Below are 144,179 nucleotides of genomic sequence, written 5' to 3' on the forward strand. Positions count from 1 at the left end.
ATTTCATTCTTTTTGATGGCTGAGTAATATTTCATTGTGTATATATATACCACATCTTCGGTTGATAGACATTTGGGAAAGAGAGGAATTTTAAGTGTAAGTTATCATTCTCTGAATAGTATAGTCAAGTACTCCAGTTTAAATAATCTCTACCAGGAAAGTTAATCACTGAAAAATCTGGTATTTTTTTAATAAATTTATTTTTTATTGGTGTTCAATTTGCCAACATATAGAATAACACCCAGTGCTCATACCATCAAGTGCCCCCCTGATATTTTTATTCTTAAAAAATATATAACAGTTACTCCAATATTTTCAATTAGTAGGAAAAAATCATAACTACATGTTAGTATTCTGCTGAGACAAAAAACTCTAAACAACCTAAGGAAAAAAACCAACAACTCACAGATATACAATGCATGTCTTTCCTAAACACCAACTGAATCAATACAAAAATCTCTCAACAAAGTTGCTTAAAAATCATAATGTTTCTTTATGAAATATTCATGTTTACTACCATGTGTTGAAGATCATTTTTATAATGCATTATGAAAGGAGATGTGTCCCTTGACAGTAATGGTCTCAGGTTACTGGATGATTTTATTTCTGCATCCAGAGAAATGTGAGGCCTACTTACTTGAATAATCAAAACAGGAAATATGTTCTACATGCTTGATATTTTTTCAATGAAACAAACATTAAGTGGTCAGATGATTCTCTAACTTGGACTCAGTTTTAAAGACCTGTGAACATGTGGATTCAAATGCGCAAACCGGACCCACTGAAGTAATTCTGTGTCACTCCACCTTATTTAAGAATCATGGGTGTCTGTGCATTGGAAGCCATGTTGTTTTGGGTAAGGAGTCTTCAGAAGTAGTATTTATTTTGAGGTTAATTTTCAGTAAGAAGTGGGCACAATGGGAAATAACGTCAGTAAAAAATATATTCAACTTTAAAACAAAAACACCCAAAATCTGTTTGTCCATGTGCTATGGATAAAAGTGATTCAGAAACTTCACTTTTTAAATGTATGTACATATCCCAATAGGCAGCCACTGATAAACTTTAAAAATGTTTTCACCATCATAGAGAAACATTTAAATATTAAATACTTAAATTAAGATATTAATATTTAAATTAAGATACTAGGACATGTTATTGGCATTAATAAAATCAACCTTATTTTAAGCATCAACCTGAATGCATGAAATGCATGATTTCGTTGAATTCTCACTACAAACCTTCAAGGCCAATGTCACCCACTCAATTTTAGAGCTGAGAAACCTACTCCAGAAATCACCCAAGTTTTTACAAATGCTCATGGAATCATTTCAGAGCCTCACAACAAACAATAATGAAAGAAAATGCAAAATACCCTTCTGACACATGACTTTTACCCTCTCCTTTCTTGCTGGTTTGTTTTAGAAAACCCTCTATTCTCTGGTCAGGTCCTTATCAGATTCAACATGACCATCAGCCTTACAAGACATCTGACTCCCAGACTGGCATTCATTAATCCCAGACAAAATAACAACAAGAAATTACGGATACACCGCCACCCACCAGCCCTACAAGCTACTTCAGTGAAAGAACAAATTAAACTTGGAATATGGATCACTAACTTTAAGCACTGAATTGATTAGATCAGTAAAATATTTACTGATCACATACTGTGGCTCACTCCAGGACAGAAGAGCTAATACCAACAAATGCCTGTTCTCTTGGAGCTTCCATTCTAGAGGTTCAGATAGGCAGAACAAATAGCAAAGTCAAATCCCAGTGGTTAAAAAAGGAAATGAAGCAGGGCAAGTTGAGTCGAGACTCTGGCAGGAGAGGCCTCGTTGGGGTGGTGACGTTTCAGCAGAGGTGACATTATACATTATGGCTTGACTTAAAACTGGCCTGCTTTCCCTGGACAAATTACATACCTTCTGTAGGTCTAGTTTCCTCATGTATAAAGTTAGGGATTGGACTAGAAGGGCATTTAATGGACCTTCAAACTTTGACATTCTATGACTTGGAGATGTTTTATTCAGAAGTGAGCCTTACAGTGAAGAGTTTACACCACTGGCTAATCTAAAGACCCTCTGATTCCATCGGGACCAAGGTGTCAATCTATCACGGTGTCGCATTCCCTTATGAATCTTCCCCTCTAGAGGCAAGGTCTGCTCTCTTAATCTATGAAGACTGTTTAAAAAGTAAATACTCCTCTGCAATAGACATAATATTTCTCCTTCTTCTTCTTCCTCTTCCTCTTCCTTCTCCTCCTCCTTCTTCTTTTTTTACATCCCATGACCTACTTATCTTATAACTTGAAGCTTATACTTTGTGACCCCCTTCACTCATTTTGCCCACCTCCAATCCACCCCACTTCTGGCAACCATCAATCTGTTATCAGTACCTACAAGCTTGGCTTTGGGGGTGGGTTTTTTTTTTTTTTTTTTTAGATTCCATATATAAGTGAGATTATACAGTATTTGTCTTTCTCTATTTCACTTAGCATGATGAAGGTTCACTCATACTGTCACAAATATCAAATTTTCAATTTTATGGCTCAATAATATTCCATGATCTATAGATACCACATTTTCTTTATCTATGCATCCATCAACAGACACTTAGGTTGTTCCTATCTTGGTTATTACAGATAATGCTGCAATAAATATAGGGGTGCATGTATCTTTTCAAATCAGTGTTTTTATTTCCTTTGGGTAAATACCCAGTAGTGAATTACTAGATCATATGGTAGTTATCTTTTTAATTTTTTAAAAAACTCCCATAACATTCTCCACAGTGGCTATACCAATTTATACTCCCACCATCAGTGCATAGGGTTCCATCTTCTGCACATCCTTGAGGGGACTCATTATTTTGTATCTTTTTGATACTAGCTGTTTGAATGTGTGAGATGAGATCTCACTGTACTTTTGATTTGCCTTTCCCCAAAGACTAGTGATGCTGAGCATCTTCTCATGTACCTGCCAGCCATTTGTATTCTTCTTTGGAAAAATGCCGATTCAGATCTTCTGTCCATTGTTAAATTGTACTTCTTGGGGCTTTTTTGCTGTTGATTTATAGGAGTTCTTTACATATTTTGGATATTAAACCCTCATCAGATATGTAATTTGCAAATATTTTCTCCCATTCAGTAGGTTGTCTTTTCATTTTCTTCACCAATTTCTTTGCTGCCAGAAGCTTTTTTAGTGTTTCCCATGTGTTTATTTTTGTTTCTGTTGCCTTTGCTTTTGGAGTGAAATTAAAAAAAATCATTGCCATGACTGGTATCAGGGAACTTATTACCACCTGTGTTTTCTTCTAAGAGTTTTATTGTTTACAGCTTACATTCAAGTCTTCAATACACCTTGAGTCAATTTTTGTGTATACTGTAAGACAGTGGTCCAGTTTCATTGTTTTGCATATGACTAGCCAGTTTTCTCAGCATCATTTATTGAAGAAACACCATAGACACAATATTTCTGAATACCATCAAGGAATTTTCAGAATTCCACATTGGTTTATCTTGTTAAGCAGATAGAGATATCTAATTTGGTAAACTATTTACTGCCCCAAATTCTTATAATTTTTGAAAAACATCATGAAATCTATTTCAATGCAGACCCTGACTTTATTGTTGTTGTTGTTGTTTTTAAACACATGAAGGGGGGATCTCTCGGTGGCTCAGTGGTTTCGCACCTGCCTTTGGCCCAGGGCGCGATCCTGGAGTCCCGGGATCGAGTCCCGCATCGGGCTCCCGGCATAGAGCCTGCTTCTCCCTCTGCCTGTGTCTCTGCCTCTCTCTTTCTCTAGGTCTATCATAAATAAATAAAAATAAATAAATATATATATACATATATATTTTAAAAAATAAAAAAATAAACACATGAAGGCTGATACTGAGTAAGTGGTATCAGGAGCTGGGATTATATAAAAGGAGGAGGTGATTCTGAATGTATCGGTTGAAGAACCAGGATCCACAGAGACCTCCTAAACCCAGTTTAATGGACTGAATCTAGAAAAATGTACTGGTACAAAGGCAAAATTCTATACTAATTACTAGCAAACCACGTGAAAAAGAATGGCATTAAGAAGATTGGTAGCAATATACACAAAGAAGATCTCCTTACAAATTTTAGCAGTAATAAGTGTGTAAGTTGGATTAACCTATAATAACAGGTTCCTCCAAACAATCACTCAGAGCTCTTGCTACTTAAAGGGTAGTCTCTGAACCTGCTACATCAGGACACCTGGTAGCTGGTTAGAAATGCAGACTCTTGGGATCCACTCCAGATGCTCACAACCAGACTCTGGAGATTAAAAAGATTCCCATGTGATTCTGCATGTACCACCCTAGGCTCTGAACCAGGCCAGACCAAGTGAGTCTCTAGCCTAGCCTAGAGAAACCATACCTACAATATAGGAATACCATTAATAATATGAATAATAATAATAATTAATAATAATAATAAGTAGATCAGTTAGATCATGACAGAGGACAAACTCAAACCTCTAAAACTATCAAAATTATTCAAAGGCCCTAGGAATGTACAGTTCAAAATGTACTATCCATTACACAGCAGCCACTAGCTAGTGACATATAAGTATTCAGCACTTAAATGAAGCTAGTCCAGGGGCACCTGGGTGGCTCAGTCAGTCTGCTTTCGGTTCAGGTTGTGATCCCAAGGTCCTGGGATGGAGCCCCACATAAGGCTCCCTGCTCAGCTGGGAGCCTGCTTCTTTCTCTCCCACTGCCTGTCTCTCCGCTTGTTTGTTCTCTATCTCTAATAAATAAATAAGATCTTTAAGAAAAAAATGAAGCTAGTCTGAATTCATATGTTCTGTAAGTATATATATATAAAAAAAAACCCTCACTGCAAAAACTTAGTAAAAAAAATATTTTGAAGTATCTCTTTAATAGTTGTTTATATTTAATACGTTGAAGTACTATGTTAGCTGTGTTGGTTTAACTCAAATCTAGAATTAATTTTACCTGTTTCTATTTGCAATTTTAAACACAGCTCCTGGAAAATTTTAAATAGCCCATGTGGCTCCCATTTTATTTCTACTGGACAGTACTACTTTAGAGACACGGAGGGTAGGCAGGTAGCTTTTCTCAAAATGTGGAGCACCACTGTATGGGAGAAAAATTAACTTGGCTCAGTCTGAAACCAAGGATTACAATCAGATCTTAATGTTGTTTTATGATCAAGAGCAAGCAAAGACTCTTCTCGTTTTCTCAAATGCCCAGTAGGGAATGTCATCACTCCTGCAGATTCATCACTGAATCTGAGAGTCACAAAAAGGTTGCATTTCTTGTCTCACAAAATAATCTGAAAAAATGGCGATGAAAAAGAAACAAGAAAACTTAACTACCTATCACAGGGCATTATTTCATGAGCAGTTCCCGATACATTCTCTCTTTTTCTCCAGAGAAAAATTATAGCAATTCATTTTATTTTCTCTTTAGAGAATGACTGGTGGGGTGGAAGTCCAGGCAGGCAATAGCATGAGCAGAAGCACTGACATCCCTGATTGCAGATGAACAACTTCCTGAAGATGCCACTTACCCTTGCTAAATGTCCTCATGGACAAATTACACTTCATCTATTAGAACAAATATTGCCACGTTGAGACTGTCAAGCTATCCAGCCAGTCTGCTTCAGTATTGCAGAAGGAAAAAATAAGTAAGTGAAGCTTCTCTGTGTCCATAATACTGAACCCAACAACATATAATCAAGACTGACAACAGAGCTTAGCAAAAAATATCTATCTCACCATTATGCTATTGAGGATAATAGCCCAGAAAATAACTACCTGATCTTGATTCCAATGTAAGCTACAAAATTTGGGCTCTCATTTTACTAGTTCTAAGTAGTCCATCTTCTAAATGCCCCTTAAAAATGCTAAATTATCATTTATGGTCCTAAGGGATGAACTGTGACGATATGTGGACCAATGAAATCTCCAAAGTAAATTTTTTCAAGGGTTGTTTAGTTGGTTTTAATAGAACCAGGTTTTTGAAGGGAAAATAAAGGAATATATTATTTGAGCTAACACAGAGAATCTGAAGAGTAGTCTGACCTATCTTCGAGTTATGAAAGATCTATATCCCAAAGTGGTTCATATAGTGCTCCCTCATCTAGATATAGGATCTAGAGAATTCTGTTTGAGTTCTAGTTCTCATCAAGGTCAAATTATTGAGATCTTCATTTGCTTAGAGCTTAATGAGGACATTGCTGTTATACTGCCATTCTCCTCTTGGCTCTAACTTTCCATATTTCTACATAAATGGAGAGGGGAAAAAATAAGACTTCCTATTTAACCAAAGTAAGCCCACATTTATCCAAATAAAACCTAGGTGATATTTTTAATACATATTTTAATACATATTTCTATGAAGGATGTGTAACACTTCCCCAAAGACTTTTTAAAATTTATAAAGCCATCTATCTTGAATGCATTATGAATCCTCCCAAGGAATGGATAGATTGGAACACACACATACACACACAACATTCTTTGCCAGATTCTGAAGTCTAATAATGCAACTCCTGAAGCAAATTAGGATTTGCATTTGCAGATTCCCATTAAAATGACAGCAATCTCCCAGCTATAATTATTTCACTCATTCTGAAAATTGGTAATCTGTTTTAGCATAAAGTAGCATAATCCAGAATGTCTATATCACTTTGTTTTTAAATGCAGAACTGATGGATTCATGGAGCACCTGTTGTTTACTTTAATCTCAGCTATTTTAAAGATCTCATGTTTATCCTGTTGCCAGCTTTTTGATACATTGATGGTTTTTTAAAAAATCAAGAACTAAGTCCATCTTCGTATTGATCATTATATTCACCTGGGAAATTACTTTTTCACCACCAAACCTCACATATGGTAAGTCTTACTAGTGTCTTACTCAAGCTGCACAGGAAGTATCTAAGTCCAATATGCATGTTACAGCCTTACTGTAAGTAAGAGCAGGCAGGTGAAATAAGGAAGCTATCCCATATCTGACTTGAGTGCCCAGGGAGCTATCATCTTTGGCAAACTGGAGTTTGGATATGCCCAGAACTGGGTAAGACCTGACTCTGATGGCTTGATGGCTAAGAATTGACAAGGGAATCACTGCTGTGTTAGGAGAACAGCTCCAAGATCGAAACCAGTTTTCTGTTCCAACTTCCACGACATGAAATAACCAGGGATGTTGACACTGGTCTTACCACTACTCTAAGTATGACCGGCCAGTCAGCTTTATAAAATCAGGGCCTTAACATGTCTTTTAAAAAAATAATAACTTCTGCATCACTTATCCACAGAACAATGCTTCAATTTAGTAGGTACATAATAAATATTTGTTTGATAAATAAAAAGCTATTGGGCAGCCCGGGTGGCTCAGTGGTTTAGTGCCACTTTCAGCCCAGGGCCTGATCCTAGAGACCCGGGATCAAGTCCCACATCGGGTTCCCTGCATGGAGCCTACTTTTCCCTCTGCCTGGGTCTCTGCCTCTCTCTCTCTCTCTCTCTCTCTCTCTCTCTTTCTCTCTCTCTCTTTCTGTGTGTGTGTCTCATGAATAAATAAATAAAATCTTTAAAAAATTATATTTTAAAAAAAGCTCTCATCCACCCCATGGTGATTGTTAAAGATGAAATCATGTGTCGCCTTCCAAATTCCTACATTGATATCCTAACCTTCAGGACCTCAGAATGTGATCTTACGTGGAAGTAGGGTCATTGCAGATGTAATTAGTTAGGATGAGATCATACTGGAATAAGGTGAGGCTCTAATGCAATGTGACTGGTGTCCTCCAAAAAGGCAGGCCAGTAGAAAAGGCATATGTGCAACTGATGAATTACTGAACTCTACATCTAAAACTAATGATATACTGTAAGTTGGCTAATTGAATTTAATTTTTTTAAAAAAGACATGCATATACAGAGAACATCACATGACAGAAAAGGCAAATAAGGGGTGATACAGTATAAGCAAATGAAAGCCAAAGATTGCCAGCAACCACAGCAGTTAGAGGTAAGGAACAGATTTTCCCTCCTAGCCATCAGTAGAACACCTGGATCTCAGACTTCTAGCCTCCAGAAGTGTGAGATAATACATTTCTTATTTAAACCACCCTACCTACATAATTGTTACAGCAGCCCTATGAGAGGAATACAAACTAATATAGTAGCCAAGACAACCTATGACTTGAAACTTATAAATAAATATGGAAAATTTTTTTTTTAATTTTTATTTATTTAAGATAGTCACAGAGAGATAGAGAGAGGCAGAGACACAGGCAGAGGGAGAAGCAGGCTCCATGCACCGGGAGCCCGATGCGGGATTCGATCCCGGATCTCCAGGATCGCACCCTGGGCCAAAGGCAGGCGCCAAACCGCTGCGCCACCCAGGGATCCCTAAATATGGAAAATTTAAATATGAATAAGTTTAATAGAATATGAAAGCTAAGAAAAAATTTAAGGGGTGTTTATATTCAACATTTAGATCCCTAAAAATTGCATTTAGTCTATATTTAGGTAAGCATAAACAGATGATCAACTAAATTAAATGAGGACATCTAAAACATAAAGCCTTCTGAAAAAATAAACTTCATTTTGTGCACTGACACATTCCCCAGTACCTAAAATACAGCATAGCAACATTATAGCCATAAGCCATAAGATTTGTTTAATGAATGAATGAATGGCCAACAGAAGTATAATTTATTTTTTTAATTTTTAGTTATTTATGATAGTCACACAGAGAGAGAGAAGTATAATTTAAAATACAGTGGCAAGTATGTGAACATGCTCAATAAAATGCTAAAAACTAAGCTGGAAATAGGTTTATGTAAAAAGCAACTATTTCTTTTACAATTTCTACTTGGAGAATGTTGTGTGATTTTTTTTTTTAATAAAGTATATGTCAGTCATTACAAAAGAAATCCTAGTAGAAAAATCTGTGAAAATTATGTGTAGAAGTATGGAAAGGTCCTCATTACTGGAAGAATTTTAAATTCTCCTTGCTGTCTTAAAATATACTACAGATAAGCATTTAATAATGGAACCCTTCACAGTGGTTCACTTTTAATGTAATTAATATTATTATTGGAAGTTGTTTTATATCACCTGACAGTGTAATGCACAAGTAATTCTTTGGGGAAGAAGGTATCTTTGAATATGTTGGCATAGTTATGCTTTTCATTTAAAATCTTCAGTAACTTTTTCCCCATTGTTTATTTCTGACTGTCCCTTAAAGACAGCAACTTTCTTTCTGCACAGCAGGAGGCAAAAAATTGATAAATAGTTCTTTGAAATGTTAAAAATGTCATTGTGCTTGTGTTTTCTTTTTCCTCAAGCTGACAATTTACGACATATTTCTAATTTTTCTACTAGGATTTCTTTTGGTCAAAAATGAATGGTAAGGGCAGCCCGGGTGGCTCAGCGGTTTAGCGCCACCTTCAGCCCAGGGCCTCATCCAGGAGACTCAGGATCGAGTCCCACGTCGGGCTCCCTGCATGGAGCCTGCTTCTCCCTCTGCCTGTGTCTCTGCGTCTCTCTCTCTCTCTCTCTCTGTGTATCTCTCTCATGAATAATAAATAAAATCTTAAAAAAATAAATAAAATTCAAATTAATAGCATCAGTACAGTGTGTTTGATAATGCTGTTTAGGAAAATAAAGTACCATCCCCATCATCACACTATAGGAATCTCTGACTGCAAGGGGGTCAGTGCCTCTAACCCCCATGTTGTTCAAGGGTCAATTCTGTGTGCCTGTATGTGTGTGTGTATATTTTATTTCTCAGAAGAACCCTCACTAATACAATGTCCATCTTTAAGGATAAAATATAACAAATATCTGTACACATGGTTTATCATGGAGCAGATTTATTACAATATTTAAATGCTATCAAGAAGATCTTGGCTTTGCGCACCTGGGTGGCTCAGTGGTTGAGCATCTGCCTTTGGCTCAGGTCATGATCCTGGGGTCCTGGGATCAAGTCCCGCATCGGGCTCCCCTCAGGGAGCCTGCTTCTCCATTTGCCTGTGTCTCTGCCTCTCTCTCTCTCTCTCTCTCTGTTTCTCATGAATAAATAAAATCTTTAAAAAAAATCAAAAACAAAAAGAAGATCGTGGCTTAAACTCTACCTTTCAGGAGAATAAAAGTATTTACATGATTGAAAGAAATGGTGCTCTGTTTCCCCAGCTTTAGTTATTTCTTAAAGGGATTTCCTAACTGTACTCTGGGGCCTGATGGTAATTGGTTTCATCCATCCACAGTCAACAGGAGCAGTTGGCTTTCTGCTGCTTCATTAATCAACACAGAGCCTTGTGTGCTGATCCCACTTTCAAAGTCATTCAACAGAGTCGAACCAGGACCTTCTCGCAGAAGTGCTGTATTCTGCTTGTAGTAGTGAATCAGCAGCAATCGTGTTTATATTTCTTGGAGTTTGCTTGGCCTACATGTTGCTGCCAAGTCTTCCTTTTGGCAGTGGACAACTCCATTTGTGATTTTGGTAAACACAGTATGTTTCATAGGGTGCTGATCATAAAGTAATCTCAAAAATCGAAGTCCTGATACCCAAAAGCCTAACCAGAACAAGCTATTTACATTTTAATCAGTGGTACATAACTGGTTAGGCCAGAGGGCCCGTGAATGCATTCCACGATTTCCAGAGAGGACAAGTAAATATAATTTTTTTTGACAAGTAAATATTTTGAGTGAGTATGATTTCTAGTCACAGCCATACCATGTTTTCTCCCACCTCCAGTCAGCCAAAAGCTTCCTTCCCCCCCACCCCCCACCCCCGTCTGTTCTCCCTCTCCACAGTAAGAATTAGCTTGTATACCTTGACCTTGCTCTCTCCCTTAACTATAGCCAACGTTTATTCATTGTCTGTTCCCCCTTTCCTTTACCATTTTGATTCATTAGCTTTCAGTTACTAACTACATATTTCACGGTGCTGACCAAGGGCAATGGCCCTGGGCTCAGCCCAATTCAGCCCAAGAATGTCACCCAGCAACTAACCTCAATATGCTCCCAGTAAAGCCATTCATTATAATCAAAGGTGATTATGATTCTAAAGGTCCAAAAGGCATTAGAAAGAAAAGTGCATTCTTCGACTTAGAAAAAAATAATAGAATTGTCATTGAACAGTAATAGACAACACTTAATCTGTACAATTCTGAACCACTATTTTTCTTCCTTGACACTAAGTGATGGTCTAATGGCAATAAAGAAAAATAAAAAGAATCAACAGGTTACTGAGAAGACCATGTGAGACCCTTGAGTAAACATGGGGCATTTCCACATACACAGCATCATGCAAAGAAAAGGACAAGAGCCCCCTATCCTGAAAAAGCCTGCAATGATATCACAGCTCAGAGAGGCTACAGGAGAAGCTCTATAGCCCTGGGGTGACACAAACATCATTAAAGGAAAAAATGTACACTTAGGGAAAAGATATTGTACATTTAGATTTTAAAGCCTTCAAAACTTTTGCTGGAATAGAGTTTGAAAACCATCTTTCCTAGATCTTGGAATTGCACTGACCCTCTTTGGAAATAGCTGGGGGGTTCCTCTGAACCACAGGTAGGTAGGAAATGTGATGGGGGGCTACGCAACATGTACTGTGATTACTTGTTCTCAGAAGACCCAATTAATTACTCATCAGAAAGAAAAAAAGGCAGCTGGAAATGAACAAAAAACTGATTTGGTACCGTGCCTGCCCTTAACTTGTACACTCTCACCGATGAAAGTCCTCATGACCTGAGAGTCATCACCATGTCTCTCCTTTCTTTTTTTTCTTTCTTTTTTTTTTCTTTCTTTTCTTTCTGAGTGTCTTTGTCTCATCTGTTCCTCTGTCTTACTTGCAATGTCTTTTTTTTTTTCTTCTTGAACCTTCTCCTTTTTGAACTTGTTTCCCTATTGAACATAAATCACTTTCCAACCTAGGAAACTTAATCAAAACATCTCAAAAGTGAGAAACTAAGTCAACTTCTTAAAGGATCTCCTTGCTCTCCAACCTTTCCCAGAGTCCTCCATTTTATAAGAGATACCCCATGCAGTTCTTGCTCCTGTCACTCCACTAAAACTGCTTTGGTAGGATTTCCCAAAGACCATCCCCTTGCTAAACTCATGGCAATTCTCAGGACTGCCTTCTTTAGCTACCTACAGCATTTTCCGGTTTCTTTACCACCCAAGTCTTGACTAATCTTGTCTGACTTCATGGACATCACACTCTGCTGGTTTTCCTCCTACTTCACTGACATTCATTACCTCCTCTCCCTGACCCCCTAATAACACCTGCACCAGAGCTCAGTGGTCTTACACCCTCTTCTCTATTACACCCACCTCCTTGGGAATCTCATCCTGGTGGCTTTAAATAGCAACAGATGCTTCCAGATGCTGATGAATCTCAAGTCACCATATCCAGCCAAGACCCTGCGCCTATTTCCTCCTGTCTTCTTAACACTGACATCTGGATGCCAAAAGGCACCCACAGGGAACTCAAAATTGATCTCTTAAGCTTATCTGCCCCTCAAACCTACTCCACCCACATTCTTCTGCTTCTCATTTGATGTCAACTCCATCCTTCACTGCTGTGCAGGTCAAGTCTTGGGAATCACTCTTGACTCAGCTTTTTCTCTCCCACCTCACACCCAGTCCATCAGGTAATTCAGTTGCCTCAACCTCCCAGCTATATCTAGCACTTGGTCCCCTCTCACACCTCCACTGTTCTCTCTCCCTAGTGTGAGCCCCTAACTTCACTCACTCAGATTGATGAAACAGTCTGAATCGTAGCTTCCCTACAGTCTATTTTCAATTGATGAGTAGATGAAGTCTAAGTCAGATCAGGCCAGTCCTTAGCTCAACACCTTCAACGGCATAAGTCAAGGAAAACTGGGTGAGCATCAGTTCTCTAAAGTATTCCCTTGTTATCGTCCCCACGGCTACGTCGTCCTTCCTGTCATTCCAAAAACCCACTGCTATTTGTGGCCCTTTGTTCCCCAACAGCTCTCTGCACCTGGACCAGTCTTCTCCCAGCCAGGTCCATGGGTAACTCCCTCACCGCCTCTACTTCTCCTTTAACTGCCCCTCTGCTTAACTACTCAACTACTAAAATTTCTATGACATCCTCTTCCTGCTCTCCTTTCTTCCTTGCTTTGCTCTACTTTTCTTCTGTTTTCCATAGCACTTGTCAGCTTCTAACATACAATATAATTTACTGATTTATGTTCACTGCTTATCGTTGTCTCCCACCAGCCTGGTGTAAACACCAGAGTAACAAAACTGTCTCTGTGTTTTGTTTGCTAATAAATTCCTTGCACCTAGAAGAATGCCTGGCTCAAAGAGGAGGCTCAGTAAACACTCAATGAATAAATGAACACTCAAAAATCTAACCTAAATGCTGTACTCAATACTTGCAAAATCTCACCTAAAGTTTACAAAATTTCACATAGATTTAATTTAATATAAATTCCTAATATGTAGTAAAATCGACACTGAACTAAGAATTAAAAACCCAAAGCTAAGCCTGGATCCCAGTCTTGCAATTTGGTCTGGAAGAATTTCTTCGACCTCCCTGAGGCTCAGTTCCTTCTCCGTGAAATCAGGATGTTTCATGGTTTTTTGTTGTTGCTTTTATGCTTAAAACCAAATATGATGATGAATGTAAAACTATAAAATCAGAAGTGCAAGATCATATGATAAGAGGATAGGACCCACTATTTCCTTCTGAACTGGACCATTGCTGTGTGCTGTCATTTTTTATAAAGTTAAGTGATAAAAATATACCATAATTGTAATGTGCAGCTGCACTCACAGACCAAAATAAATCTGATTAAGACACAAGCCCTTAAAGAGTGATGGTTACTAAGGTTTTCCCATTCAAGTGTAAAAATCCTCTGATGCCCAGAAGGCAGTCTTAAACCAGGGACTAACTGGAGATGCCAAAAGGATTTGTGCAGAAGGCATCAAACCACAGGTTGAAACGAAGACAACAAGCAGAAGTTTTTTTGTTGTTGTTGTTTTGTTTTGTTTGTTTGTTTGTTTTTTGTTTTTCACTTAGAGAAAGACCAGAGGGTTCAAGCCCTGGTTCACCCACCTTTACTAAGTATGAGTTCACACCAATTGCCTAACCTCCCCATATGGGTAATATAAGACAATCTCTAGGCTTACTGGGAGGATTAGAAGAGCTACTACCTGGGAGGCACTTAGACAAACTGTGCTCACCAGAAATTTTTTTGGGCAACCTCGCACACACAAACAAAACACAGTTCAATATATGCATCCAGCAGAGTAAAGCATTTTCCCTGCCAAGGAAGTGAAGGCCAGTGGAGAGGCAGAAGGGGAGCACCTTCTCTCATTAGGTGAGAAGGCAAAATCTAAAGGCAAATGTGTCTATGGAATCTACACTACTCAATGTTAGTGCTAAACTCCAATGCTGAGGTTTTCCATAGAGAGCGTTCTCTGACTCAATAGCTTCAGCACAGAGATAACTCATCACCTGGTAACATGTTAGACATGTACATCCTTGGGCCTCAGCCCAGACCAACTGAGTCAGAAAACTGTGGGTCTGGGACCCAGCAATCTGAATTCTAGCAAGCCCCCAGATGATGGGGGCATGAGCCAAAGTCAGAAAACCACCACCTTCAGCCATCAACTCCTGAGAGAGAAAAGATAGTGAAGGAGAATCAAAATTGACTCTTCAACGCTTTAGCTAAGTGATGAACTGATAGAGTTTGGTTGCAAGAAAATATCTTTAGAAAACAGTGAGTGAATACAGCATTCACTGGTTTGGCAGCACACAAAATCTTCAACTCACAGAGATCTACCCCATAATAACTATGTGTCGGCCACCATGCTATGAACCAGGAGAGACAGAAAGGATAAAACACGGATCTCGACCCCTGGGAGTTTGTAATATTATGAGGTATTCAGACCCAGAAAGCCTAAGAAGAATATAAAGCCACATGTAGCTCCTGCTGTGACAAATAAGTAAAAAGTGAGCCCCACTCTGGAAAATAAGCACACAAGGAATGATAACAGCAGCAGCTGGTCATGTATGGTGGTGGAAAGGAGGTAACAAGGGATGCTGTTGGGGAGGAAGCTGGACAGGTAATTGGGATTTGAGTGTCACCCTGAGGAACTAGCCTTTATTACCTTCTCTGTACAGTTATTGAGGTTTTGAGAAAGGCCATGTTTCTCTATATCCCCCACACCGGGCTCTGGATGAGAGCTAGCAGCAATCTCAATCTCAGGAAGGAGGCCAAAGAGAAACTGGAAGAGCAGGTGACTACACGGAAAAGAGAGGGGAGGACCATGCAATGGGAGAAAAAACTGCAAAGCAGAGTAAGGATAGAACATAGAAGACCTGCAGATTGAATTACTGGGTGAGTCAAATACAGTCTCAGATTGAAAGAGGTCCCCCCAAAATACATCTCCCTTTACCACGTCTGTGGCATGGGATATGATGCATTTACTGATAATGTTGCTGAAGCTGAGCTACGTGTAAACACAGAAGGAATGCCTGGACTGCAGTATGGTTAAGTTACTGGCACAAGGCACAAAACCAAAATCACAGCATTTAAAGGGACAAATCAAAAGAAAACATGATTATGGAAATCCCTTTCATATCAGGTAAGACTATTTATTCTCAAATTTATCAAATTCCCAATCTGCTTATAGAGTTGAAGTTAGTCATTGAGTCAAGATACACTGATGTCCAATTAGTTGATTTGAGAATATGGATTTTTAAAATTTCACATCCTCCATTTGGGAGTTATACTTATAATCCCCCCCCCAATACTATTGACATTGGGGCTAAATTTCTAAATACAAAGCTTGTGCTAAATATCAAAAGCATCAGTTTTCCTGTCAATGTTCTCTACTCTCATATGATGAAATTTTGTACAGATAATAGATACAGAAATGAGCATTGTGATGGCACAGAGCCCAAGATGATAAGACAAGCCAGCCATATCCAGGTATTTGACTCTGCCAAAGTTGTTTGTGGGCAAACATGTGGCACATTCCAAAGGCAGTGAGGCACACCTGGTCTGCGTGAGAAACAAGGAAATGCCAAGTGTGGCTGGGAAACAGTTGTCACAGGAGCTGTGTAGACCTTGTAGACCATGGTGAAGATGCTCTTCCTAGTACACACATTACCAGGGAGGGTGGTAAGCAGAATAATCTGACGACCCTCTGCCAACGAGTTTACACTTATATTGTAATGAATAATGCAAATCTTGTCATCTGGACCCAGAGTAATGTGAAAAGCTCTTGACTCATAAGGGTATCTTTGATCTTTAGGGTCGATCGGCAGAAGAGCTAATATACATTAAGTATGGGTTAACCTACTTAGTGTAATATTTAATAAATTTGAGCTAGCTACCAATGTGCATATTTAATCACTACCTATGCTGTTATAGAAAAAAAATAGTATCTAAGAGAAATTATGCCCGTCTGAGCAGACTTCTGTGTTTTGAGATAGAACATGAGCACACAGGAAAAGGAGAAACATGCAGTATTATGATTTCAACACAAATCTACCAACCATGAGCCACAGAGGCTGACAGGGCCTTGCTCACAGTCAGCACAGTGCTGAAAGGGAGAGATAGCTTTCCTGCTGGAAATGTACACTGTGGGTTCTTTGGGAGCACTGGTGTTAGGGGCCCACAGCAAGCCAGGACCCCTTACAGCATATGGCTGGTGGCTGGACTTATTCCCTCCAAAGAACTGTGATTGAGTGAAATCACAGACAATGTGGCTCTAACTCAGCTTAATACTAGATCTGCTCATGCTTGTTTCTCACGCTTGTTTCCATGTATGTGTGTGTGTGTGTGTGTGTGTGTTTTAAGATTTTATGTATTTATTCATGAGAGACACAGAGAGAGACAGAGATATAGGCAGAGGGAGAAACAGGCTCCCTGCCCAGAGCCCGATGAGGGACTCGATCCCAGGACCCCGGGAACACGACCTGAGCTGAAGGCAAACGCTCAACCGCTGAGCCACCTGGGTGCCCCTCCATGTGTACTTTAATCATCTTAGCTACCAATGCATCCCTCAAACACCTTCGTAGACATTTTTGAGAACGACTCTCAACTCTAATAACAATATAAGTAGGTGGCATGATTGGTTCTACTGAATCCCTCCTTATGAGGATGTCATTAAAGATACACACAAAGGATTCCCCACAATTTTGCAGACAGTTAAATGCCCAGCTGATGGAAGTGGGGACAGAGGGCAGAGGGTTGGGTGGCATTGAGAACTTGAAGTGTTTGTTGAGTGAGTAAACCCAGAATTGCTGTTTGCACATGCCAGGTTGTGATATAAGCAATAAAATATCAATATTTAGGTTCTCTTAATTGACCCCCTAACAGTTGCGCTATGAGAAGCAACAACCTCTCTTCCTCCTCTCCACCATCTGCTCAGCAGCAGCAAAGCAGCAACTATGTGTGAATGTACCTCTATCCACATTGGCCAGGCTGATGTCTAGATCAGCAATGCCTACTGGGAGCTCTGTTGCCTGGAACACGGCATTCAGCCCGATGGCCAGATACCAATTGACAAGACCACTGGGGGAGGAGATGACTCCTTCAACACCTCCTTCAGTGAGACAGGTGCTGGCAAGCATGTACCCAGGGCAGTGTTTGACCTGGAACCCACAGTCATCAATGAACTTCGCACTGGCACCTACCGCCAGCTCTTCCACCCTGAGCAGCTCATCACAGGCAAGGAAGATGCTGCCAATAACTATGCCCGAGGGCACTACATCACTGGCAAGGAGATCACTGACCTTGTCTTGGACTGAATTCGGAAACACTGACCACTGCACAGGTCTTCAGGGCTTCTTGGTTTTCCACAGCTTTGGAGGGGGAACTGGTTCTGGGTTCACCTCCCTGCTGATGGAACATCTCTCGAGTATGGCAAGAAGTCCAAGCTGGAGTTCTTCATTTACCTGAACCTAACCCCCTCTGGGTTTCCACAGCTGCAGCTGAGCCCAACAACTCCATCCTCACTCCCTATACCACCCTGGAGCACTGACTGCGCCTTCATGATAGAAAATGAGGCCATCTATGACATCTGTCATAGCAACCTCAATACTGAATGCCCAACCTACACGAATCTAAATAGGTTGATAGGTCCAATTGTGTCCTCCATCACTGCTTCCCTCAGATTTGATGTTGATCTCACAGAATTCCAGACCAAGCTTGTACCCTATCCTCACATCCATTTCCCTCTGGCCACACATGCTGCTGTCATCTCTGCTGAGAAAGTCTACCATGAACAGCTTTCTGTAGCTGAGATCACCAACACATGCTTTGAGCCAGCTGGAGAAATGTGACCCTCACCATGGTAAATACATGGCTTGCTGCCTGCCGTACTGTGGTGACACGGTTCCCAAAGATGTCAATGCATCCATTGCCACCATCAAGATCAAGTGTACCATCCAAGTGTATTGGCTTCAAAGTGGGCATTAATTACCAGTCCCCCACTGCGGTACCTTTTGGAGACCTGGCCAAAGTACAGCGAACTATGTGCACGCAGACAAGCATCGCTAAGGCCTGGGCTCACCTGGACCACAAGTTTGACCTGATGTATGCCAAACATGCCTTTGTTCACTGGTATGTGGGTGAGGGCATGGAGGAAGGAGAGTTTTCTGATGCCCATGAGGACCTGGCTGCCTTGGAGAAGGATTATGAGGAGGCTGGTGTGGGTTCTGTTGAAGGAGAAGGTGAAGAAGAAGGAGAGGAATGCTAAAGTTAAAAATGTCACAAAGGTGCTGCTTTTACAGGGCAACTTATTCTGTTTTGAACATTGAAAATTTGTGCTCTGATCAGTTAATTTGTATGTAGCAGAGTATACTCTCATATACAATTACTGATCTGTGCTTTAAAACACAACGCTTTGTTACAGACCCAAGCTGTCCATTTCTCTGATGGGTTTGAATAAAATACTCTCTGTCTTAAATGGGAAAAAAAAAAAACCTCTATTCATCCTATTTTTCTAGTCTTATCTACTAATATTGCTCTACATGAATCCTGTATCCCGCTTACTGATCTATTTATCATGAATGCATATTCTTATCTCCAAGACATTAATTATTCTGTGCCTGTCCACCCTTCTTGTTACCAACTTAATCAAATAATAAAAGTAATAGGAGCAACAATGAGAGCTAATAATTTCAGTAAGCTTAGGTATGCCACCCTGGGGTTAAGTGCTTTACATGTATTATCTCATTTATTAGAAAAACCTAATAAAATAGGCTCTGTGATGTTTCACAGTGAAGGATGCCTCCAAGGTTGCAAAGCTAGCAGGCTGGGAATCCAACGTGACCCTAGGCTCAGACTCGGAACCACTGCAGTAGCACCTCTTCCAAGACCGTCTGCGAAGATACAGCCTGAGCTCCTTCCCTATATGGAATCTTCCTCTTCCTTCACTGTTGACTTCTCATTCCTGCAAATGACTGACACACTTCATTTCTGTGCCACAGGTGCCACACTTAACACATCGTGCCTGGTACTGCCATTCACACTAACCCCACACCAGCCAAGTTCTACACACAGACCTCCAGACAGCAAGAGGTCTGGAAAAACAGAAAACAAGATATACTAACAATGCCAATAATAATTAAAACATTGTTGCTTCCACCACCAGACCCAGATTATGAAGATACTGTAGGAAGAGTAAATTCCTGGCTCTTGGGGGGGTGTGGCATGACCTGGCCCTCCTGGCTCTCTACACTACCTTGGAGGGCTCTGCTGGTCACCTTCTTGCTTCTCACTGGCCTTCTTCCAATTCAGGAGAGAGTCCAAGCTTCCTCTTAAAGTCTTAGCACATGCTCTTTCTAGAACTCTCCAACCCTGCCTTACCCTTGATGATTATGTTCATCCTGCTTCTTTCCCCCACTCAGCCTTTTTCTCAGCAGCACATCTGCCTCCTCCTACTAAGTACAGGCAGTGTATGAGGGCAGGCAGTGTATGTACTTTGTATTAAGCACCCTGTCCTCAATACCTATTCTTACCACACTATAAGCACAGTGTAGAGATTAACAGAAATAGATCTTCCCCAAGTCCTTTATTTGCCATATATACAAGGAACCATCACAGTAAGGGGGGAAAAATCTAGTTTAAATTGTTTACACAAATATCAATCATACATTAGTTCATCGTATAAATCACAATCAACCAAGTTAAGTCTCTAAAAATATTTATGGTACAATCATATTATGCTACAATAAAAGATGTAGAAACCCAACAATTTCATCAGACAGTAAATCTGAAGTTCAAAACTACAGCTCTGCTTTGTACGTCCTGGGTTTCTAATCTGCCTGGAAATGCCCAAGCAACAATGATTCTATCAGCATCTTACCATTTCCACTTCAATTTCTCATGAAAATAGAAATTGCAGACGTACCGAGAATGAAAAAAAAAAAAATGCTACTTCCCACTACCAATTCTGGCTCCATAACCTTTTTTTTTTTTTTTTTTTTTTTTAAGCAGCGTTCTTACTCTATTGTACTTGCTCACTCACAGTGGAATTAACTAGCAAAGGATTTCATTAAGTATTATAGAGTGTGGTGATGCTTTTGAATCATTAGCGAACATAAATGTATAGATGGTGTATTTGTAACAATACACAAAGACTTTTTAAAATACAATTGGTTTGTAACCAAGACTTACTGGCTATACAACTATTTTAAACTCATGTTCAATTCTTCTGGTACGAAGTAGTACAGATTCTAAGCAAAAGAACACTCGTACTTCCTGCTGTGAAAATATTTTTTGCAGGTTTACTAATATTTCAACAGCTAGTCAATTCTGTAATCACATTTGTTGGATAACTCCCTTGTTAGTAACTTTTAGAGCTCAATTGTGAATTCTATGGTTTTATTTTTATTTTTATTTTTAATTTTTTTATTTATTTATGATAGTCACAGAGAGAGAGAGAGGCAGAGTCACAGGCAGAGGGAGAAGCAGGCTCCATGCACCGGGAGCCCGACGTGGGACTCGATCCCAGGTCTCCAGGATCGCGCCCTGGGCCAAAGGCAGGCGCCAAACCGCTGTGCCACCCAGGGATCTGTCTATGGTTTTAATACCATACTTGGTAACATTTCAAAAGACACATGATCAGTAATGATTAACACAGAGGTTTATAACTAATTCCCTATTAGAGCTAAGTACTTTTAAGCTCATCTGTAAATTTTACTGTTCTAGCATCTTAATTGGATTTCTGGTAATTGCATCTAAAATTCCATAGGCACTTAAGATGTGTTCTAGTTACAAAACAGGAAAAAAGCAAAAAAGCATATACATAACTTCACTGCTTGTAACAATAGCATCCTATGGAAGTCAAAGATTGCTTGGTTATTTATTTACTTTTAACAAGTGCTATAATTTATTTTATAATACATTTATAAAGAGATTAAACCAAGTAATTTAGAAACCAATTAGAAGCTTTAATTTATTTTAGTTCAAGTAGTGACCTCAGTTACTATGATGTGGCATTTAAACGCATGGTTCTTGAGGAAGAGTGGCAAATCCCCACTAATCCAAGATCTCACAGAAAACATGACATCTCTATAAGTATTTAAGTATAGGGCATGGCAATGATTCTGCCTAAATTTTCATTTATATTTTACTACTACAGTAGAATTTTTCTCTCAAAAATGCATGAGGATTCTTTTTGTTGCTAAAGAATAAAGATTCTTCAGAAATCTCTCTATTGCAAATCACAATCTAGCACTGTTAAAAAACAGTATTCTAAAAGGTACTGGAACTTTCTTACTGTTACCACCCTGTAAGATCTAAACCACAGAAACATCTGTATCTAAAAATATGATTATCAACTATATGCTTTCATGCTTTATGTTAGGTTCCTCCTCAGACTTTCATGCTCCACAAGAGACACCTATTATCTACTCCCTTCTGGATACCTCCACCTAGGTGTCTGATAAATTGCTGCCACACAACATGTCATAACACAACACAATAACATAACAATAGTGATCTACTGACCTTACCCCCTGCCAATTTCACCTTCTCCCCTCTCACGGGATGGCAACTCTACCTATCCTTCCAGTTACTGTGGCATCTTCTATCCTTCTGTTTTTTATATCCTTGTCCAATTGATCCCCAAATCCTCTGACCTTCAGGAGATATCCCAAATATGATCACTTCTCTCACCATTTCTACATCATTGTCCAAATCAACATCTCTTGTCTGGATCCCACAGACAAGATTGCAGGGCAATCGGAGAATTCTTTTTATATTGAACTCCAATAAAAAAAAATATATACAAAAATACTTAAAAAAAAGAAAAGAAAAAGAAAATTATTTTAAAATGTGAATTGAATCATGTTACTTCTCTTCTCAAACCTCAGCAGTGTGGAAGCCAAAGCATACTCATGGTGGTTTATAAAATTGTTGGATTTGTCCTCCTTTTGCCAATTTGATATCATAACTACACTTCCTATGATTTATCCTTTCTGTCTGTAGCCACAGTTGGCCTCCTTCTTATTCTTTGAGTATATTAGGCATTCTTACACCTCGGGACCTCATTAACTGTCTCCCTGATTTCCATGCCCCCTGATATCCACAAGGCCAATCTCCCCACATTTCTGCAACTTAAAATCAAATGATACCTTCTTAATGCAGCCTGCCTTGACTACCCCATTTAGAATTTCAGGCAATGCACCCTATCTTTTAATACCCAATCCCTTTTTTCATGCTTTACTTTTTCATAGCATTTATCACTTTCTATAATTAGGTGAAATGGGATTAAACAGAAAATAAAAATTAAGATTTTTTTCTAACTGCTGATATAACCCAATACCCACATTTATATCACAAAACTATGGACCAATTGTCATAAAACTTTTCTCGAAGACTGTTCTATTTTAGTCAATATAAACTAGTAAAGATGAAGGTATTTAATATTTGCTATGGTAACTCATACCTGCTATGGTATTTTAAGGACAGTTGGTTACATTCCGAAGAAGTTTCCTGTCAAATAATGGAATCTGAGTAAGTGTTCACTAATGTGACCTTTTCCTACTTTGAAGGCACTATAGTTTTGAAATACACTTCTATTCCATCTCTTCAAAGAGCTCACCCTGAAAGCACATTGGTAAAGTAGAGCATTAGAAAACTGAAGAAATTTCTGAACATTAGGACAGAAGAGGGGTGCCTGGGTGGCTCAGTCACTTAAGCATCTAACTTCAGCTCAGGTCATGATCTCAGATCCTGGGATCCGGCCACACTGGCCCCCCTGCTCAGTGGGGAGTTTGGTTGACCTGGGTCCTGGGATCAAGTCCCACATGAGGCTCCCTGCTCTATGGATAGCCTGCTTCTCCATCTTCCTCTGCTCCTTCCCCTACCTGCCACTCTTTCTCAATAAATAAATCTTTAAAAAACTGGCACAAAAGAGAAGTTCTGGCATGCTACCTTTTAATCCTAAAAAGCTGACATTTTGAAGAGTCACTAAAAATATAAGAATCATGTTACTGCTACCTCCTCTCCTTTCTCACTCCCCATCCTTCCCTCAAAAAGGATTCTTCATTTTTATCATGATCATTAGAACTCTGTATCTTGTTTATACTTCAACCTATTTCCTTTGACAGGTAACCAACTCTTTCACTTTTTACTTTGTGATGATTCTCAAACTCCTTTCTACTTACTGGCAATTCATTTTTGAATAAATATAAGGTGATACAAGCAAGGGCAGTATAGAATAACAAAATGAAATACAAATGACATAGAGTTAATATGCGTAAGATAAAAGTAAAAGGTCTTCTGTATCCATTCAATAGAAGATTAGGGCTAAAATAAAGCATAAAAACTAGTAGGACTTTGAGACTCTGTGGGACAGCTCAGATGTGACTAGGAGACTCCGAGTGCCCAGCAATGAGACCTGATCACAACTATTTTCTCATATTTAATTTAACCCTTAAACTTATATGAAAATGTTCATGTTTAAATGTCTTCCTAGAGTTGAAAACATTCTCTTAAACAGAACAAATCATATACTGATGCTCACACATGTTCTCCAAAGTACTCAGCACATTGTTATGCAAAGAGACATTCAATAAAACTCCTGATTGCCAAACAACTGCTGTTTCCTAGCATTAATAATATATCTTGGAAAACATTCTCTTTCACAACTTGTGTATTATAGATCTCAAAGGATTTTACTCAATGGGAATAAGTCAAATTATGGGGCCAGATATATCACACAACAGGATCCCCCACACAATAGCTTCCCTAGCTTCCAAACCAATTATTTTTGATTGGTAAGAACATGACATGGAAGGATGCTACTAAGACAATGAAATCATTAATAACTTCCAGCAGTAAATTCAATTATTGGCACAATAGGTGCTTGTGTATGTGTTACATGGGCAAAGCAGGAGGAAAGAAAGGCTTTTTCTTTTTAGTGATGATTTTTAGAAAAATAACAAAATCTAAGCACTCACCAATTGCTAGGTAAATACTAATGTGCTGTAAATACATAATCAGCATAAAATCATAATCTCCATCCACACTTTGCTTCTATCAAAGCACCACTTCTGTCTGAACTAAGTATGAGAATATCATAATCGCATTTTTGAAGTGTACTATATTATATAAAAGATAATACACAATTAAGGATAGTGAGATTTATGCTTGTCTGAGACAAAGGGATGGTCTTGCACCTCTAAATTCTAGACTTCCCTTCAACATTCTCTTCAAAATGGGTATGAAAGGTATTTGAAATCAGCAGAAGTATACCTACAGCTAATATCTACTTACCTAAGGTTTACTCTATGACCCACCTAAAACAATTCTCAGTTCTTTCCATGCTTTGGGCCTTCCCTCTGGTTCACTATAAATGGATCATGAATATTGGCTATTTTTTATTGCACTGTTCAGGTCAGCATTTCCGCTTCCTAATTATTTTTTGACTTCATTTGTCTTCACCATTTCCAGAAAGACACTCCTCCCAAATGAGAGGTACGGCTCCAAGAGCTGACCCAGGGACACCACCAATGAGGGCCTTCATTGACCTCCAATTCAAGGAAAAAAGGTTTAATTCAGAGAGGAAAATAGACATTTAATCTTAAAGGCATACAAATTATGCTGCTCTTCTAAGAAACATGTATTGCAGCTATTTCATAGAAATAATCATTGTACTACCAAGAAATCTGGAAGTCACACCAAACATGGGCAAAACATTGCATTCTGGATATTTACAAATCTCCTGAACACAATTCATTTCAAATAAATACAATAATCTTACAACTAAGAAAAGTTAAAAGTTTACACAGTGTCCTCTTTCTTCTCTGGAACCACAGCTACCTGTCAGACCCGGGACTGACTGGCACCGGGGGGGCCTTACCCAGATCCACCATGTAGCCATATAGTCTCCAGCAGAGTTTCTCGACCACAGGACTGCTAACATTATGGATCAGATGACTCTCTGTTGAGTGGCTCTCCTGTGGGTTGAAAGATCTAGTAGCATCCCTTGACTCTACAAATCAGACCACCCCACTTCCCCTAGTTGTGACAAGCAAAATGTCTCCAGTCAATACCAAGCATTCCCTGGGTGCAAAATCATCCCCAGATGAGAACCAATGGTCTACGGTGCATCACTGATCTCTCCAGTCCCAGTTGTTGTTGTTAATCTGAAAAATGGGTGAATATGAGATGGCAAAAAAACATATTCATAATGTTTCTGTCAAGACAGATTCTCTATTGTTCTGAACTTCCTTTATTTTTTATTGATTGATTTTTTTGAGGTAGCTCATTGGCTACTAGGAGAAAGAGATTTCCAGGAGCTGAGATGGGAAGAACTATCAGGTTTGAAAAAGGAGGGAAATTTATCAATAAAACCAGAAAGGGAAAAGAGAGAAAGAGTTAAAGAAGGAGTATAATCATCAACTTCTTTAGCCTTCAACAAACTGAATAAACTCCTGATATACTTAAGATAGATGGCTTATTAATAGAGATCAGCAAAGGAGTTCAATTTTCACTAACAGGTTAAATCACTGTGAGAGATAGAACAATATCCCTCAGAAACGTATACATCCTGGAACCTGCGAGTATTCTATGTCGCATGCAAAGAAGAGTTACGGTTAAAGACAGAATTAAGGTTGCTAATCAGCTGACCTTGAAATAAAGCAATTATCCAGGATGAAAGTGATCCTCAAAGTGATCACAAGGGTGCTGAAAAAGGAACAACATAGCAGCAAAGGAAGAGGAAGGTTTGTGTCGTGAGGACTCAGCCTGCTGTCACTGGCTCTGAGGCTGGAGCAAAGGCCGTGAGCCAAGGAATGTGGGCGGCCTTGAAAAGCCAGGAGAAGCAAGAAACGGATTCTCCCCTAGAGCCTCCAGAGAGAAACAAAGCCCTGCTGACACCTTTGTTTTAGCCCGGTGAGACCCATGTTGGACTTCTAACCTCTGGAACTATAGGAGAATGGATTTGAAGAAAAAAAAAAAAAGAGAGAGAGAGAGAATGGATTTGTGTTGCATTAAGCCACTAAAGTTATGGTAATTTGCTACAAGAGCAACAGAAAACTAACAGCTGTAAGGGATACAGCACAGGAGGACACCAGGCTTGGCTTACAGGGATGCCTGAGCCAGTGACCTATTAGGAATCTACAGAAACTGTACAGTGGAAGATGCCTATGTCTCAATGGCTGTATAAATGGGGCTATGGACCAAAGGAAATCAGAGATGAGAATCAGGAGGCCCTAGCTGACCTCTAGGACACATGAAATTAAAAGACAAAACCATCTCAGAGACCCATTGGGAAAATTTAAGGAGGTGTTGTATATAAGTGTCCAGCACAGTACTTGGCACATCCCAAGTGCTAAATACATGTTTACTGTGGACATTCTTTTTTTTTTTTTTAATTAACTTTTATTGGTGTTCAATTTACCAACATACAGAAAAACACCCAGTGCTCATCCCGTCAAGTGTCCACCTCAGTGCCCGTCACCCATTCCCCTCCAACACCCGCCCTCCTCCCCTTCCACCACCCCTAGTTCGTTTACTGTGGACATTCTACTGTGTTTTCCCTGTGGACAAATAGAAAAGCTTTTGCCAAAATGGAATAATATTTCCTGTGTTGGCCTAATTGCAAGTTATACTACCACTCATGAAAAATGCACAGGGAGAGAGAGAAATCACGTGCCGTTAGGCCTCTCTTAAAATCTTTAGGATAGGGATCCCTGGGTGGCGCAGCGGTTTGGCGCCTGTCTTTGGCCCAGGGCGCGATCCTGGAGACCCGGGATTGAATCCCACATCGGGCTCCCAGTGCATGGAGCCTGCTTCTCCCTCTGCCTGTGTCTCTGCCTCTCTCTCTCTGTGTGTGACTATCATAAATTAAAAAAAAAATTAAAAAAAAATCTTTAGGATGATCAATAACTGCGTGCTATTCTGTATGGTCCCAATCAATACATGATTCCAGTCATCATGAACTCACTCGGAGTCTCTGCCTCCTTGACACCTTATCAGGAGCAGTAGATAAGCTGTAACAATTTTTCTGGATATCTGCAAGCGCCATCTATCATTGTGACAAATGGATGATATGGCATTATATTTTCTCTACTCAGCTTCGTTTTAATATCACAAGTTAGTATGTAATATCACATGATTCAGATTCAAGCTCTCATTTTAATGCCTTCTGGACTGCCAAGGCATAATGACTTTGCCTAGAATACCCAGCTGGTTGGCTCATGTAAAATATATGGCAAGGCCAGGGATAGTTTGAACAAATTGAGTTATTCTGGAGAAGAATGAACTTGCTAGAGACTGTAGTGCTAATTTTATATCATGTTGATTCTAGCCAGGAAAATTGCCCTTTGCTCAGACTTAGTACTGATTTCAGGAAAAAGTCCAATAATTATTTGAGGCAAGAAATGATTGCTGTTTTTGTTTTTATTTGGGGAAAGAAAATACAAAATCAGAGAAAACATTAAAGGTGAAGAAGAACATCTCAGATTATTATAATCAACCAATGAGAACTTTAATGAGTTGTTTAAGATTTTCAATCTCTCCAGGGTGCCTGGGTGGCTCAGTTGTTTGAGCATCCAACTCTTAGTTTGGCTCTAGTCATAATCTCAGGGTCAGGGGATCAAGCCCTGTGTTAAGCTCTGCACTCACTGAGGAATCTGCATTCTCTCTCTCTGTCTCCTTCCATCCCTCCCCTTGCTCGTGCTCTTGCTCTCTCAAATAAATCTTTAAAAAATAAAAGAAGATCTTCTCTCTCTCCTTCATGGAGATGCCAATTCCGTTCCATTAACAGGATGCTCTGTCACACCGGCAGAAACATGAAGGTCACTGTCTAGATAGATGAACAATCATTACTTTTAGAATTACTATGTATTAGAGCTGAGGGTAACTTGAAAGACCAACCACCTTCCCACTTAGTGACAAACAGAAAGACTCCTCATATATTCATTCACTCAACAATAGTACCTGCACAGGTCTCAAAGAGTCAGGCACAGACCCCCAAATGCCCCAGCAAGTCAGCAGCAGAGCTATGATCTTAAGACATGAACTTTCACAGATCAATCAATATACCCATTAAAATGCCCACTTATATTGTGGCTACAGAGGATAACCTATTCTCTATAAAGTTAAGAAAATATTAAAAACAGAGGTTGAATCTACACAGTGCTAGACATCTAAAATTTCTCATTTCATGATCTACCCTAATCAGATTCTTTGCCTAACTACCATGGACTGGCTGCCATACACAGGGCCTCAGTACCATCTATAATCAACCCAGAAAAACCAACCAGGTAGAAGAAGGAGCAGCACACACACAGTCCCAAGGTGGGGACTGGTTCTGAGACTCACAATCACATGTGACCTCTCATGAGTCTCTTTGCCATCATTATCCTTTTCTTCTCATCAATAGCGTAAGGGCTGCCTCCATTCTCACAGGATTCTCAGTTTTATGGGTTCCTACATTTGAAAACCCTGCCACCCTCACATTTATGAGAAATGATGAGGGTGACTCCTGTTTTAGTTCAGTTTTCACTATAAAATGGAAAGTATGATTCATACCAAGATTTACCATGCTGTTGTGTACACCATCACAGACAACTGGGTTCAAGGGGTGTGGGAATGTAGGCATACACTCCTCACTCTTAAACGAAGGCCATGCCAACTGCAGCCATAGTAAGAAGTGAAGTATGAGCAGCAGGTGTCCCTGACCTGTAGCCACTCTCTCTTCAGTGCTGCTTTATGATCACGTTGGCCGCCACTAAGACCTCAAGCTGGGCTGCTTGTCAGGCCCTCGCATGTCCCACCATGATCTGGTTTTGGTGGGGATTCCCACCTCAGAGCAGCCTCAGGTGGGAAACACTAACAATGGGACAGAGCTACCAGTCTGAGTGTTATGATACCTTCCAATACAAGATGAAATCCACATAAACTAAATGAAGCAAACTAATGGCCTCTGATGGTAAATGACTATATACTCAGAAAAAGATCATGGAATTTATCTGTTCTTAAAAGTATTGAATCTAATAAAAATGACAACAAAATCCAAAGATGGGAAAAGACTTGAACAAACATTTCTCTTAAAGAAGATATACAAATGGCCAATAAGCACATGAAAAGATGGTCAACATCATTAGTTATTAGGGAAATGCAAATCAAAACCACAATGAGATACCACTTCATATCCATTAAGATGGCTATAATTTTAAAACACGGGAAATAAGTGCTGGTGAGAGTTGTAATTCTCATACAATACTGACGTGACTGTAAAGTGGTACAGCTATGACGTTAAGCAGTACAGCAGTTCCTCAAAAAGTTAAAATTGTTATGTGATCCAGCAATTCCACCCCTGGTATATATCCAAAGTAATTAAAAGCAAGGACTCAAGAAGAGATATCCATGTTCATTAGCATTATTCCTAACAGCCAAAAGCTGAGAACAACCCAAGTGTCCATCCACACATGAAGGCATAAACAAAATGTGATCTATATGCACAACGGGATATTATTCACCTACACCAAGGCCTGGATTTCTGATGCATGCCACAACATGGATGAACCTGTAAAGCATCATGTGAAATGAAATAAGTCAGACGCAATAGGACAGTGTATGATTCCACTTACATGAGGTATCCAGAACAGCCAAACTGGAGACCGAAGGTTGAATGATGACTGCCTGTGGTTGGCAGGGAGAGGGAAGTAGGAGGAGGGCAGAGAGAGTTATGTTAGATTAATGGGTACACGGCTTCCACTTGGAAGGATGAAAAGTTCCAGAAATGGATAGTTACGATAATCCTACCACATTGTGAATAGACATGATGCCACTGAACTACATATACACTTAAAAAGAGTTGAAAAGGTAGATTTTAGGGGCGCCTGGGTAGCTCAGTCGATTGGGCGACTGCCTTCGGTGCAGATCATGATCCCGGAGTCCTGGGACCGAACCCCACGTGAGGCTCCCTGTTCAGTGAGGAGCCTGCCTCTCCCTCTGCTACTTCCCTGGCTTGCGCACACTCTCTGACAATTAAATACACAGAATCTTTTCTTAAAAAGAACGATTTTATATTACATATATTTTGCCACAATAAAAAAGTATTTTAATAAAGTATCTTGCCCCAGAGGTATACCGGCAGCTGAAGTGACAAAGCAATTTGTGCCAAATACAAGCATATTCCCTCTTCTAGGGCCTTAACACGGGTGTGGGGGTATGAGGAACAAAATGAGAAAAAACAATAGTAATAAGGAAGCAGGAAACTGGTTTGATTCTCTGGCAGAACAGGTAACCATTTTCGGGATGTGAACCTCAAGATGGCAGCGGTATGAGGACACTGGGGAGGCCCTGATGGCCCACAAACACCACCTGGCCAATGGGGTGGGGGGCTGTGACGGGAAAAGCCAACAGAACTCTGGAATCGGCTGCAGCCACTCTGCAAGCCTGCTGGCGAGGGCCAGGGGGAGAGCATGGGCTCCTGCGGAGATGGGTCCACGGGAGCCCCGTTAATCTGCACCTTGGCTCTCCTCTTGGGTGGAGCGTCCACCCCTGAAGACATTCAGCAATCCCCAGAGGTAGTACCGTTGGTCACAGATGCAGGGTGGGGTGCCACTGGCATCTAGCAGGTAGAGGCCAGGCTGCTGCTAAGGTTCTGTGTGGGCCCAGGACAGCCCACACAACGAAGAGCTAGCTACCCAGCTCACAGCAACAACGGCACTGAGGCAGGGACACCCCCTCACAAGAAAGCTGCCCCTCCTTGGTGCCCATTTCTCTCCACGAAGATGGAAAGAGAGCGCTGCTCATGGCCCACGTATGCACACAACAATGCTGGAGCCCCAGAGCTGCTAACCGGGAACGGGCTTTTGCAAAGGTCCCTGACTTAAATAAATTTGATGATAAACAAAAAGTTCCCAGAGCTCAATTCCCTGTAAAAAAGGAAGTGCTAAAAATGTGTGAAGTGCTTGCTTCACAAGGCAAAGCAAGAAAAATCTGTCACCTCCACGTCTGTGGAGGAGCAGAGGATGCTGTTCCCTGCCTGTTGCTGCGCACCGCCCTGCTGACTCAATGCAGTCATGCAGAGCTGGCCCCAGGCCACACTCCAGAGCTGCCCAGAAACAGCACTTGGTGCTAAGAGGCAAGCCCACAAATTCCAAGTCAGGTACACAGGTAGGATTTACTATTGGCTGATCAAGACAGAACTTCTAACATCAATTAGTGGGAAATTAATCCTCGGAGGAGACTCAAGAAAGAGGTTTCTATCTAAATCACCAAAAATGCCCTGAAAGTCTGTGTCCCCCCAAAATGCATATATTGAAACTACCAGCCTCAATGTAATGTTATTTGGAGGTGGGGACTTTGGGAGGTGACTAGGTCATAAAGGTGGAGCCCTCCTAGAGGAGGCTTATAAAGAAACCCCAGAGAGCTCCCTCACCTTCTGCCAGGTGAGGACACAGCAAAAGTCAGCCATCTGTGAGCCAGGGAACTGGCTCTTCTCACGCACCAGATCGGCTGGCGCCCGGACCTTCAACCTCCCAGCCTCCAGGACTGTGAGAGTCCATGGTGGTTTGTCATAGCAGCTCAAACTGAAACAAAACCTCTTGTGTTTCTATGGCCCGTGCCTCACATTCTTCATCTGCACAATGGATAAAAATAGTGCCTATTGGGAGGATTCAAGAAGTTATTTATGTAAATGACTACAAATAATGCCTGGCATATCAAAAGTCCTACAATTGTAATAACACAATAAAGATTGAATATCACTTAAGGTTGGAGGCAGCCAACAGCACTATTTTAAAGAAAAGGCATGTGAGGCTCAAAAAACTTGAATGGGATGTGCAAGTACCCACAGATTCTTTGTAGCCAATATGAAAATGAAAATGTTGGGTAGCCAGAAACTGAACATTCAACACCACATTCAAAGTGTTCTTGCCAAGAAGAAAAAGAATATTTGAAAACCTGGGGGAAAGAAATATTTTAACATTAAAAATGTTCTTCACTCTGCATCAAAAATATTAACAGTGTGTGTAATATGCAAAGAGAGTTAAGCCCACAGTAATTTGAAATAATTAACTAAACTTGTCACTGTCCAATAAATATCTCTAAAGTTTTATGGCCAAATAACAGCCTTTATTCTCAATCCCACAAGTAAAGTGGATGTGACACTGTAAAGTAATTAGGACTAGACTAAGTCATTTGACTGTAGTGTTGGTTTCATGACTGTGACATTTACATTCAAAATCTCCAAGTAGGGATCCCTGGGTGGCTCAGCGGTTTGGCGCCTGACTTTGGCCCAGGGCGCGATCCTGGAGACCCGGGATCGAATCCCATGTCGGGCTCCCGGTGCATGGAGCCTGCTTCTCCCTCTGCCTGTGTCTCTGTCTCTCTCTCTCTCTTTCTCTCTCTCTCTATCTCTCTGTGTCTATCATGAATAAATAAATAATTTAAAAAAATCTCCAAGTAGCTCATTCTCTTTATCACTTTGAAGAAAACCTACACAAAACGCATGCACTATGGTCTCATTTCATGGATTCCCTTCTTTCTGTTTACTGTTTCATTTCTTTCAGAACTATCAGATTTACAACTAGCTGTAGTTTTTTAACAAAAAAAGGGAATGATGGTGCAATCTTTAGATATTTAACTGGCAGTTTATCCTATAAACTCTACCAAAGACAGACTTTCTGGCACCCTCTAGAGGCTTTACTTGTGTGTCTACATGATCTTCACAGACAATGTGGTTCTTTCTTGTTAACATCTTAATAATTTAAAATGAAGCAAGTCTTCACAATTCATTCTGAGCACTAAGATTAGCTAAAAATAGGAGACAATTATGCTAAGTAAGAGTTTTCACTGGAAAATTACCATTCTATTATTGGGAAGGAGAAATTATCAAACATTTTGGGGGAGGGTGGGAAGCAGTACAGTCTGATTTGATAATTTCTGGATATTTCCTGCAGAAACCTATTCATTCCCAAATAGTTATTCGAATCAACAGTCTTCCATATCTGTCCAAAACCACTAGGCAGTAACAACAACAACAAAAAAGCAAAAGGTAGTTTTAAGATGTTAACAGTGTCTGAAGCTGAGGACACTCATGCACAACTATTAAAACTTAAAAAAAAAAAAAAACTATTAAAACTTAATCAGTGTCATGGTACCACCTGAAATGCCCTGAATTGACACTTAAAGATAGAAACACTCGCTCTAAAAAGTGGCCATCTTTTCTAAACCAAACAAATGAGCAGCCAGCAGGAGTTGAACTATAGTGTATCTGCTCCCACTGCCAAGGCATGGACAAAGATGTACCCTGGGTGGGGACTGAGGCTTCCTCTCACTAGAGCCTATCTGTTTATCTTTCAAGGCAAATTAGGTTACAGGAGATTTTACTGACTACATATGAATTTACCACTTTATCATAAAGTTAAAATCAACACAAACAGGTTGCAAATAAGTCACTTCTCCATTGTGAACTAATTAAGAAAAAATGGACTGAATTGAAAATATAGCCCCTGCTTCACTGCTGCCAGAGCTGACCCATCTGCCTGGATTGGAGGCCTCACAAGCCACTCCACAACTTCCAGCAACTGGGCAAGGACCTGTAGAGGGGCTTACCCTGTGACATCTGCTCAAGAAGAAGGTGAGGAGAAGGAGAACATGAGCAGTTTGACAGCAGCCTTCTGTGGGGGACTTACCTTCAACAAACTTGTTCCACCCTTGGAATGAACAGCACGTGAGATGCCCCCACTGGTAGCAAGGGAAGAAGTACAGACAGTAGAGCGCCCATAGAACATCTACCATTACTGCCTCCAGGAAGTGTAGGAGACAGGAAAACTAACATAGATTTAAGATATTCTTTCTTTTTTAAATTGTCAAAGTCAACACCCAAGAAACAAAAAAATCCAATCATGAAATGAACAGAAGACATGAACAGGAATCTCACAGAGGAAGACAGACATGGCCAACAAGCACATGAGAAAATGCTCCGCATCCTTTCCATCAGGGAAATACAAATCAAAACCACCATGAGATCCCACCTCACACCAGTGAGAATGGGGAAAATTAATAAGGCAGGAAACCACAAATGTTGGAGAAGATGCAGAGAAAGGGGAACCCTCTTGCCCTCTTGGTGGGAATGTGAACTGGTTCAGCCACTCTGGAAAACTGTGTGAGGTTCCTCAAAGAGTTCAAAATAGAGTGACCCTACAACCCAGCAATTGCACTGCTGGGGATTTACCCCAAAGATACAGATGCAGTGAAACGCTGGGACACCTGCACCCTGATGTTTATAGCAGCAATGTCCACAATAGCCAAACTGTAGAAGGAGTCTCAGTGTCCATCGACAGATGAATGGATAAAGAAGATGTGGTATATGTATACAATGGAATAATACTCAGCCATCAGAAAGAATGGATAAGGGCGCCTGGGTGCTCAGCAGTTTAGTGCCTGCCTTCAGCCCAGGGCGTGATCCTGGAGTCCCAGGATCGAGTCCCATATCAGGCTCCTTCCATAAAGCCTGCTTCTCCCTCTGCCCATGTCTCTGCCTCTCTCTCTCTCTCTCTCTCTCTCTCTCTCTCTCTCTCTCTATGTGTATATATATATATATATATATATATATATATATATATATATATGTATATATATCATTGAATTTAAAAAATCATTAAAAAAATCTGTCTTTGAAAAAAAAAAGGATGATACCCACCATTTGCTTCAACGTGGATGGAACTGGAGGTTATGCTGAGTGAAATAAGTGAAATGGAGAAGGACAATCATCATAATGGTGTCACTCATATGGGGAATATAAGAAATAGTGAAAGGGACCATAAGGGAAAGGAGGGGAACTGAGTGGGAAAAATCAGAGAGGAAGACAAACCATGAGAGACTCCTAACTGGGAAACACACAAGGGGTAGTGGAAGGGGAGGTGGACAGGGGTTTGGGGTGACTGGGTGATGGGCACTGAGGGGGGCACTTGACAGGATGAGCACTGGCTGTTATACTATATGTAGGCAAATTGAACTTAAATAAAAACAAATGTAAAAAAAACTATTCTTTCTTTTTTAAAGCTACTCACTTGTATATTTCTAGAGAATATTTCACTAATTTAGATTTAAGAATATAAATGTGTTATATTATTTTTAAGGCTGTGTGTGTTATATGTAGGAAAAAAATATGGTAAAAGTAACTGGTCTTAAATTTGATATTCAGGTTAAATTTCATATTCAGGTAATAGTAACTGGTCTTAAATTTGATAGTCTTAACTAGTGTTAAATTTGTTGTTCAGATTAAATTATTAAACAGGAATTTAATGCATTAATTGTGTCAAATTATGATGTATACAAAATCATTTTTTCTATATCTCACGTGTTTTTTTTATAAGCTATTAGCTTCATTTTTGCTAACATCCAAGGTGCATACCATTATCCAGGTTGGTTATCTTATATCCTACCCTTCCTCTGCACTCCCCATCATTTTGTGATGACACAAGACTCTTCTCTTTGCAGGGAAACACTTTCATAGCCAACATTTAAGAATGACATAAAAGATCCCACATTTGTCATTTCCTCTGACAGTGCTATTTTCTTCTAAATATAAAAAAACAGACTTCTTGCATTTTCATTTTTGCTGACGATATCTGGGTCCCAAAGAGAACTTTGGTATTTTTTCCCTCCTTGTGGGAAAAGTAGCACAAGTTTGGTTAACCTGTCACTTTGTGTACAAAGGTATAAATTGTCCATTTTCATGACAGTCATATCATGACTGACATAGATTTTCAAGCTCTACTAGTCAGTGGTGAATACAATGTTGAGCACTGATATAGACTTGCTTTAAGTGGATAGGAAAGGAAACAGACTTTGGAATTCATTAACCATACACTGAAGCCTTATCCTATTTCTAAGTTAACACAACAACCTTTAATGTTAAAATTCTCTCATTGTTATGACCACTTTGTGATAAACTTATCATAACCTCAGCAACGCACAGAAACATGGCATTAATATCAAATGTCATTGAGTCAGTGAAAGGTAGCAACAATTACTTTAGGAAGTTAGCATCACATCTCCTCACCCAGATAACCTGTACTAAACCAAGGTAAACCCCACCATTAATTTTCAAAGGAAAGTATAACCTAAATACCTTTTAAGTTAGACATGAAAAAATACATATGCATTGATGTTTTAAGTAGATACTTTCAAACAAATTTGAAAAAATTATAAATTATCCAATCCCAAAGAGGTTTGCATAAGTGGAAAACAAAATACTGTTAACCTCTTACACTACCCATGACTTTATCTTTCATTTCAATAACTTGGAAATAATTTTCCTATAGAGCCGCTAAGTCCTTACCCATTAAGGAACAAGTTTCTACACTGTTAAATCATTCTCATAGAAAATTATGTTCTACTGAGTTTCAAACATTCGATAGAGACTAGCTATTAGCCTATTGTGTATCCAGTTCTCAGTCTTCACAAATATCTCCTTTCCCCTGAAGCCTCAATTTTCACTTCCTAACCCCCTAACTCACTATTGAATTTGTGCAAGGGCACTGCTTCTTTTGTCTGTTACTCTAGGAATACATAACTCAATCAAAAATCCTCAAAGCTTTGCAAAGAAAAACTGCTGCAAAAGCACCTCAGCACTTCGGATTAAACACATTTTTTAAAATTTTTATTTATTTATGATAGTCACAGAGAGAGAGAGAGGCAGAGACACAGGCAGAGGGAGAAGCAGGCTCCATGCTGGGAGCCCGATGCGGGACTCCAGACGCGGGACTCTGTCCGGGGCTCCAGGATCGCCCTGGGCCAAAGGCAGGCGCCAAACCACTGAGCCACCCAGGGATCCCCAGACAGACCAAATCTTAAAGTATATAAACTCTCCATTTTTAATAACAGCCATATCATGAATAACATTATATAAAATATTTAACCAGGTACTATTCACATATAAAGAAATAGAAAACAAGATAGACAAGAGTTTACTATTTCCATTCTTTCCATTTCCCCTGAAAGAATAGGAAGACTATGTCACATGTATAATTATATGGATTTATGAAATTATAGATTGCATACATAATCTTTCAACAAGGTAACATGGATTACAAATGCATTTCATAGGGAAGAATTCCATTTAAAAGGCTAACATTTAGTCATAGCGCTAAAATCAATATAATCATACTCCTTCAACAAACCATGTGTGCATGTGTATGTACATACATACACACATATATATATTTAAATGCATATAAATACTTAAACAAAATAGAAAGATAACTTTGCATAGAAAGTAAAACCAAGAGAAATAGTCCAAAAGCCTGATTTGGTTAAAAGGTTAGCTTAAAAACACACCATACATTCAATGAGCATTTAATAATGCTATGGATTGAACAAGTGTTCAAAGCTCCACTGGTTTACCGTGCACTTCTGCCATTTTAAATGGCACCGAGGTACAAACATTTTCTAAGGTTTATTATGATGTCTCAATGTTAGCTTTTAAAGGTAATCTGAATCATCAATATAGATATCAAGCATGAAAGAAATAAGCTGTATTTAACATGCTGATATTTTACCCAGAAACCTTGCTGAAATCTCTTCGTAGTTTTGTTAGTTAATTCTCAGATTCCTTTGGATTTTGTATGTAAACATTTGTTTTATCTGCAAATAACTTTTAAATGTTTCCTCTTCTTTTCCCATGCTTTTGTCTTTTCTTGTCTTTTTTTTTTTTGTCTTTTCTTGTCTTATTGTGATATCTGAGGTCTAAGAAATGGTGAGAGCAAATATTCTTTTGGTTTTTGTGATTAGAAGGATAGCATCAATCTAGGATTTCAGTATTAGTTAGATTAAGAATATTCACAAATTCTTAGCGTACTGCAATTATTAATTGCAACCTAGTTTTGGAATGTGGTACTTCTTTAAGATTGATTAAAATAATCCCAAACCTCTCCTCCATCTGTTGATATTGGGGATTACAATAATTCCTGGCTGGTGCCTCCCCTCAGAATTACCCCTCTACCTTCCTGATTCCACTCAGCATCACCGGGCTGCCCTGCAGCCCGTGTTCTGTACACCTGTAACAGAAGGCTTCCAGCTAAGTTTCACAACAGGGAGTCCCTGCCAAGAGGCTGGATGGAAGGAAGGAGGGAAGATACAGAATATCACTCTTCCTTCCTCTTGGCCTCCAGTAGCCTTTCTGAAAGTGACTGCGTTTCCCCCTCTCCCCACCCACATGGCTCTACATCCTGCTGGATCATCCTCTCCCCCTGGGAAATCCAGGCCTTGGATTCCGGTGGCACTGCCTTCTCCTCTCTCTCAAGACCACTGGTTCTCCATCTGAGTACTACTGACTTTTTGGGACCAGATAGATTGTGCTTTGTTATGTGGGCTGGCTTGTGCATCAGAGAATGTTTAGCAGCGTCCCTGGCCTCTCTATACTAGATTCCACTAGCACCTCCCACCCAGTCTCCAAAGACTGCTACTTGTCTTCTGGTAGGGGTGAGAGGGACCACACAGGCCCTGGTTGAGAACCACTGATCTGGGCTAATGGAAGTCATCTCCTTGAAGCTAATCTCTGAGTTACTTCTCTGCCTCCTTGCTTGACTCTTAGCTTTTCTTTCAAATTTGTAACTATGCTCCTATATTAAATCCCCTCTGCTGTAAATACAGAAGTGGTGCGTAACTGATAAAACAAATTCTTAACATTAAAGCATACTTAGGAATGACTGTAGTACAAACTTCTACAATAGCTGGCTTTTATCTGCTTTCTTTCATTTTACTCTGTTGCCTTTAAGACGAACATTTAGCTCATTATCAATTACTCTTCTTTTCTAATAAATGCATTAAATGCATGTACTACACTAGCTACACACTTTGAATTTCGCTATTTGCTGTTTTAATTGGCATCCAGTTACATTTTCTGCAATTTATTATGATGTCTCAATGTTAACATTTGAAAGTAATGTTGAATTATCATTATAAATCATGCATATAAGAAATAAACCATATTTAATTTGTATAAGAAGCAGATTTCAAAAGAGGAAGAAATAGCTTTTAAACTGTATCACCAATATTTGAATACGTTTGTAGCTAATCTCCAATATTTAAAGTATCTATTATTGAGAAGCTTTTATTTCACATTACTTCTCAATCCATAGCTGGAAAATAAAAGGTTTGGGAAAAAATTCTCACTTTCAATAATAATGATCTTGATCATTATTATTATCATTATATTCTCTTAAGAGGTAAATTGAACACCAATAAAAGTTAATTTAAAAAAAATGAAAGAGTATCACTGATCTTTAAGACAAAGACAAGAGAATCAAATGAGAAAGACTAATGCATTTGGGGGGAAAATGCTATGACCAAAGGCAAGAAAAAATATACAATTACAAACATCAAATTCGAGTAAAACTACATATAAATCCACCTAATAACTAAAAATATGTAAGCACCAAAGAGCAGCACGTAAACTTGAGTCTTTCTGAGTGGTGGATTCAAATAAATGAATCTTGCATATAAGAAAAGAAAATTAACTTCTATCCAAGCTTTCTTCTTTTAAGAGTGCCTTACAGAATAGCTTAACGATTTTATACACACACAGAGGCACACACAGAGGAACAAATTTTGGAAGTAATAAGAGACACTTGAAAATGCAATTATGTTTTTTCTGAATTGTTTTGCATTTTATACTTGAAAAACTACATCAGCGTCTATTAATAAACATGGTGTAAGAGCGTCATAAAAATCATCATCAATATTACATATTTCCCTCAGTTCTCTTCCATCAAGAATTCCCTCTCTGGCTTCTGTGTTCTGTCTCCTCACCACTACGTGTGTTTCTTGTAAAAGGTCGCCCATTTGTCTCTGGGATGAGCTACCTGAGAAAAGGTCAGGTCCAAGGAAGGCAGGATTCATTGCCACCCAAGACACAGACGGTATTAGTGCCTCCGTTTACCTCCCATCTTCAGGGCAGAGCGATGCTCAGAGAAGACAGAAGCAGCCAACGTTGGCTCTGTTCTACCGCCCGCAGCTCCCGCAGTACTGTGGGCCCGGAACCCCACCCCGGCGCGCCGCCGCGTAGACACCTGCAGGCGGGGCCACACGGACCCAGGGCCCTGAGCCGCAGCCTGGCCAGCGCTGCCCAGGAGGGTCGGGGGCCACATCCTCCCGAACCACGGGGTGCTCCGCGGGAGCTGCTGCCCTGCCCTGGAGCCCTCCTCAGTCCCCCTCCAATCTCCCTGGGCCCCAGCACAGGGCAGCGGGGGCCGTGGCAGCGCCCTTCCACGAGGTGGGAGCACAGACGGGCCTGGGCGCTTCGCCACGAGCCTGGCTGCTCAAATTAATGACTTGTCGGGCCTGTCTCCGCAACTGCACTGGAAGCTTTTTGCAGAGCTCAAGGCCGTCTCGCTCTTTGATTGTCTCTGCCAGCTCCTGCTGCCCTGCACCCCCAGCGGCCCCCCCAGCAGCCCCGAGCCCCCCCACAGCAGCCCCACATCCCCTCCCCCTGCAGCAACCCCGCAACCCCCGCAGCCGCCCCGCCCCCGCAGCAGCCCGCAACCCCCACAGCGTCCTGCCAGAGACAGCCCCACACCCCGCGCCCCCCAAGCAGCAGCTCTGCATCCCCCCCGCAGCAGTCCCGCACGCCCCCCCGCAGCAGCCCCGCATGCCCCCCCGCAGCAGCCCACACCCGCCCCGTACCCCCGCAGCAGCCCCCCCACAGCAGTCCCGCAGCATCCCCCCAGCATCCCCCCCCCCGCAGCCGCGCCCTGCACCCCCCCAGCCGCCCCCCAGTCACAGGCGCCTGCAGCCTGCAGTTTCGATGGCGACGGGGCGCGCAGAGGGGGCACCACAGGGAAGCAGCGCCGCCTGCTCCTGGGTCCCTGGGGTCCCCGGGACACACAGACGCGCCAGCCAGGACAAGAGGGCCCGGAGAAGACAGGGCGGGGGCAAAGCAGAAAACAACCTGAGATGAGAATGAGAGGCATTAGAACCGCCAAGTGTCTCGGACGTTCCCACCAAAATGAAACGTAAAAATCAGGTCTGTGAGTTTATTTTTTAAAAACTATATATGCATACATACACATATAGGTACATATGTGCACACATACACGCATGTGCATGTCCGTATATACAGGAAAAGTTTGATCTGCCTTCTCTTAACACCTGGGAATAGCATTTCCAGAAAAGTTCATTTTCATGGAAATCTTGAAAAACAGCAAGGCCACTCTGGAGTGTGCTACCATTTCACTGGAGCACATTATCATAATATTGACTCCCGATCATGGATCATGCCCTGTTCTGGGCCCTTCATGAGGCTTTGACATTTATTTTTTTCTTACTTTTATTCAAATTCCTCAATTTTTGTTTTATTTACAAGAATTCCAAAGAAAATTTTGTTTTACTAATAAAAGCTATAGGCTCACAAATACCTCCTAGAGTTAAAATATTTCTAAGCTGTCCAACTCTCCTTCAAAGACTCCACCAATATTCTTTTTCTATTCTGTATTTAAGGCTGCTCACCAGTATCTTGGCTCTCCCTGACCCCAAGACATGTGGTAAGACTGGCTTCCTTCAGCATTTAAAGTTGAGCATGTCCACGTAACTCACCGTGCCTGATGATGCAGGCCTGAGTGACACATGACTCAACTTTTCACTCTTTTTTCCCCACCTCAATGACCATGAGGAATTCACTACGGTGCCAGGTCCATTGGCCTGGCTCCCCAAACGCCTAGAATTGCCCGAGCCTCTGTTCCCACCTTTTGCCAACCCCATGCTAAAGATGTGCCAACTCTCACTCTTTTTAAGCTGCTGAAATGGGGGTGCTGTTTGTTTAAGCATAACTGAATCTACCCCAACGAATACACAAACTTCTTATTCAATCGTAAAAATTTCAACACATTATGCTCATTTGTATGAGGTGTGCAGAAGATTACGAGAGAGTCTCTCTTCAAGATTATGATGTGACAAGACCATAGCTGGTGATTACCATAAAAAACAAAATATGAAACATTCCATAGTAAATGAAAAGCAAAAATTCTGTAAGAATTCACTTTGGGTTGAGGTTAAAACTAAAAGTCTTAGCACTAGAAAGTGGATTTAAGATAGTAACATAGAGGGATGCCTGGGTGGCTCAGTCAGTTAAGCATCCAACTCTTGAGTTCAGCTCAGGTCATGATTGAAGATCTGGAGATCCAGTCCCATGTCAGGCTCTACGCTGAGCATGGAGCCTGCTTAGGGTTCTCTCTCTCTCCCTCTCCCTATGCCCCTCCACTCAACTTGTGGGTACAAACTCTCTCTCTCTCTCTCTCTCTCTCTCTCTCTTGCTCTCTCAAAAAAAAAAAAAAGACAGTGACTTTGAAGAATTAGTAAACCCAAAAGAAGGTCTTCTATCACAAGGAAAGGGTTAGAGTCTGAAACATATACTAAAGGCTCAACTATTAGAATTCTTATTGTTAATATTATTAAAGAGAATTGCAAATTTTATCATACCTAGCAGATTCTGCATGTGGAGGTCTAGTAGAATCTGAATTGTAGAAAAAACTATTTTTTTTTTTAGTATAAGTGTGTACCACGCAATATTTAGATGCTTATACTAAAAAAAAAAAAAAAAAAGTAAAACTATTGATTATCTGCAATTCATATTTTACTAGGCATCCTGTATTTTTACTTGCTAATCTGGCAACTCTAACTCTGGATTCATAGGTATTTCCCGGGTATTATATAGGTTGTATAAGAGGGCCAGGGACAAGGCATTAAAGTTATCAGTAAGACAATTCACAAAATGAATACTAATTACATTTGTTTCTGGGTTTTGTAAAGGAAAGAAGCAAACATTCCATACTAAAATACTTGTTAAAATATCTTCATTTGTTAAATTATTTTCTAAACAAATGATAACAATGCCCTTTGCTTCTATAAAAGACATAAACTAAACAAAATAGTTTAAGCAAGTTTTGCCAATTTTGCATTATCTGTATCTTATAAGTCATTAGTTTTCTTTTTTATTGTTTATGTAATTTTGAGAAATTCCCTCTCTTCCCTCACCTTACCATAAATCCACAACATAGATGATAAAAAATATTTTATGCTGATTTGCTAGTGAATAATTAATAAGTCAATTTGAAGAACAATTTCAAAATATTAGGACATCATCCAAGCCTATTAAAATCAAATAAAAACATCGTTTCCTTTACTGAATTCCTTACTGGAATCTTTGAGCAGGCATTTTAAAAACTTACAGTGTTAAAAATAAAATTTGAAAAGCAACCATTGGGATCCCTGGGTGGTGCAGCGGTTTAGCGCCTGCCTTTGGCCCAGGGCGTGATTCTGGAGACCCGGGATCGAATCCCACGTCAGGCTCCCGGTGCATGGAGCCTGCTTCTCCCTCTGTCTCTGCCTCTCTCTCTCTCTCTCTCTCTCTCTCTCTTTGATGACTATCATAAATAAATAAAAATTAAAAAAAAAAGTTTGAAAAGCAACCATTATGTTTTAGGATCATTTTAGGTTTACAGAAAGATTGCAAAGATGGTAGAGAGAATTATCATATATCTCATACCTGGTTTCCCCTTTTATGAACATCTTACATTAGTATATTTGTTACAACTAATGAACCAGTACTGATATATTATCATTAACTAAAGCCCATACTTTATTCAGATTTACCTAATTTTTCCCTAATGTCCTTTTACTATTCCAAGATCCTATCTAAGACATCATACCAAATGTAGTCTTAATGTCTCCTTGGGCTCCTCTTGGCTCCGACTAGATCTCAGATTTTTCCTGTTTTTGATGACCTTGAAAGTTCTAAGGAATACTGAACTAGATATTTTGTACAATGTCCCTCACATGGGATTTCCCTGATATTTTTCCTAGGATTAGACTGCGACTAGAGGTTTTAGGGAAGAAGTCACAAAAGTCAAGTGCCATTTTCAACCTATCATATAAGATGGATTTTTTTAATTGACAATTTTTAATAAATTGCTTACTTACATTCTTGGAAACTAAATTATATTTTAATGCCCTCAATTTAGTATTACCAGCCTATCCAGTTTGAAGTAAACATTTGGACAAGACTCAGGAGTTTCAATTATATAAATCAATGGCATTTTTATATGAATTCTAACATCATTTAGAATGATCATATGACATTTTAAAGTGCAAGAACAAAAAATCAATTAAAACTTAGAAAAGAGTCTCATGAAAACATTAGAACATTAATTTACATTGTCCTTTAAATAAATAAATAATAAATAAATAAATCCTATATAGCTTAAAAACCAAAATTACAAGCTTAGAGCTAGGGTAAACAAAACAAAACAACAACAAAAAACAGCAACAACAAAAAACAAAGGAGATAGAATCATTGATGAAGATAACAGTAACTGTCTATGGCAGAAAGTGACAGCCTGCATCCCACTTCCTGAGGGCCAAACACACCAGCTGACAGGTCTCTAGGTTTCTCAGGGATTTAAGTTAATTCTTTCCAGCTTGGCCAACCTTAATCCAATCAGTGGTTTCCCCCATGACCCAAGAGTTGGCACATCTCCCTTTGTACTTGAAAGCACAAGAGAATTTGAATCTCGTATTTGTTATTAAACTACTAAATGGTGAACTGCATTGGAAAAAAGTATACATGTTATTTTGTGATTACTAATTAGCTCAATTAATGAGATTAACGATTAGATTTAAACTGACATTTTTGTAGGTTAAAGGAAGTTGCATGTCAGCAATTTCACATGGTTCTACCTAACACTCTCAAGGATACAGCAATGGAGGCCTGGATTTCCCAGAATGACTCATAAATAAAAACCTTCCCAAGGCATGTACTGCCCTTGGTAAACAATTAGGCGAAGGTACCATTTCTATCCTTGAATAAGACTCAAAACCAAAAGCTGAAATTGTTAGCATGCTGAATGTCAACAGTTAAACAGTGAGAAGGAACCAGAATGCCACTTCCACTCAGCTCCTGAGGACACCAGCATCTGGGCAAGAAGGCAGATGACACCTATTCCGTTACTACAAACTCCCAAACTGCTCTCCAAAACTAAACTGTGTCACTTACTGTCAGACACGATTTACAGACAGATTCAAAAGCTAAAGGTGCACATATATGTAGCCAATACAATAGGAGAGAAACATTTTAATCCACATTTTTGCTTAAGTGTAGCAACAAGTTAAGCATCAAAAAAAAAAAAAAAAAAAAAAAAAAAACAACTCAAAATAGTCCTGATAGTTAAAAGGAAACCTCCTCAATCTAGTAACACTAAATAACTTTTTTAAAGATTTTATTTATTTATTTGAGAGAGAAAGAGAGAGAGAAAACACAAGTAGGGGAGGGGCAGAGGCAGAGGGAGAAGCAGACTCCCTGCTCAGCAGGGATCCGGATACAGGGCTGGAACCCCAAGAACCCGAGATCATGACATGAGCTGAAGGCAGACACCCAACCAACTGAGCCTCCCAGGCTCCCCTAGTTTAATAGCTTTAAGCTAATTTTCTACACGGAGGCTTTATATTTTTCAAAGATGTCATTTGACTAAAGGCACAGCTAATTTAAATAGAAAGGGGATTTTGTGATAGCAGAATCCAAATGTGAGATGTAAAAGTTTATAAGCAAAAACTTATTTTTCTGTTAATATTAATTCCAAGTTACAGATATTTCCTGTATGAGATGAAATGAAAGTAAATATGCCATTATGAAAATATCACCTAGAAGTCACATAAATTGGCTTCTGATATTTTAATATGTAGCTGTTTAAAAAAAAATTCATATCCCTGACACATTAACATGCATTCTTTATAAACAAGTCACAAAATTTCCAACATATATCATTCAAGGACTTATGCCAAGAGTAACATCTAGATAATACTGCTCTAATTTAAAATAATTTGTTTTCCTTTCAGTTGACAATATTCCAAAACTTAGATGGTATCTTCAATTTAAATATAACGGAGAACATAATATAAATTCACTTTGACAAAACAAACCTACTTCTGAAAATCACATATGATCATATTTCCTATATTTGCCAACATTCAATACTTTCTCTTAAGATAATGTCTTGACAAATGAATATCCTGAAAGTTCTCTAAATCAATATCTCCCAGTGTTTCATATTCCCTGCTTTCTTTAAGATGATGAATATTGTTCCATGAAAAAGTAAACTTTGTACAGTTCTAATTTATTGTTCTAAAAGTAAGTTTAATGTCCTCCTGCCACAAAATTCCTGGCATATTTATATTCTATTTACTATAAGATAATCTCCCCTTGAAAAACAGCCTGCAATACTTGAGAATGCCAGGAAATACAAGAGAGCTGACCTGGTAGGTAAAAGCATTATATTAGATCTGCATGTGGCAACGCATCAGCTCTTCCTAACTAATCATCATACTGGTCTCTGACATTCATTCAGTGATAGATGATCTGTCTTCTATCTTCCCATTTCAACATATATCTGTGATATGATTCAATGGTTAGTACATTTAAAAATTATCCTATATAAGATATTTACTTGAAGCCAGGTAGGCATTCATCCTTGTGCATTCCTACTTTTTCTACATCAGAACAGGTATTTTAAAGTCTTTTTAATGACCAGCCTTCAAAGGGGTTGCATTCTACTGTGGGAAGACAGGAAAATAAGCTTGCAAACCAATAAATAAATTAGATGATTTCCAGTTCTTTCACATGTTGTAAGGAAAATAGAACAGGGAGTAATTATTAGGTGAAAAACCAAGAGAGGATCAACTTCAGGGAGATGTGTACAAGAGACAAGATGGCCAAAGTGGCTGCCACCTAATAAATCGGTGGGAGAGGGTGCAGGTGAGATAAGACAGGGAGGAGTTGAATTTATTTCTTTGTGTCATTGTCAGGGTCCTAAATAAAGGAAAGATATGAGTGGATACAGAGAGAGCTCTCTGGCTGCTGTGGAGATAAACTTCAAAGAAGCTCAGGAAAGGCAGGCTGGCTGGCTAGGAGCCTGCTACAGAAATCTTGGTGAGAGGTGATGGGGGCTGGGATCAGTATTTTTAAGAGTGAGGGTTATAAGATGTGAAAGGTTCAATCAAGATGAGGAGCATCCATGTAATTTTTTTTAACTATTATAAAAAAGAATTTTGGAATACCAGATGTTAATAAATACGGAAATCTGTACCTAGGTATTCTATCATATTGCTTTGTGTGTCACATTCTCTTTTATAAATCAAAGCAAATCGTTTAAAGTAAACTAAAAAGTAATTTAAAATACCTTAAATAATGACCCAGATTATAATCAGTGATTCCCATTCCCTTAAGGACCACGACAATACCAAACACCCCAAATCTGCCACCAGAGTGGGCCTTCCTGGGCATTGGGACCTTGCTGGTTTTAACCTGTGGTCTCTGTTATGGATGTAAAGTTTGGATCCCCACAAGTTGCATGTGTTGAAGCCCTACTTCCTTTAACATGATGATATTTGGAGTGGGGGCTTTGGAGGTAATTAGGGTTAGATTAGGTCATGAGATGAAGTCCTCATGAGGGGATTAGAGATCTTATAAGAAGAGGAAGAGAGAGGACACTGGGTTACTCAGGTAGTCAAGCATCTGCCTTTGACTGAGGTCATGATCTCAGCGTCCTTGGATAGAGCCCCTGGGTTGGGCTCCCTGCTCAGCAGGGATTTTGCTTCTCTCTCTGTCTCTCCCCTCTGCTCATGTGCTCACTCTCTCAAATAAATAAATACAATATTTGAAAATAAAATAAAAAAGAAGAGGAAGAGAGAAAGATACATGCACAAGGAAATGCCATGTGAAAACACAGAAAGACCGCGGTCATCTGCAAGCCAGGAAGAGAGCTCTCGCAGGAACTGAATCAGCAGGCATCTTGATCTTGGATACCCCGGCCCCCAGAACTGTGAGAAACAAATAAATGTCCCTGGTATTTTGTTATGGAAGCCTGAGCTAAGACTCCCATGCAGTGTTTTCACTTAGTGAAGTACTTCCACCAGCACAACACACAAGCCACCAGGCATTCCCTCATTTCCGTGACTGAGGGGATCATGGCATGTTCTTACATTTGGATTTAGGAATATTTGTGCCACTGAGCACGGCACCCGATTACCTACTCAGTGCCTCACAGCATCCTACAAGACTAGCTGTCAAAATGTTCTACCATCTTCCCCTGGTGAAGCACAAACAGCTCTGCAAATTCCGACATCACACTACAGTACGTCTGCATATCTCAACACCTGAAACCTCACACTGTATCTGTATTTTTTAGCTTAATATGCACGTGCAGCTTAGCTTCTTCACACGATGATGGCAAACTTTTCCACGTGCTGCCAGGATCACTGCAAAGTGTTGGGCACCACAGGCATACAGCAGGACAACCCACCTGCCTGCACCGTCCTGCCTTATAACGGGGGTACAAGCAGTTCTACCTTTTCCCAAATGCCTAATGATATCCATCTTCAGAGATACATGAGCGTTAAACACACAGGTAACAATGCTCTGTCTACAGGAAAACTACGAAGCAGAAAATCTGACATTACTCCTACGGTACACGGGCAGCTTTTTAATGTAAATCGTGGGCATGCATATTGCAAACTAATAAGGTACAACAAACAGGAAACAGAATAATCCCTCCCAGTCCACAAAGCGATTCCTTCTAGAAAGTAAGAGGAAAAAACAAGGGCACAAAACACAAGCTGTGTAAGCACAAAGGACAGAGAGAGAAACTGAAAATAACTCTGAGTTCAAAAGCATCTTCTTTGGGTCAGAGCTAAAAGATAAATAAATAAATAATTTTTAAAATTTCTATAGTCAACAAATACTGTATCCGCCACACATTCATTTAGCTCAGATGATGAATACCTACAAGGAACAACATGTATATTCAAATTCAGATGAATATCTGCTAAGGAGCTTCAGAGAACAAGCAAAAATGACATCTACTATTGGTTCAAAAATCTGTTCAATTGTTTTCAAAACTCTCATCCTCACTTTCAAAAGATAAAATATGGGGAAGCGTTTGTAATGACTAAGATGCTATAAAGCTCAAAGGAATAGCTTTGCTTGTATCTCCTCCTACACCCTGTTCAACTCAAGACAGAACTTCATCAGGCTGTCACCCTTCTCTCTCCCACCTGCAGCTCTATCACCCGCCATCCTGGTAGAAAATACATATTCTGGGACGCCTGGGTGGCTCAGTGGTTGAGCGCCTGCCTTCAGCTCAGGGCATGACCCCGGGGTCCCGGGATCAAGTCCTGCATTGGGCTCTCCGCAGGGAGCCTGCTTCTCCCTCTGCCTGTGTCTCTGCCTCTCTCTGTGTGTCTCAAGAATAAACAAATCTCAAAAAATGCATATTCTGACAAGCCACTAGGAAACCACATAAACTCATATGATTTAACTGTGTAACTGTAAAGTATTTACGTTTAGTACTGGAAGATCTTGAGTCTTAGTCGCAATCATAGAATGCATTTTAACAGAGTTGGCACATGGAAGGAAAGGAAGGATTTCATATAAGTGACTTGAAGTAAGGTAGCATGGCACCCTGAGCTTGAAATCCAAGTTTGGACAGGATAGATACAGCTACTCTTCAACTAGAGAAAATGGCTCAACCACTCAGAGGGGGGCAGATGATCTGGGCCTGGAATATCCTGTCATTTGCTACTCTTTATATTGCTTCTTCAAAATTCATCCTCAGCCTAGTTTGTTGACTGAATGGACTGATCAATGAAAAATTGACCAGCACATCAAAAAATTGTGTTGCCAAACTAGTTTAAGCTTCCTGTTCCCTCTCACTTCTTAAAATTTCCACACTTCTCGGGTGTTACAAGCCCCTCAGCTCTCTATCAGAGGTCACCAGAACACAGTCTTCTGTCTCTACCATCCATATTCGTGGAGGGAGGAGGGATGTCAGTTTCCCCAAAGGTCAGTTTCCCTTTGCCCCATAACCTCTTACACTCTCTTTGGTTTGGGGGATTCACATGTACAAGCTACCAGCACCCCAGGAACCGCTCAACTGTTGCAATGAGAAACACAGAATCACTATATAATTCATCACACAATCTTCCAGCTAAATTTAAAAAAGGGGGGGGGCTGTCTCTGAAAGTGCTACAAGCATAAGCAAAACCATGATTAGCATATCCACTCGAGTACCTAAAACTTCACTACTGACTAAATAACATACCCACTGAGAGGATATGAACTTGCCTTCTGAACTTCCTTCAAAAGTTTTGAGAATAGGGGACAAATTAAAGTTTTTTTCATAACTTTACACACGACTTCATCCTATTGGAAGCCTACAGTTAGAGTGATAAGAATTCTCTGAAAACTTCTTCAAATATTTAAGGAAATATGTTCAAAAAACAGAAGCCAGCTACAGTTCACACTTCTAAAACTGTTCTGATAAAGCCTTCCAGGCGCCAGACTCAGCAGCCCACTATGAGAAAAAATAATATTCTGGGGACATTTCTATAGACTTCAATCCGTGAGGAACAATAGGGCTTCGTTTTTACTACTCTTTTAAGCAGCACATATCTTTGCAAAAAGAAAAAAATAGAACTTTTTTGGGAGCCAATTTGATATGAAACAATTTTTGAAGTGATATAAAGAAATAACAGGAATTACTTCCAGTGATGGTATCCTCTAAGTGATACCCAATGGCATGGAATATAGCAGTATCTTTACAACCAGTAGGGGAATGAGCATTTCATAATCATATTAATAATGGAGGTCAGACAAGAAAGTTTTACAGACAAGAAAATCTTTTGACTCCAGCTCATCAAAAAAAGAAAGCCAAAACCCTGCTTTTGAAGCACATCACAAATTTCAGGGAATACATTTTATACTGAACTGCTTGTCATGATAATGCTTCCCAAAGCATTTTTACATTTATTATCATATCACAATCATGAAAACACTGTAAATGTTGATCCTAATGAGCAAGTGACCAAATAGGGACACATGCAAGGTCACAGGAGAAAGCAAACAATTTCATTATGTGGATCCCAGAATCCAGAACCCTAATTCAGTATTCCCTTCAGAAGTGCCCAGTTCCCAAAATCCACAAAAAGCAACCAAACCAATCCTAGTTCATGAACCACTTTTGACAATGAGAACAAGACTACACATAGCCCATCATGATTAATGGAGTATTTACTATGTGCCAGTTATTGGTCCTAGGATTTGAGAATCAATGATAAAAAGACAGATGATCAGTATGGAATGGGGGTGGAGAGATACATAGTCCTAGGTGACCAGAGAGAAAGGTACATGTACCCAGTGGGTACACACAGAATATGATAGGTGTAATACATGTATGGGGACAGCTGGGGGGCTCAGTCGGTTAGCCCTCTGACTTGACTTTGACTCAGGTTGTGATCTCAGGGTCCTGGGATCCAGTCCCCATGGAGCTCCATGCTCAGCGCAGAGTCTGCCTGAGAATCGTCTCTCCTCTCCCTCTGACCACACCCCCCCCACTTGCTCTCTCTTTAAAATAAATCTTTAGAAAAAAGAAATATATATATGTATCTATATCAGATCTGTGAGGTAGAAAATCATATATTTGCTTAAGAATGACATCCTAACTTGCTTTTCCCAAACATCCTGAAACACTGCTTCAGCAGCCACACAGAGGATGACTATGGCACATATGCAGAGCTTCCACCTGTGAGCCCCAGCTGCGGCAAACACCTGACCTGTCGCACACAGGTCCTGAGACAGTACAGGAGAGTAATTATGCTTCATGGGGAGAAAGCAAAGGCCAGAATTAGAGAAAAAATATGTTATCTTTATTATTTAACAGTAGAGATTGCTAAGATGTTGGAGGTTCACAAATATACTAGGTTCTCTGCTATGTATATGAGGTCCATAGTTTCTTTTTTTTTTTTAAGGTTTTATTTATGCGAGAGAGAGCAAGCGCACACCCAAGCAAGTGGGGGAAGGGGTGGAAGTGGAGGGAGAGGGAAAGAATATCAAGCTGACGCTGCATGAAGCATGGAGCCTGACACAGGGCTCAGTCTCACGATCCTGAGATCACGATCTGAGCTGAAACCAAGAGTTGGAGGCTTAACTGACTGAGCTACCTGGACACCCCAGGGTCCACAGTCTCTTAATCTGCCTTCAAAACAACCTGAAAACACAGGGATTATCTCCCCTCTATCAACATTGGCACTCAACAGTAACGTAACCACTTGCTAAAAAAAAAAAAAAAAAAAAAAAGGAAAAGTTGAGATATGAACTCAGTCAAGTCAGGATACGACTATTAAATGCTCCCTCCACCATTTGCTCCATTGCCATAGTTACTACTGAAACCCACAAAATCAGCGACCAAGAGAATGCTCCCTTAAAGAGGAAAAGGGAACAGATTTAACTATTAAGTTTTAGAATTATTCTTCAAAAGTAAGAATAAAATGAGGAATAAACTGATAAAATACAGCAAAGCGTAATATAACTACTTTAGAAAAATAATATAAATTAATATGAAATGGAGCATAAACCAGTTGAGAAATATGCAAAAGATACAAAAAGAAAATTTACAGTAGAATTACAAATGCATCATAAACTTATGTAATATTTAACCTCAGCCATAGTCACAGCAAAGAAAATTAAATCTCAGGAAAACACAATTTTCCCCCTAATTGGAATGTGCCGCCTGGGTTTTTGTTTTGTTGTTTTGGGGGGTTGTTTTTGTTTGTTTGTTTGTTTTGTCTTTAATTATAATACTCAGTTGTTAAAATCATGGGAAAACTGGCACACTTCTGTCTTGCCAAAGGAAATGTAAATTATATAACCTTTCTGCAGGACACATTGACAACATGTATCAACAGCCTTGAAAACACTCAGTTCTATGAAGTAATCTACAGAAAATAGCCTGATGAAAACTATTTAGCTTTAATCACGGTATCATATATACTACCAAAAAATGAAAATGCCACCAATGTCGCAAAATAGGAAGTTATTTAAGTAAATGATGTTACATAAAGGTATGGAAAACAGACACTAAAAATGAATACAAATTATATGAAAAAGGCTGCTTTACATGTTAAACAGTAACAAGACAGAATATGAGGACTCTTCTAAATTTAAAAATGTATATGGATCAGCATTTCTACTAAAAACAGTCATTTCTGTGGCTTCACATCATGTATGAACTTTAGCTTCCTTTCATCACTCCTGCATTTTCAATTTTTTATGATCATGCATTACTTTTGAAAACAATAAAAGAAGAAAACAATATTCAAAAAAGAGAAAAATATTTCATTAATATGCTGCACATTCTCAAGAAGACACCAACTTGCTAAAACTACTCAATACATCTCTTGAATTTAAGAATGGAGAAAATCTAGCTGTAGCACTGAAGAGGATACATGTAATAGACACTCAATAAAGAACGCATGTTGTTGATTTCAGTCAAGCATTCAACTAATTAATGAAATTTATCCCAAAGCAAAAATATAGTATTCTTCTCAAATTTAAAGGCATGCTTTTCTTTTTTTTCTGTGTAATGATGTAATACATAACAACTATTATATATTTGGTGGGCAGATAATATACAAAGAGCAAAACACTTGAAACCCTGTCATAAGCGCTATGTTGTGTTTGTATAGGTGTATATACGGGTATGTGTGCTGGGTATCATATTCAATATAATTCACTGCCTTGCTTTTCTTCTTAACCCTTAGTGTTAAAAACACTCCCCAGTTTCTTGGAAGAGATAATTCCTAACTGTTATCATGTTCCTTTGGATAGAGGTGTCATAATATATTTATGCATTTATGGTGGATGTAACATTATTACTCTTTTGGAACCCAACTCAAGCCAAACAGTCTGATCCACACACTACCAGCCCCAGGCTTCCTGTGACACCTTCCATGACCTGGGTAAACATGACATGATTTCTACTGTCTCTGAGACTTTTCAGATGATGCCCATTTCACCTTTCTGCTTTTCTGGAAATCTCTACCTCCTTATACAGTGACTCAAAACAAAAGAAAAAATCCACACCAGAATCAGCACCAATGAGGGCGGTGTTAGAGACAAGACACTGAATTTTGGCTTTTTTGTATTTGGGAGAGTTGGTTTGCTGCCAAAAACGTTGCTATTCTTGGAAATTAAATTATTGCATTACTGAAAGTAATGACTGCTAGGTTACTCTAATGTTTGAAAGTCCAAACAAAATATTTGAGAAAGAAGAATAACATTTATTTTAAGAAGTAAGCTTTTATAAGGTTGAGTAGTCATGCTCGGATTCAAATAAAACTTAGAAATTCACTTTTTTCTTCTTTCTTGACAGAGTCTGTTATTGCTCCTATTAAAAGTTAAAACATTAAATGCCAACCAAACTCAAATTATCTACACTGGGATAGAAAGTACCTTATAGATAACAGTTCGCATGAGATCATTATTTATATATAGTTTGGGAAGTCAGATTTTGACATTGTCCCTTTTATACCCAATTCCTACCACTTACAAGGCCATCCAATTATTGGTAGTCAAAAGTCTAACATGGAGAGTAGGGAGGAAACACCGAGAATGAGTTATTTTAAAGTTGGCAATACATAAATCAGCTGAATTTCATGGACCGTACTCTCTATAAATCAGCCAAGGCATTGGACACTCCCCTGATAATTTCTGATACAGTGTCAAAATACCATAAAATATTTAAAGAGCTCAACTTCTAAGCAAAATACTATGGAAGCTATTATATTAAGAATTCTACAACCAGAATTCTTTATAAACCATGTCAGTGAGGCACACTTCTTGCCTACTTCTGATATTTTTTCCAGGTAAAGGGAACTTAATTCATGTGATATTCTGGCCTCCCTCCAACCCTTCACTTTCTCTGTTTCTGAAAAATAAAGGAAGCACCTTGGCTAGTTCCTTGCTTCTTCCTCTAGAGATCTTTCTGCCTACAGAGAGACAAGGCTAGGCTCTAGGGCTCAGATCAGCTCTGTCCTGCAGGAAGAGAGGAAGGCCAAGGTCCTGTGATGACAGAATTAAATTATATCTATTCTTCATCATCTAATGCTAGAAATTAAGCATCTCACTTAGTAATATATCTGTATGATACAAAATTTGTGGAAATTTTGACACTTATATTTAACCAAACATACTTGGATCACTGCTTACGTTGAGCCAAAAAACAGGAAGGTCTTATTATAACACGTATTTTACTCTGGTAACTTACAATTAGAGTTCCCACAACAACACATAAATTTGAATATAAATAACCGTATTTATTGTCAAAATGTTTTTTTTTTGACTTAAGATAAATTAGTCTCTTGTTACACAGGTCACATTCCATTAACAAATTTTAAGGTATATCTAAACATTATTATAAAAATTATGCTGCTAAAGATCATGTTTTTTCTTTGAAGGAGCTGGGCATAATCAAACCCACAGGAGCTAAGCTCTTTACTAAAGGTACCCAGAGTAAGAAAACAAGTGAAAATTACTATTTATTGTCAAAAAAGGTACCAGTACACACACTTTCACTTCAAAAAGTTGATTTTTAATGGGGGGAGTGGGTCTTCTCTTTAAAGAATAAATTCAACCTTTTAAGGTTTCTTTCCTTTTTGTTACATTGCTATTATGCTGGGATTCATGCCCTGTGGTTCCAAACAGAGGACAGATTTAATATGTGACCTCACAGAAAGGGAGGCCGTGTTTCTTCAACTATCTATAATATTTTTTGTATGAATCTTGTAGAAAACTTGATATTAACCAGATGAATAGTACACAACACTAATAGAGAATATCAAAATTTTATAATTTCTGACTCTTTGATTGGCATCTTTTTTAAAAATAATGGTGCTGGGAGATATAATTTACTTCTCTTTTAGCTTAACTAATATATATTTTAATATGTAAAGGACTGGTATGTTGTAGATTAGAGAACTTAATATACCTCATATGAAAATCTGCACAATAAAGTAACATTACAATAGGAGTAGGGAGAGAATATATACATTTAATAGCCTTTGTTAGAGAGAGGCCTATATAACATATTTAATAATACACAAATGAAGCATAAGTATCCATCTCGCAATGAAACGCCGGGACACCTGCACCCTGATGTTTATAGCAGCAGTGTCCACAATAGCCAAACTGTGGAAGGAGCCTCGGTGTCCATCGAAAGATGAAGAATGGATAAAGAAGGTGTGGTTTATGTATACAATGGAATATTACTCAGCCATTAGAAATAACAAATACCCACCATTTGCTTCGATGTGGAACTGGAGGATATTATGCTGAGGGAAATAAGTCAATCAGAGAAGGACAAACATTATATGGTCTCATTCATTTGGGGAATATAAAAAATAGTGAAAGGGAATAAAGGGGAAAGGAGAAAAAATGAGTGGGAAATATCAGAAAGGAAGGCAGAACATGAGAGACTCCTAACTGTGAGAAACGAACTAGGGGTGGTGGAAGGGGAGGTGGGGACTCTGGGGGGGGTGACCGGGTGACGGACACTGAGGGGGACACTTGATGGGATGAGCACCAGGTGTTATTCTAAATGTTGGCAAATTGAACACCAATAAAAATAAATTTATAAAAATAAATAAATAAATAAATAAGTACCCATCTTAACATGCAGATACAGATCTCTTGTGTCTACGCAAATGTTTATAATTTACAAGCCACTTACACTTTCAATTAATCCTGAAATAAATCTCCTCAGATATTCTATCCTTTTGTACCCATTTTACTGCTGAAAACCAACCAACAAAAAACTAAGGTCTAAGTAACACATAAATGGCCAACGTCACAGCTAAAGAAGAGACAGAGCTGGGATCCACCCAAAGCCAGCACTCTGGCTTTGAATATATATATATATATTCATTGTGGGTCAGAACCCAACTTTTTTCTCTAGAAATATATTTGTGACAGGAAATGACAATTAATGGAATAATAAGTTTCAATAGATGTAATTCATTTTACAGATCACTTTCAGGAACCTCACCAAGGGATACATGTGAATATGTCTCTAAGATGAAAAGCTTCTAGGAAGCACTGTTTGTAATTTATCAAAAACTAATTGATACAGAATATAACTTCAATATCCTAATATAGCTAAGACATTTCCTACAAAACAGTTATCCGAGATATGGAGCTTGAGATCATACTTAACAGCTCAGTGATCAAAAGATAAACAACTGGAAGTGTCATAACTACACATTTTTGTTACGAGTCTTCACATTTTTAATGGACTAAAAGCACAGTAGGATAAAATACTTCTGTGACTTTCCTGTGTTAAGAGGTACTGTTTTTTTTTAATAATAAATTTATTTTTTATTGGTGTTCAATTGAGGTACTGTTTTTGAACATAATTAGATTCATTAAACCCAACCAGGCAGCTTATTAATCAGTAGGCTAGATTGGCAGACAATGGGATAGAAACTATTTATCTATGACACATTTAATATTTTACATTAATACAAAAAGCTGTTGCTCTGGCATATAATCAGATAAACTTGAAGCCAGCAACAAGTATCATGAACTGTTCCCACTCAAATTAACTTTTCACCTACATTCACATAACACTTTTGACAAAGCTTATGTTCAGGAGAGCACCACCTTTATAATTATATGTCAAAAGTAATGTTATATTTGAGAATATGGTAACTTCATTTTTAATTTTAAAGGTCATTATGAAAGTGACATTATCCTTAGAAATTATTTAACAAAACTATAAATTGCATTTTCCAACTAATTTCATTTGAATTTCATTTTCTCCCTGATGAACCATTTCACTGGGAGAAAGACTTGGCTTGTATTCTACTGTGGAGGATGTGAAGTTGATGGAAATATTTTTTTTTTAATAGGGTATTATTATTTTTTTTAATTTTTATTTATTTATGATAGTCACAGAGAGAGAGAGAGAGAGAGAGAGAGAGAGGCAGAGACACAGGCAGAGGGAGAAGCAGGCTCCATGCACTGGGAACCCGACGTGGGATTCGATCCCGGGCCTCCAGGATCGTGCCCTGGGCCAAAGGCAAGCGCCAAACCACTGCGCCACCCAGGGATCCCGGAAATATTATAATTTGACAGTGCATGACTTTTATTACAAACAATGAAAACATTAGTGACATCTATAATGATTAGGTTGTACAACTACACAAACATTCACCAAATTAAATAACTCCTTTCTGCAAGACTATGACAATTTTATTAGGGCAACAACCTCATGTACTTACTACAATTGCCATTCAATCAGGTACTATCATTTTCAATCCACAACATGACATAAAACTCACATATACAACACGTATAGTGCTGCTCATGCTCATCAGCTGCTCTCTGCATACACACATAAGCACAGAACAGTGTCTACTAGTCCTTTAAGTATCGTGTTTAAAACTCAACAGTAGACTCAAAAGGAATAAAGAAAAATGAACGTCTACCCCATTTATTGCTTCTTTTTGAAAGAAATTTTATATTAAAACAAGGCAGCAAGTACAACAGTGTGTTCAAAGTGCTCTTGTAAAGTTTTCTAGATGTGAACAAGCTGAAACTAACACAATATAGGTAGAGCTAATCAATCGCACTGTTCAGTTAACTCAAGCCGTATGGAGCTTGCTAGCCTTCCTGCAACACTGAGACTTGCTAGCTGTGTAATTACAGGCCTCCCAAATCTCACCATCTAACTCCAAACGCAAGCATCTTCATCCAAGTCCTGAGATCCTGTGACCCACAGGGCAGTGAGGACGCCACTTAACATTTTCCCCAAAACATTGAAAATGGATTCTGCATGTGGCAAAGAGAATTTAGGGCAGTTTAAAGCATCCAGTCCACACTGGAGGATGCCCGCCCCTACATGTCATACTTCTCAGGGACCGAGCTCCCCATGTCATGCCCAGGTTCATCCTTGTAATTCAACCTAAGTCTTATCAAACACTCCTCCGTGGGATTTTAGAAGCGGTGCAGCCAGAATGCCTTTTAATCCTGGAGGTGAATTACTAACTGCCAAGAGAGGAACTGGTCTACCACCGGACGCAGCCGAGCTGATGGAAAGATGCACAATGAGACAACTCCTGGGTAGTGTGACCAGCTCCCTATTTTCATCGAAGTCGGTGCAGAAAATTGCAAGCACCTTAAATATTGGTCATATAGCTCCGAAAAGTGAAAATCTACGCATGTCAGGCCCCACAGTATGCTTGTAACATGTCCCTTTTCTCCACCAACATCTTTGCTTGATGACATTAGGCATGCATGTTAACAGCACCTTTCAGGGCCAAAGCAAATCAGATCAGATCAACCCAAGCACACAAGGGGAACAAAACAGCTTGGAATCACAACCTGCTCCTCTTTTTTCTGTGTTTCCACACCCTTCACTTCCCTCCGTGTACATCTCAGCACAACTTTAGGCATTCTGGAAGTAGCTGATCTTTGTTGGAAACACACACACACACATACACACACACACACACACCCCAAATCCCTAAGACTGCTTCCCTACCACACGACTTGGGAAGCTGCATCACCTCTCTAGTGACTTGATTCTGAACGTAGCGGCTCCAACCAGCTGAGCAGCAATCGATGCAAACGCATCACACACCAGAATAAGAGCAAGGTCGGTGAAAAGGGAAAGCAGCTTTGCTCTCAGCCACTAATTACCTACCACCCGAATACCGCGTCGCAAGCTCCCACACACAGACAGGGAGCTGCCCTTACCAGACACCACTGGGCGCAGTGCTGCCCTTGCACAAGTGTGCAGAGGTGCTTGGAGACTCAGTATCCCTCCCTTGTAGAGGAGAAAAGTCTGACTTAGAGACAAGGGAAACACACACAGGCCCCAAACTGGTGGGTCTTATGGATGCAGAATTCCAGCCTAGATCCTCTTGGGTCCCATCTTGACTTCCTTGCCATCTGCAGGATATCCATGGTGTCCTGAATCCTCGTGGGCTCCAAGTCAGGCCCTTTATCACTGTAGACATGTACCAGTGAGGAAACGGGTCTGCCCCTAAACACATTCCTCTGCATGCTGTGGAGCTCTGGAAACTTGAGGAAACAATGTGTTAATGAAGGCAAAGTCTTCTTGGGTTATTTTACAGACAATCCTCCTCAGAAATTGGCGATAATTAGCATTCTGGCTATTTTTCCAAGGCTGAATTCCTCAGAGGTGAAGCAGTGCAACTTTGCAATACCTGAAGCAGAAATAATTTATGTTATGAGCACAGGGAATCATCAAACAGCCACCAAAGGGCATCCACTTAGAAGCTGGGGCCCAACCTTGTAAGACAACAAAGCAAACCATGCTCATGCCCTCTCCGGAGGGAAAGTCCAGGACAGCTCCTGGCTCAGGCAGATTGCCAACCCGTCCACACACGGAGGAGCAGTACCTCCAGTTAGAGACGGTGGAGAGGCCCTCACCTCTGAACAGAGCCAGTGGAGCAGAGCAGGAGATGGGCCTCACGCCCCGACTCTGGGTTCCTGTTCCATTGTCCCCTCAGATGGAAAAGACATTCTGAGATGCATCTTGTTCCTCCTGGATCAGCTTCCTTTTGTTATTGTAACAACTCCAAATTTAGTTCCTTAAGACAAAACAAAATTATGCTCCTACAGTTCTGGGGGGGGGGAGGGCAGAAATCCCATTAGCACCCTCTGGGGGCAGGAATTGTGGTGTGGCCAGGCTGCCTTCCTTCTGGGGGCTCCCTTGCCTTTATCAGCTTTCCAAGGCACCTGCCTTCCTTGGCTCCTGGCCCCAACACTCTAATCTGCACTTCTGACAGCAAATTTCTTCTCGGACTGATCCACCTGCTGTCCTCCCTTGGGAGGCTTTAGGGTCAAGTCCATGTCCTTGTCTCTTTCAGATTTGGGAAGCCATTGGCATTTCTCAGCTTGTGGCTCCTTCCTTGGCCTTCAAGGCAGCAGCAGAGCGTCTCCAAATCTCTCTCCCCTTCCAGCCCCCCACCTCTTTTCTCCTCTCTCCCCCAGATGTCCTGTTACTGCTCCTCTTCTGCCACTGCCACCTGAGGAGGTGCTCTTGGGCATGGCATGGGCATCAGCATTGAGAGTGTGAGAAATGTGTGAGTGTGCGTGTGAGACAATGTGTATAGTATAATGTGTGAGCATGTAAGCAGTGTGTGTAATGTGGCCAAATGTGAAAGCACGGGTAACTGTGGTGAGAACATGAGTGTGTGGCATGTGAGGGTGTGAGTGTGTAGTGTGGTATGTGGGTGAGTGAAAGCATGAGTAAGTGGCGAGAATGTGTAATTATGGTGTGTGAGAGCATGTGAGTGTAAGGATATACCATATGTGAGAGCATGAGTAAGTGGCATGGGGGCATGAGTGTGTAAACGGCGTGTGTAGTGTGGTATGTGGATGTGAGAGCATGTGAGTACATGAGTAGTGTGTGAGAGTGAGGGTGGTGCAAGCCTGCAGGTGGGCAGTGCATCCTAGTGCACATGGTGGAGCGAGCCGACTTCAGCACGTGTGGTCTCCACACAGTAAGAAGCCACCTACCCAGACTCTTCTCTCCGCCAGACAAAGCTGCTTCACCTGCCATCCAGCACGAGCGCGCACTTCCCTGGTTTGTCCTCCTGCCTCCTTCTCAGCTCCTCCTCCGTGTCCTTTCATCTGTTATCACCTTCTCGATTTGGACTTCCCTAACCACACCTCCTCCCTTCGCCATGGGTGACCTTGACCCACAATATGGCTGGCATTCATGGCTGTTTGCCCACTGAAAATGCTCAAATTCTCCTGGCCTCAACCCGGTGATCCCATCTGACTCAATACACCTGCTCGCCTGAGCTGAAGGTATTTGAAACTTGCCATATAAAAGAAAAAAAAAAAAAAGCTAAAATCAGGATCTTTCTTCCCAGAAATCCCCACTCCTGATCTTACCCACCTTGGGGAAGTGGTAAGTGGAAAAAATCCCTGGAGTCAACCTTGGCTTCTTTCTCTCATCCTCCCTCCAACTCACCAGCAGGTCCAGTTGACTGTACCTGCAAACTTAACCCAAACTGACTCCTCTGCTGCCAGCACCCTTCTAGACCACTGGATTGTGCAATAATATGTTAACGTCTCCCTGCTTCACGCTTGCTTCAAGAGGCTATCCTCAAAGTAGCAGACAGAGTGACCCTTGAGCTCAGACATGGCCCCCATAAGTAGAGCCTACAAAAGAGATTTGGATGTTCACAAAATACTGAAGGAGTTCTCTCAGGGGGGAAAAGAAATCCGTAGGGAAGTAGGGGACACAGAATAACAAGGAGACAGAGCAGAGCCAGGATGGGGTCTCAGTGAAGTCTGGCCTTAGCTTGACCCACAGCAGGGAGGACTGAAGAATAAGCCATGAACAGAGCCATCAGCCCTCGACACAAGAGCGGTCTCGGTCATGTGCTAGGGACCAAGCGTAGATCTGGTCAACCATGGGGCGATACCCCAAAGAAGGTGGCAGCCGAGGGCCCTCAGCCATCAGCACTCACTGGGTGGGAGACACCCTGCCTCCCAGGCGGAGGGCACCTGGGTGGGTCAGCTACAGCTAATAGAACAGCGCTTTTCAGACATCAGCATGCATCAGAATCATCTGAGGGAGGGTTGCCAGGTTTAGCAAATAAAAATAGAGGCCACTCAGGTAAATTTGAATTTCAGATAATTAAGTACTTTCTTCGTATAAGTGTGCAACATTGCAGAGGACATAGTTACATAAAAAATTATTCATTGTTTGTCAAACATATTCAAATTTACCTGGGCATGCTGTATTTTGTCTCTCCCTTGGAGGGGCTCAGTGAAAGCAGGTTGTCCCAGATTCCGGAGATCAGGGATGAGGTCTGTGCATATGCCCTTCTATGAACCTCCCAGGTTTAGCTGATTCTGCTGATTGGGGGACCTCAAACATGCTCAAAATGCCTTTTGTCGTCTAAGAATGTTTAAGTGTTGCTCAAACACTTCTAGGGCTCTCCATCACCGTTAAGGAAAACCCAAAGTCCTGACAAAGGCTTGCAAGGGCCCAGGCCCCCTGGCAATAACCTCTCTTGCCACGCCTCCTAATTGCTTCCCTTGAGCTCTGTACAGAAACTGGCTGCAGGGCTCTTTCTTGAACCAGGCAGGGTCCAAGCCCAGGACCTTTGCACCAATAGTTCCTCCTCCGTTAAATGATTATCCCCTAAATAGATGCAGGGCCGAGACACCCCTCCTTCCACCATCGCATAATTCTACATTTGACCCGATTTTAAATTGCACCATGCACCCCCCCCCCACATCCCCGCTGACCTGCTCTGCAGCACCGTCTCCATCAGACAAGCAAGAAAATAAATCATCGCTTATTGTCTACCTCCTACCACTGAACTGGCAGTTCCATGAGCACGGAGATTGGCGTTGATCAGACCCACTTCTATTCACAGTGGGACTATCCTCTGCCAGCACTCAAGAGGTGCTCAACCAATGTGTGGGATAGGAGTTTACAGACAGGGAGCTGCCCTAACCAGACACCACCCACCGGGCGCAGCACCATTCGTTCATTCTGCAAATGCTGGAATTAAATCGCCCTGAGCCCTAGGCACAAGGAACCATCTGCAGAAAGCATCTCTTTTGCAAATGTGTAGAGCGTCCACGTGTGTGGGGAAGGGGAACAGGACTTTGAAAATGCTGCTGCGAAATGACTCTAAGCAATCCGATTAGTCCACGATGGCCAGCTACTTATTGTTGTTTCTGAATGAATAATCAGGCAATAGCGACAGGTGGGAGGTACGTCCCATCCCCCACAACCCGCACCCAATAGTGTCGCAAAGATGAGGCTCAGAGCCCATTCTGACAAAGCACACACGCGTGCATTAGCAATCAGCACCAAGCAGCCCTATACTCTATTTTTGCAAGTTCAGAGAGTTCCCTACACTTTGTCCCCGAGCATTGCAGAAACGGCGTGTAATTTTCACTGAGTAAATGCAGTCTCTTGAAGGCAGGATGAGCCAAGCCTTTCATCTCTTCAGGGGATTTGAGACCTCCTTAAAAGCAGAGAGGCTGAGGAAGGAGAACCTAGCCCCGCAATCTGCTCTCCACACAGCGGGCAGGGAAGATGCTGGGCTGATGGGCCACTCGGTCCTGAGGTCCTCAGACCCTGTTCCTCCAACAGCAGTGGCATCCACATAGTATTTCAAGCCGGCCACGTGGCTTAGCCATTGCTCACGGTGCTGAAGTCACTTCTAACGTCCCTTAGAAACAGATGAAGGCATTTAAAGAGCTTGGTGGTCCTCTCTAGAGAGTAGAATCTCGTTAAAGTGACTGCAGTTACCTAGAGGCCCCAAGGGTGTAGACTAGAGGTATACAAACACCTTATGCTATTTATACTGAAATATTTTTATTTAAACTACATATAGACAATTTACCACATGTCTACATATTAACTTTAAAACGTGTTAGCGAAAATCATCAGCACATGTATCAATTAAGGCATCACAAATGAAATAATTTCAAGAAGCTTCGATCTCCCATCAAAACTGGCAACCGAACCCCAAACCGTGTAATCCACTGAACTCATTGCGTTGGCCAGTCCTGAGGATAAATACAATGAGATAAACCTACCACCACCATAGAGTGATTGGATTCCAAATTCTTAACCCTACAAACAATGTATGATTACAGTTTTCACCTTTGGAACTACCTGCCATCTTTTAAGGGGTCCTAACAGTAAAAACCTGACATTTAACTCCTTAAATAGGAGGTAATCAGACTTCTAAAAAAAGTTTCCGCGGGCCTAGCTGGTGAGCTTGTTCATAATTAAGACACAGAGGTACACATTTAACAAATCTCACAAAACTCTTAGCCTTTCTACCCCCAAATTAAAACAATGTGAATTAAGAGTAATAGGAAATGCTTCGGGTCTTTAAATAGGCAGAGTTGGAATATGTCTAGGGTGATTTGTAAATCTAAGTGGTTTAGAAACACTCAAGGGCATTTAAATAAAGCAAAGTGTTCCCTCCCTTACAGCTCCCAGCCCAAGCCCTACCAGCCACGGGAGTCCAGACCCTGGAAAGTCACTGTACCTTCCTCTGCAGGGATGACCACTTGACAAGATGAGCACTGGGCATTAGACTGTATGTTGGCAAATTGAGCTTCAATAAAAAATATAAATATACATATTAAAAAAAAAAAAGGATGACCAACCCCCAATTTGCCCAGGTTAGGAGATGTCCCAGGACACACAGAACTTCCAGTGGTAAAAGTGGGACAGTCACAGGCAGACAGGGATGCGTTGGTTGCCCTACCTGAACCCTCAGCTCTCCAAGGAAAATCCACCCCACCCCTGCCCCACCGTGGCTGTCCCCAGGGCCAGGGAGGACCTCCCAAAAGTGGTTTCCTCGTTCACAGTAAGCTGCTGAGCTGCAGAGAACTGTTGCCAAGTCTCTCCGACTGCTTTAACAGTGTTCACGTCTCTGACCCTGAAGACCCCAGCTGCCCCTCAGTAGCCCCCAAAACCCAACAGGAGGTTGGCGGGGGCAGGGCAGGTGAGAGGCTGCTGGCGCAGGTGGCTGTCCTTCCAGCTAATAGAGGGGGTGGGGAGAAGGCAGGCCTATAAAGAGGCAGGTTGCGGCCTCCTCCCTCCCGTGGGTATCTTGGCTGGTGTGAGCTGTTGGTCCAGCCCTGGGCGGTCAGATCCTGGTGGTCCCAGCGGGGCTGCCGGAGCTCTCTGATACGAGGGAGGGGGGTGGGGGTTGCTGGGCCTTTGTTTTCAAGCTGGCAAGGTTGGCTCTTCCTCTGGGTTCCTTCCTCCTGAGAAAGCTCCTGTTTTCTCTTGCTCTCTTTCACTCTGCTGAAGCCTAAGGAGGTTCCAGCCCGCAATAAGCCTGTTCGAACGCACCTCCACCGGCATGTCTGAGGCCTCCTTTGCTCTAAGACCTTTCTTTCCTTTTCTAAAGAGGATCGTAGGAGCAATTCCTTGGCTCCTGGGCTAAGGCGAAGTTCTCTTTCATCCAGCAGAACAGGGTGGGAAGGAGCCTGCTGGGTCCCTAAGGGCCCAGCCTGGGAGGGAATGCTAAAGCAGCCTTTCAAGAGCAGCCCCCTGGTACGCGGAAGCCGATGTTGGTGGGGGAACCATAGGCAGGGCCTCACAAAGCCTCTGAATCAGAAGTTGGGAAGCCTGGAGTCTGCGGTACAGCAGTCTGCAGCTCTCCGTGCCTGTCGTTCATGAGCGGAATTATTAACTAGGTCAGAACAAAGCGCTAGTGATGGTGGAGCAGGTGAACCTGAGCTCCCAACCCACGAGCAGCAGGCATCTTCCCTCCCCAGCACCAGGACTGGCTGCCCTGGGCACTAGACATGGTCTTCTAGATGCTTCTTCATTTACTTCTGTGGTCCTGGAGGTCTAGGTGGCTTCTTAGATCTGAATTTGTGATGATAGGGACCCCTCAACCCTTTTGCGGGCTGGCTCCGCACGGCACCAGATTAAGGAGGTGCTCAGCAGAATGGAGACGGGCAAAGATCTTTGAGGTTCAGGAAGCTGGTTCCTTTTCTGGGCTGTGACTAAAATAGGCTTTCTTCCTCAAATCTTGTCAACGCTGTCAGAGGGATTAGTCCTGCAGTGATGGGGGGGGTGTAGCTGTCCTCCAGAAAACCTTAAGGCCATCTCTAACTCGTGAGGGATAGGGACCTCCGCTCCTCTCCCTGAAGGGTTATCTGGCTACTAGTTCATTAGAACTAAATAAACCAAAGCTCTCCCCCAGCCCCTCTAACCTGGCAAGGGTTCAACATTCCTTGCTAGTTCTGCTTCTCTAGTCAGGTTTCATTCCCCAAGGATGAAGTGACCTGATCACTAGAAAAGAGAGGAACTAGGATCTGTTTGTACACTTACTCTCTCCTACAGAACCCCTAATCCTCACCTCGGGAGGGAGGGAAAGTCTTATCAGCTGGGGCTTTCTCAAAGCACAAGTCCCTGTTTGAAAAGGCATTTGGGCCCGGTTCTAATCAACTCATTAGATCTTGCTTCATGATGCTGGGAACTACCTGAATCTAGTTGTAGCCTGACTCCTTCCTATGCCTGTGAAGCTGAGCTTTCTTGTCTGCTTTGGTGCTGCTGCCCTCCCCTGTAAAACAAGGAGTTAGGGACTAGCTAGCTCTTGAGGTCTTCACAGACCCCACTTCAACATGGAGTGTGCCCAAAGTGTCCGGGCGCTAGCTGCAACACTTCTGTGGGTACTGGCGTGGGCCTCCGGCTGGAAGTGGCGTGCTAGCTGGATTGTGTGAGGCAGCAGCCAACACCGCCACAGGCGGCCAGCAGATGAGGCTCGTTCTAAATGCAGGTGATGTTGGCGTTCCTTGTGGGAAAGGGGGAAATGCAGAGGATGCAGAAGCCTTTGTAAGCCTGCAGCTCAGGGAGTGAAATTGCATGGAGCATAGTCTGGCTTAGCCGTCCTACCATAAGGGGTCTTTAGGTCCCCCTTATGGTGCACAGAACGCCGCAGTCCTGCTCATGAGCTTAGAGGAAGCCACTATGGATTCTCTTGCCTTGCTCCCAGCCCGGTGTCCTCCTATAGTGTGTCCAAGCTGCCATTTCCCCCATCCATCATTGTGCAGAAAAGTGGTCCTTAGCTTCATGCTGAAGTAATCCTTCCCAAACAGTAGGAGGTGGGTGGGTGGGTGACCACTTAGTCTTCATGGTGTTCCTCTAGGGAGGATCCTACTACAAAGCTAAGCCCCTAAGTGCCTTTGTGGTTTGGCCTTAACCTTGCCTTCGGAAATGTGGAGTAGAAGGTGCTTGGTTCTATTCGCTATATATCCATCTTAGATGGATCCTTAAGATCCAATCCTAAGGATCTTCTCAGCCATACTACACCCTCCACTCATACAACAATTAAGTGCATGTAAAGTATAGGTGTTGAGGCTGCTCTCTGAAGTCATGTGCAGCTGGGAGGTGAGCTTCTCTGGCAACTTGCACGCTGTCCCCTGAGATCTGTGCTGGGGCTCTAGATGCCACCCTATAAAGGGCAGGTGGCCTCTGGTGGGCCTTGAGAGGCTCTAGGTGCCTGCCGTACAGCCCCCTTAGTCTCCGGTGAGGTACGACTTATCCTAGATGAAAAGTCTGTTCAGACAGGCAGGCCTCAGATACCACGGTTTCTTGCACACCACCATAAAGCGGCTAAATGAACTTCTTGGTTGCCTGGAGCACGTAAGAGCTACGTTTATACTACACCATAGCCTACTAAGTGTACAATAGTCCTAAAATGCCTGAACTAAATCTCCCCAAAATGCTGTCCCCTGAACCTTCAGCTGGTCTTTCTGCTGGTGCAGTGTCTGCCCCAGTGCTGACAGCTGCCGACTGATTGAGTTCTTGGGACGACAATGAACTTAGCCGCATGAACGGACTCTCCTCCCACACGATTGCTCTGTGGCTATGTGCTGCTGTTCCACAGCATTTTACCCACGGAGCTTCCAAAACTGGAGTCGGTCCTCTTGAACCCTGCTATTACCTTATCAAGTAGGCTTATGGAAGAGTTCAAACTGCCATTTCAACAGGCTTCACAGCATCCTCGCCAGGAGTAGATTCCATCTCAAAAACCATGTTCTTTACTCCTCCCCGAGCCGCATCTATTCTCCCACTAGCTCTAGCATGAGATCATGGCTGTGTGGTCCCACGTTCAGGCTCCACTTCTAATTCTGTCTCTACCACATCTGAGGGGGCTTCCTCCACGGATGTCCTGAGCCCCTCAATCATCCATGGGGGTTGGATCCACTTCTGAACTCTTGTTCCTGTTGACATTTTGACCTCTTTCCAGGAATCATGAATGTTAATGGCCTCTGGAACAGTGAATCCTTTCCCAGGTTTTGAACTTCCTCTGCCCAGATCCACCTGCAGGCTCCCTGTCTACAGAAGCTATATCCTTACAAACTGTCTCCTAAGAGGACTTAAGTCAGAAATACTCCAACTGTGGGCTGCAGAATAGAGGTGGTTAGCGTGAACACCTCAATCGCTCTGTAGGCCCCCCTCAGCTCTTGGGTGACCAGATGCATTGTCAATGAGCAGTTAACTAGAAAAGGATCTTTTGAGTAGCAGGTCTCAGCAGTAAGCTTGAAATACTCTAAGCCATGTTATCGGCTATCCAGGCTTTGTTGCTCCATTTTTGGAGCACAGGCAGGGTCAATTTAGCATAATTCCTAAGGGCCCTAGGATTTTTGGAATGGCCAAGGAACACAGGCTTCAATTTAGTCACCAGCTGCATTTGCCCCTGACAAGAGTGGCAGCTTGTTTCTCAGAACTCCTGCCCCAGTCTACTAGAAGTCCCTAGATGGCGTCCTACGATACAAAGCTGTTCTCACTATAGTGGAAATCTTCACTATCTTAGCTAGATCTTCTAGAGAACTTGCTGTATCCACTTGTGCTTCTATTATGGAGACCACTTCTTGAACCTCAAGAACGGACCTCTGCCGGCCTCAAACTTGAGCATCCCCGGGTCCCTCCACTCACACAAAATTGGAGAGTTGGCCTTGCTCTGGATTAAGCTTTAGTTTGAGGGAATTTTGAGCCAGACTTGACCCTCTAGCTCCATCACTCGAACTTTATATCCATGTCTGCATTAAGGCTGCTGGCTTTAACCTTCCTGTGGTCCCTGGTGAAGTACCAACTTCAAGAACTTTTCCTTCCACTTGAACGCTTCAAGTCAAAAAACAAGCTTAGCAGAGAAGGTACACTGAATGCTGATAGGCCCAAATCTGGGCCTTGTGATAGTTATACAAGTTGTGAATGCAAAGGAAGAGTTCCATCTCTCACACGGAGATCACTGTATATTAACTGGCTTACTCTTGTCTCAGGGAGGCTTGAACAGACGAGACAAGAGTACCAGGTGGGTGGACCAGTCAGAACACTCCTGTCCGTTTCCGATCCTATGTTGTGGTTCATGGTGACCTGAAACCATAATTATAATCTCAAAGGTCACTGATCACAGATCATAATTATGAAATCTCATGAACTATCAAAATGTGCTGCAGAGACGAATGGTATAGGAGGGAGTGGAAATGGCACAGATAGACTCCCGTTTTGTTTTGTTTTTTTTAAATGGAACATTTTTATTTGGAGACATCTGGAGCATTATTTTATCTTCATTTTCTATTAAGCCAGGAGCAGTCTTCCCGGAGCCAGGTGGGGGAGAATCATGTGAGGCTACATTAAGTTCGGTCTGAGACAAAGCCAACCACTTTGTATTCAGATGCAGCAGAAATACTGATTACATGCTAGAGGAGGCCACATTTTGGGTTCTCGAACCTGCTGCCGAGGAACAGATCCAGGGTGAAGCATTGCAATTCCTTTGAAAGCTGGCTACGACAGTCTAGTGTTGGTTCACAATGCTCTGCTGCTTCTTAGCCTCTGGCAGGTTTTCATGAAAATTGTATATACTCTGTTAGGGCTCCTCGAACTCACACTGCTCCTCTGGTTTTGTTTCAGAATCCTTTAAATGTCTTGTGTATATGACTCTGTGTGGGTGTGTGTTGTTGGAGGGCAGGGGGTGAGGTGGGGGCACTGCTCATTAGCACCTGTTGCTCCCTCGAGCTTGGGGGTGGCAAAAAGCTTCTATACTACCCCAAAAAAGTAAACACTGATAATATGGCCTTGCAGCAGTCAGGGGCACTAAGATCTAAGAACAAGTGAGAAGCGGAGCCGAATTGCTTCCAGTCACCAGTTAGCCACACCACAGTAGAGAGGTCTGAGGAGCAGGCCTAAGGCACCGAGGGGCAGCGGCCTGGAGGAGAGCCGCTTTGTTGTGGCTCCACACTGTCCGCCTCATGGAACAAGGCTCAATTACACCCTCCTTGGGGGTAACCTGCCTGGAGGTTAAGAATCTCCCTGAAGGCACAGTATTCAAGATGGTAGACCTGATCTGGGCACAAATCCTAAAAGAACAGAAGCTTCCTGTGTGCTGACAAAACTTAGGCCATTTGGGACTCTCGTTCTGAGGAAAGGCTCGGATGAGGTCTTACTTTTGCGAGTCACCAGGGACTCTCAGGACCCCAACACCCTGACCCATCGGAGGCGCCAAATGACCCAGACCTGAGAATGGGCAGCAAAAGTGGGCCACAGAGAAGGCATTGTTCTGAGAGAGTATAAAGCAAAGCCACAGGAGGGTAGGAGAGGCTTGTAACAGATCAAATGCCGGCCTCCAGAAACAGGCTTTGGGACTGGCTTGATGATTCCCAACCCCCGCCCCCTCCGGGGTCTCACCTTGAACCAAAAAGGCAGCCAAATTAAGCCAGGCTGAAATATTGTTAAAATTAATAACACTGCAGCATCTATACTTGACTAATAGCAAAAGCAGGAAGCGTGCCTGGAAGGTAAGGGTTTTTTTTTTTTTTCCCCCTCTAGGTTTTCAAAGAAGCAATAAATTCAATAATAAAAATATTTGTGAGAGACTGGTTTGTGGGTTTTTTGTTTTGTTTTCTTTTGTTTTATGTTTTTGCAAAGAATTAAGCTTTTTTTTCTTTTTCTTTCTTTTTTTTTTTTTTTTTTTTTTTTTTTTGCATTCATACAGGAGAGGCTACCTGGCTGGACAAACATACACTTTTTGGAATCCTGTATAATATCACGGAGTTGAAAACTGGAATGGCTTGAGCAGTCTCCGTGCTTCCCGTGGAAATGGCACGTGGAAATGCACTCCGTGCAGGGTTGCCACAAACTTTTTCTTAAGCGTGTAAGGACCCAAGGTACGCTTGTACAGGCTCAGATGTAGAGCAGCTTGTGCCGTCTCCTCCCAAGCGGGGGTGTGGGGAGCTTCTCAAAATACTTGAGTATTAGGTCCATAAGAATACTCTGAAACTCAACTGAGTGCTTTTCCAGATCCTGGAGTACAAAACCAGATCTCCTAAGCACAGGGTTTTGTTGAGGGCCTCTGACATGGGGATCTGCCCTGAACTATGTTCAGTTTCAGAATAGTGGTTGCTTCTAAGATGAATCCATCTGGTCGGGCTCCAGATGAATGAGTCACAGCTAGACTATACTCCTGGCAAAGTTTAGAAGGCCTCCAAACAGGAGCAGAATACTGGACTGAGCAAGTTTGCACTCAAGTTTGCACTCAGGGTACCCCCTTAGATGTTCTCAGATCTCCACGGATTGGGTTTGCCTGAAGTTTCAGGCTCCCTTGTTTCTGCTTTCCTTACCCGTGGTTTGTCTGGTCTTGAGTTTTCTTTAACTGCTGTTTGAAGACCTTCAGGGACTCCCAAGAACTGTTCCTCTGGCTCTACAGTTCTGGGCTTGAGTGTAGCCTAGTATCTAATAAGAATTCGCTTTGTAAAGGGAAAGTCTTTACTGAATTCAAGTGGTAAAAACTAGCAAAGGTTGGCCCAAATACCCAGTGTTGGACCCTGGGCTCGGACTATACTGCAGCAATAAAATGAACAGCTGATTGCAGAAAAGGTTAGCAACTTCTAGTCTACTTTCAGCGAGACAGAGGGCTCCGTTAGGGGGTGACTGGGTGGCTCAGTAGTTGGGCATCTGCCTTCAGCTCTGGGTGTGATCCTGTGTCCCAGATCCAGGGATTGAGCCCTGCATCAGGCTCCTTGCAAGGAGCCTGCTTCTCCCTCTGCTTGTCTCTGCCTCCTTCTCATGAATAAGCCTATTTAAGCCTTCCTAAGAAGGCAAGGGCCTATTGAAAAGCCTCCAGATAAGAGCATCCATGTTCTTCCTGACAGGTGTGGTTGGAGATTGGCAATGAAGTTTAAAGCCAAGTAAGGACCACTGAACTTCCAGGTCTTACGGGGTTCGTCCTAGCCAATCCTAAAGTCCCCTGGTGAGCTGTGGAAGTTGGGGTGGCTATCAGCTGTACACTACCAAATCCTGCGGTCGGTCTTGGTCCATGCCTAATGAACTTGACCAGACTTAAAGACCCGAGCTAAGGAAACAGGTTCTGTCATCTATATCAAGACACTACACTTGCCCCCTACCTCTGCTACTTGTGAAGAGGAGCGGTGGGGAGCTCTCCCAGATTCCTGACCTGAAAAATGTAGTATTCCCATAACATGCACAACAGGACAGGACACTGGTATGAAGCTCTAGGTGTTGACTAAATTGAACATGGAGTTAAATGTGACCAGCGTGTGTGCCCAGTAGGCAACTGCCTGCTTAAAAATAACAGCTCTGAATCCTGGGTGCTTTCACGGAGTAACCACATTCAGAGCATTTTCCCTAATATCAGGGTCCAGAGCGCTGACGTCTAGCTGGCCTTTCTACTATAGCCCTAAGGCCTAATGTCAATTAGGGGACAGTCTGACAAATACTGCATGTGGCCATATTTGTACCAGCTGTGCTTTGGAGGATACTTTTGAATTAAGATCTACTTAAATGGATAGAAGATCCCTACAGGCATTTAGCTTGGGTCCCAGATGACCTGGCATCCATCAAAGCCTAGCCCTGTGACTGGATTTTGGAGGTGACTATGCCTTCCCTTGAAGCTTCCTTTCAAGGCAGCAAGTTCCTTTCAAGAACTTGAGCCCAAGAGATCTCCAGTGCCATCCCAGGACAGCTCTGAAAATGAGGCTCTTTGTGAGCATAGTATCCTCCTGTATAGTACTAGGAGCGTACCTTTTGTGATGGAGGGTTATCAGGACCAGGCTTTAAAATGAAAGGATCTTGTTCAACCCTCTATCCTGATAGCTAACTTCCGGAGCCCAGCTGTGGCTCTTCCTAAAATGAGGGCTTTAGTTGAGAGTGACTCACCCAGCTTCTGGTGGGTTTTTGTTTTTGTTTGTCTTCTATTGGAGTTCAACTTGCCAACATCTAGCATAACACCCAGTGCTCGTCCCATCAAGTTGCCCCCTCAGTGCCCGTCATCCAGTCACCCCACTCCCTGCCCACCTCCCTTTCTACAACCCCTAGTTTGTTTCCCAGAGTTAGGAGTCTCATGTTGTCTCCCTTTCTGATATTTCCTTTTTTTTTTCCCCCTCCTTTCCCCTTTATTCCCTTTCACTATTCCCCCAAATGAATGATACCATGTAATGTCTGTCCTTCTCCGATTGACTTATTTCACTCGGCATAATACCCTCCAGTTCCAACCACATCGAAGCAAATGGTATTTGTCGTCTCTAGTGACTGAGAAATATTCTGCGGTATACACAGACCACACTTTTTGTTTGCTCTAACTGGCTTTACTAACCCATTCATGAATAGGCAGCTATTCCACACAAGTAGAGAGCTGCTCCGAGGATCTGTACAAAATTGGGATGGTCTTCTAGGCAGGAAGGTGGGGTGAGGAAATCAGAATAAAAGATTTTAGGCCAGGAGCTCTTCTAGGGGGTGAGGGAGTGAGCAGCAAGGTTTTCATCAACCAGGTTACCTCACAAGTGCTGATCAGGAACGTACAGATGGACTGCTGTTCCATTCTTGGGATGAGTTTTAAGTACCTGCTTCTTGAAACTACAAAACCCAAACTGCCTATGGCCAAGCAGTCAGGGGGAAAAAATAGCTTCACAAGATCTGCTTGTACTGAGAATGGAGTCCAAGAGTAGACCCCAACACTAGGGACCTCCGAGGGGAGGTGGTCCCACTAACATGGGCTGGAAGTACTGCCGCTGAAGTTGTGCAGCATGGACTGTATTAAAGCTACAAATGGGGGGGGGACACAGGAAAAACCTACAAAGCCGACTCCCTATTCTAACGGATTCCTCCATTCTTAGCACAGCTGGTGAAGTAGCCTTCTTGGCTTTTACGAGCCACAGGTGGCTTTAAGGTCTTAAGGAATGAAGGGATGAAAAGTATTAGGGGAATTGCTCAACCTGAATGAGTCAAAAGCAGTATCTCCATCAGTCACTTGAGCTCAAAGAAAAAAAAAAAATCCTGGTGGTGAGAAGCAAAAAGTCTAAACTTATTGCCCTAACCTTGTAGATCAGTCTGCAAAGGTCAAGCCCTCGTCTTCCTAATACATTCCATTTGTAACTTTCCCTCTTCCAGGATCGAGAAGCAGATCCTATCTGCAATCCCTTTCAGGGGATCAAAAGCATGGAGGGATTATCCTCCTAGGCAACATGCCTGAAGTAAGGGTTTGGAGCACAACTGCCGAAGAACAGGGCTGGCTGCCTCCTACCCTAAATTCTGTGCCGTTTCCTGTGAATGGAGGACCGGACACCACTCTATGCCGGGGCCTCCCTGTTCTCCAGAGGTGAAATCCAGGTGAATCTGTGCTATAGTCTCTATCAAGGCTGGGGTCTTCAGGGCTCTGGGGGAGCCGTAGTTTCTACCTTAGGGACCCAGACAAATCTTGGATCTTCTTTCCTTATTAGTATCTTCTTGGGTTCTCTCTTCTCTGCCTCCAGAGAACTAGGTCAGGAAACCAGCGGCTCGCTGGGGACTTCACATACTAGTGTGCCTAGAGAAACGTGTCCAATGTTGCTGACAGGGCTTCTGATTGTACAGGTCATGGTGAACCTGGAAACCATCTTGTGCCTGGTGCTCCAAACGGTAGTTTTCTGGGTTGGATGAATAACTATCCCTTGGTTGCCTACCTGGGAGTTCAGGGAGTCCTGCCAGGACGCCATATCTGTTCTGCCAATACCTTGGTGGTCCTCCTGGTCCCTCAAGGGGGGGCTTCTCGGTTGTAGAAAGCCTGTAAGGGATCTGTCACTCCCTGGGGGTTATCTGCCCTGGAAAAATGTATCTATTTTCTAGGATTCTCTCTAACCCCTCACCCCCACCATCTTCTGGAGGGATTTCAACTCCTTCTAGACCTTGAGCTTATCACAAAACCAGGATCTCTATCCTGAAAACCATTTCCCCACTAACACTAGTGCCTTACCACGTTTGCAAGACCTTCCTAAATGTCTGGGGTCTGAATGTTCCCAAACAGACTTCAACCTCTTCAAATCTCCCTGACAGATCTAGGTCTAAAGCGCTTCTGGCCCAGCTGACACCTGGCCCAGGGACTGACAAGTCTCCAGCTATTTTGTTCAGGTCTCCTTTGCAAGCTGTTCTTTAGCTGGTCCCTATCCTGCTCTAGGTTTGGTCTCAGGACGTCATAGCTTCAACTAGCAGCTAGGTGCTTGCTCTCCCTGCCCTCCGCCCCCCGCTCTCCTCCAGTAGCACTCTTCTGAGCTGCCATTCAGTGTGTTGTAATGCCTACTACTGGTCCCTACTAGAATTTCCTAGGTGCTCCAAACATGGAGGATTCTGTGATTCACCATCTTCCTTAAACCAGCTAGATCTCCACAATTCCCCATCCCACACTTATTTTTAGAAAGCCTAAAACTGATGCTGCTTCAGGTTCCTGCTGTCCTTGCACTGATGGTTTTCTTGGTATCTTGGTGTTTAGGAGCTATTCGGAAGTTTAGAAGGGGCTGAGGGAGAGCTGGTGTCCCCTTCCTGTTGGGTTATAAATTGGGCAATGGTGCTGCCGCCATGGTTTCTAAATACAGTGGCATCTCCTAGCAGGCCCCCCACCCCTTCCACAAATCCTCCAAAATCCATGTCTGATGGGGAATCCTGGGAAGGAGCTTAGGGGGTTGAAAGCTAGGCCCATGTGTGAAATTAAGCCCATGGTGACTTGTATCAGATGAACAAGCCTGGCAAATGGTACTCCTGATACTGACCTGTAAGGAGGACCATCTTTGAGATATGCTAGCTTCTTGGCTATTACATTTTACTTAAAATCTGGATGCCCCAAAGCACTTAAAATGTGAAACCCAAGATTGGAGTAGAAACCAGGGTTTTTTGGTGCTAGGAAAGAATTACCTTGGCATCCTGACTGAAGCTCCACATGTCAAAGGGCACTGCCAGCAGCCATTCAGTGGTACCTAGATGTTCCCCAGGGGGCTTTCCTGAGTACCAACTTTGCTACTGAAACTTAACATTTCCAGTCATCCTCCCTACAAAACGTTCTCCATGTTTCTAACTTTAGCAAGGGACTATCAGATAACCAAACTTAATGCTGTCTTGGTAAAAGTCTCTGTAGAACTACTGCCACGTGGCTTTAGAAAGAGCCAACTCTTGTCAGCAAAAGGGCTCCCACCTTAGATATCTGGATGCCTTAGAGTCTCATACTCATGTACCCAGTACATAGGAGAGACTAGGGGATGGCTTGGTGGCTACCTGCCACAGGACTGGGGTCTAATCGAGGAGGAAGTTGTCCCAGCACATAGGGCAGGAGCCTTCAGTTCTGGACTTCACCTGGTTGAATGACTGAATAGTGGAGAGGATAGGCACTACCCTTGATCAAAACTGGAGATGTTGACGATCTTTATTACTAGACTTCAAGGCAATCCTGGCTCAAGACACTTCTCCAACATGGTCTCCGGAGAACCCTCTACTGAAATGACCAATGATGGTTGAATGTGACTAACCTAGAAAATGCTGTGAGGCCTGTCAAAGTTTGATCAGTCTTCTAGACACCTGATTCTGTGAATGTAGTTTAGGCATTGCTTTTTTTTTTTTTTTAAACCTTAAGCAGTTTTAGTTCACAGGACTTGAGCAGAACTATAGACTTCCATACATGCCCTCTGCCTCCCTCACATGCAGTGTCCCTCCCTTGCTGTGAATATATACCACCAGATGGTACATCTGTCCACCAATGGACCTACATGGACCAAACCTCTCCCACAAAGCCCATAGCTAATATTGGGGTTAATTCTTCGTGTACATGGCTAATGAGCTTAGACAAATGACCTAACCACTATTATGGTATCTCCCTGAATATTCTGCCCTAAGAATATGGAGTAGTTTTTTCAAATTCAAACCTAATATGTTGAGGGGCCCTTGGTTGGAGAACCTCTTGAGCTCCTTTGTATGTGACCAGGCTTTGGTCCACACAGACCTGCCTTCACACTGTTACCGTGATCCATGCAAGGAGCAGAAGCTCAAAGACCCAAAAGCACACAAAACAAGGGGCTGAGGAGGTAAGGAAGGGTGTTCCAGACATAAAACTGATCTTTGAATCTGCGCTAGAGGATGGAGGTGTGAAGGTAGCAGAATTGAAGAGCATGGTGGATAGGAGCTAGTGTTGCACAGACTAGGAGCAGAGGGGAGTGCAACTTGCTGGCTATACCGGGATGGGGGCCATGGAGGTAGCATTCTCTATACTCCAAGCTCCAATAGACCTTGGAGTTCCAACAACTTGGAGTCCCCTCCTGCAGGGCCTTCTGGACCATAGAAAGCAGGCTCACAAGGCCTGAGGAGGTGGGTATAACACAAGTCCTCACTGTTGCTCCTTGGTGCATCACCAGTGTCCAAAGCAGACAAGAGTCCAGGAAAGTCCCACCACGTCAATGACTGGCTGTGTGGTCACACAGGATGTCTGTCCTTTCAACTAGTAGCAATTTTTCAAGCTCCTAATACTGCTGAAAAATACTAGATTTCAGCAAACTAGTAGACAAGACCTCTCTTCCCGGAAGACAGGCCAAGTCTTCCTTAGCACTACAGGTTTCAACAACTTGAAGAAGTCAACTGCAAAATGGTTCTGGCAGCCTTAGGAATTCCACCCCACTTCCCTGAGGTCAGCCCAGCCAAGGGTGTTTTCCGTTGTAACCAGCAGGTTCCTGGGGGAAGTCCGGATCTCCAGGGCCCCATTGCAAAGACCCAATTACCGGGAACTGGCCAAAAACCTTGAGAGGCAAATTTGCAAAGCTTGGACTGAGCCTGAACTTCTATGTACTTTCCAGTGGTGTTCCTCTAACCTTACTCTACTGCATTGGTGAAGTGTTAAAGTGAATCCCCTGCATATAACTGATCCAGGAAGATGAAGTCATTACTGACAAGCCCAGACACATTCCTTGCGCTGCCCCTGATCCTTATCAAAGGCAAGATTTATCAAGTGATAGAAGTGAAAACACAGGGAGGGGAGCGGCGCGGGCGATGCGGGCCTGGCCTTGGCGCCCCTGCGAGCCCCAGGCCGGCGACCCCGCCCGGTGAGTGGGCCCCTGGGCCCGAGCCCATGTCGGACGCCGCCGGCCGCGCGTGCACGCGGTGCCTGAGGATGATGCCCACGTCGCGCTGCTGAGCTGCTGAGCCTCGCGCTCTGCATCTCCCTGGCCTTCTGGGTGGTGTCTCTGACCGCCAGCACCTACTACGGCAACTTACACCCTATTTCTCCTTGGCGTTGGCTGTTCTCTGTCGTCGTTCCTGATTTGATCGTCTCCAATGGCTTTAAAAAGAAAAGTCTAGACCACAGTGGGGCCTTGGGAGGGCTTGTGGTTGGATTTATCCTAAGCATTGCAAATTTCAGCTCTTTTACCTCTTTGCTGATGTTTTTCCTTTCTTCTTCAAAACTCACTAAATGGAAGGGAGAAATAAAGAAGCCTCTAGATTCAGAATACAAAGAAGGTGGGCAGAGGAATTGGGTTCAGGTGTTCTGCAATGGGGCTGTGCCCACAGAGCTGGCCCTGCTGTACATGATAGAAAATGGCCCCGGGGAGATCCCAATAGATTTTTCCAAGCAGTACACCGCTTCCTGGATGTGTCTGTCTCTCTTGGCTGCACTGGCCTGCTCTGCTGGAGACACCTGGGCTTCAGAAGTGGGCCCGGTTCTGAGTAAAAGCCCGCCGAGGCTAATAACAACCTGGGAAAAAGTTCCAGTTGGGACCAATGGAGGGGTCACAGTGGTGGGCCTTGTCTCCAGTCTACTTGGCGGTACCTTTGTGGGCATCACCTACTTCCTCACACAGTTGGTCTTCATTAATGATTTAGGCATTTCTGCTCCCCAGTGGCCAATTATTGCATTTGGGGGTCTGGCTGGATTACTAGGATCAGTTGTGGACTCATATTTAGGAGCTACAATGCAATTTACTGGTTTAGACGAAAGCACAGGCATGGTGGTCAACAGCCCAGCGAATGAGGTGAAGTACATAGCGGGGAAACCCATTCTTGATAACAACTGAAGAAAACAGGTTCACTGCATTGTTATTGCCCTCTTACTCCCAACTGCTGCTTGGGGTTTCTGGCCCATGGAGTGAACTTTTTTTTTCCTTTACAAAGGTTGAAAACTGTGGCAAAGTCAGCTAAATTTGCAATTCCAAGTTTCATCCTAAGAAGAATAATTGTAATGGCAAAGAGGAAATACCAGCTCTTCCCATATTCCATTGTGATGAAATTCCACATTTTTCCTCTCATTAACTCCCCTGTAACAGCTGACCTCTTTGTAGTGAAAGAGATGTGTGCATAGACCTTATTCATATTTTTCTTCTGAATAGAGCTTCTTAAGCAATGAAACTATAATGTCCCTATATATTGCTGAGCTGAAAGTTCCTACGTGGTAAATACAAATTTTGTTTTGTTTAAACCAGTGTAGGGACTAAAAATATAATGCCACTAGTACCAGTTGCCCAAATTTTAGTTTTGGGGAATTTAAACTGATGTGTGTGGAAGCCTGAATAAATGTAGTCCTGGACTTCTTCCATTACTTGCTATTTCCAGTTGTGAAAAGTGTGGAGTTTAAGTTCTTAGTATGCTACTCCACATTTGTTTTTCCTTCCTCAGGGTTAGAATGAAAATAAAGTATATGTCTTTTTCATATGACCATTGGAATGCACGAAAAAATTATTTTTAAGTGAAAGAGATTTATCTTCTATCTAAAAAAGTGCACCTTACATTTTAGTTGATTTCTGAGCAGAAATTATTCTGAATTCAATATTTGTTAATGTATTTTCTAGCTTTCTTTGAAATTTGTATAGGAATCTGTTTTACTTTGGCATCCTGAATAGTTAGTCACTGGAAAACTATTGTAATTAGTTTTTTCGTTTGCTACCTAGAATTCATTGGAAGATGCTATGACTTCTATTCTGAGCTTAAGTTATGCTCTCCTGTACAATACAGACTCAACTAAAATGAAAAAAAAAGTGAAAACACAAACGGTTTTGAACTTCATATACCACAGGACTCCATTTCTATATAGTTCTTCACCCTTGTCTGAAACTTCTGCATATTATTTGTAGCAGTTCTCCACCGCTGTATGGTATTTCATTATAAACCTACTATGGCTTATCCATTCTAGTGTCATACACTCAGTGGGCTGCACTAACTGTAACCGTCCCCAAGCTGTCATGTCGAATATGGCAACTGGTGTACAGAAATGCGCTCTATGCACTCTGCAGTAAAACCCGTGTTCTAGGCTTCATGCCTGGCTTCAGAGTGTGAAGTGGTGAGGGGAACACATCGGAATGGCCTTCCAAAAAGTAATTCACTTTGACAGAGCAACTGGAACACTCCTATGTATTTGCCGAGGCTTAGTAAAATCTATAACCCTGCCTTGCTGTTGACTTGGTACAATCTTTCAAGATGGAAACGCATTGGAGGTGTTTCGTGCTAAGAAATAGGTGTGGGAGTGGGGGATTCCTGGGATACTCCAAGGGAAACGAGGTCACCTTTCCTTCCACCTCAACATGTCCCCACCTCTGAAGATGGAGGTGAAGATCAAAGAGCCTAAGGCAACTATCCTAACCACCTCACTCCTTAATGATTATCCCTGCTGCCTCTAGAACAAGATAATGGCAAGTGTTCTCTCATCTTGTCTGCAGCCTGGTAAGACCCGGGTGTTGAGAGGCTGAAAGAAAAGGCTTCACTGGTGATGTCCTAAAGTAGGCCGTGTGACCTTCTGTTACAGCTGCAGAAACAGCAAATGGAATCCTGCTTTCTCCTGTCTTCTGAGCAGGACTCTTGTCCGTGTGGCACATCGTGGGTAGTAAAAACACAAGTGGCTCTCTGGATCCTCGGAACTATGTGTAGTTTAAGACAACCATGGTAGAGACTATAGAAGTCTCTAGACTTCTGTAGAAGTCTATACAAGTATAGAGCTGAAGGGGACTTGGGCCTCCAAGGACACTAGGAAATAGGCTGAAAATGTTCAGAGAAAGCCACAGCCAGTACAACTCACTCAGCTTGTTTTCCTCTAGACCTCATTCCCCAGACTCTGGCTCCTAGGCCTACACTGGTTCAAAGAATCCCTTGGAGGCTGGTACCTACTCAAGAATTGCCCAATAAGCAATTCCTAGGTCTCCATTCAAGTCCTTGCCTATTTGGTTGATGTTGGAGCTCTAGGAAGCCTGGCCAGGTGGGGCTTCCAACCAGTTCAACTAGTAATATGGCTGTTCCTACCTATACAAGTGGGTTTCTGTATGTGGTTCTTAAGTCTAAACCCAGCTTGGTGCCCTAACCATGTTTGGGCAGGTAACTTAAGACTTATTTACCAGTGTAAAACCACTAAACCAGCAAAGCTAAAGCCACCAGGGTTTCCCACTGACCTACTTTTCTGCTTGTATTTTCAGTAGAAGGGAAAAACCCATTCGTATCCTATAGAACATTAGTGGGGGGGGGGAAACAATGTGGCCTATAACTAATGGATGCTAGTCCATTCAAATATGGAGTACCTAGAGTGGTCAAGGCAAGATGGGGGAAGTGTAGGGGTCCTCAACTCCTGCTCCCACAAACTTCCCTAAATAACTTTCAAAACATCCTGAACACCTATGAATACAACCTGAGATGTAAAGAGAACAGCTGGAATGCTACAGTTTTTGCTCCTGACAAGGAGTGGAAGGGGGGGGACCATGACAAGCCTAGGTGAAAGTGAAGCCCCCACAAGCTTCCAGGCATGAAAACCCAGCCATGGGCAAATGGGAACTTAAAAAAAAAAATCCATGCCTGAGCTTTCCCTGACTGAAAAGTGCTTAGCAGGGAAGTAGTGCAGACTCGGGGAGGGGGCAGTGAAGCTTCAAGATTCCTGAAGACCCTAGTAGAGGAGCACCCGGAGGAAAAGCTCATAGCAAATCGTGGCCTGATCTCGGTAAAGCTCATAGCAAATCGTGGCCTGATCTCTAATACTGCCAGAGCACCACAACCCTCCTGGACATTTGGGAGAAGCCTGCCAGTTACATGGGCCTGCTCCAGAGCTCTTTGCCCTAGAGCCCAGCAATGGAGGTGGCTGTCCTCTATTCCCTTCAGGAGAAGGGGGTCCCTGGGAGCGTAGGTCCAGGAGCACAGGCCCTGGATCCGAGGACACCTAAGCGGACAAAGCTGGCTATCCTGTTCCCCCAGGGAGACTGGTGGAAATGCGGAGGGCACAGGAAAACAAGAGCTTTCCTGCCACTGGGCACCCTGCGAGTTGTACAGATTGGTGCATCCTCACCTGTCCCCGGGAGCATCTGGACCAGTGTGGACGAGGAGGCCCCGGTTCAGTACTCACACGGAGCTCTTGGCTCTGGAGATCTGGCTGCCTCCATTTTTTTTTTTCTCCTCGACTTTCATAAGGAAGGGGCAAGACCTAGGGAACAAAGGCCTCACAGGACAAACAGCTCATACTGAGTCCTGCACCTGGCAAGAGGCAGGGCATCTCCTCTCAGGCACAGACACCTGAGAATCCGTGCAACAAGCCCCTCCCCAGAACTACCAGTAGAATAAAGGAAAAGCAAGCTCACTGGACAAGCAGCGCTGGAAAGCTCCAGGGCTGAAGGGGAAAACAGCATAAAGAAGAGGGTTGGAGATGCCTGGATGGCTCAGCAGTTGAGCATCTGCCTTTACCTCAGGTCATGATCCCAGGATTTGGGATCAAGTCCCACACTGGGCTCCTTGCAGGGAGTCCGCTTCTCCCTCTGCCTGTGTCTTTGTGTCTCTCACGAATAAATTTTGAACAAAAAACCCACCCTCTTTCGTTAATCACAACTTTTTTTTGTATAAAGTTAAAAATTCCCAAGATTTTTTTCTTCCCACCTTAGCTACATTTTACCAACTTGTTTCTAAGCTTTTTCCTTTTGGACTTTCATATTGCTACAATTACATGTTTTAGATAGATCTCTTCTGGATTCCCTTCAATGTAGTCAGCTTAATTCTGGTAGACCCATGGGATATGGGGGGGGGGTTGTCTCATTTTGTTTTCCAATGATAAAAGTTAATGCCTTCTAACGCCTGGATCAAGATACACCCAAAACCAATTGGAACACCATGTTGGCTCATTCTGTGAGACTACAGTCTCTTCCCAGTCTGCCCCCCTCTTCTATCTTTACATTTTTGTAGTTGATGAGTATTGCTGGTTTACTTAAATTTGGATTTGAGCATCTTCTAACATAGAGAATGAAATCCATTCTAAACCAGGAGGATCACCCTCTAGGGTCCCCTTTGGGAGACTCTATTATCTACTCCACCTTTTTTTTTTCCCTTTTACTATTTTAAAAATTTTCACTTTAATGGTCCTTTTTCTTGTCTGGCCTTATTTAAAAACACTGAATCATGAATGAAAGATCACCAATACTGAAAAAATACAAGACTCTTAAAGTATGAGCAACCATATGTCAACAAATCAGTCAATCTAGAAGAAAACCAATGCTTGGGAATCATGATGCCTGATTTCAGGCTGTATCACAAAGCTGATCATTAAGACCATTATAGCACTGGCACAGACACTAGATCAATGGAACAGAACCCAGAAATGGACCCTCAACTCTGGTCAACTAATACTGGATACAGCAGGAAAGAATATCCACTGGAAAAATGACACTCTTCAAAAAAAAAAATGGTGCTGGGAGAATTGGACCACCACATGCAGAAGAATGCTACTGCACCATTCTTACACCATACACAAAGATAAACTCCAAATGGCTGAAGTATCTAAATGTGAGACAAGAATACAACATCCTAGAGAACGGACAAAAACCTTGAATTTGTCCACAGCCTCTTGCAAGACCAATCTAATAAAGGTGAGGGAAACCAAAGCAAAAATGAACTTGGAACTTCGAGATTAAAAGCTTCTGAACAGCAAAAGAAACCAACTAAAAGACAACCTACAGAATGGGGGAAGATACTTGCAAATGACCTATCAGATACAGGGCTAGTATCCAAGATCTATAAAGAGCTTATCAAACTCAACACCCAAGTAAACCATCCAGTCACTAAAGGGGCAGAAGACCTGAAGTGTCTCCAAAGACCTACATATGGCCAACGGGCATGTGAAAAAATGCTCTATCACTTGCCATCAGGGAAACACAAGTCAAAAACCACAATGAGACCGCCTGACACCAGCGAGAATGGCGAAAATGAACAAGACCGGAAACAACAAATATTGGAGAGGTTGTGGGAGAAAGGGGAACCCTCTTGCACTGTTGGTGGGAATGCAAACTGGTACCGCTACTCTGGAAAACTGGAGGTTCCTCAAAGTCAAATACCCAAAACCCGACAATTGCACTACTGAGCACTTACCCCAAAGATATGTAGTGAAATGCTAGGACACCTGCACCACGATAGCGGTGATGTCCACAATAGCCGAACTATGGAAGGAGTCTCCATGTACTTCATCAGGTGACTGGATGAAGATGTGGTCTGTATATGCAATGAAATATTACTCAGTCATTAAAAATGACAACCACCATTTGCTTCAGTGTGGGTGGAACTGGAGGGTATTATACTGAGTGAAGTCCATCAGAAGGACAAATCCTATGGTTTCACTCATACATGGAATATAAGAAATAGTGAAAGGGATTGAAAAGAGGGGATCTGAGGGGGGTTGGAATTAGAGGGAGATTAACTCTGGGGAAACAAAGGGTTGCAGAATGAGGGGTAGGTGGGGGGGATAGGGTAGCTGTGACAGACACTGAGGAGGGTATTTGATAGAATGAGCACTGGTTGTTATAGTAGGTTGACAAATCGAATTTAAATGAACAAATATGGAGTACCTATAATGTATAGTGGTAATCTAAGGGAGCAAATGTGCCTCCACCAGCAAGGAGCCCCTTCTCTAGTCAGTGGTGTAGACCATATAGCCAAGTGAGTATAGGAAAGTCTCAGGTCATAGATCCTGCAAGGACTTTGTGTTTGGTCTTCTACTTAAAGCTCACCACTAGATTCCCATTTCACTCAATGCGGAAAAAATAGCCATTAAGAGCCTTAAGTTCTTGTTGTAGAAGACGGGTGGTAGGGAAGAGACCAGTTAAGAGCACCATGTAGAAATCAAGATGTGGTTTGGCCCAGGGTGTACATGGCAGTGGAAGTGAGAATGGGCCCAAAAAACCTTTTTTTCAGGAAGGATGAACAATTGCTGGATACTCGAGGTAGGGAGGCCAGTATGAAAAAAGTTCAAGAAAGTGGAGTGAGGAACCAAGCTTGATCAATAAGAGCAAATAGCTTTGACAGTGAACTGCTTGAAGCTTAAATTCTCATTAAATTCTGCTCAGAGCTTCTCCTTTCCTTGCGCCTCATGCTAGGTGGTCTTGTTCTAGAACACCAGCATGGACCACAACTCCAAACAAAGGACCTCCCAACGTACCATCAGGGAACAAGAACTTTGGCCACAAATGCCCAGTTTCCTGGTACAATCAAATATGACAGCACTCCAAAGATCAAGGAGATGGAGTGGAGAGCCAGCTTTCACTCAGGAACCTGACCAATAACCCTTCTGGGTCTACAGTGTGGGCCTTGACCTTCATACATCATAACTGTGCTCACTAGGACAGGACACGGCTTGAATCCTCTGTAGATGAAGTAGGAGCATCCTACCTAGCAACGTCTTGTGTTCTGCAAGAACACTTGGTTTCCTTGGCAAGGTCAAGAAGTGTGCTTCTTAAGCTCTATGCTGTCTTTAACTGGCTAACAAGGTGAGAAGTACCTTGGAATTCAAGATAGTTGGGTCTTAGGGGTCAGGGATAAAGAGGGCTTTTTTCCTCAGGTGTATCTTATGTAAAAACTACACATGCTTGTTATACCTTGAGTTTGGGCACATGTTTTGATCATGGTACTAGTAGTTTATACAAGAATATTCTTACAAATTCACACACACCAGAAACCATTGACAGGTTCCTACAGGGAACCAAGACAAGGGAAAGTTAACCAGAGAACAATCTGTGGTGACAAGTGACCGTAGCAAGAAGAGTCAAAGAAGGCTGAGCCAATGCGAAATAGAAAAAGGTGACCTGAAGTCTTCTGTTCAGGGAGAGCCTGTAGCCCTGGAGTGAAGGAAAGGAAGCTGGCTGATACCATTTAAAAAAAAAAAATCTTAACCAGAAGCCCAGAGAAGCTGGGAAGTTCATGTCTGCAAACCAAGTATGGTGTTTAAAAAAAAAAGAAAGGCGGGGGGGCTTCTAGTCTGAAACCACCCACCTCCTCTAGAGTTACCACCAGGATAGACTCCACTTCTAGGACACTGGTACCCCTGGTGATGTCCAGTGAAATCAGATTCTCCGTGGGCCTCTAGACAGGCATCGAACACAGGAGATTCCAGGGCCACACAAGGCCAAACTTGTGTTCTTCTAAAGAATGCATCAGGCCTAGGTCAAATGACCGAATCCTCTCAAATACCGCTTTACTCCCACCTCCCCGAGGTTTGAAGGACAGTGATGGGTCTCCCCAGGTGATAGACCTCAGCACAACACGTACAGAGGATGGAGTCTGGCCAAAGTTCTTCAAACGCCTTCAAGTCAGGCTGAGCTTGACTTCAAGTCAGGCCTGACCCTCATGCACAAACTAAGTCAAGTCAGCATGAGCCTTAGGATCAAGGTTCAAACCAGGACCAGAGATTGAATGGGAATAACCCTCAGACGCAAGATGGTAACCTGGTGAAACTGGAGTCTTTTGACCTCGGAGTTAGCTTGGTCTCAAATTTGTTGTACTGACCTTCTATGCAGTATGAGCTTGTGATTACTTGTGTCAGATGACATCCAGTTTGATAGTTCAGTCACTGGAAAGTTGCAGGCATTTAGTGACCCCTCTCTAGGCATGTATCACTCCCAGGACCCTGGCATGAGAGGAATTGACTATCAAACTAGCAGGACTAGGCATGCTGCTTCTCTAGGAATCTGTGATCAATCAACTGAGGCTTTTTGTTAGCTCTATATTGTATTCTCTCTGCCCTAGATCCTTCCATATTATCTGTTAAGTTGTATACTACGTGGCATGGCCACCCCTATACTGGCCTGCATGAAGCCAAGCCGCCTTGGCTCTGCATCCTACTCCAAAATAGCAGCTGTAAGGGTGAACTGTTCCACAGGTCTGAGCCCTCCAAGACCCAATGTGCTGGGTCTTCCAATTCTTCACATTAGTGCAGAGACAGCAACTTGCCCTTGTCTTGGAAAGTATCTCCTGACCAGTTCCAGATCCCTGACCACCGTAGTGACCCTGAGGCACATCTCTCCCTAGAGCATTCTCCTTGCATGTGCTTGAAGCACAGCCAGATTCTTAGCACCACCACCCCATCCCAAAAATCAGAGGTCCCTTGGCTTTTTGACATGGACCAAGTAGAGCTCTGACCTCTCACCAGCCAGAGGTGCTAGCTCCATGAACTAGGTCAGCTTGGGAAAGCCCTTGCCTAGAGCTGGGCTTAGTGGTCAGGGCTGCCTCTGGGACTCCTTCCCTACTGCCTACCCCTGGCCTCTAAGGATGTGGCTATTTCTGTCTGTCACTGTTCTGTCCTTGAGTAGAGGAGGTATACAGTACTAAGTCCATCTGCTTGTCTTTGGGTCTGTAACCAAAGATATCCTGGGATACAGGATGCCAGGAGCTTGGGGAAGATGATCTTTCCAATGATCCTGCTCTGACTACAGTATTCCTAGGACAAACTCTCCTGAAGGGACTTTCTTAACCTGCCTGTTCTACAATCGTCCTGGGAGATGAAATTCTCTGTAGAACTAGAGAATAGACCTAGAAGTTTAAGGCTGACCCAATTTCCTGCATGTTGCTAGAGTTAGGGGTACCTCAATGATATCAAGGCGAGCCCTGGTTCTGCAGACCACTTGGTTCTATTGACCCAATCTGAACAGATTACTTCTGCTCTACCTCAAGTTCATGAATTCTCTTCTGTCCTCTCTATTCGAGTCCAGCCAGTGAGTTAGAACTTGGGAAAGTCCAATAGTTCTCCAACTGAAATGCACGTCTTCTATTTCGAGATTTTCTATTTTCCATTTGTTTCAAGTGTTCATAACTGTTCATTGGAGCATCTGACAACCCTTCTCTGATCGTTCTAATCTGTTCTCAGTGTTCACTTCTTGTCTGTCTTCCCCCTTCAAGCTGAAATTTTCCTGGCTCTCAGTAGGAGTAATTTTCGGCTGTATTGAGAAATCAGGCTTAAAATCCTGTTCTTATAAAATAGGCCTATGTCCCCATTTGAGCAGGTAGTTAATCAGCCCAGAATGTACATCACTTTCACGAGCTGTGGATCAAATGTCCATTCAAAAAAAAAAAAAAAACAAACAAACAAACAAACAAAAAAAAACAAAAACAAATGTCCATTCAGTTAAGCACCTGCAGAGCTCTCCTGGTCGGTCTCCAGGTGTGTTGCCCAGATGGCAAGACTCCAGTCATTCCCTCCATGTTAGCTGGAGGGGGAAGTGTGCTGCTGCCCCAGACTCCAGGAGGTGTCCCTCTCCTAATAACTGTAAAGGGAACAGCTTCTTCTGTGAACTCTGCTGTGGTAGTGCTCATTATGGTCAGAAAGGAGCTTGGGTTGTTTTCCTCTCACCAAGAATGGGCAGGTGCCAGTAAAGCACTCTTGTCCCATTGGGTGTCCTTGCCTCAGGCTTCTGGCTGGAGTTATTCCTTGGGGCTATTTCTTATCTGTGCCTGTTGGCATCTCCTGGCTGCAGACATCTGCAGCGCCCAGGCAAGGGCATCTAGGAGCTTAGAAGATCACCCAGGAAATTTTTTTTGCTGGTTTGTTGCTCATGTCTCAAGATCCCTAGCAAGTATGCTGACTTCTCTATTCTAGAATCTTCTGGCAGGGGACTTCTTCAGGGAATAGGTCACTTCCAGCCACCACTCTAAAATTAAGCTGCTGACAACAGGGACTACTCAAGACCATGAAAGAAGAGTGAATTTTGTTTTTTTTTTTTTGAAATACAGAATTTTATCTAGAAACTGTTTAAAGTAGAAAAAAACCCTGTCAAGAAAGACCAGGTGGAAAATGGGTTCCCAATAAAATGGTATTTTAGGGCAACAAAAGTCTAAAAGGCCACAAAAGAGAAATAGCACCACTGTTATTTGAACAATGGCTAGTTACTTGCATTTTTTTGGCATTGTTAATCACTGAATCTGGGTTGTCCTCTGAATTCCACACAGAGCATGCACTACACAACAATTTTATCATAAAATATCTGCTTTCTACACACATTTTAGGACAAGCTACCACCAGGAACAAATCAACACAAATACATTGGGGGCTGAACAATCTCAGTAGTGGGTGACACACATTTTGCAGAATTCTGCCAAACAAAGGAACTGAATAGGCTAGGGGCAAAGCAATGAGGAAGAGTTAAGGAATGAAATATTTTAAATATTAATAATTAATTCAGACACGGTACTGTATCTTCTGCAAAAGAAAATGAACATTTAGCAACACGCTAACGAATTTTATCTCCAAAGAGATTAGTGCACTGGCAAAGTATTCCGATAAGAGTGGAGGGTGGTGGACAGCAGGTACCGAGAACACCCAGCCTTGCAGATCCTAAGGTAGCAATGGCCTTCACTAGTCACTCCCTTTGCCAGAGGTCCAGAAAGACTTGCAGCGTGACCACCTGCCTGCTGAACTTACACTCTAAGCAGCAAACTTTAAGGAGCCAAAGAGGAGTCCCCAGTGGGCACAGGGAGCCGAGAAGAGAAACATGTTCAATGTAAACTTAAAAGACAGTAAAATGGGACATGAGCTCCATTCAAATCCCAGACATGTGGGCAAGTCCCCAAAAGTAGTTGTTAGATTTAGAAACTGGACACACCTCCTTTCCCAAAAACACAATACATAGAAATTTCAGGGATAACTGGAAAAATCGTCAGAGAAATGTTCAATGAAATTCAAGCTCTTCAACATCCCAGGGCTGAAGCGTGCCCTCTATTCATCCAGGCAACAATGCCTCTTGCTTCTTAGAGGAGGGATACGATTGGTCAAGGACACCAAATGGCTTTACAGAGCAACGTTTTAAACTTCCCTTTTGAGCCAATGTCTAGGTCTTTGAGGATTCAAGCAGCCCTGCAAGGCCTGTGAACAGCAGATTCCAAAGGTCCAGAGGTCTGGCCCTTCCTTCCCAGACACCTTGTCAAACATGTAACATCTCCTGTCATGGTACATTTTATATTTTGAAATATGGAAGCATATTTTAAATACTCTTAAGGCATTTATTTATTAAAACGTTCTCTGCCAAGATTTCACGTTAGCTTAAAATTCAAATCAGTCTTTACATTTCTCTACTGAGGACTCCACCTGAGTGTATAACATAAAAAGCACCTTCTCCAGCAGTGAGTGTTACCAGCATCCACACAGTGAGCCCCATGGTCAGCCTCTCTGTTCTCCAGGTGACCCAACTAGGTGTTAATACTGCTCTGCTACAGGGTAAAAGCTCCCAACTCAAACTCATTGGAAAAGGGGTGAAACTTCTGCAAAGTGCACTTTAAGAAGAAGTACTGTTTGCTCATGAAAAGAAACCAGTGAGTCCTCTAAGAATAATAAAATGGGATATTTTACAGTTAAGCACATGTTTTGGAGTGAAGAATTCGGATGTTGCTTTGCTGGTCCAGGCTGTTAATACTCTTCTTGTTCCTCCTGTGGGCCCCCTTCATCAGGTATCACAAAGCCTTCATCTGTGGCATAGAGAATGTCCACGATCCTCTGCAATACAGGGTTGTTTTCCCCTTCGTTCTCCTGGCAAATCAATTCAATGTTTCTTAGCTTTCCAAAGTAGAAATCTCTCTCTTTCTCCAAGTCTTCGACGGTAAGTTTCAATACATTGACCTGCTGCATCAATTCAGCTGCTTCATCATCCCCGTTGCCCACACCAGGATTCTTTCGCACCACACCCGGGCCAGCCTTAGGGGTTGCATTAGTTCTGTGTGTTGCAATGGGCCTCTGTGGAGCTGCACTGCTAGAGCTGAGAGGTTTCTTCAGTTTGTTCAGAACTGGAGCAACAAGGGAGGGAGCCACTGCAGTTTCTTGACCTTGTCTGGCAGCTACAGGGTCATAGTCTTTTCCATCATAGTTTGCATCAAAAAACTTCTTGAACCACTGAACAAATTCAAAATTGTCCTGAAACTTTCCTTTTAATAATTTGTCCACAGGAATTATTTTGTCAACACCCATTCTCTTAAAACCTGCTTGTAGTATTTTGAAGTTCTGGATGTATTCATGCTCTAGTGTAGCCTGGAATTTCACTTTCTTCAAGGCAATGGAGCCAGGGAATAGCATGTCCATAAACCGACAATAGGCAGCCCCTGAGCACAACTATTCAATCTTTGTCAGATTAAGCTGCAGAGACTCATTGATGCAGGCCAGCATATCATGTCGACTTAGGTTATCACTGGTGACGGACGTTGAGTATACGTTCACTGCCATCTTCGGCTCTCGGCGGGACCGCGTCCACTGCCTGTGCCCGGCTTCGATTCCGTCTTCGTCTTGTTCAAACCGCCCGACCCCTGAATTTGTTTTTTTAATATATACTTCCCAGAATCTCTCCTTACTCCTAACTATAGTTGGCAGCTAAGTATTATCAAAGTACAAAAACCTTTTGGTTTGCTTATCTTCATCCTTCTGGCCCCCATTCCCATCTTCTGACACTTAAGCAAAAACAAAGCTATCCTGAATGTTGTCTCAGACCATGACTACTGCTGTGAATATAACAGTTTTAATCTCCTATTCACCCATGGATGAGCAAGTAAACAATTACCACTGTACGGGGATATAATGAGATATCAGAAACTTGTCCTACATACAGCCTAGGTGAGGACACATGCCATGTGGGCCATATGGAACAGGGACAACCAGGAGTTGTAAAAGGCTGGCTCTGTAGTGACAAGGATGTGGGTGTCCTCTGGTTCCCATGGAAGATGTCTTAAGTTTTGTCTAATTCTATAAGCTAGCAGGGAATGGAAACCAGACACCTAGGGATAAGCAGAAGCTGTGCCTAGTCCCTTAACAAGAAGGGTTGTCTAGCTGGGGGGCCTCCTCCACAGGAGCAGAGTCTAGTGGGGAACTTGTAAGGCCATTCAAGGCCCTCTGATCTTCCCCAGGGAACAAGACAGTTCTTAACACAGGGTCTCTATTTTAGGCCTAAGCCACTCTGGAAGAACCATGGTCTTTACCCTTATGCTTCAGACCAATTAGTACCACCTCTAAACACTTCAGAAGGCAGACTTCCTTCTACAGATTTCCTCTAATACTTCAATTCCCCAATTCCCCTCCTATCATTAATACTACCTCCAGTTTTAAGCCTCTTGCAATAATCAGGACTGCTGCTGACTTCATTCCAACCCTATCAGCCAAAGCCAGTTCATCAGGAATATATGCTAGTGGTGGGCTAGGTTCGAAGGAATCAAATAGACCATTGCAGAAATGGAAGAATTTTTTTTTCCAACATGCTCTAATCCACTCAGAATCTTGCACACTGAAGTCATCATACATACAGGGCAAAGTCAGAGCTTTTATATTTGAGTTTATTCTTCATTTAACTTTTAAAACACTACTATAGTTGAATATTAAAACAAAAACAATAGCAAGTAGTGAGCTATGATTATAGTCCTTCACTCATCCACTACTGCATATAAAATGCCAGCAGCAGTGTTATTCACCAGCCCCATTAAGAAGTCTGACACTGAACACCACCCCTAGGATGATGTTCATCATCCTCATATGCTTCCCCATTGTAATGGTGCCGTCTTTCCTGATTGGGATCAAAGTCCACAAGTTCTACCTGGTCCATTTCATCAGTCTCTTCTACTTCCTTCCTCTCAGGTAGGAGTTTTTCCAGCAAAGAAAGTTTATCAGGAGAGAGAAAGCCGTTCTCGGGGAAGTTTACCTTAAATTCGATGATTAGGCGACCCTTCTCATATGGTCTATGATAAATTGGCATGCCTTCACTTAACACACACTTGATATCCCCATGCTTGACAATCTGACCTGGATGAGAGGTGATGACGATGGTTCGGTTGTCAAGAGTAGATATTGGCTTTTGAAAGCCACACAGGGCTTCAACCAGCTGTATATCCATACACATGAAAAGATCTTCTCCTCGTCGAGTAAAAACAGCATGGTCCTTCTGATCTAAAACAATGATAATATCTCCTGGTTCAAGTCCTGGTTCTTGGTCTCCCTCACCATGGAAGCAGAGGTCAAGATTGAGGCTAAGTCTGTGATAAACAATACTTGTACTCTCAAAACAGGATGTATCCAAATCGGGTACTACTGCTATGCAGATACCAGGCTTAAATCTGCCTGCCCCCCTGCTCCCTACTAATCCTCTATTGGGGCTGATTGTTAGACTTCCAGATATTTAAAATGCTCTCCCCTCCAGTAGACTGTCCTTCCCTAAGGATATCCAGAAGCCCCCAAATTAAGGCAAGTACGGGCTACTGGAAAACTTCTAAGACCGATACTTCCCTCCTGCATGATACACAAGCGTGGATTCCCATGATAAGAATAATACAAATGGAAGGTGGTCAGTAACTCCTCTCCTCCAAAAAAAAAAAAGCTACTTGTGACACCTGCTCTTGTCTAGAGGCCCAAAAATATAAATTCACTAGCTATAGTTGAGCAATTATACTTAGTTCTTAGTTGGGTAAAGAGGAATTGGAGCTAGTACAAATGCTTCTTGCTGGAACTAGAATATGGTCAAGAACAAGTCAATAGGTCAAAAACAAAAACCACCTGGCTTTCTAGAACTGACCCAGCTGTATTTTTGGACCAGTATTCAACATGAATAGCACTTAGTAACCTAGGTCCCTGGCTACTAGGTCTCTAAGAACTAACAAGCTCTGTTTCCAATAACTTTGTATTAGAGTTGGATGATGCTTTAAAGATTCTGGTTAGGATTCAACTGTACATCTGTTAAGTCAGATGATTCTACATCTTTGGCAATTAAGGAGTAGGAGTGACTTCAGTCTAACTACAGGCTACATTCCCAGGAAAGCTCTCTAATTGGAATTGCTACAATAGTTAAGATCTGGATGGTCTTATTTCTTCCGTTGACCAAGAGGCCAACAAGGGGGACAGGGATGGAAAGAAGACTTATAGTGCCGGTCTTCCTAGCAGTTCTATTGAATACCGGCAAACTTGTCACCCCACAACGATGGAATGAGGGCACTAAGATCTCTGTTGCCTACATGCAGATAAACTTCCAATGACCGAGTATCAGTAAGCAGCATGATTTTCCCCCTGAATCTTGTAGTTCTCTCCTGTTTCAATTTTTCCAGAAGATATTGAGAAATAGTCGGACAGGATGGATGGGTATTAAGCCTAAGACGAGGGCAAAAGAGCCATCGAACTTGGATCCAAGCCCAAAAATGCCTTAGGTCAAAGCATGCAGGTATTCTACACTCGCATCTGTTTGGCCACTGACTGTTGAATACTAAAGGGAGGATTGTGGGGGGAAAGTGGCTCAAATGAAGCAAATTCTGCAAGAGCTGGTAGCTGAAATGACTTAGGGTCTTGCTGCTCACCTGTAGCAAATGAGGCTATGTAAAAGGACCTCTATATCCATGGTGATACTTGAGTTCATGGAGCTGACCAGTCTGTACTGGCTAGGGAACAGATTCTTAGGAGTTTTTAGCTTGAGAAAATCCAGGATGACTGGCGATACCTACTCCATCTTTCTCCAAAACCAGCCAACCCAAATACCCAGCTTTATTTTGTGTTGTCTCAGTTTATGGTCTCAAGATTAAATTTGTACAAGAGGACTTAGCTGAACTAGTAAGATACATTAGGACATGCTGAAGTAGTATGATGGGCCGAGACCAGGGAAGGTCCGAGGTGCAGGTCCTCTGTTAGACCCAGACACCCTCAGGAATGGCCAGGCCTTGGAGTAATAGCTCCTGTTAAATTTACAAGGTTAAAGGGATAGAAATATTGGTGAAGGTCAAGACCCTTCTGCCAATAGATTTAGTCAAAATGAAAGCGAGAGGTTGTATGAAATAATAAATGATCCAGAAAGAATGTAAATTCTACTCTTGGTCTTCAATGTCCTGAGCTGTACACAGGACAGAAAAGGGAAGAGAGCAGACTTGAAGGGAGATCTCTGGGGTAGTGAGGACTTTGTGATCAGGATTTGGGTTATTGGCACAGGCACTTCCAACATGGCTTAAATGGCACCCTTGTGATGAGATGCACAGATCTTAAGTGCCTTTTCTTTCAAAGGGAAGAAGCTGTAAACCAATATCGAACTAGAACATGCATATTAACTACTCTATGTACTTAGGGCAAACGCAGCTGACGCCTGTAACAAATACATCAAAAACAAAGCAAATACCAAAATGGTAACTGTAGTGACTAAGTGGTGCAGCACTATAAAACTTCAACTTTTCAATACGCTTAAGTTTTTTCCTAATGTGGGGTAGGGGAGTAGGTAAAAACGTACCTGGAAGCCTGAAAGTCAAAAGCTGATAGCTTAACTCCTCACACATTAGCGTTTATTCACTTACAGAAAAACAAGATCTCACGGGCCATCCCATAGTTCTTTTCCAACTGATTGTATTAAGCCATACTTTGCTATCCTACTGAAAACAGGGAATTCATTTGTGTACAAGAAAACCCTAATCCTCAATCATCATAGGAACTTCTAGATAAAAGAGCCATTTGGTAAGTACTTTAAGACCTTGTGTCTCAACTCTCAGACCTATAGGCAGTTACTCCCAAACAGCACCTTACTCACATGGACATTGTAGGTTAAGTCTCAAATTAAACCTAAATTAAGACTAACCACTCCAACTGAAAATCCATCTGTAGGATTCACTTAGTTGATCTGGACTTAAGTATAACTTTGTCTTGGGAACAGATCATTTTTTCCCCCCAAACTTCTAAAGTGTTTTCTCAGAGCCTCTCAACTGATCATAATACTCTTCAGAAACTCAAAATTCCAAATTTAGTATAACATCATGAAACAGAACTATCATAGGCTCATTATGCCCAGGATGCAGAAAGTTCCTATAATTCTATGTTCTGGCTTTTTTTTTTTTTCTGTAAACCTCTCAGATGTGATTATGCTGCTAATTTGTAGCAAAAAGGAAAACTTGGTATAGTGCTAAACAAAATAACTGACTCGTATATGTCCCGGTAGAATTTGGTATTGTGAAACGGTGAACTGAAAGTCCAGATTGCCGAAAGAGAAATGCTGGAGAATGCTAAAGAGACCGGAAGTAAAAAATCAGGGGTGAGTGGGCTAGTGGGGGTATGCGGCCAGGCAGGCCCTTGGGTACAGGGCCCAAAATAAGGGCTCCACCAGCATGGCTGAGGTGGTGGTCTACCATGATGCTCCTATCTTTCTAACGTTAACTGGGTCTCCTGTATCTTGGAGGCTTTTTGCCTGAGTTCTGACTAGTGTTGAAAGAAATCAGTTCACATATAAAAATAGACCCTTCATGTGTGGTTCTGGATGAACCTGGGGGTCCTGGTTTCCTCACAGCTTGGAGAAACCTCCAAGAAGTCTCCAATATGAGAAAACCTCAGAGCCAGTAGGAGACCTGAGTGTTCATCTCCATAATTCATGTTCATTCCTAAATAAATGGTGATATTTCTAGGGCTTCTGAAATGCCTGTACATCCTCCATAGTCCTGCTAGGGCTTGAGGCTGAGAAACAGAAGATCTAGGCATTCTCTGGTTCAATGAAATATTCAGGGGCTAAATATTCAACTACCCTCCCCCCCCCAAAGCCTGGCTCTTGCTCTCAGGCTAGGGTCTAAGAGGCTCCTGACACAGCCAGGATTAGACTGAGCCTAAACCTTGCACTGATTAGGCAGTGTTAGCCCCTGGGACAGGGAGGGAGAAGGAACATGTGAATGGCCAGTCTGGCTGCAGGAACACCATTCCTGAGGCTCTATGTCCACATGAAGCACCTCTACCTATGGTTACCAAAACCCAAGTGCCTCATCCTGGCAAGGAAGCCCGCCACATGGTTATGAAGCACCAAACATCATAAAAACTGGGCTCCTCCCAGGAGTTCGAATTCTCCGTGGTGGAGCAGGCCCCAGGATCCTTAATTCCTACTCCTGGGAATCCTCTGGCCTTGATGTGCAGCTGAGCTCAAAGGCAGCATCTCCTGTAGAAGTTGCAGCAGGCTTTCCTGGAGCATAGTACTGAATCTCACCTGTCCCAGATTCCTTGGGTGGGACCATCTTGGCTTCCTTGGTGGTGCCTTCACAGCCGAGAAACTGGGCCACTCTTCTCATAAGAGTTATCAGGTTTCTATGGTATGGTCCAGGAGAAGATAAAGCAGGGGAACCAGAACTGGTCTCTACCAAAAACAGCTAGCCGTCTAAACATGTGGCTCTAGGAGCCAGGATAGTTCACATAGGACCGGATAGTGAAGCTGCTTGATCTAAAGGGGCTTAAATTAAGATGGAATGAAGGAGCTTGTCAACGTGGAGTCCCTTTCTTGGAATATACTCTAAGACCTCCAGGACAGTAGAAACTCACCAGGCAGAACCTTACTCCACAAATTTCCTAGAGGTTCTAAATGAAATACTGGAGTTACCTTGGCAGCACAGAAAGGGGCGATGGGGCCCAGTGAAGTGGGCATGCTGGGGAGAATCTATTACAGGAGTCCAGAAATTGAATGGGAGATCCTGCACTTGTGAAGGCTATTGGGGACCCACTAGTGAGTGGGACATGGCAACCCTAAGTTCACTTCCTACAGGACTAGGTTAAAGGCAGGGGAAGTGTTCATGGAATTTGGCTCCCTAATTAGCAATGGGGATTATTCCACACCCTTATAGTGACCCAAGCAAAGTGGTCAGAGCAGTTGACTATTGTAGTCAAGGAACCATGACTTTCAAAGAACTGTAGAAATGATTGAGAACATGTCCGATATTAAGCAGCACGTTTGGCTGAATATTAGGATCAAAAGATTAAAGGGTAAGGGACATAATACTCAAGCCTAACTCCTGAGCCTGATCACCATATGCATTCAGTTTTCCAAGACTGTCTAAACTTGTTCTGTCCATACTACAGAAGGACTGTCAACATAATTGTTTTTTTTTTCCCTTCAGGATGCCCAGCCAGTTCAGTGTCATGTTGACCATGCGGAGTAAGAAGAGGCTAGTATATAGGAGGCCTTGGTAAAACACATGTATCTCAGAGGGTAGGAGACAAACTCCAATTCTTCTGGAAATAAGTTCCCAAAATCTTGTAGAATTCAAGAGCTTAAGGTACACTGGGGCATCCCTTTGTAGGAAAAGAAATTGTGGCATCTTGCATCTACAACTGCAAAGAATCCCAGTGCCTGACAGGTGCCATGAGGGTTCTAGAGGCTATACTCTAGATCTAGGCATGTACTGTTCTAACCCACATACTCAATGACCTGGAAGAAGCTGTCAGCTTTGTTTGCGGTTGAGAGCTGAAAAGGGCTCTACAACACGTCCAGGCTGTGGAGCAAATGGCCTTGACATGAAACTTGAGCTGCATAATCCAGCAAACCTCAGGGCTGGTAGAGAGCTCGATGAGGAAAAAGGTGCACAGTGGCACTCATAGCACACCGTCCAGAGAAAATCAGATTGTGGGTTCCCAAGATCCTACCTAAAGGTATGCCATGTGCATATAGCCCCACAGAGAATGGTCCTAATGAAGCAAAACATTAGCCTGCTGTTTAAGCAGTTGAAGCAATAGTTTAGCAATGATCTGTGAGGATGGGTGCCATCCTTGAGGATTGAGAACCCTGAACAGAACTCTTCTGTGGTGGTCTATCCCAATAAAGAGAACATGGGTCTAGAAACCAAAGTGTAGAAGTAGGTGTGGTGATAATACTACCATTGCCACTGACCCATGGGGGACTTTGTGTTTACTATCTCAAACTTGGCTCTGCAGGGTTAGAGGCCTAGTTCCAAGAGAAGAGCTTGGGGGAAAGGATAGGAGGGAGGGCTCATTCTTGCCAGGGGACACAGCAAGGGTCCCATTGAATCCTAGGATATGACTGCAGCCCAGACAACTTGGATTCCTGGTATCCAGGACCCACAGGCAGGAAAAGTCATGACTGCAGCAGGGGTGGCTGACTCTGGCTGATCAGGTGAAGGTGTGGAGCTGCCAGTATACGAGGAGGGCAATGGGCAAAGTATGGTAGCCCAGTGATCTACTTGGACAACTGTATTCCCTTTCCCAGGTGTGACTATGAATGGACAAGTTTTGCAACCCAACCTGAGAAGAAGAAGTCTACTGGGGACTCCTCCTCAGGAATGAGGATTAATTCTCCCCTAAACCAGTGAGGGTAGCAAAGGTGGTGACTGAGGGTCAGGGGAATCTTTGGAGATGGGAGAAGACAAGGTCCTGGGACCAAATGCAGTGACACTGGCTATGCATCATATTGCTAGCCCTTTCCTCCCTTTCCTGAGCTCAGGAAGAAGGGGCCTACCAGGGCCTAGGAAGAGCTGTTCCCCCAAAACTCAGACCAAAGAGGTGTCACTCTGCCCTCTGCTTGATAGGTTTCAGACAATGGCCAACGTGACTCCAATTCCTGACCGTCCGCAAGTTCTCCAGAAATGCTCCTTTCTTCCTTGGAAGGGCATTGATCCACTCTAAGAAATCTGGAAGCTCAGGGCAGCCCGGGTGGCTCAGCGGTTTAGCGACGCCTTCAGCCCAGGGCCTGATCATGGAGACCTGGAATCGAGTCCCACCTCAGGCTCCCTGCATGGAGCCTGCTTCTCCCTTTCCCTCTGTATCTCTCTCTCATTAATAAATATTAAAAAAAAAAAAAACCTGGAGGCTCTAACTCCCCTCACAGCAAGGGGTCTATCCCCCGCCTGATCACAGAAAACATGCCAACCTGCTCACAAATGGAGTCTTAACACAGTATTTAGTAGGATGTAGGCCAATGTTTCTTGGAGAGGCTCAGAGGTGCTTGCGCTGAAAGATGATTCAGTGGCCTTGGAAATGAAGTAGATTGGAATTTTGAAGGATTGTATACTCAAAGCAAAAGTCAAATAGGTCAGCTTACCAGACTTAGAGTTGCTTTTCTCAGACATCCCAGAACTTGAAAAGCTGTTTTCCTGTGGCATCTGTGCATCTGATCACAGGCACAGCCATAATAGGAATCAATTATGGAAGCTACCAGTAAGTAGACTTGTAAGTAGACTTGTTCTTTCTCAGGACCGTAGTCCAAGGAAAACCTCCTAAATCCTTTCTTACCTGAATTTTTACTGGTATTAAACATGAGCCCAAAGAAAATAGCACATGCCTCAATATGGGTAGCCCTTACAATGGGAGAGGAATGTCCCCTCTGATCATTAGACACTTCGTGGGAGCAGGTGTTCAAGAACTCCCCTGCCTCTAGTGGAGGGTGGAATTTCCCGACACTTGCATTGCCAGATCTCCTTGTCCTAAAATAATCCATATATCAAGATCATTGGGAACAAGTGATTCTCAGGGTCCAAGCCCTTCAGAGAGAAAAGGACCAGTGGAAGTTAATACTAGGATGTTGGCAGGAGGCTTCTTGAAGGAAATTAAAATGGAGACTTGACATTGTACATCCTATGTGTCAAATACACAACAGCATGTACTTAGGTCATAGAGGGTCTTCACTACCCTAAAAATGCTATTCCACCAAGAGTAGACCCCTGAAGTAAACTATGAACTCTTAATGAACCTAAAACATCCCCAGATATTACAATATTGTAAATAAGATATTACAACTTTATTGGATGTGGATATTACAGCCCTATTGGAGGATGCTGATAATGGAGGTACCTATGCACCTGTGGGGCAGGAGGTATATGGAAAAATCTCTACCTTCCTCTGTTTTGTTCTAGGTCTTGAAATCCCACATTCCTCTTTGGATCCAGGGCCCTGTCTCACTCCCACTACCTCTGACTGGGGCATCTCTCCTTGCAGTTCAAGTCTCCACATGGCATCTTTCATGACCACCCCCTAAGTTCTCCAGAATCCCATGCCAGGGAGTGTCAAGTCTTCCAAAGCTAGACCCATGTCTGTGAGTGTACTGCCAGCACATCAGTTGCTCACTTTAGGAAGCAGGGTTAACTCCCTTTCGAAAAGAAAGCTGTTTCATGGGCAATTCCCAGTGTGAACACTTCTACTTTAATGGAACAGCTTATTCTAAGGATACAGAGTGTGTTGGTGATAATCTTGTACACACTTCAGAATTTTTTTTGGCCCTCAAGTGCCAAGCTGGCCTGTTAAGTTCCTCCCACCCCCCCACCCCCAAGCTGGCCAGTTGAAGGTTGACCTACTTTCACAGCTAGTTGAAACCCTATGACATGTGGTGTAGTATTTGGGTTCTCCTTTTTTCCTTTTTTTTTTTTTTTTAAGATTTTATTTGGGCAGCCCCTGTGGCTCGGCCATTTAGTGCCACCTTTGGCCCGAGGTGGAATCCTGGAGACCCAGGATCGAGTCCCGCATCAGGTTCCCTACATGGAGCCTACTTCTCCCTCTGCCTGTATCTCTCTCATGAATAAAATATTTTTTAATATTTCTATTCACGAGAGAAAGGCAGAGACACAGGCGGAACAGGTCTCTGTTCAATGGACTAAAAGTATAATCTTTGTAACACTTCTGGTCCCAGTGAACAGACCTGCTAAGCATCACCTAGGTCAGCTTGTAGTTCCTGACCAGATAGCCAGAGGAGTGTATGGCCTCCCATCACTTCATTTCCTCCTCCACTTCCTCCCCCTAGCAGGGCCCAGTCACAGTACAGATCTGGCCACTTCAACCAAATGGGGGACTTCCAGGGCACGGCCACTGGAGGTCCAGTGTGGGGTAGAGCTGCAAAATCACTGGCAAGGGCTGCCTATGAAGAATACACCGTCCAATCAAATGGTGGGATGACTCCTGAAATCACTGACCACTGGAGCCTGTCAGACAAGTATTCCCCTTTAAGGTAAACCTTAAGGATGCAAGGCCTATACTTCATAGCTGCCCTAGCCCTCACCTGTCCTACTGAAGTCCACCTCACATGTGTAGAGGAACAGCTTCCCAGTCCCTAGTGGGCAAACTTAGAAGTGGGAGACTGGAAGAAAGAACTAGTGCCCATCACTGCAGGCAGTCTCCGGGGGCTACTGGCACTCACTTTTACTCCTCCACTATCCATCCTAAATTCTCTTTACCAACCCACACCTTCCCTGGTCTCAGTGACTAACTTGATGATATGACTCAAACTCTCATTCCTGAGGGGTCTGAGTGCCTGATACTCCTCCCTTCTCAGGCTGGTGTTGCTGTACTAGTCATTCTTTCACTCAAGTGGGACAACATGTCCAAGAGGACTACTCCATGCCCTAGATCCCCTCCTGCTGCCTGATATCAAAGAAGCCCTATTGCATTTTGATGATCAGGGCCAATGCTCCTACCAGAATAGTGGCCCTTTTTGTCTGCTGGTTTCGGACACAAGGAACCCAAGATCCCCAGTAACAGTTAAGATTGGAAGGTCAACAGGATCCTATGGCAAGAGTGTGCTATTCTTGAACAGAATCTATTATAGAAGAAGCAAGAGTTGCAGGGACAGGAAGCACGAAGTCCCCAGCGAGTCAGTTATGGCAAAGGGGGGAGGTGCTCTGCTATTTCAACCTCTTGGTTTCTATACCCATGTGTCCCTTCCCCTAGGGACCTAGCCCCTTAGAGACCTCTGTTTGCATGCATCCAGGAGGATACCTGTCCTTGCAGAGGGTTGCCTCTGAGCTAGTGCTATAGCTATGTCTTCAGGAAGCTGTTCCAATGCTCTATCAGACCAGCACCCCCTGAAAGGCCTAGCATAAGCTTCAGCCACTAGATTCCAGGATTGTCTCCTCAGCATCTTCCACCAGAGAGGAAACCTTAGAGCCAACCCCCCAAGGTAGCTCACAATATCTCAATATTGTGCATAAGATAGTGACCCTTTTTCTAAGGAACCATTCTGCCAGGCCGTGGTCCCTTCTAACTTTTGTTAACTGTGTCCAGTGTCCTAGGGCTGAGTTATAAATGGATTCCAGAAAGGCCATGGCACAGCTTCTTGGACTGGAGAACCTGAAGACTGCTAGAAAGTGGTAGAGCTCTATCATTGGTGGTCCTGAATCCCACCGTCTCTCCTGGTATCAGGGTCTCTGACATGTCACCATGTTGTCACCAGAACTCCTTGTTTGGCCTCTGTTAGCCTGAACCCGAGGTCTTGCCACATATACCCTCACCTCTGCCCCCACCACATGCTCCAATCTGTGTTTGGTGGCTCTTAAGCAAGAGGTACTTTTCCCCCATGTCCTGTGACAAAAATCCCAAAGGTTCACAGCTAGCTCCTTGCTCAGCTGCAGACCTACTCTGCAAATATATCCAAGTGAGTATGACCTTGGCCAACTTTGGGTATCCTTCAAGGACAAAATGTCCTTGTCTGTCCTTGACCCTTGATTTGATTTTTTTTATAAAAATAGTGACACATCTTCCCATTGCCAAGTAACATCGAGGGATGGGAAAGCACAAGTTTTTAGAGCTTTGAATGAAAGACCTTTGTACTGCAGGCCAAAGGAAATTATCTTAGATCCCAAAGGGTGTTGTGTTCCCAGGCTGGTTTTTTTTTTTTTTTTTTACATGATGTCCCCAGTGGATTCTGATTTGGACGGATCCAATTGTTATGTTGATGGGCATCTGATTTGGGAACAGTAGGAGAGGGGCCTGATGGTGTCATCAGCTCTGAAAGTCCTTGGTCTTGTAATCACAAGATGGTTCTAGGAGGCTAGAAGTAGCTCCTCTACTTCCAACTAAGCCTGGGCGAGAGATTCCTTCATAGGATATAGCAATACTAACCTGGTTGATAGTAAGGAGGTCATGAGGGAAAGGCTACCAGGCCACACTGGTGACTAAAGCTGCCATGGATAGGGGCAAGTTCATGTGCATGAAGAATTAAAAGCCCAGGAGTACTGGTTCCAGGATGAGAAGGACTATCCTGGGAATGGTTCTGATAGCTTCCCAAACTGACTTCTCTACCAGTGCGTCTTGGCCACAGCCTCTAACTGCTGCTTGAACTTATAGACCATATCCCCCTCCAAATCAAATGGTGCAAAGGGCCCTATCTCAAATGAAGTAAACCATCTGGTGGAACAAATGCTTCTAGGTCTTGAAGTAATGGAAAAATGCTGCCAAGGATGAAACCTGATGGGGCTCTTCTGAGAGCTGCTCCCTGCACAGGGGCAGTATCCTTAACTGATGCTCCTCTGCAGTCCTCACCAGCACTAGAGCTCTGGGATTGCTTGAAGTACCTTGAATCTGACCACTGCTGTGAGGGTGAAGTAGAGGGGCAACCTGTCTGGAGGGGAAAGGTTCCCCCCCACACATTTGAAACTGGACACTTAGGCTCCTGAGGTACAGGCTTGACCCAGTTGTGCTGTGAGGCCCCCCTCTCCCTTTTCTGCCTTACATAACCAGTAAGAAGGGGACCCCAGGATGTTTCTGACCCTTTGTGAGCCTGGCCCGCTCTTCTAGAGGCCCTGGATTTGACACTAACCATGTTTGATAGGAGTTGAAGAAAATGATTCAGTCTTTTGTGACTAATGGTTTTTCTTCAAACCATCCCACCTGCTTTCAGTTTCTGATGGGTTCCTTTGTGCTGATGGAGATGTAGGAGAGGAGCTTATCCTTTGTAACAAAAGACTAAGTGATCTCTCATTTACTCAAAATCAATGTTTTCTTAATGTGTCTGAAGTTTCTGATGCAACTGTATATTATAGGCTATAACTCCTATTTCCAGTATACAATGCTACTAATAAAAACAGAACCTGAATATATTAAGATGTTCCCAGTGCTCAGTGCTCCATGAGCTACCAGAATATGGACCAGTCTGGAAGCACGGAGTGCCCAGCCAAAGGATAGATCTTGCTTCCTACTGCATCATTGGCACTTCACTTCACCCCTTGTCATCTCCCCAGTTCCCAACAAAGCTTGAGGGGCAGGAAGGCAAAGCTTGAGGATGTCTCCTCCTACCTCAAAACCCTCTCAGTTCAAATTCCTCCCCTCTCAGGAGGAAGAGAGCAGACCTTAAGAGGTGTGACTTCCCAGGAACATGGAGAAAGGCTTTCAGACTTTATTGGGCCCTAGAGAAGTGGAACTGTACATTTTGAGATCCTCTGTAGGAAGTTAGGCTGGGCATCTTTACCTAGCATGCCATGACTTCCTTCCCAATCATGTAAGGGGTGGGGGGGGAAATGTCACAGGACTCCAGGGTTGGGCTGTGGAGTGAGGTGGTCCAGCTTCCAGTATAACTGACAGGGAGCCACAGTGAATAGCTAGTTGGGGCCCAGTCTAGTGGTGGTTCAGAAAGCCGGAAGACCTAGATGAGACTCCACACCTGTTCTCAGGGCTCCGCTGGGAGTATTATTGGAAACAATTGGTTTCTTGACTGCTAAGAAACCTAATTCAAGACCAGGTACTGGGGAGGAATCCTTGGCTTGGGACTATAACAATGGTGTAATTCGGTGTGTTGGCTCCAGGCTTAGCACTGTGGGTCAAGCCCACATTGAGTTTCTTTGCTGAGGTTGGTTGGGTGCATGGCTGAATTTTCATGCAGCCCCAGCCAGGTCTCTTAATATCCATCACCTGTAGGACAGAGCCCAGGCAGGCTTGCTTTTTAAAACTAGAAGGCACATTGAATTCTATGTCGAATACAGCATTCCAGAAAAGTCTTTCGGGGGCTATCCCCTCACCAATGCTTCTGGATGTTTTTAGAATATAGACTCTCCTGGTCTTTCACCTTAATGTTCTTGTCAGTTTTCTTGACAACCCCTGGGTTGGAACTTCTGTTCCTCATGGCTCTAGGTGAGTCTTTTGACTCCTCTTAAATCCGGAGGCCAGAGCACCACAGGACTTCAAGGAGAACCTTCTGTGGGTTGTGGAATATCCAAGTTCCTACCAGGTCATCGTGGACTTCTCCACGAAGGGCTGAGGTGCCACTTGTTTTCCTGTACTTCAAGTTTGAGTCTGATCCTCCTGCTTCTTCCTTGCCCGGGTTCTGCTCTCCTTTAGATACACTCCCCTGATCTGTACCCTCACCCTCTGTGCTGCTGCTTCATCTCCTTTGCTGGCTCCTTTTTCTACCATGTTCTCCTTAACAGTTCTGTTCCATGGGACTCTAAACTGTTTATCCTGAGAATTCTCTCCAGGATGACAAACGAAAGCCCCGGTGACCTAATACCTCTAGATCTCTTTTCCACCTTGCAAATGACCAGCCTGAACAGAGCTTCAGACCCAGGTATATTCATCTACCTGTTTCATGATCTCTCCCACCACAAAATGGATCTTGTGTGCATTCTCTCCAAACCTATCTTCCCTTTCTGATAGCATTCTGCACCTAGATGGCCAGGTCGGAACCACTCTGCTGGATTCGTCTCTCTACCTAGCCATGCACCTAAATCTAATCCGAGTCTGGATTCTAATCCTCTAGAGTTTGGATTTAAGCAACAGGTGAAAGATTGGTTTGAATTAGTCTTCATCTCTTTCTCCCTGTTCACTACAGCAGCATTCTAACTTAATCCTCCTTTTTAAGCTTACCTCCTTCCAACACTTAATTCTACATAGTCTTACCTATATTCCACTTAATTGCCTTATATTTGTCATGTTTCTAATGTTGAGCAACAATACAGGGCAGGGCACAAAAGCAAGGGCTGTTTTCTTAGGAAACTGGTCCTCCAAGCTCTCTGGCTGTCTCCCTAACAGCTCTCCTGCCCTTACTGCTGCTACTTGCTCATCCTAAGGGGATGACAGGCAGGGCTGCTGGAATGCGAGCCTCTCAGGGGATCCGGAGACTAAATAAGGGGCCTGCCAGAGCTTTGCCCCTTTGAAGAGCCTTATTTTCTTCTGGAAGCTTCCTATGTCCTTCAGAAAGGGATCTTGAGAATGGAGTATCTCCAATTCAGGAAGCCAGGGAGAGAATTGGGTTACAGATTAAAAAAGATAGGGCAAGGAAGAGCAGCAGCAGAGGGACAGAGGGATTTGACCTCACCATGGAAACCAGTGCCTGGTAGGGAGCTTGGGGAAGCAGTGGAGGGCTGCTAAATACTGGAGGGGTGGAGCCTTGTGCACATGTGGGAGAGCCAAGCAGTGAAACTCTTCATACTCCTTGTTGAACTCCCTAATTTCTACTTTAACCTGGCAATTGTTAGACAGCCGAGCCTTGTGTAGTTCTCCATTGATTATGAGCAGTCCTGTGGATCCCTAAATGGGGAAATACAGTATGGTCTTTAATTAGCAACTCTATTTCCTCCTCAAAGTGAGGGGAAAATAGCTGCCCTTGCAGTGCCCATAGAGAGCCAGGCTCTGTCCTAGAATGTTAAATCAATAGTTCTTGTGGTCTCTGAGGATTAAACGGTGATGGGTAGAGATGCTCTCTTCATTAACTAGTAGAGCTCTATGTAAAGCTTCAGTGTATCACTTGATTCAAATAAACCCATATTGGACAGATTTTTCCAGGGACTGAAAAAGGCAAGATGCTTCCAGTAAAACAAAGTATAAAATTCCTGATGCTGGTTCTTAGCTGTAACTGAATAAACATGAAGCTTGTCTCTAGATCCCTCTAGAGAGATCTCATTAACTATGCGTGGGATGCAAGAGGTGGATGGAGCCTCCAGTATAACCTAAGAGACCGTCAGTAGCTCCTGCTGATCCCAGGAAACCTGCAAGTAAACTTCATAAATATGTTCATAAAGCACTGTCTTAGTACTGAAGTCTAGTACCCAATCTCTACTATAGACAGTATTTGCTTATGCAACTTAAGTAAACATCAGCTCACTAAGACTCAATCTTACAAATGGAATTCTGGTTAGTCCATCTTTTTTTCTTAAGATGTTTCAGTAGGATTCATGGTGATGGGAGTACTGTGGTCCTAGACAACTTGTGTATGAGGAGGTAATGTAGAAGATCTCTCTACTCAAAAGTATACAGAAGCCATCCTCCCACTTCAGGCGGAGTAAATGGGCTTGGTGCTTGACTTGCTCAAAGCAACACAACTAGTTACTGGTGCAGAAGGAATGGGGTATGCAGCCTCCCAATTAGGCTGAAGGCCTTTACTACCTGATGCTGGGGATCAAGAATTGAACTGTGCCTTAGATTTACCACAGACCTGGTACATTTGGGCTAACCTCCCAGATTGTGATGCTAGGTTTCCTGCACCTGTATACAAGGATGACCTCCTGGGGTTTTATCAAGTCTCTTCCATGGATGATAGAGTAGATATGGAGGATACTAAGTGAAAGCTAATAATGTGATGGGCATCCTGCTGGAATGCTAACTGAACTCGTGGGAAATGCCACTAACTAGACTTGCTGTGTTCAGGTTCTCTGGGGAAACGAGATAAATCAGATAAAAAGCTGGATCATGCAATTGTGTGGAGGTGGACAAGTCCCAAAATCTGCAGGGTGACTTGGTAAGCTATATACCCATGAGAGCTAATCATGTGGTTCCCATCCATAAGGCCATGAGGCTCAAGATCCAAGAAGAGCCAATGTTCCAGTCAGTCCAAAACCAGAAAAACTGACATCCGTGTGAAGGCAAGGCAGGAAGAATTATCTCCCGGAGAGGGTCAGTCTTTTATACTCAGGTCTTTAACAGCCCTCTTTAGTGTGAATGGCCCTCATCCACTCTGCTTTACTTATTCCACCAATTTGTGTTAATCTCCAGAAATGCTTACAGTTACCCCCCAGAATACTTGACCAAATATCTAGGCACCCAGTGACCCAAATAAGTGAACATAGGTAGCCATCACCCATGCCAAGTCTAAATACTCTAGATGAGGCCTTGTGTTCCTAGTTAAATTTGAACTACAGCAGTAGAAAATGGCCTGTAAGGAAAAATCTTAGAGATGATCCACTTAGGTAAGAGGATACTATCATATATACTAAAGCCCTCTCTCATGGAGTAGAAAATGCTATGGTCTAACACCTTGCCTGTAGCTTGATTGGAGGACATTCTTAAAACTCCTTTTTTGATGGTCACAGCCTGGGTCCTGTTCTGGTTTCATGGTCTTTGCAACTAGCACTTTAGAATTCAGTGTCCATAAGGGTGATATCAGGAGATGTTTGCCAAACTGGTGGTTCTCAAACAATAGTATACGACCCTCTGCCTGTATGCCACAGTCTCCCTCCTACTCCATAAGATGGGTTAATGTGACTCTTGAATAAGACAACCATATTTAAAGGCTTTAGCATCCTTATTCTGAAATGTTGAAGAGGTGGTACTATTAGTCTTATCAAAAAAGTCTATAACCCAGTGTCCTCCCAAATTAAAAACATTTTGGCTTTGAAACCTGTCTCAGGCCACTTAAGAATATATAGGTCTCTAGGAATTTTCCAGTAACATCCAGGCTTTTCTGTGAGGTCAGTCTAGTATAATATGCCATTTTATAGGGTTGGTGGTGCTAATGGACTCCTAAGGTTGTTTTCAGGGTGAATGAGTAGACCAATACATTTTGGGGAGAGACCAAGCTTGGCCCTAAGGGTAGTTTCTGCCACTATGATAGATGGCACTGAATACCTTTGCTTATAAAATGCAGCATTGGGAAGAACAAAAACAATACAAGGATCAGTGCTAGGAACAGTAAAAATTGTTTTCTATAGGAGCTTTAGTCTGATTGTCACATGACCTTTAAGAATGAGCACACTAATGTAAGACCACGACAACTGACTTTCTGATCACTTAAGCATCTAATCCAAGAATGAGCCATTGGGCTTCAAACATGAATGATCGTGTCTAGAGTTTACTTCCTATAGGGAATAGCTTATACCAGCCCCTCAAGTAGGTGAGGGGGACTGGGTATGTATGTGCTGAAACAAAGGCAAACACTGGAGGCCTTCAGCTGAAGCTTTCAACACTACCTTCCCTGGCCATCAGCTTAGCTGTGTGGCTGTTACCAAAAGCAACACTGCTTGATGCCCTGTTTTAGATCTTTTCTCTTTCGGGTAAGTGAGGAGCCTTCTGAAAGCAGTGTTTTTGCCACAAGCTGGTGAAAAGATACCCTGTCCCTCTTTACCGTCATGCGGAGTCTAGCATTCCCCTTCCCCTGGGAAGTTCTAATATTTCTGGTTGTCTACACAATGGACTTCTTGGATCAATTAACCAAATGGCTAATGAATCTACCTACCAAGGCACTAAGTGTAAGGGATGCATCTGTGAACAAGATGGACAAGGCTTCTGCTCTAGTGTGAAGGGAAGCCTAAGAGGGCAACATGACTTAATGGGGTTGGGAGGAGTAGGCTTTGGTTAGCTGTAACACCTTTCCCCTCAAAATCTTCCCTTTGCCTCTATACAAGTTGTATAAACTCAATAAATCTTAGCTGGGGTAGACCCCTTCCACTCCAAGTCTGCTGCTTCTACAGTAATGAGTGATGCCATTCTAATTCACTTGCAATCAAACCTGAGCTCTGGCAACACTCTTGAGCAGAAGCAATTTTCCTTTGGCTTTTCCTACCTAGTTCTCCACATGTGACACTTGAAGAAAGGTTTTGCCTTAAAGATGAGACATTAGTTCTATCAATAGCCAGCATCAAATATTTTACTGTATTTCAGCAAAACTTTTTATTCCATGGTCTCTACTGGATTCCCCCCTAATCAGGCTCTAAGATAGAAGACTTTGAGACAAGGGCTTTGAGTGGGAAGAAATGCTGGCAAAGAAATTGGGGAGGTGATCTAGAAAGATGTGACAGCAAGCAGGACGTGGAGGTTCCTCATAAACCAGTTGCTATGCGGATAAATGAGACTAATCCTCCAGAAAAGTTTTAGGAATTAGTATAAAACAGACTTCAGAATTATCCTGGACTGAGAAATATGGGTTATGTATACTCCTGACACTTATTAGTCACTTAGAGTACCTCTGGTGAGCTGTTAATTCTAAGCTTACCATGTTAGACAACATGGGTTCTGTAGCCCAAGGGCTGCCTCCAAAGAAGATGCAGGATTCAGGATGTCAGCCCAGGGTGCATAGAACTTGACATGAGGATTCAAGGAACATGGTGGAGGATTGACCATGTATTTCCACTAAGGATTGAAGTAGTAGGTATTAAAAAGGCCTCTTTAAATATTGCCCACAATGCAGAGTAGGAGCTGATACTAGTGGATTGTAGAGCTAGAGGTGGATTTTTGTCCTTTTGCATTAAAATGGTATCTTTAGAGGGAGGGGAAGACTCAAGTGTTAGCATCTTACTCAGATGAAGAGGGGTGAGTAGTAGAATTGGCCTTGTTCTGTCTTGAATCAAGCAAGCGCTTCATGGAAATCTCTTGAAAGCCTAATCTCAGTCTCAGATATGTAGGAACCATAAGAAATACCTGGTCAACCTTCAGGCCTGCTTGATTCTTTGCTCAAGCATACTAAGAGAGCAAGGAGCACAAACACTATTTTGAGAAATAGGACCAAAGTACCCCCAAATATGAAGAAAAACATGAATCTATTCAAAAAGTTCAATGAAGCCCAAGGAGGATAAGCCCAAACAAATCCATATCAAGATGTATTATCAAATTTTCAAGACCAAGGACAAAAGAATCCACTCATCATGTACAAGGGTATCCTCCAGTAAGATCAACAACTCTCATTAGATTAAGAAGGCCAGAAGGCTGAAGGATAATACTTAAAGTACTGAAAGGAAAGAAGAAAAAAAAAACCCTGTAAAAGAATTCTATATCTGACAAAACTATCCTCCAAAACAAAGTCAGATTGATATTTCCAGATAAAAACTGAGTCTGTCATTAGTTAGCCCACAAAAAATACAAAAAACCCCCACAAATCCTAAACAGTCCTTCAGACTTAAAGGACATTAGACCATAACTCCATGTAAAGAAATCATTGGTATGGGTTCCCTATTAGGATGACGTAAACATTGTGGAACAGAGCAGTGATGGCTGCACAAAATTGTAGATATCTAAATGCCATGGAATCGTATATTTTAAAATGGTGAATTTTGTTAAATTTCATAACTTTGAAATGTCTTCTGGGAGATCAACTGGAGAGCTATATAGGATCCATCTGAATGAACTATTGTGTACTCAAAGGATCCTCCTATCAGTAAAACCAAGATGTTAAAACCACATAATCATATTTCTAGAACTTCTAAGAGTATTAGAAGATGTGTTTGGCAGAACTATGTGTGCATAATAAATGATTTTTTAGGAACTGGCTTCAACTCAACCTTAATGAGCCGATAGTAAAGTTTTGGCTCATTAGCAGTTTCAGATGGATGCAGTCATGACCCATACTGAGATTGCCTGGGAGATCCCCAGACACTGAGAAAGGTCAGATGCTGTCAATCTTTCCAGATCTGATTTAATAACAGGATTTAAGAATGAAGAGTACACTTCCGGTAAACCCACTGACCCCTCTTTAATTGTAGTGGTCTTAGAGGGGGGCTGGAGATGCTTTGTCAGCAGGAGCCGTCTATTCTTTGGCAGTAATGGTCTCCTTCTGCTCCTTCACACCAGAATCTCTGAAGACAAGGTCCCTTTATTCTCTTATGCCAGGTCCTCCAGGGTGAAGCCTCTATGGCCACTGTTGTAGCTTCTGTTGTGGATCATTCCTGAAGAGGAGATATGTGCACTCTATGCAGCGTATTTGGGATTGTACAGGTTCTCTATCTGGGGGGAAATGATTACAGCCTGAGCTTAGGAGGTTGAAGGAGTCTGGCCATCGTCTTTAACAGTGAAAGCTGTTGTAGACTGAGCTTTTCAGGCAGCAGCTTTTGAGAGGGAGTTGAATATACAGAAAAGCGTACTATGGAGTGCTATCAGGAGCAATGTCTGTAAAAGAAGTGATCCAGCAGGACTGGGCGGAGAAGTTAATCTATCACTTAGGAACATAAAGGCCTGGTCCTCTCAAGCATCTTGGTGATTCAGAGCTCTCAGCTCCACTGGAATGTGTCCCTGAGAATGGTGCTTGGCCTTAGCTAAGTAGATCTTTGAGGCAATCCCATAGAAGAGTACAGGATTTTCCTCACGTAGCACTTCAAGTAGCTGGGCTGGGGTGGGGAGAGAGATCGGTTCTTTGCATCTAAAGAGGAATGTGGGTAACATATAACCATGTCCACTATAGCCTCTGCACCACCCAGAGCCACTTCTTGGAATAAATTCTAGAGGGAGTTTCCCTAAGTTCAAGTAGGTTTCTTCCTGAAGAAACTAAAGACTGGAAAGACAAATCCTGTGAAGGAGTTCTGTTGGGGTTTCAACTGGTACATAGCGGCCCCTTCCTCTGTCCAGATTTCTCTTACCCTTATATACCCTTTTGGTGGATTCCCTGGTGGCATGACAAGGTCCTCCTCTCTCCTGGACCTGAGCTGAAATCCTGTATTTCTCAGGCTTTGGATGCTGTGTACTTTATCATCAAATCAGATCACCAAGAAACCTACAAATAGGTTGTCTCCTATCCCACTGTATAAGAGCAACCCTGCTTCTTCCTGGTGACTAAAGCCAATTACCTCTGCCAAGATGATGTCCTTGTCTGCTGGCCCGTTAACTCAAGGAGACTTGAGGGCTGAGGCAGCAACCATAGCTCATTTTTAAAGTAGGTCTTTGTCCCTTGATACAAGCATGTGCCTTTTGGGAACCAGTAACTCTAAATCTAAGTCCCAGAGATGTAGGATCAGGAAGAAATACAAAACCACAACAGGGTCACTGGGAGTGCTGGCAAATAGGAGGCATGCCTACTTGGAAGCCTTTTGAGTGACCACCCCCTGATGCAGTATACTTTAAGGCTGAACCTATCTATAGGGGTGTACCATTCAAACAAGTGCGTTTTAAGTATAAAAAGGATGGATTGTGATTACTACTGCCATGGGCCTGGGAACCAGTATTGCCTGCAAACCAGTGCTTCAGCTTTGAGGAATTGTACGGATGTACTGAAAGATTAGCCCAGTACTGAGTTGTCTACTCCCTGCATGTTCTAAATAAGGGTTTGGCCCCTGCCTGGCTCTTAAGAATCTGACACCTTGGGATGTTCTGCCAGATGAGTGGTTTGTTATTGACTTGGAGCCCATGAGCCACATGAAACAGTCTGTTAACAATGTGACTTATGGGGGACTTGGGCCATGAGGTATTGGCTTGACCTCTGGAGAGGGCTAGGAACCACATGCAGAAGTAGACATCCCAGGCCTACCACCGATTAAAAAAAAAAAAAAAAACCTGGCTGCCAAGGCTCACATGAGTTGCCCTGGTTCCATGTGAATGCTCACACATTACTGGGAGAGCTAAATATCTGACCCCACTGGGAGAAGACCACTAGAAACTTGTGGCTGATATCTCCTGGACTCTGCCCCTTGTACATGCGGGACATGAGTAACAGCCACTACAATGGCGCTTTATGTGAAATCTTATTCTTGGCTTCCTCTTTCTTATGCTGCTCATCCCCACTCCCTTGTTACTTCCTTATGGAAGCACTTTGCTTCATAAACCACTTGCATGTATCTTATGTTTCTGGGATAATTGCAAGGCAGTTGCTACCAGAAGCCCTCCTTGGAAGGAGGGTTTATGGAATGGGATCTCTTGAAGGCGAATTGCTTACCAGTCAAATGATAAGGATCTCATCCCTGGAGATAAGTGGATTATTGACAGGAATGGTAAAGCTAGAGTGGTGGTTCTCAAAATGTGGTCCCCAGGCCACCAGCATCAGCATCTTCTGGGAATGTTTTTAGAAATGCAGGCTCATGGGCCCTATCCCATACCTGCTGAATCAAACTGAGTGGGGCCTAGTCAGTTGTGACAAGCCCTGTAGGTATTTCAAGTACCTACAAAAAGGCTGACTTCCATCTCTGAACTTAGATGGGAGGGGGATGCGTTGTGTTGTGACCTCTCTAGCATGCGGCAAAGAGTAAGGGAGGCCGATCGAACAGCTGGAGTGAATAAGAACTGGAACTGGTTGAGTATGGCTGGGCAGGTCCTGTATATTAAGGCTCAGTGTAAATGTTGAAAGGGCCCCCATGGTGATAGTTCTCAAAAACCTGCATTTCCTACAGCCCCGATCTCATGCAGTGAGCCTAGTTTACAGGGTTCTGTGGAGTTGAAGGCCTGCTATCTACAGAATTATTTCCAGACTTAACACCCAACAGAACACAGCTTCATCCCCAGCTTTTTGCATGTTGCTATATCCCTTCTAAAGAACGTACTCACTATACTATGTTGACTGTTTGGAATTTGTTTAAAAAATAACAGAAGGCTGGATATGTGGCCTGACAAGGACTCCAAGCCAAATTTAAAAGCTAGAAAGAGACTAGTAGGATGAAAAAGCCCCATTCCAAGTGGAGATTTTTGATTGTAGGGAATTGGTCACCAATTCATATGCTGCACCTCACTGGCTTCTATTAGTTTTCTTTCTATTCACTTCAATTTGGTCCACATTAATAGAATGTCCAATATACTTGATGCTAAATAGAAGTGTCCATTTTAACATAGCCCTTTGGACTCAGAAGGTCATGGGTTTCTGCATGTTTTACTCCACACTATTCTGAAATACAACTTCCACTTGTTGACTTATTTGCTTGTCTTATAATCTACTTTCGAAAGGGTTGCCAGATAATAGTGCTCAGTGAAACTTGAATTTCAGAAAAACAGCTGTTTTAATAGAATGTCCCAAATATTACATGGGACATAATCATGCTATAAAAATCACTTCTCATTTAAACTTGGCATCCTATATTTTTTATAAGGCAATGAAAATAGGATTTCTGCAGCTTCTCACAGTGCTTTCCTCAAACCAACATCTTAATTTTTTAAAAATACCAATAACAAAGCCAGATTTATGCCTCTAGATATGTAAAAGAACCTGGGATCAGAGGCTATGCTGACAGATGGTGATTCCACGGCTGGCTCTGTTCCAGCAAGGGGGGAGGGACTCAGATAAGTCTAACCCCGTAGAAGCTGTCCTTCTCTGCCACATCTCATTGGTAATGATCACAAGGTCTTTTGTGGTTCCATACAAATTTTAGGACTGTTTGTGCTAGTTCTGTGAAAATGCTGTTTGTATAGAGTATCGTGTCATCTGCAAATAGTGAAAGTTTGACTTCTTCTTTGCCCATTTGGATGCCTTTTATTTTTGTTGTTGTTGTTGTCTGATTGCTGAGGCTAGGATTTCCAGGACTGTGTTAAATAACACTAGTGAGAGGGGACATCCCTGTCTTGTTCCTGACCAAAGAGGAAAGCTCTCAGTTGTTGCTCATTGTGGATGATAATAGCTGTAGTTTTTAACATATGGCCTTTATATTGTTGAAGCACGTTTCTTCTCAGCCTACCTTGGTGAGGGTTTTCAATCATGAACGGATATTGTACTTTGTCAGATGCTTTTTCTGCGTCTGTTGAAATGATCACATGGTTCTTATCCTTTCTTTTATTAATGTGGTGTATCACCCTGATTGATTTGTGAATATTGACCCACGCGTGCAACCCAGGAATAAATCCCACTTGATTGTGATGAGTGATTTTTTTAACGTATTGTTTTGGATCCAGTTTGCTAGTATTTTATTGGGAACTTTTGTATCCGTGTTCATCAGGGATATGGGCCTGTAGTTCTCTTTTTTAGTAGAATCTTTATCTGGTTTTGGTATCAGGGTAATACCGGCCTCATAGAATGAATGTGGAAGCTTTTCTCCCTTTTCTTTTTTTTTTTTTTTTTTGGAAAAGATTGAGAAGAATAGGTATTAACTCTTGTTTAAATGTTTGGTAGTTTTTGCCTGAGAAAACATCTGGCCTTGGACTTTTGTTTGTTGGGAGTGTTTTGATCATGGATTTAATTTCTTTGCTGGTTAGCAGTCTGTTCAAGTTTTCTAGGCATTTGTCCATTTCTTCCAGGTTGTCCAATATATTGGCATGTAGTTTTTCATAATATTTTCTCATAATTGTTTGTATTTGTGTGGTGTTGGTTATTTTTTTCCTCTCTCAGTTGTGATTTTATTTTTTGTGGTTCTTTCTTTTTTTTTTTCTTTTAGATAAGTCTGGCAAAAAAAATATCAATTTTAATTTTTTTTCCAACTTTCATAATTATTTCAATGAACCAGCTTCTGGATTCACTGATTTGTTCCATTGTTTTTTAAATTCCTATATCACTTATTTCTGCTCTAGTCTTTAATATTTCTTGCCCTCTGTTGGCTTTAGGCTTCATGTGTTGTTCGTCCTAGCTCCTTTAGGTATTATGTTAGGTTGATTATTTGAGAATTTTCTGGCTCCTTGAGGAGGGCCTGTATTGCTATGAACTTCCCTCTTAAGATCTTTTTTTCTGTAACAAAAAGATTTTTGACATTGTGTTTTTATTTCCATTTGTTTTCATGCATTTTTAAATTTCCTCTTTGATTTTCTGGTTGACTCATTCATTTTTAGTAGCATGGGGGTTACCCTCCATGTATTTGTGGCCTTTCCAAGTTGTTTTGTGTGTGTGTGTGTGTGTGTGTGTGTGTGTGTGGTTGACTTCTACTTTCACGACATTGTGGTCAGAAAATGTGCAGGTATGATTTCAATCTTCATGCTACATAACAGTGCTTACATGTGGATTACTTCAACTTTTGCTACATGATGCTGCTATTCATATCATTTAAAATGTATATGTTGAAAGTGAAGTTTTATGTGTAGATTTGCCTAATTAATGTCTAGGATAAATACACAAATATTAGAATTAAGAACATTTATATTTATTTTCTATGATTATTTCTAAGTAAGTTCCAACACACAAAATAATAAAAATTGAGCTTCAGTAATTTACAATTTAGATGTATGTCACATTTATCTTAACACACTGAAACTATAATTGCAAATAATTGAACTTCCAATACACAAGTAAATGAAATTGCTGAACCAAAAGGAAATAGCATTGATTGCACTTTGAGTAAACTGAACAGATTTGGTAGTTCTGATTTATTGAGGTAGGGACTAGTCCTAAGCCCATTAACACAAATGTTTAATTAAAGTGCTGTAATTTTCAGGAACAAATGCAAGAAGAGGAAACAGCTATAAAAAACCCTTTTATTTTGGTAATGAAAATCAATATGAAAATTGCAAGAGTAGCACTCTCAAATTAATGCCAGGCAACTAGAAGAAAATTAAATATAAAAATCAGATTTTGATAGACCATAATGAATGTGAGAGAAACTACATGATTTCTATATTGATATTTGTTTAGCTTTTATACCTGGACTTAATATTTTAAGTAACAGTGAATAAATTCTTGGAAGAACTCTGTAAAATGGGGATACCATTTGCTTACTTCCTTAAATAATTAACTCTGCATCTGTATATGATATTTACCCTGTCAACACAACATAAAATTATATTATGCTCATGGGTATCTAACATTTCCAGCAAAAGAGCATCTATTAATCTCAACAAAGATAATTTACACAAATCTCCATATCATTTTGTCTACATGCAACAAAGTTTTGTTACAATTGTGTTTTGCGGTCCTCCATTAATAAGTCATTCCACTAAAAAGATCATTAAACAAACAAAAAGAACATCTGCTTTCATTCTTTAAGTCAATTCTATTTTATGACAAGTGTTTACAAGACAAATATAGTTCAGATTAATTAGTTTTATAGGTGAGAAATGTATTCAGCCTGTTACTATATTTCTCATGATATAAGTTTTAATGAATTAATCACTCATTTAAACTTCACTGCTTCCAACCTGAATAAAACCACTGAGGCTGTCACTGAGAGTAATTCTCACTGAATTTACAAGTGGCCAGTACAGCCTTCTTAGCAGAACCTATTTTGAATTATCCAAATTGATGAAACCAAAGTGAAGCCAACAAAAAGAATTAAAGAAATTACCCATGTAGTATCCAAGCTAATTAAGACCAATCAGCTATGACTTTTGACTAGAAATCCATTTGTGTCCATAATTTACTTGAATTCAGATTATTATTAACATTGCTTCTGTTGCTATTATTCTTACTCATTCCCATCTTCCTTTTCTTTTTCCTCAACATCCTATTCCTCTTCCTGATCCTATTGGTGTTCTTTATATTAGTGCTGTTGCTACTGGCAGTACTATAATTATTGCTACTGCATGCCATAGCAAACAATCATTTTTACATCTCTATTTGCATACAATTTATTGAGATTTGGATTGATTGCTACTCACTGACTGGCATTTATTCCTTATTTATAATATATTAGGCAATGTTCATTTTCTTAATCAGATCTTTGGCAAAATCTTATTATATTTGGAGACATCTGTTTGTCTAGCCTCAAACTGATGCATTAAGATTTAGTTCTTTAGGGTGCTTACATTAGATGTAAATAATTGTTAGCATGTAAACTAAGGAAAAATTCTATTTAGGGATTTTAATTTAAGAATCAATTGTATGTGATGGGGAGGAAATATAATGGCCTATGTGTCCAAAATCTGATGCCTTCTTCTTTTAAGAAACACACTGTCTATAAATAGAGCAATAATTTTAGATCCAGAATAAAAAAGAAATTTTATAAAAGCATTATAAAAGGGAAAAAAAATCTCTACTGAGAATATGCTGTATTAACATTAGCCACACAACTTTCCTAAGAGGGTAAACAGAGTAATTGACATGTAATGTTTTCCATGCTTTCACTGTTTTGGATTGAGTAACAGTTTATGAAGAAAAATCAACTGAAGACAAATCAGAATTTTTGGGTGGCTTTATTTTCACTTAAATTAAATTAAATTAAATTAAATTAAATTAAAAAATTAAATTACTGATTTCATGGAAAATAGTTACAGGTTTATTTTTTTAAAAATTTTTATTTATTTATGATAGTAACATACACACACAGAGAGAGAGAGGCAGAGACACAGGCAGAGGGAGAAGCAGGCTCCATGCACCGGGAGCCTGATGTGGGATTCAATCCCGGGTCTCCAGGATCGCGCCCTGGGCCAAAGGCAGGCGCCAAACTGCTGCGCCACCCAGGGATCCCCTAGTTACAGGTTTAAAATTTAAATGATCAGAGTGCTTGGGTCACTCACTTGGTTAAGCATCTGCCTTGGGCTCAGATCATGATCCCAGGGTCCTGGGATGGCAACCCTGCTCAGCTCAGTGAATCTGCTTCTCCCTCTCCCTCTGCATCTCATCTGCTTGTGCTCTCTCTCTCAAATAAAATATTTTTAAAAATTAAATTGTCAACTTTATTGACTATAAGAATGAGAATAACAAAACCAGTGTATTTTTTTAGTTTGTTTTTGTTTATTGTTTTTTACTTTAAAACGGGAATATCTAGACTCCCATCTCTTTTCCCACAGTACCTAGGGTGCTCTCTAAGAAAATAAAGTCACCTCATTTCATTAAAAACTACATCACATTGCAATGGTATGATGGTTCTCGAACTCGTCCCTGTGTACTGAGGGTGAGGAAAATGGGAGAAAGAGGCAGACCATTCCAGATTAGTAGGTGATAGTTTTAATAAGCAAGGGATCTTACATACAAACTTGGGTGGCTGCAAGACAAGTAGATCTCTGGACCCACTTGCCAAAATTTTAAAAGTTTCTACGGAGGCCTTAACTAGGTTTTGTCATGTATAATATCCAGATGGTTTCAACAACACATTGCTTTCTCAAGGCTGTGACCTTAAAAATGGCTTCCATTGAATAATGGAAGAGAATAATGGACAAAACATATATTCCAAAGAAAGGAGACAGGTGAGGAGCCTCTAACTGCCCAAGTGTAACTCAGAGTCAACTGGTGGTTGCCTCCTTTAATGACCTGCTCCAACATGGAAAGAGAATCCAGACTCTTCATGATGACTTCAAAAAATTGTTCAAGTTCTGGTCAAAGTCTGTCAAATTTTATCTCATCCTACCCTTACCCACTCTCCCTACATTTTGTCCTACTTTTCCTTTGTTTCATGAGCACGTATTTTCCTAAGGGATGTTACATATTGTGTGTCCTCCTTCTGGGAGGCCTCATTCTTCTTTCTGGATATTCTTCAGTTACCACTCTCAATTTATGTCACCTTCCAAGAGATTCTCACTGTTTGACAAAGATACAATAGTACACATCCTTCCTATTTTTCTAAAATATTTTTTAGAAGATTTTATTTATATATTCATGAGAGACACAGAAACAGAGAGAGAGAAAGAGAGGTGAGACATAGGCAGAGGGAAAGCAGGCTCCATGCAGGGAGCCCAATGTGGGACTCTATCCCAGGGCTCCAGGATCACGCCCTGGGCCAGAGGTGGCACTAAACCACTGAGCCACCTGGGCTGCCCCATTTTTCTCTCTTATATATACCCTATTATCATTTAGAGCACTTACCATAACTAAGGAGGTTTTTTGTTTGTTGCTTAAGGTTTTCTTTGTTTGTTTGTTTGTTTGTTTTTTATTATCCACACCTCACAAGGATGCTTCATGAATGCAAGGGCTATGTATGTTTAGTTTGTGCTGCATGCTAGATATTAACACAGTGTCTTTATTATCCTATGTATTCAGTAAATACTTGTAGAAAGTATGATCAAATGCATTAATTTATGGATAATTTGAGGCAGCTTTCTAGCAATTAATCCATAATCTAACAGAGAGTGCATTTTTTTTTAAATTCACAACAAGCCCTCAGAATCTTCTTGATCTTTCAGAGATCTTATTTAAAAAGAATATTTGGGGAAAAAAAAGAATATTTGGGATTTTTACTAATCATGACATTTTATGATCTGCTAAATATGGTATGGTAAGCTAAAAAATCTAGGCTAAACAAAAATAGTATAAAATATAACTAATAGCACATCAAAAAATTAAGGTAGGAAAATATATACATTAGAAATTAAAACAGTCGAATTTACAATAGAGATCTGTGGGAGAGCAAAGTGTCACTACGTGCTATTAAGATCCACAAATTTGAGCATTGGCTACTAGGAAAAAGTAAGTAATTTTCTTTTCTTTCTTTTTTTTTTTTTTTAAAGATTTTATTTATTTATTCTTGAGAGATAGAAGGAGAGACAGAGCCAGAGACACAGGCAGAGGGAGAAGCAGGCTCCATGCACCGGGAGCCCGACATGGGATTCGATCCCGGGTCTCCAGGATCGCGCCCTGGGCCAAAGGCAGGCGCCAAACCGCTGCGCCACCCAGGGATCCTGGAAAAAGTAAGTAATTTTCTAAATAGTAGAAAGTATAATAGTGATGAACAGGTATAAACTGGTTGCCTAACTTGAGTATGTCAGGGTGAGGTTTTTGCATCTTTTGTTTATTTCTTTTGCTTTGTTTTCTTTTACTCAAGAGCTCTGAGATGTTTTGTGCACACTGAGAGATAAGGAAACATATCAAATAAGTGTCCTTTTTGACAAGAGATTAGAGACGTGTAATAAAGGAGTTATATTAGGAAGATAATCAGTTATATTGTTTATTGTGAAGCTTAAGCAGCATAGTTAAATAACCTAAGTGCAAAATCACTATGTGCCTGGCAAATCACACACATCTCTGAACTGTAAAGCATATGTAGCCCCACAAATTGAGAAGGCAGAAAAATAAACTATCTGGGTATTCACTAAAATAGCCTGAGGAAATAATGTCTGTGAAAAAGTTCAGAAATTGTGGTAAGACACCATCTTGGAATAAATCTTTAAATGTGAATCATAAGTTAGAGATGGGAACATAGATTTTTCCATAATACTGAGTGACAATAATACTATAAATAGCAAAATAAAGGTGCATGAAATCCTTATTTTTGACTTAATGCAGGACACTTACTATGTGACAGAACAAAACCAGATCATATTTTCCATATGTTGTTTGAGGGAAATTTTCTGTAGTTAAGGGGATAAAGAAAAACTTTTTAAGTAGAGACATTTGTATTAGTTTCCTATTGTTGCTGTAACTTATTATCACAAATACTACAACGTAAAACACAAATTAAGTGCCATATACTTCTGGAGATCTGAAGTCTAAGAATGCAGTCTACAGGGCTGCATTCCTTTGGAGGATCTATGAAAAACTGTTTCCTTGCCCTTTCAATTTCCAGATGTCACCCTACATCCCTTGTTTTGCGGTCCTTCTTCCATCTTCAAAACCAGAAATATACAATCTTTTCTACTGTGTCTTCTATTTCTAGTCTCTCTTCTCTTACTCTTCTCTGATTCTTCTTCACTGTAAGTATCTTTGTGATAACATGGGAACCACCTGGATAATTCAGGACAATCTCATTTTAAAAACCTTAACTTAATCATGTGTCCCTTTTACCACGTAAGGTAACATATTCACATATTCCATGAATGATGATGTGAACATCTTTGAGAGATGATTATTCAGCGTACTATGTTACTTAAGGCTAATTCTGAAGGAAAACGAGCCAGTGACATAAAAATGGAAAAAGATCTTGTCCTGATTTGGATTCCCTGGAAAGCACATCCAGGCACTGGAAGGCAGGTACTTCATTTGGGAGGTGATTCTAGAAAGTACAAGTAATAATAGAGAATTGACAAAGTAAGGAGAGACCAGCCAGTAGTGTTCCAATGAAAAAGTGATCAGTGTGAGTAACTGGACTCAATCCTGCTGGGAATTCTTTGAGCAGCTCCTATCAGAATTGTATGGAATAGAGAGGCTAGGAGTTATGTCTGTCAACTCTCGTCTCTCATTGGTTGAGGAACATGAAATCCCTAGTATGATCCTGTACATGAGGGCTAAGTGAATCCCCAAAATTCTCAAGCAAGCCTTTAGATAGTAAAGCCAGAGGAAAGAAGCAAAAGTGCTTGATATGAGAGGTTGTAAGCTTTCCGTAGCTGCACTGTGAACTCAAGGGAGATTGACTAGATCTTTTTTTAAAACAACATCATCTGATACAGATGACAGCAACAAATTACAAGACACATCCAAAACATTCAAAAGTCTTGTGATAAAATTCAGTATTTAAAACTACATTGTTGAGGGGCACTTGGGTGGCTCAGTTGGTTGAGCATCCAACTTCTGATCTCAGCCCAGGTCTCAATCTCAGGGTCATGAGTTCAAGCACCTCATTAGGCTTCATGCTGACTGTGGAGCCTACTTAAATAAAAAACAAATAAATAACTACGTTGTTCAAATAGAGAACAGTAAAGCATTATAATGCGCTATATAGTTTGGAACAAACATACAATATGGCAAAAAATAATTTATAAATGTAAGCAGAAGAGCAATGGGTTTGGTCTAAAAAGTAAGTTGAGTTGCAGACCTACACACTGGCAACAAAGTTTAGATCATTAAGAAAAGAAATATATGTTAAGAAAGAAAACAATATAACCCAATAAAAACATTAGGATTATACATGTTATAGCATATAATTTAATAAATAAAAATAATATTTTTGATAATAGGTTTATGGCATTCAATGGAACTGTAAGAAACTGAACATGTTATCTTTTGATAATTTTACAGTATTATATAAATATCAATATCATGGAATCACCATGAGGGCTCAGGCTTCTACAGTTGGTATTATAGCATTCAATGGAAATATAAGAAGCCTGAGCCCTCATGGTGTTTCCATGATATTGATATTTATATACTTTACAATTATTAAAAGATATCGTATATTCATACATCATATAAAGCTTATACATGACATAATATAAATGACGAATATATTGAATTGTCTCATGACCTAATCAAGGCACATACACATATTTCTTTCCCACCATCCTTTTAAAATGTAATCAGTGTGGAGTGTTTCTTCCTTTTTTTATTTTATTTTATTTATTTATTTATTTATTTATTTATTTATTTATTTATGATACTCACAGAGAGAGAGAGACAGAGAGGGAGAGACAGGCAGAGGGAGAAGCAGGCTCCATGCCCCGGGAGCCTGACGTGGGATTCGATTCCGGGTCTCCAGGATCGCGCCCTGGGCCAAAGGCAGGCGCCAAACCGCTGCGCCACCCAGGGATCCCTGTTTCTTCCTTTTTAATGAGATAAAAATTCCTCAGATACCTAACTTGTTTTAGTAGCCTTTTACATGAAAGTTTGTGAGACTCTTTAGGTTGCAAACACAACTTCATTTTGGTCTTCAGCATCTCCATCATATTTAATCGTAAAACTTCTCCTTATCCACAAAATGACATTTTAACTCAGAATTGTATACATGTAACCTCAAAGGACAGGATCTGGCATCTTGCCCCTCCCATAATTAAGGATTTTAGCAATTCAAAAGCAATCATTATCATTCTTCCCTCTCTTTCTCAAGTCAACTCCTTCCTTCTCTCCCTCATTAGCTGTAGCTTAAGACCCTGCCAGGGTCAGTATGGAAGGAGGCAGAGGGTTTAGAGGGTGTCTGATGAGTATCCCTTGCATATGCATACAGAAAACACGCCAACTCACCCTACCTGAGAAGACAATTTAGGAAGTGCATCTCCATGTCTGCCACAGCCTACCTACTTCATTGTTCTGCTCTCTTTCTTCAAATATGTTTGAGGAGCAGGTCCTAGAGAATTCTAGTTGTCCTTTTTTCCTTTCCTTCCTTCCTTAGAAAAGGAGAAATGACAGCTCTGTTTGCTCCAGTTATTCTTAAGGCTACAATTTATACACATCATCTCACCAAAACTAAGATGATATTAAGTTAAAACAGAATCTCATGTTCACCATCTGGAAGCATGATGGATTCATTAAAATGTGATGGGGACATTGTTTTAATAATATATTATTATCAGATATACAGTTGGTACTAATGGTGTTTATTGACAGATCCATCAAGCACATTTCTACCCTTTCAAACTCAATATATACAAATTTGAAACTAGCATTGCATTGTACATGAAAATAGCAATGAATTTTGCCAAATCAAATGCATAAAGTAATAAATGTGGAGCACTTTTATAAAAATGCATTCTCACTCTGACGTATGTAAAAATTACATATTTCTGATTGTGCACTTTTGTCCTGGCATTACACTGCCTCAAATTATACATAAAATGGCCCAACAACTCTTATAATACCTTAAACAAACTTGTTAGTACTCCCTGCAAAGACAAACACAATTTATTGTAGATGCCTAAGCTTTCTTATTTTTCTGGCTACAGCAAAAAAACTTGAAAAATGAATCTAAATTTGCTCATACTGGAAATGGAGAGTATATAAAACAAGTGTGGCAACTCTTTGTTAAAGTACCTCAAGGTTACCAAGAAATATTGAAAATGATAGGTCACAAGGTTTCACCCAGATAGACAGAAAGGGAAATGGCCCAAAATACATTTTAGTCCCAAATGAGTTCCCTCAGTCTCAACATTTGTTTCCTTCCTGGGACAAAGAACAAATATGTTTTTACCAAAGGAAAGAAAATAGCTTTCCTCAATGAATACTATTTTCTCTCTCTCTCTCTCTCTCTCTCTCTCACCAGAAGCAAGATTTACTAAAAAAAAATGCTGTCCCATTATCTACCTGTACTTAGGCAGGCGGTTCTTATCCCTCACTGCACAATGAAATCTTTTGGAGTTCTAGTAAATTATACCAATTCTCAGTCTTCTCTTCTCCCCCTTTAACTTACTTTTTTGTCAGCAAAAGTAATATTTTTTGTAAGACCACCAGGTGGTTCTAAGATATATTAGGGTTGAAAACTATTGCTATATCTAAGTAATCTGGAGAACACACACACATAACCCTATAATTTTTATCTCTTAATTATAAAGATTTATCAATCCAATGTACCTCAAATGCAAATTTTCACTTTATATAAGGAAAAGCCCAATCTCGTATCCTGATTAGAAGTTTAAATAGTGTTTAAATTGAGTATAACTTAAAAGGGATAGGTTTTATGTGGTATGGTTGCATATAATAAAAAATAATATTCTCTTTTATAAGCCCATGTTCAAGATATTCCAGAAGGAAGAACAAACTTTTTTCCACCCTCTTGATCTATATAAATGAAAATTCTATTATGTTGTTGCCTTAGTTGGTTCAGGCTGCTATAACAGAATACCCAAAAAAAGATGGTTTAAATAAGAGAAATTTATTTCTCACAGTCCTGGAGACTAGGAAATCCAAGATTAAGGCACCAATGCCAGATGCAGTGCCCTGTTTGCAATTAGCTAAGTTCTAGTTGTGTCTTCAACAGGGCAGAGAACAAGAAAGAGGGAGAGCAAGCTCTCTGGTTTCCTCTTATAAAGGCACTTATTTGTGAGGGCTCCACGCTCATGTCCTAATAATTTCCCAAAGACTCCATCTCCTAAATACAATCAGATTGTGGACTGGGATTTCAACATATGGATTTTGCATTAGACACAAACATTCAGTCCTTAATAGTTGGCTAAGAAAATTCTAAATTTTGAGAACAGAAAAGCCACTGCTTTCCTGTATTAAAAAAAAATAGTAGGAGAATCATATATCCATTCTTAAAATGTAATACTAAGCAATTCTTCAATTAAACACACATTTTTAGGGCAGCCCAGTGGCTCACCAGTTTAGCGCTGCCTTCAGCCCAGGGTGTGATCCTGGATACCCCAGACCGAGTCCCATGTCAGGCTCCCTGCATGGAGCCTGCTTCTCCCTCTGCCCATGTCTGTTCCCCCCCCTCTCTCTCTCTTTCTCTCTCTCTCTCTCTGTGTCTCTCATGAATAAATAAATAAAATCTTAAAAAAAAACAAAACACATTTTTAAAGGACACTTGGGTGGCTCAGACTAAGGCATCCACCTTTTGATTTAGGCTGAGGTCATGACTTCAGGGTTGTGAAACTGAGCTCCGAGTCAGACTCTCAGCACAGTCAGACGCTTGGCACAGGACATAGAGTCTGCTTAATATTCTCTCTCTCTCTCTCTCTCTCTCTCTCTGCCACCCCTCCCCCATGTTCTCTCTCTAAAAACAACCAACCAAACAAAAAACCCACAAAATCTTAATTAAAGAATTACTTGAGGGATGCTTGGGTGGCTCATTAAGTTGAGCATCTGCCTTTGGCTCAGAGTGTGATTATGGGGTCCTGGAATCGAGTTCCGCATCAGGCTCCTTGCAAGAAGCCTGCTTCTCCTTCTGCCTGTGTCTCTACCTCTCTCTCTCTCTCTCTCTCTCTCTCTCTCTCTCTCCATTTATTCATGTCTCTCATGAATAAATAAATAAATTCATAAAAAATTACTTGAAAGTATAAAAAATATGTGTTTGAATGATGTTTATCTTTTGACTCAGTAATCACATTATATGGTACCAAGAATTATTTTAAGTGAATAAAAATAACTTTATTGTAGTTTACTATTATATGAAATGCTCTAATGACTAATATTGATGGTCGATAAACAAAAAAATAGTAAGACATTTTTACATATACTGATATTTTAAAAATAAATTTCAAAGCTTGTATGTAAGATAAAATTAGCATAACAAGATGCAACCTCAACTTATTTTATCTAGGTTTAGTGATTGTCTAAAAAGTAATTCTCAAATTAGAAAAAAAATGCTTAATATATATCAGAACTATTATATTTGTATTTATAGCAATTTTTTAAATAATTCCAACAAAATAGACATTTTCTATTAGAATTTTAAATAACTGTCATTTGTAGTACATTTTATTTTACTCATGACATAATCTTCTATTTAATGATATACTTCTAAATATTTGGGGGTGAGAATTTGTTTTTTTATCGTCTGTTAGAGGAATATCAACTGTTTCTAAAAAGCAACCATCATTTTCACCATATTTACTATGGCAACAAGCTTAGTTATCATGTGCTTATGTGCATATGGTTTATTTTAAGCAGATGTATAACTATTCCTAAAATAAGTATATATATATTCTTAAAAATTAACTTTTTAAGTCTGAAGTTGTAAAAAGTGGTAGCTTTAAACCACAGAACATAAAATCTTTAAAAGTTCTATTTTTCTTCTTTGACTTTGAATATTTAGCATGCCAGACATGAAGAAACCTATATTTACTTACTAGAATAAAACAGTATAATACTTCATATGCTCTCCCCTCTAACCTTGTCCTCATGTCCCTTGGGACAAGAGAGGGGATTTATTATGACTGCTAGGAACAACAGTCCCTTTAATGCTCAAAGAAGTAAATGCTTCCAAATTCCATTTTTAACTTGACTATAACCACTACACATTGAAACTCCAGATTTATTCACCTTGGTGTTTTTGGTATAATCATCATGCAAACACACTACCTACTTCCAATCTTAGCATTAAAGTTATATGAATTTGCTCCTTTACTTTTGATCTTCCAACTGGATGACAGTTCTCAGTTAATGGAGCCTTTACAAACACCAAGGGCAGACTTATGGGGGTATCACAAATTGTTTTCCCATCCTGAGGAGGCAGAGGTGTATTCTTACTTTAATAGAATAATTCTAATTCTTCTAAGTGAAAAATCAGGGAGATAAACATAATTTTCCTTTGCTAATTTTGACTGCTTTTTATAAAATAATTTTATTGGATGATTATACCAATGATCCTTTTCTACTCAGCCTTACCAAATACCCATCTAAGCTGTTAAAACTTAGCAGTAAGAACAAAACTAACACACATACAGATGGAGAAAAAACAAATGTTCACTCTTAACTGCTGGATGTATTTGTAACAAGACAATAATGAAACTGAAAAGTATGGAGGCAATAGTGCCAGCTTGATTAGGAGGGTGAAAGAAAGAGATCAATTTTCAAAAATGATGGGACTCTGACAACTGAAGAAGCAGCACAAGACATTCCTTGAAAAGAAGTAATGAACATGAACTGGTGAGCTATATGCACAAAGATGCATAGCATAAATATACATTCTTAATGTTGGATTGACCCAGGGCTTTTTTCTTATTTCTATTTTGTTTGCGAACTTAATCCCTCGGTGATCTACCTAGTCTTGGAGCAGTAAGTACATCTCTGTGTCCATGAGTCCCAGACTTTTCAACTCCAGACTTAACTATTCAATGGCTTCCTCTGGACATCTACTTGAAAATCTAGGCAACATCTCAAATGTAACATGTTGAATTGGCTCCCCTTACATTCTTTCCCATCTTAGTTGATGACAATTTCATCCATTTGTTTGCTCAGCCTAAAAATTTTTGTACCATTATTGACTTCTTTTTCTTTTTTCAAGTCCAACAGTAAATCTGTAATAATATCCTTAGATCTGTCTCTTCCTTGTATCTTTCTCTAACACTTCGGTGTGCTGCTAACACTCCTTCAGTCTTCAACATTTTCCTTCTCTTAGATAGTCCTACTGAAGGAAATATCCAATTACCCTTGAAGAAAAATAAGCCAAAAAAAAAAAACAATGCTGTGCAATCAAAATTGCACTTCATTCCACTGCAAAGACTTTTCTAGAATAAAAAAGATAGAATTAAATTCACAACTGATTTCAGAACTGTATTACAAATGTATTGCTTAGAACTGCATGATCTTTATCACTTAATTCATCTATTGAGTCATCAGATGAGAAAAATGGATAAATAGTGATGACTACATAGATCATATTAGTATAATTAGAGTTCTATAAATTCAAGAACAGCTAAATATAGAAATAAGACTTGATAATAGCTTAGAGAGTCTCTTCATGAAACTTTCTCCCAATATCAAAATGAGTCTAGTGACAACAACAGAAATAGATTTCCAATATCAAAATGAGTCTAGTGACAACAATAGAAATAGATTTCCAAGTTTAAGGAAGTTTGGTCAATTGACTAAGATGCAATATAAGACATTTAATAAGGAAAACATCAAATTATATGGAGAATCACTGATTCAGAGGAATTAAAGTATATGCATGACCACATAGAATGTATCCTAGAAAATAAGTACTCAAAAAGAGTATTACCAATTAAGCAATAGCCCCTGAACTGATATCTGCTCCTTTAAGACTAACAAAATTAATTGCTTCTGCAACTAAACCTTGATCTCATAGATCTAACTGGAGTAACGGTCCCATAAACCAAGGTAGGATAATAAAAACAAAAGCATTTAAAGCCTGAATTGTCATCTCAAAATATTGACTAAGCTACCTTAGTATTTTATTAAGATAGAACTCACAGAAAGCCTCAGGTACACACAAATATCTTTTTATAGAAAATAGTATTCTTTGTACTGTCTTAGCAGTACCTTGTCCTTTGGTTAAAGGCCTAATGGTTGAGAGTATAGTTGAGAATAAATTATTTCAGTTGGCTAAATAATCATGTATTGTTTGCTAACGGTTTGCAATCTCACTATGCCCTATATAATGCCACTTGAAGGAAAAATTTGCACTTTGACAGGATATTCAGATGTGGAGTCAATCATGACAGCCAATATTATGCAAATTCACATATTATAACCAAATACTTTGAACACTAAGGCATCAAAATTTTCATAAAGCTCAATGCTATGGTCTGAATGTTTGAGTCCACCCAAAATTTGTATGTTGAAACCTAAGGACCAATGTAATTGAATTAGGAGGTGGAGTTTTTGGGAGATACTTAGGTCATCAAAGTGGATAATCCCTCTGAATAGGATTAGTACTCTAGAAAGAGATACTCCACAGGGATCTTTGCCCCTTCCACCATGTCAGGACATAGCAAGAAGACACCATCTATGAACCAAAATTGGGCCCTCCTAGGACAACAAGTCTGCCAGTGTTTTGATCTTGACATCCCAACATTCAGAACAGTAAAATATAAATCTATTTTTTCCTTTTAAAAAAAATCAGTTTTTTAAACTAAACATACAAAAGAGCAAAACAGTTCACCCATTTTTCCTACCCTCTGACCCCTGTTTCTGACAACCACAAATCTGTGTCTATGAGACTATTTTTTCATTTAGATTCCACATATAAGAAATATCATACTATATTTGTCTTTTTCTGTCTAACTTATATCACTTAGCATTACACCCTTGATGTCCATTTGCATTGCCAATGGCAATATTTCATTCTTTTTAATGGCTGGATAATATTCCACTGTACAGGCATATCTCATTTTATTATATTTCACTTTATTGCACTTTGCAGATATTGCATTTTTTAATAAAAGTTGAAGGTGTTGGCTACCCTGCATCAAGCAAGTCGATTGGCCCCATTTTCCCAATGGCATTAATTCGCTTCATGTCCTTGTTCCATATTTTGTTAATTCTCATAATATCTCTAATTCTTTCATTATTATTAAATGTATTATGGTGATCTACGATCAGTGATTTTAGCTTGTGGAAAGCTCAGATAATAGCATTTTTAGCCATTAAGTATTTTTTAATTAAGGTGTATACACTGTTGTTTTTAGACATAATGCTATTGCACGCTTAATAGACTACATTATAGTGTAAACATAACTTTTATATTCACTGGGAAACCAAAAATTTCATTTGACTTCCTTTTTCCAATATTCACTTTATTGTAATGGTCTGGAGCTAAATCTGAACTATTTCCAACTTCTATATCTACATCTATATCTTTAGCCATCCATCTACACATAAATACTTAGGCTGTTTCCATATTTTAACAATTGTAAATAATGTTGCAATGAACATAGGGGTGCAATATCTTTTCAAATTAGTGCTTTTGTTTTCTTTGGATAAATAGCCAGAAGTAGAATGCTAGATGATAGGATAATTCTATTTTAAAATTCTGAGGGATCTCCATACTGTTTTCCACAGTGGCTGCACGAATGTACATTCCTTCTAACAGTGCATGAAGGTTCTCTTTTCCTTTTCATCCTTGCCAATATTTGTTATTTATTGTCTTTTTTTAAAAAAGATTTTATTTGAGAGAGAGAGAGAGAATACAGGGGGAGGGGCAGAGGGAGATGGAGAAGCAGACTACCTGCTGAGCAGGGAATGCAACACAGGGGCTTGATCTGGGACCCTGAGGTCACGACCTGAGCCAAAGGCAGATGCTTAACTGACTGAGACACCCAGATGCTGCTTGTCTTTTTGATAATAGCCATTTAACAGATGGAGGTAAAATCTCATTGTAGTTTTGATTTGCATTTCCCTGGTGATTTGGTTAATAATATAGATCCTTTTTAAATGTACCTGTTGGCCATCTGCATGTCTTTTCTGGATACATGTCTACTTAGGTATATTTTTTTTAAGATTTCATTTATTTGAGAGAGACAGAGGGGGAGCAGAGGGAGATGGAGAAGCACACTACGTGCTGAGCAGGGAACCCACCATGGGGCTCCATCCCAGGACCCTGGGATCATAACCAGAGCCAAAGGGAGACACTTAATTGACTGAACCACCCAGGTGCCCCAGATCTGTCCATTTTTTAAGCAGATGCTTCGTTTTTGTGATTGAATTATAGGAGTTCTTTATATATTTTGGATACAAGCCTCTTATCAGATATATAATTTGTAATTATTTCCTGTTCTTTAATAGGCTGTCTCATTTTCTTGGTGGTCGCCTTACTGTGTAGAAGAGTTTTAGCTGGGTGAAGTCTCACTTGTTTACTACTGTTTTTGTTGCTTTTCCTATCATGTTAAAAAATTATCACCAAGAACTATATCAAGGAGCTTACCACTTATATTTTTTTCTAGTTTTATGGTTTCAGGTTTTACGTTCAACTCTTTAATTCATTTTGAGTTAATTTTTGTGTATGGTGTAAGTTCATTCTTTTGCATGTGACTGTCCAATTTTCCCAACACAATTTATTAAGAGACTATCCTTTCCTCATTGCTTATTCTTGGCTCCTTTGTCATAAATTAATTGCATGTTTATATTAGGAGCTATCTATTCTATTCCATTGATTTAGATGTCAGTTTTTATGCCAATACTACTCTGTTTTGTAATAAAATTTGAATTCAGGGAGAGGGATGCTTCCATTTTTGCTCTTCTTTCTCAATATTGTTTTGTCTATTCAGGGTCTCTTATGGATCCATTCAAATTTTAGGATTGTTTGTTCTATTTCTGTGACAAATGCCATTGGGATTTTGATAAGAATTACCTCGAATCCATAGATTCCTTTGGGTAATATGGACATTTTAACAAAATTAATTCTTCTAATCTCTGACCATTTATTTGTATCATCTTCAATATCATTCACCAATGTTTTGTATACTTCAATATACAGGTTTTTCACCTCTTAAGCTAAATATTTATTTATTCTTTTTAATGCAATTGTAAATGGAGTTGTTTTAATTTCTCTTTCTGCTAGTTAATTACTAGTGTATAGAAGTAAAATTGATTTATTGACTTTCTATCCTGCACCTTAACTGAATTCATTTATTAGTTCAAACAGGTTTTTTTAGGGCTTTTACCTATAATACCATGTCATCTACAAATAGTCACAGTTTTATTCTTCCTTTCCAATTTGGATGATTTTGATATATTTTCCTTGCCTAAGGATTTCCAATATTATGCTGAATAAAAGTGGCAAGAATGGGGATCCTTGTCTTGTTTCTGAAAAAAAAAATCCACTTTTCTTCACTGAATATAACTTTAGCTGTGAGTTTGTTATTTGTGACCTTTATTATGTAGAGGTACATTCCCTCTATACCTGCTTTTTGTGTTTTTATGACAAATGTATGCTGAATTTTGTCAAGGCTTTTTAGCATTTTTTGAGATTATATGACTTTTGTTCTTTATTTTGTTAATGTGGTATATCACATGAACTGCTGTGAATGTCAAAACATCCTTGCATTCTAGGAATAAATCCCACTTGATCATCGTGTATGATCATTTAATGTATTGCTGAATTTGGTTTATTAATATTTTAATGAGAATTTTTGTACCTATATATGTCAGGGATCTTGGCCTATAATTTTCTTTTTTTAATGGCATCCTCATCTGGTTTTGGTATCAGGGTAATACTGGCCTCATTAAATAAGTTTGGAAGAGTTTCTCCCTCTACTGCTGCTGCTTTCTTCTTTCTTCTTCTTCTTCTTCTTCTTCTTCTTCTTCTTCTTCTTCTTCAGAAAGATTGGTATTAATTTTTGAATGCTTGGTAAAATTTACCAGTGAAGTCTTCTCCTAATCTTTTGTGTTGAGAGATTTTTGATTATGGATTCAATCTCCTTTCTAATTATCAGTCAGTTCAGATTTCCTATTTCATCATGATTCAGCAATAGAAATTCCTATGTTTCTAGGAATTTATCTTTTACTTCTAGCTTGTCTAGTTTGTTAGCATATAATTAATGAAAGTAGCCTCTTATGATTCTCTATTTCTGTGGTATCGATTGTAACATCTCCTCTTTCATTTCTGATTCCATTTGAGTCTTCACTCTCTTTTTTTATTGAGTCTAGTGAAAGATCTGCCAATTTTGTTTATATTGTCAAAGAACCAACTCTAAGTTTCATTGATTTTTTTCTGATTTTCTTTTTAGTTTCTGTTGTGTTTACTTATGCACTTATGCTCTAATGTTTACTATTTATTTCTTCTAATTTTGTGTTTTGTTCCTTTTTGGTAGGTCCTTCAGATGTAATTTCGTGTTATTTGAGACTTGTTCCTTCAAGTAGGCATTTATTGCTATAATTTTCCCTATTAGAACTGTTTTAGGACAGCCTGGGTGGCTCAGGGGTTTAGTGCCACCTTCAGCCCAGTGTGTGATCCTGGAGACCTAGGATTGAGTCCCATGTCAGGGTCCTGCATGGAGCCTGTCTCTCCCTCTGCCTGTGTCTCTACCTCTCTGTGTGTGTGTCTTTCATGAACGAATAAATAAAATCTAAAAAAAAAAAAAGAAAAGAAAAAAGAACTGTTTAGCTGCATATCATTAATTTTGGTATTTTACATTTCTATTTTTTTGTCCCAAGTGTTTTTTATTTCTTCTTTAACCTATTAATTAGTTAGTGGCATGTTATTTAACTTCCACATTTGTCAGTTTTCCAGTTTTCTTCATGTAATTAACTTCTAGTTTTATACCACTGTGGTTGGAAAAGACGCTTGAAATAATTTCAATCCTCTTATATTTATTAAGACTTATTAAGGGGCCTAACATACAATCTCTCTTGGAAAATAATCCTGTGTACTTGAAAAGAATGTGAATTCTATTGCTTTTAAAAGATGGGATGTTCTGTAAATTATCTGTTAAATCCATTTAATCTCACTTGTCATTTAAGGCCAATGTTTCTTTATTGGCTTCCTATCTGGGTGACCTATTCATTGATGTAAGTGGACTATTAAAATCCCCCTTGTATTCTAATTTTGCCATTTATTTCTCCTTTTAGGTGTTAATATTTGCTTCATATGTTTAGGCACTCCTATGCTGGGTGCACAAAGATTTATATATGTTATGTCTTCTTGCTGGATTGACCCCTTTACCATTATGTAACACCCTTCTGTCTTCTATTACAGTTTATTTTAAAGCCAACCTGGCTGATAGAAGAATAGACACTCTAGTTTTCTTTTTATTTTTTTTACGTGAAGTATCTGTCCATGCCATCTCTTTCAGTATGTGTGTGTCCTTACATCTAAAGTCAGTTTCTTGTGGGCAGCTTATAGACAGTTTTTTTTTTCTATTCTCTTTCTTTTTTAATTCACCCAGTCACTTTATGTTGGTCAAATGGAGGATTTAGTCCATTTATATTTAAAGTAAATAATTAATAGATATGTGCTTATTGCCATTTTAATTGTTTTCTGGCTGTTTTTGTTGTTCTCCTTTGCTCGTCTTTCTTCTCTTGCTCTCTTCCTCTGTGGTTTGATGACTTTCTTTCGTGTTATGCTTACATACCTTTCTTTTTATCTTGCGTATTTACTAAATGGTTTTATTTCATGGTTATCATGAGGTTTACATGTAGCAACTTATATCTGTAATAGTCTATTTTAAGTTAATAAGAACTTCAGTTTGATCCCATTATAAATTCAACATATTTATTCCTCCCCACCAAAAACATTTTATGTTCCTGATATCACATTTTAAATATTTCTATCTTGTGTATCCCTTAACTAATTGTGGTAATGATAGTTATTATTTTTTACTATTTTTGTCTTTTAACCTTAATATTAGTTTTATAAATAATTAATCCACTACTTTTATTACCTTTACCTTTCCATTGAGATTTATTCTTTCATATATGTTCTTGTTACCAATTAGCAACCTTTATTTTCAGCCTAAATCCCTTAACATATTTTGTAAGGCTAGTTTAGTAGTGATAAACTCTTTTAGCCTTTGCTTCTCTGAAAAACTCTTTATCTCAGCTTCACTTCTGAACAATAACTTTACTGGGGAGAGTAGTCTTGATTGGAATTTTTTCTTTCAGCTTCTGCTGAAAAATTTGCAGTCTTATGGGAGTTTCTTTGTATTTAACAATTGGCTTCCTCTTGTTATTTTTAATATTTTCTTCTTGTCTTTAACATTTTCATTTAAATTATAATGTGTTTTGCAGTGGGTCTCCTTGTGTTCTTATTTGGAACACTGGAATTCCTGTATTTGGAAATATTCTGGTATGGGATTTTTGTTGTTGTTTGTTTTGTTTTGTTTTTAATTTTTATAAGCTACACAGTCTCTGGTGCTTTGTTATAGCAAGCTGAATAGGCTGAGAAATCGCATCTTATTTAAAAAAAATTAAAACAGAAAATTAAAAATAATTTCCTTGTAGTTTCCACTGATTTAATATGGAGGCATTGACTTTTTAATTCTTCTGATCTATAGAGTTATGAGAATGTCTAGAACTAGTTTTTAATTTTTTTTCTTAATATAACCTTTTTAAAAAACTGATAAAGAATACATGATCTCCAAGTAAAACCTAAAATTTTATAAAACTTCCATGATATTAGCTATATCCTGTCAGTGGAAGAGAGGTTCTTCTTCAAGGAAAAGCTTAAATATTTGAGGATTATCCAAGGTCAACCATCTAAAAAGTATTATTAGGACGCATTGGCTATTTATAGGCAATGGATTACAACATATTCTGAAATTGCAAGACAAATATATGAAAAAGAAAAGAGAAAGGACCCAAAGAAAATCACAAATGAAAGAGGAGAAACAACCAACACCACAGAAATACAAACAATTATAAGAGAATATTATGAAAAACTACATGCCAACATATTGGACAACCTAGAAGAAAGGGACAAATGCCTAGAAACAGATAAACCAATCAAACTAAATAGAAAACTTGAACAACTGATAACCAGCAAAGAAATTGAATCCGTGGTCAAAAAATACCCAACAAACAAAAGTCCAAGGCCAGATGGTTTCTCAGGCGAAAATTACCAAACATTTAAACAAGAGCTAATACCTATTCTTCTCATTCTTTTCCAAAAAAAAAAAAAAAAAAATAGAAAAGGGAGAAAAACTTCCAGATTCATTCTATGAGGCTGGTATTACCCTGATACCAAAACCAGATAAAGATTCTACTAAAAAATCTACTAAAAAAGAGAACTACAGGCCAATATCCCTGATGAACACGGATGCAAAAGTTCCCAATAAAATACTAGCAAACCGGATCCAAAACATACTTTAAAAAAATCACTCATCATAATCAAATGGGATTTATTCCTGGGTTGCACGCTTGGGTCAATATTCACAAGTCAATCAGGGTGATACACCACATTAATAAAAGAAAGGATAAGAACCATATGATCATTTCAACAGACGCAGAAAAAGCATCTGACAAAGTACAATATCCGTTCATGATTGAAAACCCTCAACAAGGTAGGCTGAGAAGAAACGTGCTTCAACAATATAAAGGCCATATGTTAAAAACCACAGCTATTATCATCCACAATGGGCAACAATTGAGTGCTTTCCTCTTTGGTCAGGAACAAGGGAGGGATGTCCATTCTCACCAGTGTTATTTAACATGGTACCTGAAGAGCTAAGTACAGCAATCAGAAAAAAAGAAAAAGATAAGGAAAAAAGAAAAAGAAAGAAAGAAAGAAAGGGCATTCAAATGGGCAAGTAAGAAGTGAAACTTTCACTATTGGCAGACAACATGATATCCGTAAGATTACATCAAATAACAGCTAAAATGACTTAAAAAATTCAGTAAAGTCTCAGGATACAAAATTGATATACAGAAATCTATTCATTAGTATACAACAATAATTAAGCAGCAGAAAGAGAAATTAAGGAAACCCATTTACAACTGCGCCAAAAACAAGATTGTTTTAATAAGATTACAATAAGAATATCCAATGGAAAAAAGTCAGTCTCTTCAACAAGAAAATTGGACAGCTACATGCAAAAAAAAAAAAAATGAAACCAGACCATTTTCTTACACTAAACACAAAAATAACTTCAAAATGGATTAAAAGACCTAAATATGAAACTTAAAACCATAAAAATGCTAGAGGAGAACACAGCAAATAATCTCTTTGATGATGGCCATAACGACTTTCTTCTAGGTATGTTTATGCTTATAAAAGCCTATTTTGCTAGGTGGCGTTGGGAAGGGTTTAAGGAAGCAGGCCCATGCTCTGCTTCAGATGTGATAAAGAAGCAGGTAGTTCCATAGTGGGCATCTGACCTAAGTCTTACCTACGGGAATCTCCCCCATGGAGGGGAAATCAGAGGGAGGCTCAAGCTGTGTTTGGTGAAGAATCTGCAGTCACTCTCTTAGCCAGGAGTGGGGCATGTTTGGTCCTTTCTGTAGTTTGGGTAAAGATCCTTATTCACAATCCATCATGGGCAGAGTGGCCTGGTCAGCTGTCGATGTGCCGCAAAATGTTCATGTTCAGCAACAGAACACCAGGCCACTTGTCGGGGGCCACCTTCTTGTCCTCAGCTCCGAGTTCACATCTGGATCACAGGGGTTGTCAGTTTGATGGATTCAGCAGAGAGACAACGTCAAAGGAAAAGGAGGAAGCAAACGCTTAGATCGGGTAGGTGGAGAGCAGCATCCATCCGAGGCAGCAGGGGGGCTCGGTGGCTCCAAGCAGGCATGTGCGGTAACAGGGTGCTGGGGACATGGCAAGAGCAGGTCATGACAGGCAGGTCTTGCTGAGGCATTTGGACTTGAGATTGCATACGAGAGGGGGAGCATAAGAAGAGTCACGAGCTCTGATTGTCTGAAGTCACTTGCTGCACGGAGATGGATGTGGGCAAACCCGAATGTGCAAGTTCAGAGACAAGTGTCTCCTGGTCCCTCCTGGCCTCAAGGTCAGACACCTTGATCTGCTCCACTGGGCCATTTCATACTGGAGAGTACTTGGAGTCCCTTCTGCCCAGGTAGACTGTTTTCCCACTGACTACTTCTTAAAAAAAAAAAAAAAAAAAGATATTTGTCTTCTTTAAAATAAGCAGCCAAAGAGACTCTGAGGAAGGAAGAATTAAAGCTAGACTCCTAACTCTGGGAAACGAACTAGGGGTGGTGGAAGGGGAGGAGGGCGGGGGGTGGGGGTGAATGGGTGACGGGCACTGAGGGGGGCACTTGATGGGATGAGCACTGGGTGTTATTCTGTATGTTGGCAAATTGAACACCAATAAAAAATAAATTTATTATTTAAAAAAAAAGGGATCCCTGGGTGGCGCAGCGGTTTGGCGCCTGCCTTTGGCCCAGGGCGTGATCCTGGAGACCCGGGATCGAGTCCCACGTCAGGCTCCCGGTGCATGGAGCCTGCTTCTCCCTCCGCCTGTGTCTCTGCCTCTCTCTCTCTCTCTGTGACTATCATAAATAAATAAAAAATTAAAAAAAAAAAAAAAATAAAAAAAAAGCTAGTAATTCAGGCCCTGGGTGACCTGACCTGCTTCAGTTCATCCGATGGTCTTTGTCAGAACTGCCTTGAGACAGGACCTCTTCTGGGAGAGATGGCAGTCAGCCTATGGGTATAAATATTCTCTCTCTCTCTCTCTCTCTGTCTCTCTCTCTCTCTTTAAGGTTTATTTATTTGAGATAAGGCAGGGGCAGAGGGGAGGGAGAGAGGAACTTTAGCAGATTCTGCATTCAGCACAAGCCCAACCCGGGGCTGGATCTCAAGACCCTGGGATCCTGACCTAAACAAAACCCAAGAGTTGGATGCTTAACCAGCTGTGCCACCCAGGCACCCCATCTTTATTTCTTCATATTTATTGCTTTTTTTCTTTTTATGTTGGGTTTTGCATTCCCACAAGTACATTGGGATTGAATGCTCTCAAGACAGCTTAAAAAGCCATGAAAACATGTTCTTGCCTTAAAGTGAGGCTGGAATTTCTCTCTTTGGCATCCGTTGTTTAGATGACTGTGCTGTGTTTTCATCCAATGTCCCCGTATCCTCCAGCCTAAAACAAACAGAAGGGGTATGGGTGTGGAAACAAGGGAGAGCTGGGTGTTTGGGGGAGGCTGGAACCTGGACAAATGGTCTGCGGGTAAGGAGAAGAGTCCAGGAATCTGCAGGGTAGGGCCAAAGCTGGCATTGCCTTCGTGCTTGCTCTGAGCGGTCACTGTCCCTAACTCAGCACCCCTATCGACCAGAGACTTGGGGCTCCATCCTAGTGGTTGGTGGATCTCCTACCTTCATTAGGTGGGAGCCAACAGCGAGAAACTACACAGAGGGGGCCATTTGAATTTTAAAAAGTCTTCTCCTATTTATGCAATAGGAAAGAAAGGATAGAGGCAAGAGTCATGCTTAGGTTCAGTGCAATCCCCTATGTGGCTAGTGCATCCCCATTATAACTGACTCTCTCCTTTGCAAAGTATCCCAACTTCCACTCAAACCAACCCAATCAAGTAGAGCTCAGCTATGGGTCACCTGGCTCGCCTGTGGTTGCTCTTCGTTTGCACAGGTTTTCTGGACACAGCAGCATTGGCAAAAAGAGGGGTAATGCTTAACTAAGTCGAAGACCAGAAGACCAGACGTTACTGGGCAGGTTGGTCCCCGCAGGCCCTCCACTCCATGTGGTTGGGTGTCTCCTGTATCCTCAGCTGTCCTCTCTCTGGAGACGGGGGAATGGGAAAACCCTGCAGCTTTAGACATCTTAACGACAAAAATATCTTCCCTAGAACCTAGTAATTTAGCCTAAATGCCATTCCAGTGTAGGCAATGTCTCTCTTCCCTTGAGTTCTTTGTTTAGATCTTCTGTTTGCCTTTGGCATTATTCAATGTCACTGCAACAGGTCCAAGGTGCATCTTTCTGTTTAGTCATCTTTACTGGGGCTTCTGTGCCTCCTGAATCTGATAATTTATGTCCCTAAGAAGTCCTAGGCAGTTATCAATTTTTCCAGTCATTACCCCATTACATATTGACCTTCTCATCGGCTTGTTTCAATTACATGCATGTTATATCTTTTTCCTTGTGAATTCATGTCTTTCGTGTTTTTCTATCCCCATTTCTCTGGATTATGTTTGGGGTGATATGGCAATGTCATCACATCTAATGTCTACATCACATACTGTATTGTCACCTTCTTTCAATGTGTGCTTTTATCAGTTCATTAACTTTATTTAACATTCCGATGACTGTTTTCATTCCTGGATGAAATAGGAGTTCTTGGCATATTATTATTTTCTTATGATATCTGTTCCACCTTTCATTTTTAAAATTCACCTTAAGTATACGTATTCATAAACTCCAAGCATTATTTATCTGAAGTTCCGAAAGATCTAATGCTGGTGATTGTTGTTCCTATTGATTCAAGTGTCCTGTGTACACATTTGTATGTACTATTATATTGTATTATATTGATATGTTGCAAATGGTATATTATTTCTCTAAGCATTTGTTCAGTTTATTGTTTGGACTGAACTGGTCCTGAATTATACCTCTGCCTACATAAGCCTGAGCACACCCCTCCTTCTAGCTCTTGGTTCCACATCTTGTTTCCTTGCAAGTGGTGTCCTGGTAAAGGCTACTGGACTTTGTGCTATTTTTTTTTAATTTAAATTCAATTTGCCAACATATAGTATAACACCCAGTGCTCATCCCATCAAGTGCCCCACTCAGTGCCCATCACCCAGTTACCCCCCCACACACACACCTCACCTTCCACAACCCTTTGTGTGTTTCCCAGAGTTAGGAGTCTCTTATGGTTTGTCTCCTTCTCTGTTTTTTTCTCACTCAGTTCCCCTCCTTTCCCTTATAATCCCTTTCACTATTCCTTATATTTCACATACAAGTGAAACCATATGATGATTGTCCTTATGCTGAGTGAAGTAAGTCAATCAGAGAAGGATTTTGTAAAGGTCTGGGCACAGCTGCCACAGTACAAGAGCCCTGATGTGCACCATCACCTGGTCAGAGAGAGGAATCACACCTGTGTTTGGGCAGGGCTGGACCACCAGAGGCTCTGGCTTCCCCCAGGGCTTCCTGCAGGGTCTAGATAACAGTCCCTGAATCTCCAAGGAG

General features: G+C 41.3%; 4 pseudogenes; 2 read left to right on the forward strand and 2 right to left on the reverse strand.

Moving 5' to 3' along the window:
- The first annotated feature begins 17,443 nt into the window (after positions 1–17,443).
- Positions 17,444–18,940, forward strand: LOC140596365 (tubulin alpha-1A chain-like; annotated as a pseudogene).
- A 29,804-nt stretch (positions 18,941–48,744) lies between these two features.
- LOC140596354 (transmembrane protein 19 pseudogene) lies at positions 48,745–80,559 on the forward strand (annotated as a pseudogene).
- Positions 80,560–91,599: 11,040 nt separating this feature from the next.
- On the reverse strand, positions 91,600–92,671 carry LOC140596373 (microtubule-associated protein RP/EB family member 1 pseudogene; annotated as a pseudogene).
- Positions 92,672–93,656: 985 nt separating this feature from the next.
- Positions 93,657–106,968, reverse strand: LOC140596355 (dnaJ homolog subfamily A member 1 pseudogene; annotated as a pseudogene).
- Positions 106,969–144,179: the final 37,211 nt, after the last annotated feature.

The sequence above is a fragment of the Vulpes vulpes genome, unplaced genomic scaffold, assembly GCF_048418805.1.
Source record: "Vulpes vulpes isolate BD-2025 unplaced genomic scaffold, VulVul3 Bu000000627, whole genome shotgun sequence".
Lineage (NCBI taxonomy): Eukaryota > Metazoa > Chordata > Mammalia > Carnivora > Canidae > Vulpes > Vulpes vulpes.